This window comes from Neomonachus schauinslandi, chromosome 5, assembly GCF_002201575.2.
Source record: "Neomonachus schauinslandi chromosome 5, ASM220157v2, whole genome shotgun sequence".
Taxonomy (NCBI): domain Eukaryota; kingdom Metazoa; phylum Chordata; class Mammalia; order Carnivora; family Phocidae; genus Neomonachus; species Neomonachus schauinslandi.
Window position 1 is genome coordinate 142,553,497 of NC_058407.1, and position 144,179 is coordinate 142,697,675.

A 144,179-nucleotide genomic window follows, 5' to 3' on the forward strand; every position below is an offset into this window, starting at 1 on the left:
AATAAATAAATAAATAAATAAATAAAATCTTTAAAAAAAAAAAGATTTATGGATCTAAGTATTAGCCCTGGTAAGAATACTCTCCTGTTTATTTGTTTGTTTGTTTAATATATATTTTGGGATAATTCTAAACTTATAATAAGTTTAGACTTACAGAGAATTCTTCTATGTCCCTCAACAATTTCCCCCTAATATTGATATTTTGCATCACCACAGTGTATTTATCAAAACTAAGAAACCAGCTTTGGTATGGTACTATTAACTAAGCACCAGACTTTATTCAGTTTCACCAGTTTTCCCATAGACATCTTTTTTTTTCTGTTCTGGGATCCAGTCTAGGTACCACATTACATGTAGTCACCAAGTCTCCTGAGTTTACTTTTGGCTGTGACAATTTCTCAGTCTTTCCTAGTCTATCATGACTCTGACAGTTTTCAGAAGTAATGGTCAGGTGTTTAATAGAATGCCCTTGAATGTAGGTTTGTCTGATGTTTCCTTCATAATTAGACTTGCTTTAGAGTTTTGGGGGCAGAATACCAGAGGTGAGGTGCTCAGTACATCATGTTAGAAAGTATGTGATACACACACTTGTTAAGTTGGTATCCGGCAGGTTTTTCCATTGTTTGGCTATTATTTCTCTCCTTTTCCACACTTGATTTTTGAATGTGGGTAACTAAGTCTAGCATACACTCAAGGTGAGAATAATTCAGTTCCACTCAATGAAGGAAAGTTATCTAGGTATCTGTATTATTTGGAAATGTTGGTAAGGGATATCTGTTGGTTCTCTCCCAATTTTTTAATTCAGTTATTTATTTCTGTCAGTGTAGACTCATGCCTAGTTATTTTATGCTCTGGTTGTAATCTTAAAGTATTTGTTCCAATGGTTCTAGCTTTAGCCACTGTGAGCCCTTTCACATTGGCTCCTGTGTCTTTTTGATCTGCCCCCATTCCTTTGTTTTGAAAGTTTCCTTACTTTCTGCACTAAAATAGTGTTCATGTTCATTATATTTCTCCTGCGCCCATCCTAGAATCAAACATTTCTCTTAGGATAGCTCCAGATTTTCAACTTTTTCCTTGCTTTTTGTGTCTTTCTTTATTACTTTAGTCAAAGGGTGAAATGATGCATTTGCTCACTCAACAAGTATTTATTGAGTGACGGTTGTAAAACCAGACAATGGATTACTCTCTGGGTACCTGTTTTTGAATAGAACAAAATACAGCCTTGGCTTTAAAAGATGCAAGATAAATACACGTGCTTTATAGGTGTGTGCATGCAAATCTCTAATTAAATATCTTGGCTTCAGTTGTACATTATTGTACAGCAAAAACTACTTTTACAAGGCAGTAGAAATTAGATGACAAGCTTTCCATGGGAGTAGGGCAATTAATTTCCTCTACATTTAAAAAATATTTGTTTGTTCCAGAGGAGCGTATCCTTAAAACTAAAGATCCAGATTACCAAATTCAATTTGACAAACCAAGCCCCATGCAGTTCATGAGCAAAGAGAGAGGAGGCAGGTGCTTTTCTCAGCATCTGTGTGTGTTTTGGAATTCACATGATAAATACTGTGGTACAGGAACTGTCAGGCCTGATTAATACCTTACACTCACGGTGCATGTGCCTTGATCTATAGGCTTTATGCTTGCTGCGTGGGTTCCCCACAAGGCAGCAGTGAGCATCAGCTTCCCAGCAGCTCCCCCACTGAGTGCTTCTCCTCTGTGTCATATGCTCAGTTGTCATCTTTGCTAAAGGATTTTCAGCTTGGAAAATAGGATCAACTTGGGAAAGATGGGGAACAATTTACTTTGAATGCCTATGGTGGGGGCCAGTTCATAACACACAAAAAGTCCATATAATAATGCATGGAACAAAAGAGCTAAGTAGCTTCTTTAGGTAGTGGAGTCATTAGTAGATTAAACCATAGGGTCTCACAATGTCTTCCACCCCAAAAACTTACAGGTAAAGTCAACAATAATGTAATTTCCACATAAGGACAACTAATTTTATGCAGTGCCAACCATGTAACACAATCCTAGTGGTTGCTAGATAAAATATGACATGTTGATCCAATACAATGGAATTCTAGAGGACTACTAACCATAAAGAGGTAGAAATCTAATTCTACCATGTGAAGATAAGTAGATGCAGATATTCCAAAAATATGGAAGAATGTACCTCAGTTACTAAGCGGAGTTTTTTTTTTTTTTTAAGATTTTATTTATTTATTTGAGAGAGAGAGAGCAGAGACAGAGAACCAGCACACGAGGGGGGGGGAGGGGCAGAGAGAGAGGGAGAAGCAGGCTCCGCACTTGAACAGGGAGCCAGATGCGGGACTGGATCCCAGGACCTGGGATCATGACCTGAGCTGAAGGCAGACACTTGACTAAGCCACCCAGGCATCCCCTATCCAGAGTTTTTCTTTGAGAAGTGGGTTTAAGAGTGACTTTCCCTTTCTACACTATAAATGTCTTTATTGTTTGAGGATTTTTAATGAACATGTAATATTTGGGGGATTCACCAAAAATCTTGAGTGCCCCGTGTAACACAATATATTCTATATTGTATCATTCAGAAACTTTTCCTTGTAAATAATGAAATAATTATCATGTCTGATGCATTTCAAATCACCTGCTATAGGAAAGAATGTTTTACCAAAGATTTGAAGAATTCTAAGTATTGTGTTGGATGAACTTCCTGCCTTCCAGCCATCTTTATATATCATGCTGAGTGTCAAGAATTAACATCACTGGGAATTTTTTGTGAAGCATGTGTGCATCTACCCAAGATATAGATGGTTATGATAAAGAACAAAAGCAGAACTGACTTTTTGGATATGGTTGATTTTAACCAGGGCTGGATAAACCAGTTACTTATGGACCACTATATTTTTGTCCTAGGGCTGCTGAAATAAAATATTGCAAGAGTAAAGAATCTTGTTCCCTCAGTTCTGGAGGCCAGAAGTCTGAAATCAAGTGTTGGCAGAGTTGGTTCCTTTTGGAGACTCTGAAGGAGAATCTGTCCTCTCCTAGCTTCTGGTGTCTTCCCACAATTCTTGATGTTCCTTAGCTTAGAGATGTGTCACTCCAATCTCTGCCTCCATCTTCCTGTGGTGGTCTTTATGTGCTCCTGTCTTCACATGGTCATTTTCTTGTAAGGACACCAGTCATATTGGATTAGGGACCCACCCTACTCTGGTATGACCTCATCTTAACTAATAACACCTGCAATGACCCTATTTTGACTAAGTTCACATTCTGAGGTACTAGAGATTAGGACTTCAACATATCTTTTTGCTGTTAAAAGATATAGATACCTTGGGCGCCTGGGTGGCTCAGTTGGTTAAGCGACTGCCTTTGGCTCAGGTCATGATCCTGGAGTCCCTGGATCGAGTCCCGCATCGGGCTCCCTGCTCGGCGGGGAGCCTGCTTCTCCCTCTGACCCTCCCCCCTCTCATGTGCTCTCTCTCTCTCATTCTCTCTGTCTCAAATAAATAAATAAAATCTTAAAAAAAAAAAAAGATATAGATACCTGGATCCCATCTGCTCAGTCCAATTATTTTGAGATGGAACCTAGGCATGAATATTAAAAGAAATAAGGATTGTGATGTACAACAAGATCTACAAAGCCCTCTGCTGCAGACTAAGGGCCATTTGGATGGCATCCTGAAAACAGTTATATCTTTGCTTAATGTTAAATGAAATGTGGTTTAAATTTACAAAACATATTTTGTTAGAGGCCATTTTTCCCTCTACAAATGGCATTTTCTACCCTGTTAAAGATTAACTACTTTTTTATTCAGAGAGTTCCTCAGTGGATAGAAACTAAAATTTCATTCACCAATGCTAATAATTCATAAAAATTCACATTTGAGTATGGCCATGGGGACAGTTACCGTTACCTCAAAATAAAGAACTTCTTTTACATGAAATGACCATATGCTTTCCGTCACCCTTTCCTGATTCAGGAGCGTATCAATGCAAATGCTTATATTTTCCCTCCTTTGAAAGCCTCTATTTATAGCTTTCGTCTGTTGGCATGCATGTGAGAAATCGGCACTGGCATTAACAGATGGGTTAGGCTCAGCCACATTTCCCTTCTCACAGGCACTGCCTGCTCGGCATGTGGAATTACATTCCCTTGCTTGCTAATCTTCATGTGATGCAAGACATCCCCCACCCCCACTTAATTTCCTTTAGTTCCAGGAACTATTTGTGAGCTAGGTATACCAATTCCTGGACATTATAGCTTGACTTGCTGAGTTCTGATTTTAAATCCACATGTAAAGACAAGAACACTGCCCAGCTTCACTGTTAGGAAAGGTGGTCTGCTGTTGATATGGAAGACTGCCCAGCAGATCAGGATAGAACCTCATTTTCAAAGTAGAAAGTCTTTTATGGGAATTGTCAGGCTTTTTTGCAGAAGCAAATGTTGCATCATTTTATATGCACTTAACTTTTTCTGCTCTTTGGGCACTTGGTTTGTTAACAGTAAAAAGCTTATCTATGCCCATTTTTCCTTTCTTTTATAAAAAGTTTACTAGTTCATTATTAACTAGTTCATTAGTTAACTATATGCTATAATCTGTAGATCTTCCTTGCCTCAAATAATAAGGATTCAGATGCAATAGAAGTGTTTTTTTCCAGTCATCTCATAGTCCAAGTTGGGCATGCTTGATCAGGGAGTGGCTTCCTTCCCTCCAGTGATTCAGGGATCCAGTGATTCTATCCATTTCATGGCTCAGCCTTCTCCTGCATCCTTCTGTGCAACTCTCCAGAACTCCTATTGTACTGTTGAGAACCAGTTACATGGAAAACCTCTTTGCAAGAGATGTAGGAAAAAGATGGAGATGGGAAGTTTGGGGGAGAGTAAAGATAATTTACTACAACTGGGCTTTTAAAAATCTTCTGCATGACCTACCATTTGATTTTTTTTTTCTCTCTCTCCAACATTTGATTCAAAGTAAGGCATATCAAATTACTTTTTATTTAATAACCAAGCTATTAGCCACAACTAAAAGACTATTTATTGGAACTTTCTGTTACTCCAGAACAATTGATTCTAAGCATTACTTCAATAAGTTTTCTTAGTTCATTGCAAAAGGCAGGACTTTTTCAAGAAGAGTAGCCACTGTAAAGAAGGATATTATAGCTAGGGGCATTATTCTGATTAATTCTGGGATGATCTAACACCAGGTGATGGCAAACTACTACCCATAGGCCACACCTGGCCTGTGTTTGTTTATGTAAGTAAAGTTTTATTGGAACACATGCATGCTCACTCATTTATATATTGTCTGTGGCTGTTTTCATTCTTCAACAGCAGAGTTGGATTTTTTCCAGCAGAGACCATATGGCCTGATTTTGGTGATATTTACATCTCTTTGACAGTAAAAGTTTGTTGATTTCTAATCTACACTGCTGATCTTCAAATAGCATTCTTAAGAGCCCAGAGGGCTTTGCGGCACCTGGTTGGTTAGTGTCCAATTCTTGGTTTCAGCTCAGGTCATGATTTCAGTGTCCTGACATGGAGCCCCACACTGGGCTCTGTGCTCAGCTTGGAGTCTGCTTGAGATTCTTTCCCTCTCCCTCTGCCCCTCTCCCCCAGTCCTAAATAAATAAATAAATAAATAAATAAATAAATAAATAAATAAATAAAATCTTTAAAAAAAGGCGGGGGGGAACCTAGAGAGCTTTGGGTCCACTATGGAGGATTTGGGAGATGTAACTGGTGGATGGTGAGTCCTCAGAGCTCTTCTAAAAGGGCAGCTCCAGCTTTACCTCATTTCTCTGTAGGGTTCTATGTAAACTTCCATTAGGGAAATTTAAGTTTGAATTGATTGGACAAAACCATTGGTGTCCATAATGGAAAGGAAGTGGATCCTGATCTTCCTCCCTCGAGGAAGCCTCAAAAAGTCGCCTTTATCTAGATGTCATAGGCCTATTGAAGGCATGAACCTCCAGCTAGGAGTCACAACATTCTTAAACTCATTCATTCAAAAACATTTGTTGAATGCTTTGCATGTGTTTCAGGTGCAGAGGATAAGACAGTGCACATCACAAGCAAGGTTTAGACTCTCAGGGAGTCTACAGTCTAATGGAGAGGGGACAGACAATAGACATAGCATGGATATTTTATATAATCTCAGCTGGAAGAAATAAGGCAAGTCAGGGTATATAGTGAGTGATAGAGTCCTCTGTTATTTAGGAAGATCAGGGAATGTCTCCCTGAGGAGGTGACCTGAATTTGGATAAAGATAGAAAGTAACATGGTTATCTGGAGAGTGTCAAGGCAGCTATAACAGCAAAAATGAAGCTTTTCAGATATTAAGATGGCTCTCCAAGCATCCTTCTATGCAACTCTCCAGAACTGTTCACTCTTTGCATCCTATTCTGTACTTTGGTGCATGTCTGTGTCTTGCATGTGCATCAGGAAGGCTCACCTTGCTTTTCCTATCCAGGGGGCAAATACTTCCTCGTTGTCATGCAAGACTCAGCTCAAATGCAGCAACCTTTGTGATGTTTTCCATTGCCCTGGGTAGGATTTCCATTCCCACCTTTTCTTCCTCTGTATCTTGGAATGTCTTATTCCCAGTGTTATATTTGTGTTTCTGTGGATAGTTTGAGTCTGGCTTTCCATCTTACCTCTAGGCATCCTGCATAGTGACCTTTTCGTCATGATACTTAATGATTACTGAATGTGATTATGTGTATCCCTTAGAAAGATAAAATGATAGCAACAAAACCATTGATTATAATTGATACTATTTCCTGAACATTTACTTCGAACACTGTTCCAAATACTTAATATGTGTAAACCCATTCAATATGCACAGTAACCATACAAATTAAAGACTATTATTTTTGGAAGAAGACACTGAAACACAGGAATTTTAGAGTAACGTGTCTGGAGTCTCATATTCATAAAGTTAAAAAACGAAATTCAACTGACTAAATATAAAGATCTAATTTCATTCAACAATTCATGAATCAGGCAGCATCCCATCTACCAGATAGAATGGAGCTCTGAAGGGCTGTGCAAAATGGAAGACTTTCATAGGCAGAAGGAGGCAAGGAAGTTATTGTGGCAAAGAGTGGACTGTTTCAGGCAAGGTTCCCTTCCTTTAGGGGATGGAAGGGGCCTACAGGCAGATGACCTCACTGTGCTGACCAGGTTAACTCCAGACTGGTTAAAGGCCACATCCCTGGGAAAGGCTGAAACTGCAGTTAGGTTAGGTATGAAGTCCTGGTTTGTTGGTGTGGGCTTAGCATAAGTGACTCCATTTTGGGCCTCGTGTTTTGTTTTGTTTTTTTAAATAATAATTGCAATCCACAAGCATAATAACTGGTGTCTTTTTGTTACCACTAAGCACTTAATGTGGGTTGTTTTATTTAACCCTCACACAGCTGTCTGAAGCAAGTACTGTTAGGATGCTCATTTCATAGAGGAGGGAATCAGGATGCAGAAAGGTTAAATAACTTGCCCAAGAACTTATGGCTAGGACACGGCGGACTTGGGTTTCAAATCCATGTGCACTTGGTTCTAGAATCCTTGTCTTCACCCTCAAACTTGAATGTGGGGTGTTGGCACCAGAAAAGGAAAAGACAGCCTGCACTAATGTATTCTAAAGCTGACCACTCAAGGTAAACGTTTAGGAGAATCCACCAACGCAGTGTCCTTGGAGCCGTTTTGTGTGCCAGGTGCGGCTGCATCGTATTTTTCTTGATGAAGAATTCACTGCCTGGAACACTATGTTTACTCCTGCTGTTGTCCTCCCATTAGATGAGGAATGAGCACAGCCATCCACAACAGCAGAGTTATAGGGTGAGAACACAACACAGAGAATGCAGGAGGGTTATTTATAGTCCTGAGTCCCAGGCTGCAAAGACAGTATGTGAAGAGCTTCATCATTTCCCAGGGAATCGAGGAGTACAGTGGACAGGGCAGTAAAGAGCTTCCCAAGGGTCAGGGTTGCATTCCAATTAAAATGACGTCCAGGCACTTAACACGCATGGCACTTAGCTAGAGACTGATAGCATGTTCTAGTAGGGAAGGAAAAACAATGCCTGATGTCTCGCGCCTCTGTTGCCTTAAGCAGAGAGGCAGCCTGTCTAACACTGTTGCTACAACAGAACTCTAATAATTTCAGGTGCCGTGATGATGAGTTGGTGGCCTCAGCACTCTGGCTGGCGTATCTCGATACAAGGGAATATATTCAGTCCAGTCTCACTCCTTAAATAGCTCTCCATGCCAAGCCTCCCATGAAAGGTGGGGAGGGCTTGGCAATGTACCCACTTTCTACAGACCAGTTTGTGAAACTACATCAATTACAATTCAACCCATTCTACAATTATCTCTTTTCTCATTCAATTTATGGCTTTCTGCTTAGTTAAGACTCTTTAGGTTGCAGTAGATAGAAGTCTTAACTAAGCTTGGCTCAAACAAAAACAAGGAAAATACAGAGGGTTTCTTAATGCTTATGATACTAGTGTTTAAGGGTAGGACTGGCTTTTTGGCAAGCCTGGACATTGGGCACCATTGCCAAGCTCTGTTTTTCCACTTCTCCCAACTGCTTTCAGCTTTGTTGGTTTTATTCTTGAGGTTATCCATATATGGTCACCGAAAAGTCTACATGGACCCTCAGTGTATTGGTTTCCTGGGGCTGCTGTAACAAGTTACCACAAACTGGAGGCTTGCAAGACAAATTTATTCTCTCACAATTTGAGAAGCCAGAAGTCTGAAATCAAGGTGTTTGTGGGGTTCTTTCTGAAAAAGAATCCCTGCTATCCATCTCTCCTACCTTTTGGTGGCACCCTGGGCTTTCCTTGGGTTGTAGCCACATCACCCCAATCTCTGCCCCTGTTGTCACATGACCTTCTTCTCTGTGTGTCCCTGTGCCTCAAATCTTGCTCTCCTTTCTCTTATCAGGACACTAGTCTTTGGATTTAGGGTCTACTCTCAATCCAGGTACAAGTACCAAGGGTTAGGACTTGGATATATCTTTTGGGGGGGACAGTTCAATCCACTACACATAACTATATATCAACCTCAGTGCAAACCGAGCAAACCTCAGAAGACCTGGGCTACTAATGCTTATTAGCTCTGATTACCTGGCTTAAGGAATAAATCCACTTCTGTGCTAATCACTGAAGCTAGACGGACTCCGTGCTCTTGTTGGCCAGTCCGAGGACATGTGCTGACCTCTGGGAAAGCTCATACCAGTTGGAAGAACATACAGATCAGATAAAACATCTTCAGGGATACTTAACAAAGAAGATGGGCACTCATTTAATGTGAATGTATTGATTAAAAAAAAAATAACTGAAGGGCTGAGCGAAAATGAACTTAGAAAAAGTTGTCACACGGAGGAGCTACGTAGTGTTGCAAAGTTCACGTCAGCCACAGGTGCTTGCCTCATTTTCAGACCATTAAAAGATCTGAGACTGGTAAACTGGTTTGAGCGGGTGTCTGGGTAGAAAGGGAATAGTTGTGGAACATTTTAATCTTTTATTGAGTCATTGGCGTATTCTAGGCATCCCTTAAGGGATTTTTTTTTTTTTTAAGACAGAGGAGGAGAGAGAGGATGAGAGGGGAGGTAGTGGCAGAGGGAGAGAGGGAATCTCAAGCAGGCTCCATGCCTAGTGCTGAGCCTGATGTGGGGCTCGATCTCACAACCCTGAGATCGTGACCTGGGCCAAAATCAAGAGTCAGATGCTTAACTGACTTAGCCATCCAGGTGCCCCCTTTAAGGAATTTTTTGAATGAAGGGGTGAAAAAGTAAATGAACATATAAACATATGTTTATATATAAACATACATAAACATTTGCAAACAAAAATTTGCAAGACAAATTTATTCTCTCACAATTTGAGAAGCCAGAAGTCTGAAATCAAGGTGTTTATGTACATAAATGCACATAAAACATGTATAACATATATAAACACACATACATAACATACATAAGCATACATAAAAAGTAAAGGAACATATAAAATAACAAAAAAGGATGAATGAATGACTAAGTGAATGAGCCCCTGTCTCTCCTTCTGAGTTTTCCTCTTTGAAAGATCATGCTTGGATTTTTGCCTTTTTTTAAATGAAAATCATGATATGCAATGCCACTGATGTACTTGAAGCCTGCAGCACAGTTCTGGGCAAGAGCAAACATGGAATTCAGTTTTTGTTGTTTTTGTCCATGCTGTTATTCTGTCAAGTTGGGCAACACAGTGGACTCTCAGAAGATGCTAGTTAATAAATTTAATTCTCTTATAGGCCTCTTTCTTTAGACTCTGAAAAGAACTGGAAACATTTTTAAACAAATAAAAGGGACAACTATTTAAATGGCAATAGCTATTTCACTGCCACATCTTCAGCAAAGCTCCTTTTTTTTTTTTTTAGTTTTTTATTTATTCATCTGACAGAGAGACAGTGAGAGAGGAAACACAAGCAGGAGGAGTGGGAGAGGGAGAAGCAGGCTTCCCGCCGAGCAGGGAGCCCGATGCGGGGCTCGATCCCAGGACCCTGGGATCATGACCTGAGCCGAAGGCAGACGCTTAACGACTGAGCCACCCAGGCGCCCCAAAGCTCCTTTAACCAAATGTATTTTTTGATGACTTTTGTCAGTCTGCTACTTACATGTATTTATTAAGCACCTACTGTGTCCCAGGCAGTATTATGAGAACTGAGCGTGTTGAAGAACTAGCAAAGGCTTCCCCACATCCCTACCTCCACCCAGCAGCTTACATTCTAGTACAAAGAGATCAAAAGATGCATGCAAACAAATTAAGCTAATAAATATGAAATCTTGGGGCAGAAGAGGGAGGGGATCCTTTGTAAGGGAAGCAGAGCTGACCTGAATTTTGAAAGCTGGTGTTTGCTCGGCTGCTACGCTGAAGGTGGGGAGCAGAGACCACAGCACGAGGGACAATGAATCCTAAATTACAAGGAATGTGTCTGGTTGTTAGTTTCATGTGGTGACTGATAATGATTCCATGCTGCATAGTGCTATGTGGAAATTCTTTTCTGTGATCCATCTCACAATTATATACCACGGAAAATATATGGGGGGAAATGGCAAAAAAAAAAAAAAAATAGAAGTATGCAAAGGAATGCAACTTGCATGTGATGTAGGAGATAAGTAGTGCATATGGCTGATATGATTACTCCCTTTCCTCCAAAGCAAGCCAGGGAAAGACACTTTGGGTCAGTGAAATGTCTCATTCCTTCCTTTACAAAGCTACTTTTGTAGTCTGTCTTCTGAATTCTTAAAGGAAAGAAAAAAGCCTGTCCCTTGCCTACTTGAAATTCTTGGCTATTTTTCTGGTTTTGGTGAGATCAGGATTTTTGCAGGGCTGTTTCCTTTATTAGATCTGTCAGGAGGCTCAGAAATGAGTGATGATGGTGAATAAACCATGGACCTTCTGGAGCTCTTACAATGCATTCTACAGACCTGAACACCTTACCTTCCACCCACTTGTGTTCTGGTCACAGTGATGTTCTGTGCCTTAGGAGTTAGGACAGTTTTACTTTGAATGATTTTTGCAAGACCATCTTTTATTTCAAAAGTTGCCACGTGGTAACTGTGTTTTATTTTATTTATTTATTTATTTATTTTAAAGATTTTATTTATTTATTTGAGAGAGAAAGAATGAGAGATAAAGAGCACGAGAGAGAGGAGGATGAGAGGGAGAAGCAGACTCCCTGCTGAGCAAGGAGCCCGATGCGGGACTCGATCCTGGAACTCCAGGATCATGACCTGAGCTGAAGGCAGTCGCTTAACCAACTGAGCCACCCAGGCGCCCGGTAACTGTGTTTTAAATGAAAGTGAACAGAAATGTGTTTTATGGGTTTTTTTTTGTTGTTGTTGTTTGGTAAGTTTTGTGGCATGTTCCTGAGGTCACTGAAAATTTCCTAGAGGTGATTGTAAAACCGTGACAGGGGAAGAGAAGGAGATTCCCTCCCACTATTCAAATGTCAAGCCCATGAAGGTAATTTTTAAATAAATTCTTTTATCTTACTCAGCACCTGATGAGCATGTACCACGTCGGCCATCATGAAAGACCCTAAGGACCAGCCCTGGTCTTTGAAGAAGCTACCTCCTGTGGGTACTGGGGCAGGGGAACATTCCAGAACAGCCTCACATTCAATTACTTCACTGCAGTTGGGTTAAGTACTAACGTGAGAAGTACAGGTAGCCAAGTCAGTTTAAATTAGGAAGGGGGCGCTGGGTGGCTCAGATGGTTAAGTGTCTGCCTTTGGCCCACGTCATGATCTCCAGGTCCTGGGATTGAGCCCCATGTCAGGCTCCCAGCTCGGCGGGGAGTCTGCTTCTCCCTCTCCCTCTGCCTCTCCCCCTGCTTGTGCTCTCTCTATCTCTCTCTCAAATGAATGAATAAAGTCTTTCAAAATAAAAAATAAAAAAAATAAAAATAAATTAAGGCACCTGGGTGGCTCAGTCGTTAAGCGTCTGCCTTCGGCTCAGGTCATGATCCCAGGGTCCTGGGATGGAGCCCCGCATCGTGCTCCCTGCTCAGCGGGAAGCCTGCTTCTCCCTCTCCCACTCCCCCTGCTTGTGTTCCCTCTCTCACTGTGTCTCTCTCTGTCAAATAAATAAATAAAATCTTAAAAAAATAAAATAAAATAAATAAAATAAATTAGGAAGACTCCAGAACACCAGTTTGAGTAATAGTGGATGCTTGCCAACAAAAATAACAATTTGAATGAATGAATGAATGAATACATGGGTGGTATGTAGACATGCCCAGTAAGAATCTTCCTGTAGCCAAGTTACCAGTTATAAAATGAGATATGAAATTATGGCTCCTTTCCTTTCTAAGGTATTTCTGCTGCAACCACAGTAATCCCCCCTTATCTGTGGTTTCAGTTACCCACAGTCCAGTGGGATCAAGAAGTAATCGATCCTCCTTCTGAGGTCTTATCAGAGGGTTATCAGTGGCCTAACGCTAGGTCACAATACCTTCATCGTCCCCCTTGCTTCATCTCATCATGTAGACATTTTATCTCACATCATCACAAGAAGAGTGAATCCCATATATTAGAGATTTGGAGAGAAACACTATCCATATAACTTTTGTTACGTTATATTGTTACAATTTTTCTATTTTATAATTAGGTATTTTTGCTAATCTCTGTGCCTAATTTAGAAATTAAACTCTATCATAGGTATGTGTGTACAGGAAAAGAAGTGTATGTAGGGCTGAGTACTATACATCGTTTCAGGCATCCAGTGGGAGTCTTAGAATGGATCCCCCCATGGAAAAGGGGAAACTACTATAAATTGCTTTGTTAGAACTTTAAGACCGTGTTCTCTCATTCTATGTTATATTTTTCCCACTTATTCTCATGCTCCCTAATTTCTCTCCAACTATGGTGGAAGCCAGTCTCGTCACAGTTTTCAGAACCGTGTGGTTTTCAAAAAAAAAAAAAAATGCAGAGCAATCTGCCTTATCAGTATCTCTTCCAATTAATGTAATCTTGTTTCTGTTATTTCCACCATATTTTTCAACCCGGTGAGCCTCATTACATTTGCAAGTGCATTAAATTAGAGCCTCTATAGAAGGAGAATGATGATTATCAGCTAATGTAATTATGTTTCTACATTTGCAGCATTTAATGATGTCTGCCATTGTTGTTGGGGATTCTTACATTGGCTCTAGGTAGAAATTAGCACTGATCCCATGTAAAGTTTACGTTATCAGATAAAACTTGACAGCTCATTGAGGTGCATGTTCAGTAATTTTTGAATCTAATCAAAATTGATTTATGTGCAATCAAATTACAGAAATAAAGAAACAGCTTCATATAATTTAGTTGCTGATTATAGTGTTGCCTGCCTCTGAAGTCACACCGATGTGTGTCTTGTAGTTCTGTACCAACATTTCATCAAGGTTTAAAACTCTGTTTTTTTTTTTTTCTTCCTTCTTTTTTTAGTTTTTAAATTGCATAGTGTTTCAATACTCCTGATCTTCTGATATAGATCAGATGGAACATTTATGCCCCGTGAGTTTTGTGTCCTGTTCAGCAAATGTTGTCTGGGTGTCCTTTAGCGTTGAGCACTGAAGGACTAGGCTTGCTACACTAGAAGTCTGGCCCACTCCTCGGAATAGGAGGGAAGATCCATGAGAACAGAGAAGTGCTTGTCTAGGAGCTGGTTACTGAGGATGGAGGGAGCTGATTCATCATTTTCCTCCTTCTTTACAGACTCTCAACCTAGGGAAAAATAAGTACATAATCCCAGTGGCAATTAAAGTATAGAATTTGGTTTATTTACTCATGAAGCTTCATTGGAAAATGGCTCTTTTTATATTTGTTTGGCAGACAGTTATTTAACAGTTATTGTGTGTCAGGTGTAATTTGAAGGACTCTATACTAAAAAAGGACCCATTTAATCATCCTAATAACCCTGAAAACAAACTATTATTATCACCCCTAGTCCCCAAATTAAAGCTGAAGAAATTGAGGCACAGAGGCACAAATTGAGGCCACCAATCTGGAATGTGAAAGAACCAGGAATATAATCTACATGGTCTGGCTCCAGAATTTGTGCTTCTATCCTGTTGCTTTTCCCCAAGATGAAATTGGCTCTCACCCAACTCCCTTTATCTCTATAGCCACATCTAGACTGTGGAACTAGTTGAGCGGTATAGAGGACATTGCTATACCTCTTACCACAGAGGAATGAGATTCAGAAAGATGGAGCATAAAGCTGGCCTCTAGAAGGTGGGACTCTGGACACTGCCCTAGGTGTGCTTACCTGTCCTAGGTGAGTTTAGGAGACAGAGGTGAAAAGAAAAACGTGTTGTTTGGAGGTATCAGGCAGAGAAAGAGAGGAGAGGGAGATAGAGGAGCGCACCTATCAGAAAAGTCCTTCTACCCCCAGTGAGGTAGATTGGGTGAGGGAGAAGACTGGACACTTGCTTCCCAAAACACTCCTAACATAGTAGAGGGTTGGAGTAAGTCCCTAGTCCATGGGTCATGGGTGCATTCATGGAGGAATGGGAAGGAATGAAAATTGTTAACCCCTGTATGGAATCTTAAGAATCCATGGCATGTGGTGAATGAATAAACTTTTATACAAATAAGCAGCACCTTATAAAGCAAAGGCATGGTAGTGGGAAGGGTCAACCATTCCATGAAGCTGGAGGGAGGATGGGAATTTGGTGGAAGATGAAGCTGCAGCTAAACTATGAACAGACAGGCCTGTCCCACAGGGCAGGGGTAATGTTTGAATAAAGTTGAATGTGTCTCACTGTAAAAGGAGAATATTCACAGGAAACATTTAGACATTCTGTAATACTGAGTAGCTTAAAACAATTACTCCCTAAAGTAGTGATTATCTTCAACCTTTTTCTCTTTAAGGCCCACACTAAACATCAGTAAACTTGACAACAGCGATAAAAATATAATTGTTGCTGTGATGTGCCCTGTCTCCAGGTGTTCATAAAGGCATCTGTGGGTCACACTGTTTAAACATAAATATATAGGAGCCTGATCAGACTCCCTTCTTTGTTCATGAGGCAAAGTTCCCCCATCTTCTGGTTCTGATTGTAGTAGACCAGATGTCGTTCTGGGATATCAGTTGAATGTCAACAGTTGGCCTCTTACAGCTTTGATATCTTGCTCAGCTCCCTGTTCTCTCTGGAGAACACTTTTAAGAATGTATACTCAGTAGTAATGGAAGTATATTTTGTATCTTGTTCAAAATTTGACAACCTCCCCATGAAGTGTTCATTGATTGTAGACCGCTGTAGACCACCAGGGTGCTGCTAAGACTGGAGTATGTTCCAATAGGTGTAATTTTATTTTTTGTGGTGTATGGATAAGCATTTGGTTGTAATTTCAGGTATGTATTTTTTTTCAACATCTTACGTTATTTTTCAAATATAGAAAAGATGAAAGAGTCATGAACACTGATATACCAACCAGCAAGATACTAGAATTAACATTTTAACATATTTGTTTTATCACAGTCTATCCATCTATCCATCACCAGTCCATCTTATTTTGGTTTTTATGCATTTCAAAGTGAGTTGTTGGGTTCCTGGGTGGCTCAGATGGTTAAGCGTCTGCCTTCAGCTCAGGTCATGATCCCAGGGTCCTGGGATCGAGCCCCGCATCAGGCTCCCTGCTCAGTGGGAAGCCTGCCTCTCTCTCTCTCTCTCTCTCTGTCTCTTATGAATAAATAAATAAAATCTTTTTTTTTGAAAGATTTTATTTATTTATTTGACAGAGCGAGAGACAGCGAGAGAGGGAATGCAAGCAGGAGGAGAGGAAGAGGCAGGCTTCCCGCTGAGCAGGGAGCCTGATGCGGGGCTCGATTCCAGAATCCTGGGATCATGACCTGAGCCGAAGGCAGACGCTTAATGACTGAGCCACCCAGGTGCCCCAAATAAATAAAATCTTCAAAAAAAAAAAAGTGAGTTGTTGACATTAATACCCTCCAACCTTGAACACTTTAGGAAGCAGATCTTTAACAAGAGCTCACTATGTCCTTTTTTTTTTTTTTTGAGGTAAAATTGATTTCTATTGAAATACGCACATCTTGGGGCGCCTGGGTGGCTCAGTCATTGAGCGTCTGCCTTCGGCTCGGGTCATGATCCTGGGGTCCTGGGTGCAGGACCTGGCCTGCTTCTCCCTCTCCCACTGCCCCTGCTCGTGTTCCCTCTCTCGCTGTCTCTCTCTGTCAAATAAATAAAATCTTAAAAAAAAAAAAAAGAAAGAAATACACACATCTTAAGTGCACCATTTGATGAGAGCTGACAGCTGGGTGCACTTGTGTGACATGAATTTCTCTGAAGATACAGAACCATCATTTCCAAGAAGTTTAGATATGTGTGCGTATTAAACAATTTGCATACTAAACCTGTGATTACATGGATAGGTTAAATTAAAAAGTGAATGTGTATATGTATGCATGCATAGATATGCGTGTCTGTGTGTAATTTGTAGTGGATAAATAATACAGGTGGCATGCAGAAGTGGCAAAAATCGTTAAGTGTGTGATCGTGTGCCTGTATTCGGCAGTTACAGACCTAGGGAACCGGTAAGCTGGTCCTATTAGCAATGTCTTCAGAAAGAACATGAGCGTATAAAACGTGCAAGGCTACACTGATGTAATGTCCAAGATGAATGGGAAGAAACACAGTGTTACTTGTCTAATTGAGGATGTTTAACGACTTTTTGCTCTGAGAGTACCAACGGTTACAATTTTTCAGAGTCAGCCTTGATTTACATTTTATTTTTTAAGTGCTCATACTGTCACAAATACTTACGTTGGGATCAGCTGTCTTGGTTTCAAAAAGTAGGTTATGCTTTCGTCTTTTGACCCCGAAACATGTGGATGAAGATCAGCATTAATTGGCAGGATGAATGAGGGTGGGGGAGGTGGGTGTCTGGCTACAATCTTCTCAGAGCATTGAGAGAGATGCTCACAGCCCCTTAACTGGGGGTGACAACTCGATTTTAATTAACAGCAGGTGAGTCTTGTGGTCAGCCATTTGACATTTAGGTGGATCGCACAATAGCCTTTCCCTTTGAACCACATTTATTTCCAGCTTAATTAGTCCTTCTGAGATAGCCTTGCTATTAGCAACAGCCTCTCCATTTAAGATCCTTTTAACCAGACCTTTTATTTTTTTTTTATTTTTTATTCTTCTCATTTTAGTACTGGCTTAATGTTATAAAGGGCCTGGGCTAACTCATTTTAATGACCTCTGCTACATAAATGCTAATTTTACATTTGGCCTTATTTCAGAAGATTTTTTTTTTAAGACCATTGCTTTCAGAAGGACAAAAATGGAAAGATTAAACCCCTTAGTGTCATCTGCCTGAAAAAATCCTGTGGTTTCTTCTGACAGGAAGAGTGTTTTCAAATCCCTCCTTGGTCTAAGCTTCTGTGCCTGACATCTCATTATTTAACTCAGCTGTTTCAGCTTCACCTTCACCCAGTTAATTAAGTAACTCATTGAATGTATTATTCAGTTTGGATTCCCTGTCCCTGACAGAGATGGGGGATGCTTCTTCATCCTTGCCCTCCTGCTACTTTCTCTTGCCTCTTCTTTCTCTTCTACACACACCCAAAAGAAGGAAAAGAGAGGTGAGCAGAGAGAAAATATGTTGGGGGAAGAAGAGAGAGGATGTTATTTGCTTGGTCAATCCATCAGTTCCTGGAGGGAATTTTTTTTTCTCTTAATGGGCCTGTACTCAAAAGAAGATGAGGTTGATGATGGTGATGATCTGATAATCTGGCTTGATGATAATCATAACATCCCTCTATGCAAGGTCCTGCTTGAGGTGTCTTTCTTACATGATCTTTTTTAATACTCAGAACAGCCCTATGAGGGAAACACTTGTAATATATGCACTTCACAGACCGGAAAGCTAAAATTCTATTGAGTTAACTCATTTGTTCAAATATCACAGCTAGTAGGCATCAAAAATTTAACATGAAGCCAGAACTAGCTGATTCTTTTTTTTTTTTAAGATTTTATTTATTTATTTGACAGAGAGAGAGACAGCTAGAGAGGGAACACAAGCGGGGGAGTGGGAGAGGGAGACACAGGCTTCCCGCCGAGCAGGGGCTCGATCCCAGGACCCTGGGATCATGACCTGAGCCAAAGGCAGACGCTTAACGACTGAGCCACCCAGGCGCCCTGAACTAGCTGATTCTTAACACTCATGATAGCAAGAGCATCTCTGGTAGGTACCTGTGTATTTGTAGTCAAGTTTATATTCCTGACATTGGTGGGTGGGGGTTTATTACAACATGTCATGGAAAGGATGTCCTAATGGCAGATTACCTATATCTCTTGACCTGTTAATGATCAAGGTGACTTTCCTGCAGAGCAATGGTCCTCAACCAGGGGCAGTTCTATCCCCCAGGGACTTCTGGCCCAACAGCTATGATATATGATCCTCTATGTGTGTACATTAACTTCAATAAAAACATCTAAATGTACCCTATAGAATATATGCGGATTTGGTTGGGAGAGGAGGGCTGCACTTGGATTTAGCTGGTTGATTGCCAACCTGGCTGGAAATAAATCAGGAAAGACATTTAATATGGACAAAATTAGAAGGGGGGCAGGGAATACTGGGAGGGGGTACATGCACAAGGAAAGAGAAAGAAACCCTAACATGCAAAGGCAGATAGAAATTTAGAAGGTCAAGCCAGAGTAATTGAAGTAGACTTTGGAAATTGTGGATCTGAGAAAGAATTAGAGGTTAAGGGGTAGGTAAACAGAAAGATAAGGAAAAGTAAAGAGACAAATAGAATAAAACCAAAAAAGGTATGTGCATTGAATAGGAGGAGGGAGAGAAAGGCAGGGGAGGAGAGGGGGAGAGTTGGGAGGTAGTAAGAGAAGAAAATGCATCTTTAATGCATATTTAAGAAATAGGAAGGCAGAACCTTGTAAGAAGGTAAAGTAGATATGTTTTTTAAAGACCCTCATTATTATGAAACATTTTTTTTGGGGGGGAATAACCCCAAAGAAAGGGCAAGTGCTGTAGGGTGGTGGGTAAAAGCAGACTCATACATCACATTCTTTAAGTTACTCCATTTGTCACTGAACAGATACTATCTGCCAGGTACTGATCTAGGTGAGGATCCAGCACAGAAAAAAAGCAAGTGAAAGGCCTTGCTTTCATGGAGCTGAGTCTAGTAGATGTAGAGAGAAAAATAAACAAGATCAGTGCTGTAAGTGAAAAAAATAGTACAATAAAGAAAAGAGAGAGAGATGGTAGAGCATTACCACATGTCAGGGGCACAGCCCAGTGATGAGCTGGGGTTGGAACCCACACCAGAATGAGGGGGGAGCTTTGCAGGGGGGAAGCAAGCAAACACCCAAAGGTGGGCATAGCCACTGCATCTGAGACGCTGTAAGAAGGTCAGTGTGGCTAATGTGGAGTGAGTAATGGTAGATAGGGATAGTCACTAGGGAATGGGTCAAACAGGGCTATGTGGGGAGTTGGATTTCATCTTCGGTGGTCTGGGAAGCCATTAGGGTTTCAAAGAGAGAAATTTCATAGTTTGATGAATATTTCATTAGGATATACCTGGATTTGATAACTGTATCTACCACTTATTAATTATATGTCCTGAACAAAAATTACTTTGTTTTTCTGAACCTTACCTTCTTCCTCCCTGAAGTACAGATAATAGTAAAACTTACTGCATAGGATTGTTGTAGAAGCGATGCATGTAACCCATTTCACGATGTGCTTGCCACAGGTCAGTACTCATTACATGCTAGCTAAAAATCCAAACAGCAATAACAACCACAGATTTGGGAAACCTTGGACCAGCTATTATAAAGATATCCAGAAAAAAAATATCTGCCCTTATACACTGTTGGTGGGAATATAAACTGGTACAGCCTCTGGAAAACAGTATGGTGGTTCCTCAAAAAAATTAAAAGTAGAACACTTCTGAGTATGTATCTGAAGGAAAAATCATCATCTTGAGATACCTGAGCCTCCATATTCATTGCAGCATTATTCACAATAGCCAGGATGTGGAAACAACCCAAGTGTCCATCAATGGATGAATGGATAAAGAAGCTATGGTATATACAGAGAGTGACATTCAGCAACTAGAAAGATGGAAATCTTGCCATTTAGGACAACATGTATAGACCTTGAGGGCACTATGCTAAGTGAAATAAGACAGATCCTGGGCACCTGGGTGGCTCAGTTGGTTAAGCAACTGCCTTCGGCTCAGGTCATGGTCCCGGAGTCCTGGGATCGAGTCCCACATCGGGCTCCCAGCACAGCAGGGAGCCTGCTTCTCCCTCTGACCCTCTCCCGTCTCATGCTGTTTCTCTCTCTCTCTCTCAAATAAATAAATAAATAAAATCTTTAAAAAAAAAAAGAAATAAGACAGATCCTACTTATATGTGGATCTGAAAAAAACCCCAAACTCATGGGAACAGAGAATAGATTCGTGGTTGCCAGAGGCAAGGAGTAAAGGTAAGGGAATTGGGTGAAGGTGGTCAAATGGTATACACTTCAGTTATAAGGTGAATAAGCTCTGGAACCTCATGGACAACACGCCAGGCCTACCCAACCTGCAGTCTCCAGTATTGTATTGTATACTTGAAATTTGTGAAGAGAGTAGATCTTAAAAATTCTCATCATGGGGGAAAAATTTGTCACTGTGTGAGGTGATGGATATTTACTAAACTTATTGTGGTCTTTATTTCACAACATATACATATATCAAATCATTATGTTGTACACCTCAAACTTATACAATGTGGTGTGTCTATTATATCTCCATAAAACTGGAATAAAAGATCTAAACTCTGTAGAGAAATAGGATTTTATAAGCAGCATGGAGTTTACCCGCCTGTGTTCATCCGTCCACTCGCGGGGGTGGGAGGGAGACAGAGACACAGTGTCTCTTGCCACTATTGATGGATTTCAGTGGGACAAAAAAGAACCTTCCAAGGTAAGAAGGTAGGCTGGCATGGGTGTTTTGCTTGAGGTATTCCTTTGATGCTGCTGTGCCCATGTGATACCCAGCAAAGCTCCTTTTTAGCTGAGGTGTCTGCCAGGCCTACCCAACCTGGAACTCATTGATAAAGCTTTAAGCATCCTCGAGGCCTGTGACCTCAGAGAGTGACTTAGGCTGACTTTATCGGCAGTGGCTCTTCTTTTTCATTATATTTGCTATTACCAGAGCTGATCTTTTTTCTTAAAACCTGTTAACCTTATATAAGGGGATGGGACCATTTGAGCTCTCCGACAGGAAGCTGATGGGAAATTGTAAGCCTCCAAAATAGGTTGAGAGCTTCCCGTTGTCTGGGGTTCTGGCAGAGGTTACTTAAAAAAAAAAAAAAAAAAAAAAAAAAGGCGGGGGAAAGATTGGAATATAAATTCTTGGTGTGTTTTTCTGGGGTTGGCCGGTTTCTTCCCCATGGCGTGCCTTTTTGCAAGCCCTTGGGGGAAGGCTGTATCCATCTTACAGACAAAGCTTGATGAGTACCCCAGTGTCAATGTGGGGGTGTTAGGACAGGTCATATGCTCAGAATTGCTGTTTGTGGCTATAGACCAAGAAATACTCTTCTTCCACAGGTAGGCAGAAAGTCTTCTGCAGTATTTAAGTCTGTAGACTCTTGAGCCTGCCTATAGGAGGCCACACTGTTGCTTGCTTAGAAGCCAGTTAGTGAAGATTGTAATTGGGCATATGTATTAGTGACTTATAAATCCAGGCTCTGTGTTAAACCCTTTATATGCATTTTTCTTAAACACAAAAATACACACACATTCGTATATTCTGTTACACCAGTCATACTGAGTAATTGATGGAAGCTCAAAATGGTTAGAAAAGCGAATAAATAGCAAGACTGCCTTCTGTTGTGTGTTCATGAACTTCTCCATTAAAAACAAATTTTTCCTGTGGGCTGGGTTACTGTTTTAAGAAAATGATGATGAGTTCAACAGGAAGACCAGTTGGCTAAGTAGTTAAGATCACCAGCTTTTGGGTAAAATAAACCAGGTTTAATTCGTAGAACCAACATTTGTCAGCTCTGTGACCTTGGGCAAGAAACCTAACCTCTCTTGAGTTTGTTTTCTCTAAAATGGGGATAATCATTGTGTCTGCCTCATGGGATTCAGTGAAGTTTTATACCAATATATCTCTCTCTCTATTTTATATATACTATATATCATATATATGATACAAATATAGAGTTATTTATCATATATATTATATATTTATTTTATACTATATAAATATAAAATGTATTTATATTTTCTTTATTTTATATTTTCTTTATATATATTATATACATCTCATATATATGTGTGTATATATATACATATATATACACACACACACATACATACATACACACACATTTTATCACTAAGGATGGCTTTTTAAAAGAAGCCTAGTTGGTTTTGCTACCCTTGCCTTTGAGGAGCTGATAATATCATGGAAGAGATAGGCACAGATACAGTGCACTGGAAATACATATCCAGATGAGCTCAACCCTGCAGCAGAGGTGCAAGTAGAGGGTGGTGCCAGAGAGCAGTCTGTTCTGGGTGGACAGAGCAGAGCGAGAGGTGAAATTAGCTTTGGTAAGCAGGTAGTTGGGTAAGCAGAGGGAGAGTGATTCAGGTTAAGGGGCCACAGTGAGCCAACTTTCTGGAACATAAAAATGTTTAAGAACAGATAGATTCATACAGAATGCAGTATCTGGGGAGGAACATCATAGAATATGAATCTAGGAAAGGAGGTGGGATTGGTCAGGGCATGGCTCACTCCCCTGTAATTTAAATAAATCCAGGTAGTTCCATGCTTTCACCAATTCAGAATTGCTCTGGGGTGATTATGGTACCAAAAGGAAACTTATTTTTCTTTTTATGTATTTATATATTTTACCCAACATAAACTATTTAAACACACTTGAAAAATCAAGCTCATACGTTCAGGTCAATATCAAATGCATCTGAACAAAAAGCAACCAAATATTAAAAAGGTATTAATCCTCTAATTAATATATCAGAAACCAGACAGATTTCTGTTATGGTTGATCATCTGAAACTCACAAATGTAGAAGTTAGTAAACAAACAAGCAGCAGACAAAACACCAGAACATATATTTAATTTTAAATATTTAAAAAGAATGAAACTCTGGGGCGCCTGGGTGGCGCAGTCGGTTGAGCGTCCGACTCTTGGTTTCCACTCAGATCTTGATCTCAGGGTTGTGGGATTGAGCCCCAGGTTGGGCTCTGTGCTAAGCGCTGAGTCTGCTTGGGACTCTCTCTCCCTCTGCCTCCCCTCCTCCCGCATGCTCTCTCTCTCTCTCTCTCTCAAATAAATAAATTTAAAAAAAAAAAAGATTGAAACTCTATCCAGACGACTGGTTGTGAATCTAGAACCAAATTAAAAGAAATGACAGCAGGAAGCACAGCTAGGCATGAAAGCAGACATTAGAAGAACATTGACATACGTCTACATATTGTTCAAGAACACAACAATCTGGGACTATTTAGCAGGAAGGCAAAACTTGCTAAGGTTAGCATCTTGGAGGTGGCATTGTACTGAGTCAGAACCAACTATCCATGTTTTAGAAAGTGGAGACAATGAAACATTTCATAGGGATTTCACCCCAAAGGGTTAAAGTGACAAAATTTCTGTTTTTAAAGAGATCAGCCTTCCTAATTGGGATTAGTCAGTATTTGTTTCTTTCCTTGTTCCCAGGACAGTATGGATAATTGAGGTATTTAAGACATCCTGAGGGATAAGCTTAGATTTCTTCTACTCTTTCCCAACATAATGTCTATGTCCTATAAATTGTATAGGCCTGCCAACGCAAAAGAAAAAGTAATCAGAACTTTAAAGGAATATTCTTAATTCTCTTTTTGTGAATAAAAACCAAATGACAGTTTCTGCAAGTAAACATGGCATTTGGGAAAGAGGGTGAACAAGCAGCGAAATGTAATTATCCTAAACTGTCTCTTTTAAGGTATATTTTTTCCTGTGCTCATGTAAGAATTGATATGAGTGTTTTGCGGAGTGGATTACTAATAAATCACATGGCTTGGAAAAGAACATTTACATCCATATTTCTATTTCATTTTTCTGAAAAAGCTTAAGTGGTTATAACTCTGGTGATTTTTAGATTTACTCTTGGGGATCCGAAGTTCAGGGTCTGCGTATTTAGATTTATAAATTTATTATTATAAAAAAATAAACTTTTGGGGCACCTGGGTAGCTCATTCAGTTGAGCATCTGACTGTTAGTTTCAGCTCAGGTCATGATCTCAGGGTCTTGGGATGGAGCCCCACCTCTGGCTCCCTCCCTGCTCAGCAGGGGAGTGTGCTGGAGATTCTCATTCTTCCTCTGTCCCTCCCCCAGCTTGTGCGCTCTATCTCTCAAAATAAATAAATAAATCTTTAAAAAAAACCAAAAACCAAAAAAAACTTTTTTTTTTTTTTGTATGTTAACTTTTAGATCCATGTTGTCAAACTTAGGAATTTTCCATTGGAAGCTAAACCAAGATAAAATGTTCTCTGATGAGTGAAGATATATACACGCAGATTGAATATCTTGTGTTACACGTTTATATAATGTTTGGCCCTCCAAAAGCAAATTTCTACACTTAGTGTTGTCTCATTCATAACACCCACAGAGCAGAGCCACTTCTTGGAAACTGGTAACTCATCTCTGTATACTCAAGAGGTAATACAAGAATGCTATTTTTTTTTTTTAAAGATTTTATTTGTTTATTTGACAGAGAGAGACACAGCGAGAGAGGGAACACAAGCAGGGGGAGTGGGAGAGGGAGAAGCAGGCTTCCCACAGAGCAGGGAGCCCGATGCGGGGCTCAATCCCAGGACCCTGGGATCATGACCTGAGCCAAAGGCAGATGCTTAACAACTGAGCCACCCAGGCACCCCAAGAATGCTATTTTTTTTTTCCAGATAGTTTGCACTAGCTCTGTTGAACTTCAGTTGTGCTGTACCTTCTCTTATTGGCATAATCCTTGCTTTGACCATTAGATGTGTTTTTGGGATATCTGATTCCTAGAAGGAGATTAAATATTAATTAAGTGGTTTTGTTTAGTCCTTGTAGTGTGAAGATCCTTATAAGAGTGGTTTAGTGTTGAGGCAGACTATCAGCATCAATTCCCAGGGGACTTGTGCTCTTTGAAATTCCCATCTTTTGTTTCCCTAGGGATCCATTTAATGGACAGAGACAGCAGTGACACAGAATTCAGGCAGTGTTTAGAACCGTCTCATATAGAGAAGAAAGAATAATAATGATAATAAATTCATCTAATATACAGAATAATATCTAATGAATATGGATAAATATAATAATGTTTAAAAATTGCAACTATAAAAACAAACACTGACTACATGACAGTGCTTTATGTGCTTTATCTCAGCTTAATACTAACACCGGCCTGATGGTATCCGAACTGATACTAATCCTATTTTCTGAAAAACTGAGGGCACAGATAAGTTGCTCATAAAGTCACACAGCTATTAAGTGGCAGAGGCAGGATTTGAAGCAAGGTAGACTCATTCCTGAGTCTTCTGTCTTATGTATTTTGATCCATACATGGAGGTGAAATTAAAATACAAGTTCTCATTGCTTTTGCCCTCATATATCATTATGAATTATTTCATTATCTTAGTATTGCTGAATGTTCATTGTGTCACATTTCCTCAAGAGGTTGGTATATTAATTAAGAACCAGGCTATATTCTTTATTTTTTTTTCTTAATTTGAATCCTTTATGTAGTCAATGTGGGAAATAGCTACATTGTGTCAGATGTAGGGGACGCTGGGAAAACACATGTGGCCCTATAGTAAGGAGTAAAAAGCTCCTTGTGAGAGACACAAGTTCCAGGTCTGGCTCCTCTTTCAGTTGACCTTGAACCAGATTAAGTTTTCAGGGCATCGTATTAAACCAGTACATTTCCTGCTCTAGCCCCCTCTTGGGGTTGTTATAAGGCAAAGATCAACCACAAGCATTAATAAGAACACAACAGCAACCAAAACCCAAAGGAGACTATATACAGGAAAACAATCACAGTGGTAGCCGGCTCTTCAAATGGAAGGCCAGGCTTCTTTTTAAAAAGGACCTGATTGACAGCTAAGCTGCTGGCCCACTCAGTGGGCAGGGCTTAAACCCGCCTTTCTGCATCCCGCTTTCCTGATGTTCAGTTCCGTTGCTTAACTGGAGTGCACTAAACTTCAATTTGATAATTGCATCCTCAAATCCCTTAATGAAGGTGCCTATCAAAGTATAAATAATTACCCAGTAATTTTGTATTTGCAAACTCTATCCTGGCTGTTTATGCTTCTCTGTGGTTCAAATGGGAAGTTCAGGGGCCCACCTCACACTTTGCTAAGTCAGGGAAATTTCAAGAGCCCAGAGGATGGCATCTTAACACTGTTCCCCACCCAAGGATCACCCCCGCTCCCTCCCAACACTCACCTCCACTTTTTCTCCTACTATTTATAAATCCATTGGAGAGCTGCCTTTTTGTTTTGGTGCTGGTCATGCAGACATCTGTCTGCATCAGAGGTCCTGCCCTGAAGCTCCTGGGTGCAATCGCCTGGCTCCTTGAAGGTACCCAGGATCCCCGTGAGCTTGGGCTGCCTGTTCCTGCACTTGCTTCCTCGTCAGGAATCTGTTTTGTCCTTTGGACAATATCCACCTTAGTCATGGAAGGCACACACCAGTGGCCTGTTGGGCTTCTTCCTTCATCTTCCCTCCAGTTCCTATGTTTTGGGCTGAGTCTCTTAATTATTCACAAAAGCCCATCAATGGAAGTGCTGGGGATCATCCAGGGGGCTAAAAGCCAAGAAGACAACACAACAAAACAAAATGTAATAGGACAAAAACCTGACAGGGTTTGGGAGTTTTTGTGGGGGTGCTTCTCTGAGTATGCAGCTGTGGTGGGGGTGTACTCAGCTGCTGGGGCCTGCTATAAGTGAAGGGAAGCTGCATAGCGGGCAGAAGCCAGGTGACAAACCCAAGGCTTCCTGGGCTGGTGTTCTTCTCTTACATACTGTTTTTAAACACATGGATTTGTTAAGAGCCGGAGCCGCTGACAGCCCCTCTAGAAGTATTCTTCTTAAAAGCTGCACTGAAATTATTCACCTCATGTAAAAACAAGTGCGATTTACATCTAATATGGGTAATTACTTTTACAGTTAATTAAAAGCGCTCTCATTAAACCCTGCTGTGATGCCAATGCATAGCTCTTATTTGCAAACAGACCCTTGGTTTGAGCTTACCTTGGTGACATGCTGCTCCTACCTGAGAGGGGGCTGCCTTCCTCGGTAGCAAATTTAATTGTGCTGAGCCAGCAGCCCTGGGCTGCCAGGGTTCCTGCCAACTCTCTCTTGTCCCCTGATAACTAAGCTGCAAAAAACATAGGATGAAGAGAACAAAATAATTCATGGGGGGTGAGGGTGCAGTCTTCAAAGAAAGAAGTCACAATTCTAAGATGAAAGACCTGCTATCTTTATTTGCTAAAGATGGGGCTTGGGAATTGTTTTGTGGTCTTTCTGGCTTCTACAGCTCTTTCCTGATACCTCTCTCCCAAAGAAAATATCCCATAACCCATCCCCCACTTAAAATTCCTCTCAAACATTTATAAAGTCAGAAACATTGCATTCTGAGGTAGCCCACTAAAGTAGATTCTACTCTCTTGGTTGAATGGATTTATGTTGAGATCTTAGTTTACATACTTTTTTTTTTTCCATTTGTATGAATTCAGGCAAAACAGCTCTGAAGTAAATTCTCAGTCTTCACAATCAGATTTAAACTTCCTGTTTTGGGAGTATTCTGTGCCTTGAAACAGGGATCTTGGTCATACTGAACCTTCTTAAACACATACTAATAAAAATGCTTTCTCAAATTAACACATTCCTGGTAAGTAATTAAAGCTTATTAATTAAAGCATACAGTCATTTGAGACTTAAATTTTAAGGGAGCAGATAGATTATAAAATTTCAAGAAGTTTACAGACTCCGTGAATGGGATGCTCTGGTATAGTGCTTCGCGCTTTTTAGTATTTCACAAAGTTATTTGCTTCCATCTGCTGGCGCTCTGTGAGATTGCAGGGGCTGAGCAAATTTGTGAATGGAGACCTATGAAGTGGATAAAATATGTCAGTACAAACGTTTTCTTCTATTCTTTATGTATTCAAATGACCTTATTTGAATCTTGGTCTTTTGAGCTGAATGAACACACACTGAAGAATCCAGCAGGAAGGCATGCATGACTCCAAATTTGTACCAACTGTAGTTACGAAATAACAGTTACTCAGTTTTGTTTTGTTTTTTCAAAAAACGTTGCGGCGCAATCGTTATCCTTAAATAATGCAATTGAATTTAGAATATTCGTCTAAATATTCAGATCCAAAGACAAAATATGGTATAGAGGAAAGCATAAAATACAAAGCAGGTCAATTGGTTTCAATCCCTCTTACATCATTTGTTATCAAAGTCAGTGCCCTACACTCTTTGATCCTCAGTTTTCTCATCTGCAAAATGGAAGCCCTGGGCCGGTCCTACAACTTGTATTTATTTTCAAAGTTCGAATCTCTGTGAAAGTAGGAAAAAAAAAAAAACACATTAGAACCCAGGTTGTGGTAAATGTTCTAAGTCCTAGAATCTCAACTCATATTGGTTAGCTTCTTTTAAGTGATAAGTAATTGTTATTTGCAGAACAGAGGAAACTTAAGTGTCCAAACTCTAGAAAAATTGCTGTTGAAAAGGAAAATATCTATAAATGAAGGGGAACAGATGCCACCCCAAAATATGCCTTTTTAGCATAAGGGTATTTGGGGATGATTACTTCAGGGAGGCTGCAGAGTCAGTAGAAGTTGTCCTTTTGTGAGAAAAATATTTACATTTATAAGAGAAATCCCATTGGTAAGGGTGTCTCCCTTCCTGTAGCAGGAAGAGAAGGATGACTCTAACTCTCCAGAAACTCTCATCAGTGGAGGATACAGTGGCTTAAATCTGCATAATAACCTTACCTTTTTGTGTTTTGCCTGATAATCTACCATAATGGGCCAAACCCCCACCCCAGCTTCTTTCTTTGCCTTTAGCTAAAGATGGTATTTTTGATGGCCTGGGCCATTTTGGGAGTTACTCCTTTTTACTGGGTATGTCCCATGTATATAAGAGGTGTAAAAGTCATTAAATTTCTGTTTGTTTTTCTCTAGTTAATCTGTCTTTTATTTTGGGGGATATTAATGAAGAAACTAAAAGGGAAGAGGGAAACTTATTTTTTTCTCCCTGCATATTGTTGATTTAGAATTTAAAATGCACTTTTGAATTCTTTTTGCGTTGTGATATCGAAATGTACTTTTTCGGTAATGTTATAAACTTCCTTGTCATAGCATTTATTTTCTGTTTGAAAAGAAAGAGCAAAACACCTGGATTTCTCCCCTAGTAGAAGGGTAGTTGATCATAAACCCTATTTGGGTTTGTCATGAATCTTTGACTGTGTCTCCCCTGATACAGGAAAGATGTTAGGGCTTGGGGGCCGAGAAAGAATTTTTGAGACATGTTGGTACAAAAAGGGGACAGGATGTGTGGTCAGAAAGAGCTACCCTGGTGTCATGAGGGGTGCCCAATTATATACTTTCAAGATGGGACGGGATTAGGGATAGCATAAGTCTCTAAGGAATTTGGAAGCAAGGTTTCCAGGACCTTGAGGGGGCTAGCTATTGTTGGGAAAAGGTCATTTATTACTGTCTAATAAAACCTGAGTCATGAGACCCTTCAGACGTATATCGGTGGGTCATATACTTGGGGATGATTACTAACATGTATCTTGGGGGAGAGGAGATAAAAGAAGTTTCCAAAGGAATTTTTATATGTTAAAGTAGACTTACAGGATCCTGGGGGTCAGGCTAAGATTGCCTTTTGCCCTCAGCAAAGTATTAACATTGAGGCAGCTGAGTTCCTAGAGGAATGTCTTTCTGTCTGTTTCAAGGACTTGTCAGTGGGCTGTAAGTAGTAAGGAGATTTAAATTTTTTTTTTTTTTTTGCCTTTGTTTCCCACATCATCCATCAGCTCTCGAGAGATGTTTGAAACTGTAGGTGTTTCCTTTGAAATGCTCTCTGGGACTTGGTGAGTATCTGAGTCCAGGAGAACAATGCCATGTCAAAGATAAAATGACCTTACTTTATTCTCACGTCCAATATAAGCACCCTGGTCTTTTCTCTATATTGTCTTTCCAGGGTTGATACCTGAAGTCATTAACACAGATTCCAGGGACTGTCCTCTGAAAACACAAGGGTCCATGAATGTAACAGCATGCACCTGCCCTGGCATCTCTTGTATAAAGGGGTTTTTCTTCTCCCTAGGGCTCGGATTACATGGCGTGGTCTCTGGATCATGCCTTTCTTTTCTTCGTGATGAGTAGGGAAGTATCAAACACAGGAGAGTCACACTGGAAGCTCCTTGAGGCTCTTGATTAGTTTTCCTGTGGCTTCTATAAAAAATTGCCACATTTTGTGGCTTAATACAACAGAAATGTATTTTCTCACAGTTCTGGAGGGCACAAGTCTGAAATCAAGATGTCAGCAGGGCTACTCTCCTACCAGACTCTCTAGGAATGAATCCTCCCCTTGCCTCTTTCAGCTCCCGGTGGCTCTGGGCACTCTTTGGCTGGTGGCCATGTTGCCCCAGGCTCTGCCTCTGTCTTCACAGGGCCATCTCTTCTCTGTCTCTCTTTTTTTTTTTTTTTTTATTTGAGAGAGAGAGAATGAGAGACAGAGAGCACGAGAGGGAAGAGGGCAGAGGGAGAAGCAGACTCCCTGCCAAGCAGGGAGCCCGATGCGGGACTCGATCCCGGGACTCCAGGATCATGACCTGAGCCGAAGGCAGTCACTTAACCAACTGAGCCACCCAGGCGCCCTCTTCTCTGTCTCTTAAAAGGACACTTGTCATTGGATTTAGGGCCCATACAGATAATCCAAGATGATCTCACTTCAAGATCCTTAATTACATTTGCAAAGACCCTATTTCCAAATAAGGTTACATTCACAGATTCTAGGGTTTGGACATGGACATACTCTTTTGAGGGTTACTATTCCACCCACTATAGATTCCTAGCTTCTAAATCCTCTAAGGCCTCCAGAATCCCACCGGCAGACATTTGTCCCCACCTGTAGGCAGGGACCTTTAACTTCTGGGCACTTCAGAGCTGTGAATGATGCTGATACGTGATCCAGGATGATGGTTCTCTGCACTGTGGGCATAAATAACCCTGACCCACAAAAATCATCAGAAACAACTAACACACAAAATGCAGAAGAAAAGAAGTCTCTCTTGGGAGAGAGAACAGCTTCTGAAAAGAACAGACACACAAGTGCTTTGATGTCTAAAAGCCAGAAGAACTCAGTAGACTTGGAAGAGCAAACTTTAAAAATAGAACTCTCTTTAAGTTCTCAATACTCTACTCAGAACGAGGTCTCAACAGAGACATTTGGAGGATGCCGTCAATGACAGCTAACGTTTATCGATGACTTGCCATATGCAGACATTTACATGCATTAGATATGCCTGACAACAAATGAGGTGGCTCTCATTAATTTACAGACAGGGAAACTAAGGCACCAGCCCACAACTAGTGTGGTGCAAAGTCCAATTACGTGAAGCCAAGCAGTGTGACTCCATAGCGTGTGCAGAATCCCATCTGTTGCTAGCGATTGAGTCACTATTTGGAGTTTTCCAGCTACAGAAAGGAGAATGCCTGGCTTCTGTAGGGAAATTGATTGCTTGGTGATGAGTACATGGCTCCAGATTCAAACTTAACACTTAAGTAGTTGAGCTGTTTTCCAACGAAGTCATCAAGTGGGGCTGAAGTACTTACTTGACTATTCTGGTTCAGAAAAGGTCAGGTCGGAGCTCATCCAGAGACACCAGCTCTACGTGGAGCAATCCGAACAATAATTTGTTCCCGCCAAAGTGACATTTTTCCAATTTGAGTCCAGCATTGTTCAGAAGCAAGTGCAGTCCCCTGTGGTGCCTCCCGCGTAGATCTGCAGCGGATGACAAACCAACAATATCATCTAAATAAAAAATCCAGCATGGGTTTAGTAAATTAATCCTGACAAGAATAAATTGAATAATCTTAGGGAAATGGCAAGAGCTCTGATTCTGCTAGATGGCTTTTTTCTGTAGCTTGTGTGAGTCCTTGGTGGCAGATTAAAAACAAAAACCTGCCTTTGGCTTATTGATTTTGTTAGTTAGTTGATTAACACCTGCCACTTCTTTGTGGGTAAATCAAAATTGGATATGGACTCTTCCCTGCAAACTCAACATATTTTCACTGGAGGAAAGAAAAGAAATGCACACTTCCCCTGGTCAGAACAACCTAAAACAGACAAGGAACTGCTTTTTCTTGCCTTATTTCTAGATGGCAACTCCTGGGTTTAAAAATAATTCATGATTTTCATCATTCGCATACTGAGTTAACCTCTATGTGTCTTAGTGGATGAATTCAAAGAGAGTTCTCAGTAAGAGTAAGGGTTCAAGGTCAGCCAGGGACCTCAGCCATTAAATCGGGGGTGTGAGAAAACCATGACCCCAAGTCCTAAGAGTGAGCCTTGCAGATCATCTGGGAATCTTGTCTAGTCAGCTTGGGCTGCCGTAACAAAATACTACCAAGTTAGAGACTTAAAACAACAGAAATTTATTTTCTTACAGTTCTTGAAGCTGGAAGTCTGAGATCAGGGTGCCAGCATGGTCAGGTTCTGGGGAGTACTCTTCCTGGGTTGCAGACAGCACCTTCTCTCTATGTTCTCACATGGCCTTTCCTTTGTGTATGGATGCAGAGAGAGAGGGAGCAAGCTCTTTGGTGTCTCTTCTTATAAGGACATTAATCCCATCAGATCAAATTTCCCCCTTTTATGATCTCATTTAAACTTAATTACTTCCTTAGAGGCCCCATTTCCAAATACAGCCACACTGGGGGGTTAGGGCTTCAACCTCTGCATTTTTGGGCAACACAGTCATTGGTCTACATGCTTATTAAAATGCAGATTCTGATTCAGTACATGTGGGGTGAAGCCTGAGATGCTCCATTTGGGGCACAGACCCCCACTCTGAATAGCCAGTTCCTCATAGTACCCCTATGTCACAGATGAGGCAATCAAGACTTCGAAAGGCAAAGACATTTACCTCAGCTGCACAGCTGTCATGTGATGGCACCACACTTGGGATGCAGGTATCTGGCTGTGCACAGGAAGTGCTAACCATGACAGTGTCCTCCAGTGCTTCAGTCTTGAGCTCCCAGTGGAACCCCTGGAAGGCTTGCTAACACACAGATCTCGAGCATATCACCAGGTCCGGCCCCAGAAGATGCATTTTTGAATAGGTTCTCAGGTGATGCTGGTGCTGCTGATCTGGGGAATCACACTTGGAGAATCACAACTGAGCCTCTTCTCTAGATAATTTTGCTTTAGATGTCCCTCTTGCCCAGAGAAAGGAAAATGACGAGACATGTGACCTGAATTATCCAGACTGACCAACCACCTCGACTAAAATAAAATAAAAGCACCTGAAAGGAATGCAGAATACCTGGTGTTAGGAGCCACTTCCAGGTGTAGACTTAAGCTCCATCGTTGTGTGACCCAGGATGGGTTACCTAATCATTCACCTCAATTTTCATATGGTAAAAACTAAAAGCCAACCTTGTTTGGTTGGGGGGGAGCTCAGAGACAAGTCTGAAAAACACCTGCCATAGTTCCTGGAGCCAAGGAGGTGTTCAGTCATTGCTCATTGTTTCAGTCCCGTTTCACTGATATTAAAACCGTCTGTTATGTAAAAAACAGAATCTTCACCTTATGGTGTTGTCTTCTTTTGTTCCACTCTTGATTCACACAGACCTAGAATTTGTTGTGCTTAATAAATCACCGTGGTGATAGCCTTCCACTTAATCCACCCTCTCCTAATGACACATCAGCAGGGTAAACCCAACTACTTCTTGGTGAGAGAATAAATATTTCTATAGACTTAACTTACCCCAAACTGAGCCACTGTTGTTTGCAGACCCCTACATCATCCTGCCTCACCCATAGTACCCCCCATCTCCATTGCTAGAATGTTCAGACCAAAAACCTTGGCATGGTCCTTGGCCTCCATCTTTCCCTCATATTTCACACCCAATCCTTTAAGACATCTGTTCACCCCCATCCAGATTTTTTTTTTAATTTTTAATTTTATTTGAGAGAGAGCGAGACCAGTGGGAGGGAGAGAAGCAGGCTCCCCACTGAGCGTGGATCCCACAACCCTGAGATCATGACCTGAGCTGAAATCAAGAGTCAGACACTCAACCGACTGATCCACCCAGGTGCCCCACTCCATCCAGATTCTGACCACTTCTTGCCGCCTCCCTAACATCACCCTTCCCAGCCACCATCATCTTATATCTGACCTCCTGTAGCTACCCGCAAAGTGGTCTCTCCTTGTGCCCTTGGCTCTCAGTTGTCTATCCTGTTAAAACAGAAGTCAGATCATGTCTCTTCTCTCTTCAAAACCTCTGAGTGAAGCCAAGTGCTGGCCAGGACATGGAGAAATTGGAACTGTCATGCACTGCTGGTGGGAATGTAAAATGGCGTAGCTGGTATGAAAAACAGACGGTTCCTAAAAAAATTAAACATAGAATTAACTTGTGATCCAGCAATTCCTCCTCTGGGCATATATGCAAAAGACTTGAAAGCAAGGACTTGAACAGATACGTGTACACCCATGTTCATTATTCACAGTAGCCAAAAGGTGGAAACAACCTAATGGCTATCCATGGATGAGTGGATCAACACAGGGTCATATGTACATACAATGGAATATTCTTCATCCTTAAAAAGTAATGAAATCTGACACATACTACTACATGGCTGAGCCTTGGATAAAGACATGCTAAATAAAATAACCCAGAAAAAAAAATAAAATAAAAAAATAAAATAAAATAACCCAGACACAAAAGAGCAGATACTTATGAGCCCTCTTCTATGAGTGTTATACACTGAAGTGTACCCTACCCTCAAATTCGTATATTGAGGCTCCAACCCCCAATCACTGTTTTCAGATATAGGGCCCTTAGGGAGGTAATGGAGATTTAAAAGGTCATAAGGGCCCTAGTTTGACAGTATTGGTGTCCTTCTAACAAGAGGAAGGGACACCAGAGACCTTTCTCCATGCACACAGAGAAGAGGCCACAGGAGGGCACAGAGAGAAGGTGGCCATCTACAAGCCTGGAAGACAGGTCTCCGACCAGAAACCCACCTTGACAGCACCTTGATTTTGGACTTCTGGCCTCTGGAATTGTGAAAAAAATAGATTTCTTTTATTTAAGCCACCCAGTCTGTGTTATTTGTATTGGCAGCCCTAAGAGACCGGCACAATGAGGTCCCTAAAGTTGTCAAACTCACAGAGACAGGAAGTAGACTGGTGGCTGCCAGGGGCTGGGGAAGGGCGTTAGTGTTTATTGGGGGGCAGCATTTCAGTTTGGGAGGGTGAAAAGTTCTAGAGGTGGAGGGTGGGGATGGTTGCACAACAATGTGAATGTGCTTCGGACCACTAAACCATACACTTCAAAATGGTTAAATTAGTAAAAGCTGTGTGTATTTTGCCACAAGATCAGACAAACAAATAAACCTCAAAAACAAACAAACAAACAAACAAAAACAACCCTGGATAATTCCTCACTGCTCTCAGAATAAAAGCTAACATCCTCCTCTGATCTCATCTCCCAGTATTTTCCTAATTTACTTCCCTCCTGCCACCGAGTCTTCCCCCTTCCTTCATGCAGCTTAACCACGTCCTGATACTTTGCACTTGCTCTTCCCTTGCCTGAGAGGCTCTTCCCCCAGATGGCGACCTGGCTCATCCCCTAACTTCCTTCATGCCTTTGCTCAGTTGCCACTTCTCTTGAAATTTAAGGTTTTATTCCCCATGCTCACCATTTCCATTCCCTTCTCCCTGGTTTATCTGTCTTCATAGTACGAATCCTCTTATAAAATTAAAAAATACCGTTTATTGATGTTTCTTTTTTATTATCTGTCTCTTCTAGCAGAATGTAAGCCTCATCAGGGCAGGACTTTCCCTGTGTTTTGTATGTTACTGAGTCTTCCTCTCCGAGAACAAGGCCTGGCAAGCAATAAGTGCTGAATGCCTATCTTCTGAATGCATAAGTAAATGAGTATTTCAGGAGCTTGTGTGTGTGTGTGTCAACCATGTGTCTAACTGGTGAATTCCTTGAGGGTAGAAACCACGTTTTTCTCACCTTTACATTCCAGAGCAACATGAAAAAATGCATAAGAAAGTTAATGTGCAATAAATATGGATGGATGGGTTAACCCAGGGATGAATGGTTGGACAGATGATGGATAAAAGGATGAGGGGTGGATGACAGATGGATGGATAAGTAGATGGACAGAAAGATTAAAAAAAAATAGATGGTGATAGTTTTGTGTATCAAAAGGTGGTAGATTTGACTCTCCTAAATCTGGAATGAGAGAGAGAAAGATACTAAGTCCAAGTGAGGGCAGTTTCTGCTGATGTGAATAAAGGTGTCGGGGGGGGGGGTGCATATTATTTTATGAGCCATCAGCTTCTCTTTCTTGTGGCCTCTGATCCATAGCTTTTGCCTTCACCCCACATCTGCATGTAATAAAGCTTAGTTATGACATCCATATGTCTCTAATGCAAACACCAGGGCATATATTTCTTAAAAAGGCTATAAAGAGCAATGGCTTGAGAAACAACCGTGAGGAGCGTGGGTTTTTTATTATTTTAAAGGGCATTTCAACGACACTCCTGAATGTTCCCTGACCATAAGTCTGACTCCTATTCTTTCTCTTTCTTTTCTCTTCCTCTCAGGATATCAAAGCAGACTGCAATACCTGTGTGGAAATAGAGGACAGAAAGGTGAGTCAGTAATTTTCATCTTTCTGGTTTCAAAAAAAACCCCAAGAACCCTATGATTTAAACCCAAGTGTTTAAGGCTGGACGATGGCTTGCAGCAGTGATTCGTGTACTGATGTTAGATGCTTAAAGACAGTCATACTTTTAAATGTTCGTCTGTGTTACCTCTGATGGCTTCAGTGAAGAGTGCATAACATAATTAAGTATTAAATATATTGGTGCCGATTTTTATTTTAGTCATATGCTTGTCTTCAGGAAAATAGCTCATTTATCCTTAACTCATTTCACCTTGTTACTGAACATCATTAGTGATTATTCTGTAATATTACATATATGATAGCATATACAATATTGGGCTTTCCAAGGTGTGTCCCTATATTTGATCTACACACTTTGAGAGAGAGCCTGCCTCAGTTTCCCTCATGACACATTTATGTGAGCAGCGACTTTCTATGGCATAAATCTATTTATGTGAGATGTTTGGGGGGGTTGGGGAGGGGAGGTCCTTTCCTATATTTTCAGAGTCCCCCTGCCCTCCATTCATCTTCCTGTTACACTTGGTGTGGATCCCCTCAGGAAAAACAGCTGTTAGACAATTGTTCTCCATGGTCTGTGCTTATTCACAAGAGTTCACAGAAGTTTCCCTGGTAAAATGCATCCAAGCAGATCAAATTTTACCTTTAACGCCTTGGATCCAAAGAGGTCAAATAAGTGAATTAAGGGTACATATCTCCTGGCTACTTTTGACATCATTCCACAGTTTTGAAAGATGTTTCTCTCTGCAACCATACCATTGTCAAACGCAGTTGTTATTTCAAGCAGAGGTTTTCAGCCCTGATTTTGTGATAGCTCAGTCATCTGCTGATTAATAAGGTGGTTGAGGACTCCTCAAAACAAAATTTGCTTTTAAATAAAGGGCAATTGTCATGCATTATTTTAAGAAGTGTTAATCTCCTCGTGTAGAAAGGAATAAGGATATGGTAGCTGAGATTCAGTCCGCGTGATCCTCAGGTCGGTTCTGATTCTGGGTTGCTCTCTCATTTGCAGGCAAAGGCATTTCAATTCGTATTTGCGTCCACCATGTATTTGCATGTTGGCATACTTGCAGGTGTGTGTTTTGTGAGTTGGACAAATGGAATTTAGGCTGAACATATGTCTACAGTCTTTTTTCATCCGTTCCTACCAGTTGTGCCGTGGGTCATCTGCCCCAGCTGTTCTGCCCACATCAGAGTGAAAGCATGTCGCCTGCCCTGCTTCCTAAGTTTGGGATACCTCCACTTCCGTTGGACTTTTGTGAAATTCACAAACATGTTTCTGTCCAGTATTTTTTTTTTTTTTTTGGTACCTTCTTTGCCAGTAGTGTTTGAAAGACACCAGGAGACCTGATACTGTTAAAATAATATCAGTTCCATCACCCGCAAGATAAATGAACAGCCAGGATAATCTCTGGGCAGTGAAAGCTGGCCACATGGCTCCATTCTGTTGACCCAAACTGCCGCTGGTTCAGACATCATGGTGATAAGGATCCCCCAAGTCTGTGGATGCCTCGTGATGCTTACTGGTAGGAAAAGTCATATCCGTACACGGTTTCAACTCTTTTCAAAAAAAAGAGTAACACACATGCGTGTGCACACATATGCACACACGCATATGCATTTCTGGGCTTTGTCATAGCCTGTGGGGTTGAGTCAGGTCAGGCACTTCAAAAAAAGTCTCATCTCTAAACAGGTTCACCTGGTGTTTCCTAAACACAAGTGCTCCTGCCTGAGGACACGTGAATTAACCAAACTCCTTTGCATGCAGTTCATTGGTGGTGACTCGTAGCAGTGCCATAACTCTAATGCCCCCCTCCGTTTTGACGGCCTTCTTCTCTAAGGACTTGTTACTCCTTCTGTCCAACCAGAGAACTTTTCTTCCTCTTGGAATTCTTTCCGCGTTTTTTTTGTGTGTGTGATTCTTCATTTGGGCGGTAGCTTCTCTGGGTCCCCTAATGGGGCTGGGGTGGGGGTGAGGTGTGGAGGGTAGCTCTGTCCATCGGGGTCTTGTCTCCTAGTGGAAAAGTCCGCCCCAGGCATCCCAGAGGGGCGGTGGCCCCACCCTCCACAGAAGAGTGCCGGCCCCGCCCCTGCATGCAGAGGTGTGGCGGGAGGGCACGCGGGGACATGGCAGCCATGGCATCTGGAGTGATCTTCATCCAGGCTCTTGAATGCACTCTGGGACTTCTGTCACCCTGACGTATAATTATGAAATTTCACCATTGGAGTAATGACACTTGCTCTTGCATGTGTGTGCCCCTCTCCACTTAATCCGAAGGCTTCTGGCAAAATCAGTAATTTGATAAAGTAGAACTGAAGTGACGAGAGATGACAGAGGTGCTGAAATGATAAGTCAGCCTGCCTCTGAAGACGCAGCCCTCGGCCCGCGTGCATGTTGACGAAATGCTGAGTGCTCTGACGGCAAACCCGCAGTGGGTTCTTTCAAGCTCAGTTTCCTTTAGTTAGGAGAGCTTCACATGGTGTCTGTGGGACTAGGTGGATCCCTGTGAAACCTGTTTATGATTTCCTTTTTCATTTCCCTTTCGCTTTTCCTTCCTTCCTCTCTGCCTCTCTTCAGTGTATTCTCTACGTATGGATATTTTTGTGCGCTCACACCTGTGCCTCTGTATGTAGTTGAGTACCTTCTGGAGAGAAGGATTTTAGAAAACAAGCTCTCAAGTTTGCTATAGAGTCTAATAGGGTCTCGCCCTGCTGCCCCCTCCAATTTCATGCCTCATCCCACTCGGTAGGGGCGTTTACCTTGAGATGAATCATTTTTTGCATTAACTGAATCTCAGACCAGATATAATGATGGAAGATAAGCAGTGAATTGCAAGAGATGGAGAGAGCCCTCACCCTAAGAAGAGCAATAACATCACTCTTCTGGTCTGCGCACTGTCTGGTTCCATCTGAGACTGCTGACCGAATGAGAGAATCATTCTCCCCTACATCTCTATATTTCTTTATTCTAAGTGCCTGTTTTCCACCGGCAGACATCGGCAAGGAGCTCCTTGCCCGGTCGTGTATGGACAAATGCGTGGCTTATATTGGGGTGTGCTTCTGTTTCACGTTTCCCTTTTGCTTCCAAGCCCACCAAATCACAGAGCCCCCTTTCTGGCCATTTCTTAGAGTCATCCAGAGGCTGTCACTGGGAGATCTTAAGGGCTGGAGGCACTTTTCACCCTTAAGTGGGAAGCAGAGCTCAGATTGTTTCCTCCTAAAGGTGAGTGCCATGGAGCTAATGCAGATTTAGCAAAGGTGATGCGAGGTAGCCCATCACTCGGAGTGGCCGTATGGCCTTGCAAAACTGCATGCATTTGACATTTACAGTACCCATGTTGCTAGTGGGGAGCTAAGGCATTTAAATTCATTTTTATTTGTGGTATAAAATCCATCTGAATTCCAGTACTATTATGAAGACTGCAATTCAGGTGATGGCAGAAGAGGCGGATGGATCAGCCAGGGGGAGAATCTGTCAGGAGGAGATGAGAGCCCATTTGTCAAAGGCTATAAACACAGACAGCCCTTCCTCTTCTCACTTATCGCCTGGCCTGGTGCAGCTAAACAGTTTCAGATCTGCTATGAAATTGCATGGAAGGAGTTTGAGCTGTTTTCAAAGTTAGGGTGACTTTCAGATTGGATCCGGTTGGAGCTGCAATTGGGGTCCGGAGTAGATGCTGTCTGCCTCGGTTAACACTTAGCGTTCTGACTTTTCCCTTTTATGAGACTTGCTCTGGATCAGGACTCTTAAGTGCCTTCTATATTTTCAGCACTTACCTTGTATCAGTCTCCATCTGCCTGTGTGTGAATTGGAGATAATACAATTCACTTGAAAAGTTGATTTGAGGAGTTGATAATACCATAATACATATATATGTGTATATATATCTGTATACATATAGATATATACACAGACACACCATATATATATATATGTATATGTATATATATGTATATGTACACACACACATACATATATATAATGCCTGGCACAAAATAAGAACACAGTCAACTGCATCTACTTTTATTTTTGGTTTTGCTAATGTCCACACCTACAGGCATCACATGTCATTTATAATTAAATTAAAAAAAACAACAACATGAGTCCCCCAGAAAGTGTTATGGAGGCTCACAGAAAGAGACCACCAGGGGACCTAGAAGGCTTGGGGTATATTTTACAGAAGAAGAGATGCTTGGCCTAAGTCAAGAAATAAACCCACCCGTATGCTGGGTCCAGGCAGGAATCCTATGTTAGTGAAGGGAGACTGTGGGCCAACATGAAGCCATGGGAACAGCAGTGAACTCAAGAGGAGTGGCCCTATATGCAGGAGCTCTGATATAGCTACCTTTTGCCAGGGGAAATAATATGTTCAGTGTTGCCAATTTCTTTTTTAAAGATTTTATTTATTTATTTGACAGAGAGAGACACAGCGAGAGAGGGAACACAAGCAGGGGGAGTGGGAGAGGGAGAAGCAGGCTTCCCGCAGAGCAGGGAGCCCGATGCGGGGCTCGATCCCAGGACCCTGGGATCATGACCTGAGCTGAAGGCAGACGCTTAATGACTGAGCCACCCAGGCACCCCAGTGTTGCCAATTTCTAAGCCAATCTGGAAATACAGATTTTAATGGAAAACTACTGATCTTTAAAACACTGTGCAAGTCAAGAAAACACATATGCAGAAAAGATTCAAGAGACTTGAAGGCTTGAGACATGAAAGCTAAATCTCAGTGGATTAGGAAGATGTGAGTATTTTCAGTGTCTGTTGAAGGCCCACCTGGCAGAGGGAACAGTGAGGGCAAAGACAGAGGTGTGAAAGCATGTGGCTTCGGGTAGGTCCGGACCCAGTGTGCAAGTCTGAGAGTGGCCAGAGGGGAGACTGGAGCAGTGAGTGGGTAGAAGTTTATGGAGGGTATTGTTTGCCTTGCTGATGGATCAGGGTGTTGTATAAATCTCTCCTCCCAGTGGAAGGAGAGAGTAAGGGAGGGCAGGTCCTTGCCAGAGGAGGCCAGAGGTGTATGGAACCAAATAGGTACTAATGCACCAAAAAAGAAGTCCCGAGGAAAGAGGGAGAGGGGACAGAGCCCAGAAATGGAGCCAGAGGCTGGGCCTTGGTTGAGTGCAGGGATGAGTGAAGGGGAAGGCTTTGCCGAGAACAAGGTGAGGTCAGCCAGGACTCAGAAATAATGGTGCTGGGTTCCCAGCCAGATGTCCTCTTTTTAAAGATGTGTGGTGGAGGAGGACCAGGTTTTCCTGTGGGCCAGTATTGCCAAGTGTGCGGCTCAGATTTCATATGATAAATGAGGTACCTTCAGGTGGCTCGTGGACATGGCATCACATCACTTAGTGAAGAAGTGTTGAAGTTATTGTCTTGTCAGTTATTTTTCAGACCTGGGGATTGCATCAAGGAGACTCAATTTGGTTGGTGTTTTGTTTTGTTTTTAATAAGCCCCAAGGTCTCGAACATTTGCTAATCTACCTTTCTAACCAAGAGACCCAGAACACTTGACAGGCAATTCTTAACATGTAGCTATAATTCAGTAACATTGTTTTACTTTTGAATTAGGCTCACATTCTGTATCTGACAAAGGATACTGCCCTTTCCATTTACTTCGGTATACAATTTTCTCTTACAAAATTCTACTTAGGATCATCTTTTATAATTTTAACATATTCATTTAGAACAAAAGTGAGTTGATTTATTGAAAATAAGATGGATGTCAAGAAAGTGTATATATGGATTGCAAATAACTGGAGTTTAAGAATCTGTTTTCAGATGGTGGGTTTGCAGTCAGGGGAGAGATTTGGGTTTGCATTTGGGGAATTTCAAACTCCGCTTGTCTGCAAGGGGGACTAGTTGGGGGCAAGGATGCAATCAAGAGTCAAGACTGGAATACAGACAAGAGACCAGGAGTCTGAGCTAGAGCCACACAGGGGACAAAGAGGAAGGTCTGAATTTGGAGAGAGTTCATCAGACCTATCCACGTGGTTTGGTGACCCTGACCCTGGGTCATGGACAGCTCCATCCAGGGACATGTCAGAGGCTGCTCAGCTTAAGTATCTGCGTACAGCTGGCTGCCATGAGGAGTGAAGTTGATCAACATGGACAATAAATTAATCTGGATTTCAGAGGCTTAGATGCCATTGAGGTTGAAAATGAGCATAAAGCAGTCACCAGGGTTGGTTTTCTATTAGTACTGCTCTCTTGCTGTGGGGATGGGAGTGGATTAGTCCTCTGGGCTCTGACAGGCAGAACAAAGACAGAGGGGAAGGCATGCTCCTTACTCGGGAGGGCCTCTCCCTGCAATGGGAAGCATTCATGGACGAGTTTCTCATTAAAGACTGAAATGAGATACTCAGGGCGGACAAGGGCAGAGACTGCAGTGAGCACCATTTGGTGAGACTCAGGATTTGTCTGGAGACTGGATTTCTTTTCTGCTCCAAATGTCCTTTGTTTAAGGCTGATTATGTTTATGCATTAAATGGGTAGATGCTCCAAGATTCCCCAAAGCTGTGGAAATGAAAATTAAAGCATCCCCGAGAAATGATACTTGAGTCACAGTTGAAGGCAGGGAGAGGAGTAGAGACTCCTGGGTGGCGTACAGAGATGGAAGTGTGGAGGAAGAAGCGTGGCATAACTCAGGAACTGAACAGAGTTATGTGGCTTGAGATGAGGCTGGGAAGCAGGCAAGAGCCATCTAAAGCCTTGCAAGCGCGGGAGTACTTCGTCCAGTGTCATAGAATGCAATCGACTTAACATGGAATCTGATCTGATGGTGTGGAAATAATCAGATGCATAAAAACAGTTCCATTGCCTATGGTGTCCACTTGCTCACAGCTTATACTTGACTCCTAAGACCTCTAGCAGGTCACCTCTGGTCCCACTATCTCTGGCCCAAGAATGGGGCGGGGTCATGTAACACCACCAAAGCTTTTGTGTGTTGCTTACCTTTTCTATGGGTGTTGCCTTCTTCATCTCATGCAAATTCCTCAAGACCATGAATCTTCAGATTATTAACCATCATTCCTATCAGACAAGGCTGTCATTCCACATAAGTTCATAGCCACTACCTGGCCTGTGCTTTGGATGTGTTTGGGGCAGCAGGTTATTCTTGCTGGCACCATATCTGGCCATCTAGCATTGCATCGGCAAAGCGACCCACATTTATAGATTTGCCTCTGTTCTTTGAGATATTCATGAGACTTGGTGTGTATACCACAATAGACCCCATCTTATCCTTCTCTCTGCTGGGAAACCAGGCACGCTGACAGAGAGCTACACATGGAGCACACCGACAGCCAGACTCAACATCATTTCTACTTGGACTTGGTGTCTAGCCAAGAGTAGAGATGATAAATCCCAGGGTCTGGAATTATGTGTGCAGAACCTCAGATAGGGGATGGAAGTCAACTCTGGAGAGGACTCCCCTTCCCCCCAAAATTGGTTGCTGCCAAGAAATCTTTGGCATCTTTGTTCACTTCTACATAATTTATTTCAAAAGACAATGTAATATGGTAGAAAAGAGTTTGGGAATCAGATCTGGGTTTGAATCCTGGTTCTGGCCTTAGTTACTAGTTGCAAGATCTTGGGAAAGCCACATTAGCTTCCTGATCCACAGTCATACATCTGTAAAATGGGGATAGATAATGCATGCCATGGATTGTTCTTGTGGGCTGTATTAGGACATCTTCAACAGCACAATAGAAAAGCAATCTGGGTCAGCTTAAATATTAAAAAAAAAAAGACAGCTGTTGGGTCAAATAACAGCAAAATTGGGCTGTCTTCTGGTATAGCTGGATCCTGGTGTTTAAGCTCAAATGAGATGGTGAAAATGGGGACCACTAGCTACAGGCTTAAATTCTACCTGCCAAAAGAGAGAGCCTCTTTTCCAATGGTTTCAGTACAAATGTTGGGGGTGATGTTTATTGGCTTAATCCGAGTCAGTTATGGAAAGCAGTACTCAGCTTGTCTGTCTGCCTTCATCCACAACCAGAAGTCGGTTGGGCCCCAACTGAACAAATTAAATGGAGTACAGTAGAGTCTCTAAAGGAAACCTTGACTGAATGTTTTTCCAGAAGAGAAATAGCAATTGACCTAGCTTGCCTTGAGCACTTACTATATACTAGACACTGTTTTTAGCACTTTATGTACATCCTATTATTATTTTTATTTTTTTTTTAAGTAGACTCCATACCAAGTGTGGAGCCCAGTGCAGGGCTTGAACTCATGACCCTGAGATCAAGACCTGATGAGCTGAGATCAAGAGTCGGACGCTTAACCAGCTGAGCCACCCAGGCGCCCTTATGTGCATTCTATTATTGAATCTTTATAAAGATCCTTTAAGATATGTACAATATTTATCTCCATTTTGCAGATGAGAAAACTGAGGGAAGGGGGACTTAACTAACATGCCTGAGATCACCCAGGTAGTAAGTGTAGGACGGATTTCCGACCTAGGTGGTCTGCCTTTGATTCTTAACCACTGACAATGCTACTTCTGCTAAGGATGCCTCACAGGAGAAAACAATAAATGGTCTTTGCTCAACATGCTCAGTGCCTGGCACACAAGTAAATGGTCACTCTGTTTTTGAGAATTACTGTAACAAAGCCCTCAAAGGAATAGAAATAACTTGGGCCATTGCTAAATGACATTCTGCAATGCATCTCTGCATTTAATTTCCTTTTAATCACTCCTCCATAGGTATTATCTTGAGGTCCTCAATGGCTCTGCTTTTTGGAATGATCAAAATGTTCGTGGTTCCAGTTAGTGCTTCACTTCTCTGCATGACTGAGAGTTAGTTTTGTAGACAAGAGCTTCTTACTTCAGGATGGGTCTCTGCACCTGCCTTTTATATTTTATCTGCAGGTTAGCTGATGCTTTCTCTTTTACTGAACTTTGAAAATGAGATGTTAGTCATACTTTCCTCTCTCATTGATTTTAGGGAAATTTGAAGGTGGTGGTGGGCTGGGGGTTGAGAGGAGGCGCATAAAAACTGGAAGAGCTTCTAAAATGGATGTGGAGTGGGGTTAAATTAGCCTCTGATGGGCCAGAAACTCAAATGACAGATGAAGAGGGGTGCTGGGCACACTCAGCAGTAGGATGGGCGAAGATGTAACACATAGAGTGCGGTGAAAAAGCTACTGAGATAGATCAGGCCATTTGTCTGATACACCCTCCCGTCAGCCTTGAAGTTGGCTTTGGGAAGCTAGTCTAAAGAATCACGGGTATGAACAGACTGGTTAAGAGCTTTAGCTCAGGATTCTCAAAAGGCCTGGGTTTGCACCCCAGCTTGGCAACTTAACCTCTCAGATGCTCATGTTCTCATGTAAAATGGACAGAATAAGAGTAGAGACTTTCTGGGGTTACTGTGGGACTCATTGAGCTAATTTACTTAGGGTACTTAGCATCCTGGCTAGGCAGAGGATATGCCTCCAGTAAATGCAGGCTGCTTTATTATATTCTTATATTTGCTTTTCTCCTCTTCTTCTTTCACTCTGGAGTCAGTTTCTTAGATCTCTGGTGGGATCAGAGAAGTTAAGTAAAACTGGCCTAGGACCAGTTAAGTACATAGCAACACAAATAACAAAACTGAAACTAGATACCCGGTCCCCAGTTATAAGTCTAGAGTTTTGTATATCCTGCAGGTACTTACCAGTCTGGTTGAAGGTGCATGGAGAGGGTTGGAAAACATGCCTAAAAGTGTAGGCCAGTGATTGGAAACCAGATTTAATCTCTGGTGTCAACTCTGATTGATAGTGTCTGCACGGAATGCTGTGTTGATGAGGAGTCTGAGCCCTGGGTTCTACAGGAGTGCATGATTGATTAGTGATGTCTGACAAGGGTGAAGGAGTGGGAATTACAGTATGTGTGCCAGAAATAGGTGGTTCCTGGCCTCGAATCTGACAACAAACCCCCAAATGCTTTGTATTTAAGCCTAAAGATGAAGAGAAGACAGACACTTCATGCCTCTGTTGCATTCTCTGTTTGGTCTTTACTTTTAAGCACTCCTGTTTCTCTTGTTACAGATTTGCAATCCATCAAGGCACTGGTATTTTAAGAGATGGTGCATGGCTTAAACACAATTTAACACATAAAAGCCTTATACCAGACACCTATAGCCTCACTTTCCTAGGCCCTTGGGAAACCTACTCTATTTGATTACTTCTGGAGATAACTTACCTGACTTCAGCCTCAGATAGGGTTTTTAAAAGTGTGATGTATCTATAAGATATTTGTCATCTCTTTAAAAAAAAAGGTTATCTGTCATCTCTTCGCATTATGTATTAATTGGGTCTGAATTGCTTACATTTTAATACCATTAATTATAGCTGTTACTTTCATTTGTCATTTATTTTACTTAAAAGAAGCAAGTCTATTTTTGTATAATTTTTAGTGATACTTCTTTAAACTCTGAATTAAAATGCATTTAGGAAACACCTAATTAAGTGCAGAGCTAGTTCTCTAGAGCAGTTCTGTCATCTTCTCCTCAAAAAAAAAAAAAAAAAAAAGCCATAGGCTTCTTTTGTGATGAGTGGAGTGTTAATTAATTTTTTTTCCTCTTCATTGGTATGTTTTATTATCTCACTTCTTGATATGTGATTGGTGACTTTACGATGCTTTAGATAGAAAGCATGTCCTGTCCAAATGTGATTTATGTTGTCCCAGAACTTTTGCACAGTTCAGCTGAAATTTTCTTCATGTTGATCAAGGTCAGAAAACCCAGGGATTATACCATCCATCTTAGCAGCTGGAGTGCTGAAATAATTTTTGATGGAACTTAATGCAATAGCAACAAAATCCAAAGATGGGTTGGGGAAGACATGCACACATGTATAAATTCACATATGCACATGCATATACAAGCACAAGCCCATGCATGTGTTATATTGAGTTTTTGTCATTTTAATTGGGCTTTTTTTTTTTTGGCCTATTATAAATTAGAATTTATTTTTGAATAAAGTCATCAAAAATGCAGTATCTTTTATGTGCCATTGTAGACTAAAAACTATCAGAATCTACAGGTCAACCAGAGGTTTTTAATATTTTCTTTTTAACCTGAAGATTTTCAGGGCACCTGGCTGGCTCAGTTGGTTAAGCATCTGCCTTCAGCTCAGGTCATGATCTCAGGGTCCTGGGATCGAGCCCCGCGTCGGGCTCCTTGCTCAGCGGAGAGCCTTCTTCTCCCTCTCCCTCTGCCTGCCGTTCTGCCTACTTGTGCTCTCTCTCTATCTCTCTGTCAAATAAATAAAAACCTTAAAAAAAAATTTAACCTGATGATTTTCTGGGTGGATTGGAGGACACATTCTTTAGAACAGAAAATATTTCAAGCTTAAGACATTCCAGCTTTTGGTTAAGGGAGCATATGTAGGGAAGCAAATCCTGGTCATGAGGCATGCTAGCAAGATGACTCAGCCAGGGAGGCTGATAGCTTTTCCCAGGCACCTGATTTGGTTGATTCACTGGTTCCCAAGGTATACAGAGAATCAAGTCAAGGGAGTAATAGAATTTTAAGTGTATCTCTTGCATCCCCTCAAAATAGTACCCCACCCTGCAATAAGGAAAAAAACATACAGTTTCTAATTTGATCTATTCTGATTGAGTTTTTCTGTTGATCCAATACATTAACATGTAGGTGGACAAATATTAATTTTACCCTAATGATAGGAGTGTCTTCATGGGGAAATCATAAAAGCTTGAGAGTGATCACAGAGGAGCTAACAGAAAATTCACACAAAGGAAATCATAAATAGGCTCAAATTCATGGTGAACACCTGTCGTTGATAGCTGTATGAAAATGCAAATTAAAGCCAGTGTGAGATACTAATTTCTGCCTACTAAATAATGCCGTTTTGATATGAAATTAGGAATATTACCTTTTCCCGTACTAGCAAAATTGCCATGAAACTGGCTCCTGCATTCTTTACTGGTTATACTGCAATTTGGTGGAACTCATTTAAAAACCAGAGCACCCATACCTATGATCAACCATGCAGATAATTACTCCTTTGACTCAGTCTTATTCCTATGAATTATTACAATTGCCCAATCTTAAGGGAGTGGCTTATTATGTTGAGTATAGAACATGATGGAGTATAATGCAGCTGTTAAAAGTGATTAATAGGCTTGTGTCAGAGGTCCATGGAATAATAACTGATGTGATGTTGAACAAAAACACAACCCATAAGATAGCATGGGCTTCTGCTATGGTCACGTATAAAATTCACATGGAGAAGGAGAAATATTTATGTTTTTCAATGTTCAAACACAGTTTCATTAATTTATGATTTGAGAATTAGAAAATAAGTCATTGTGTTGGTTAATTTTATGTGTCAACTTGATTGGCCATGGAATGCCCAGATGAACTATGGTTTCTGGGTGTGTCTGTGAGGTTGTTTCCAGGTTAATATTAGAATCAGTGGATTTAGTAAATTAGATAAGTCTCCTGAAGCTGGGTGGGCCTCATCCTCCATCCAGGGTCTGAATAAGAGAAAAGGCAGAGAAAGGAAGAATTTGGTGTCTGTGCCCAGCCTCCTCCCCTCACTGATTGAGCTGGGAAGCTTCGTCTTATCTCTTTGGCCCTCAGGCTGGGATTTATACCATTGGCTCCTCTGGTTCTCAGAACTTCAGACTGAATTAGCCACCAGCTTCCCGGGATCTCCAGCTTGCAGATGGCAGATCATAGGATTTTTCAGCCTCCATAATCACATGAGCCAATTCTTCATATTAAATCAATGAATTTCTCTCTCTCTCTCTTTTTTTTAAAAGATTTTATTTATTTATTTGAGAGAGAGAATGAGAGACAGAGAGCACGAGAGGGAGGAGGGTCGGAGGGAGAAGCAGACCCCCAGCTGAGCAGGGAGCCCGATGTGGGACTCGATCCCGGGACTCCAGGATCATGACCTGAGCCGAAGGCAGTTGCTTAACCAACTGAGCCACCCAGGCGCCTTCTCTCTCTCTTTCTTTTCCTCTCCTCCCCCATAGCTATATCTACATCTCTATCTCTCTATCTCTATCTCTATCTCTACCTCTATCTCTATCTCTATCTATCTGTCTATATCTTTATATCTTCTATTGGTTCTGTTTATCTGGAGAACCCTGGCTACAGTCATAATGGAAGGAATGGAGTTCCTCCAATAGAAGATGTGCAGGATTAAGTTTAGGGCTGAGTTTGGGCATGTTACTTAACCTTTCTGCACCTCAGATTCCTCTTCTGCGAAGAGATGACAATGATACCACCTACCTCTTAAGGTTATTGTGAACTTTATCCATAATGTACCCCAATTGCCAGTCCAGTTCTTGGCACATAGTAATTATCAAATGCATGGTTGTTAATAGTAGTAACATCACTGGGGTGCCTGGGTGGCTCAGTCGTTAAGCATCTGCCTTCGGCTCAAGTCATGATCCCAGGGTCCTGGGATCAAGCCCTACATCGGGCTCCCTGCTCCGCGGTAAGCCTGCTTCTCCCTCTCCCGCTCCCCCTGCTTGTGTTCTCTCTCTGGCTGTCTCTCTCTCTGTCAAATAAATAAAATCTTGAAAAAAAAAGTAACATCACTAAAAGCCATAACAACAGAAATCATGATAAACAATTTATATTCCTGTTGAGAATTAGAATGAGGTAAAAAGAATCTCTAAACAAGACACCATAGTCTATAAGAAGTGTCTCAAGTGAAATGTTACCAAGGGGCCAAACATATGAAATCAACAACTGTCCCATTGCTGAGTGGTCCTTGAAAGAATATTTTATTTTATTTTATTTCATTTCGTTTCATTTTTGAAAAGGATGAGTAGAGTTCACAGGATTCTTATCCAATACCTGGCTAAATCTACTGGTCAAACATGACTAATTCAAGCAGGTAAAATTTTCCGGATGAATATGCTTCATGATTTCTGAAATGGGACCGTCCGGGATTTGTAGCAACTTGGAAAATGATGGATGGGACAATCACAAAGAGAGAAGCCTGCCACATCCTGAGACCAAGCATCCTTAGCTGTTGCCTCCAACCCATTGGGTGGAAGTTTCCAAGTAAGGGTCTCTAGGCCCTTTGTTAGTCATGAAGCTAAAGCAATTACTGATACTCTTGAAACATAACTGTCTATTTAAGTCAGATCTATTTCAGCCCTTAATTTGGAGGTGTGCCTATGTATTTTACTAGAAGTCCGTTTTGGCAGAATTATCAAGGAAATGACTTCAATTTCCTGTTTCACCTTGCTCATATAAGTCATTCAAAGACCACTCTTCCAAATAAGTTGGAGCCTTTTGTTTATCAGCCTATCCCAATAATTTTAAGATTCCATAAAACCACTTTAAAGCTGCTGAGATGACTAAGAAAAGATGATGGTAACTCTCAAGTATCCATATCAAACAGGTGATTTTTAATGCCTTGGTCATTTGTTTCCTTATACTATGCGGTCTATTAGAGGTGTGACATTATTTGGAATCAGTGAAGTTATCTAACCGTTATTAATCACATTCGAGGTTGAGGAGTGTAGGTCTGACTCATCTGGTTATATCAGGATTGGAGGCTAAGTTAGCATTAGATAAGAGGTTGACAGTCATTTTTCATTTAGTTTCTATACATGAATCACTGAAAATACTAGGGAACACAGGTTCTCAGAAACTCAAAATTAATTTATTGATTCCAGGTACACCTGGATCCAGGTCCTCAAATGATTCCTTAGGGAGCCTTCTCCATCTCTTAACTCTCTGCTTTACTACTTTCCTTGGGTTTGGCTTATGCCATGAAGTGGTGGGGGCACTGGTGGCTCTAGAATTACGTCCTGAGTACTTACCTCCTCACTGAGATGAAGCCAGTCCAACACCAACAATATGGGATCATAATGGGGGAAGGATAATCTCCCCCCACCCCAAAGAAAAACTGCAGTGTTTCTTATAGAGTAGAATGGGTATTGGTTAGGTAAAAGCAGCAATTGCCTTCACAGAGCACAATTCCCAGATGATCACCAGTCTCTAAAATTCCCTGGTTGATTGCTTTCTGGTCTCTATCTTACCTAATCTCCCCACCTTGCTCCACCTCTTTTCCACCCACTCATTGACCCTCAAAGGTCATCCACATCCCTGCACAAAGCACAAGGTATTCATCAATCAGAAATGTATTCAACACAAAGAAGTGTGAAATGCAGGGCTGACCTGCTGGACTGGACTCTAAGCTTTAGGACAGACAGGGGTACTATGTGTTGCTCACTCAGCAGAGTGCCTACAGTAGAGAAGAAGTTTTGAATGAACACAAGGACAGAACTTTATGGTCAGTTGAGATGAGGTATCTTTATTCACATGAAAAGCCAACATCCAAGTCTGAACAGAGAATGATAATAGTCAAGTCAGTGATGGAGGGGCAATTAGTTTTAGACATTTGTGGGAGAAAATAAACCCTTGCTGGAGGAAGTGCCATATCAGGTGGACCCTGCAATCCTAGCCAAGCTTCGAAAGCATCTGCATAAATAGAGAACAAAGGAAAGGGGATCTAGAAAAGAAGACAGTATAAGCAGAATTCCTTCCTTTAGAGACATATTAAAGAAATAGCACTTTGGGATTATTATAGGAAAGGTGTCAGAAATTCAACTGTCTCTTGGCTGTAATAGAAATACAGTTCAGATTGGCGTCAGCTAAAAATGTAATTGATTAACTCCCTCTACTGGGTTGAATAATGACCTCCAAAAAGATATGTTAGAAGTTCCAACCCCCCTGCACCTGTAAATGTTGACCTTATTTGGAAATACATCTTTGGAGATGTAATCAAGTTAAAATAAGGTCATATTGGATTGCAGATAAAGGTCCTAATCCAATGGCTGGTGTTTTTATAAGAGAAAGGAGAGGGAGATTTGGATATAGAGACACACACTGAGGTTAGAGGCGGTATGATGATGGAGGCAGAGATGGAGAGATGCAGCTACAAGCCAAGAATGACAAGGATTGCTGGTAACCACCAGAAGCAAGAAGGATTCTTCCCTAGAGCCTTCAAACGAAACATGGGTCTGTGGACACCTTATTTCAGACTTCTAGTCTCCATAACTAAGAGATAATATATTTCTGTTTTTTAAGCCACCCGGGATGTGGTGATTTGTTATAGCAGCCTTGGAAAACTAATACACTTCCACATCTGCAAATCTAGGAGTATCTAGCTTCAGGGATGGCTAGACCCAGGTGCTCCTAACATGTCATCAGGAATATACCTGTCTCTATATCTGAGCTCTGTTTATCTTGGATTTGACTTAATTTTAGGCAGGCTGTTACCAAGTGGAGCAAAATGGCTCCAGAAGATTAATTCCAGATTTACCTTTGACCAATTTCATGAAAAAGTCCTAGGCTTGGTCAGGGTTGGGTCCTGTGTCTATTGCTGAACCAGTTCTTGCTGACATAGGCATGGGATGCTGTCTTTGGCTAGGTCTGGGTCCCAAGTGCATTGTGAAACTTGGGGCAAGTGTCAGCTCCACATGGACTCCAAAGGAAATGGGAGAGAGGAGAGATCTCCAAAAGGAAAGAAGGCCCCAAAATATTTCTCAAAAGGAAAACTGGAGAGATGAGGAGGAGCAGGGACAGTTGTTACCGGAAGTAGATGAAAGGACACTGCGCAGGGGGGAACACACACACACACACACCTTCCCTAGGTCAACTGGGATCACATTATGGAGAGCCATGAGTGCAGGCAGGAAGGTTTTTAACACTGGTTACATAGGTAAACTTGAGAACAGTGGACCAAGAGGTGAGAATTACAGTTCTGAGGAAGGCCCACATGATCAGGAAAGTTTGGCAAAAGGTGGACTGAGGATACAACACCATCCCACCCTCCTATAAATTCTGAAAAGTCCTGAGCCCTTCCTGTTTTGTAACTGTAGCCCCTAACCCCAGGTGGGCCCTAGCCTGGAGTAAACTCCTGATAGTAAATAAAAGTGTCTTAGTAGCCCCAAGAGGAGGTGGAAGAGGCCTGACCTGGACCAGTGCCTTTGGGGACAGAAAGGCCTGGATGGTTTCCTGATATGAACTCATTGTCCTGCATGGGACCAGAAGAGGATCAGGCTTCCAAAGGAGTAACAACTACTCTCAAGTACTAAATATTTTCTACCTACAAGAGCATTTGCTAACTGCTTTGTAAGCATGATTCAGTTAATCTGCATGCCCAACTAAAAATTTAGACACTCTTTTTTTTTCCAGATGATGAAAGGGAATTCCAGAAATATGAAATGAATATCCCAAGCTCACACAGTGAGTTGGGTGGCAGGGCTACAATTAGAACCGAGGTTCACCTAAGCCCAAAGACCAGTCATTTTTCATCTGTTCCCAGCTGCTGCAAAATTAAGGGTTGCCAACACACTTGACAGTACTTCAGGCCCTGTTGTAACATTTGACTCGTTACCTGTATAAATACAAATACATATCAAGACATAGAGTGTATGACCTGTTTCTGTGGAGACTAGATGTCTTTGTTACTTTAAGTTCAAAAAGGACTTTTTGCCCCAAAAGGCTACCTACATCAAAAGATCCAAAAAAGAAAGTTTTAAACATCCTGCATAAATTAAGAGCCCCATCTGAAAAACACCAGGGAGCTAGAATTAAATAAAAATTAAGCCTGGAAGCGGAGTAATGACCCAGTGGTTCATTACAGCCTTACATTTTCAAAGATAAAATCTCATTAAAAGTATATCTTTGATTAGGGAACAAGTTTGGACTGTTCCAGAGTTGGATCACTTTATCCACAGACATATGAGCCATGAAATCTTTTTTCCTTCTTTTCTAACTTTAAAGACAGCGAGTTATTTATCTTCTGACATCATTATAAAGGTTATTAATATAGAGGAAGAGTGAACAGAGATGGTAAAGCTTTTTAAATATCTACCAGCGACTTTTACGTCATAAAATTAAAGGGCCTATTTTTATAGTCTGTTGTGATTTTAGGGAATAATTTCTATATGTGTCTAGACTGATTCATCAGTAAGGCACCATGGTGAGCATCTAATCCTGCACTAACCCAGTAGAAAGAGAATGCAAACCACTTATGTCATGCTAACATTTTTCTAGTAGCCACAATAAAAAGGTAAAAAAGAAGAGATGAAATTAATTTTAATAATGTAGTTTATTTAACATATATGCCATATTATCATTTCAACATGTAGTCAATATAAAATTATTTATGAGCTATTTTATATCTTTTTTTTTATGTCTTCAATATCTAGTGTGCATTTCACATCTCAATTCGGACTGGTCTCATCTCAGGTGCTCAGTGTGACTTTTATATTGGGCAGCAATCCAATCTTGTCCTTTGAAAGAGAAACCAAGGATCTAAGAGATCTCTTTAGAGATTTTCCAATAACTAAAGAATTTTCTTTTGAGAACTGGTTGTGTACTTGATTTCCCCTCAATAATGTGCTTTGGGGAAACACTTCTAAGACAAAAAGTAAGCTGAACTGATGTAGGGATTCCTTTAGTCCCCACGGATCTCTTAATAGAGGCTCTAGCGAATTGATTTCAAGGAAGTGCCAACATCTCCCCCACTGTAAGCTTGCAAACTTAATCTCTGACTATGAATATTTGATAAGGCTTGTTATGTAGCTTATTAAGGAAGCTTGATGGATCAGTGGTTTATACAGTGTTTCCAAGTGTCCCATGCATCCCGCATTCCCAGATGAAGTCATTCTGGGTGGTGTATGGATTTGTCATGTAATATACAGATCTTCCTTGACTTATAGTGGGGTTACATCCCAAGAAACCCATCATATGTTGAAAATATTCTAAGTCAAAAAGGCATTGAATACACCTAACTTACCAAACATCATAGATTAGCTAGGCTACCTTAAACATACTCTGAACACTGACATTAGTTTACCGTTGGGAAAAATCTTGTAAGACAAAGTGTATTTTATAATAAAATGTTGAATAGTTCATATAGTTTATTGAATACTGTACTGAAAGTGAAAAATGGTTGTCGGCGTCCTGGTTGTTTACCTTCATGCCCGCAGGGCTGACTGGGAACCAGGGCTCCTGCTACTGCCCAGCTTCCTGAGAGAAGATCGAATCACACATCGCTAGTCTAGAAAAAAAATCCAAATTCAGAATTTGAAGTAGTTTCTACTGAATGCATATTGTTTTCACACCCTCATAAAGTTGAAAAATTGTTAAGTCAAACCATTGTAAGTTGGAAACTGTCTGTAATTGAATCATAGAGTAAGAACATAATTTCCCTTTCAAACTCATTTCAGTCTTTCAAATGTCAGGAGAACATCTCTCTGTGTTTCTATTATGTTTCTAACACCTCTTTCCTAACCCTTGCTAATTTTTTTTTGAATGGAGTGAGAACTTTTGGCAGACAAATATCCAGCTGGAATTCAACAATTGAGGAGCATTGCTGTGTTTTCAACCCATTTAGTCTGGTAGTTTCCATCTATTTATGGCAAAGTACACTGGTTTTCAGTTTTGGTGGTGACATAAAGCAGTGTTTTAAATTTTATTGAAGCATAAGAGCCAATTTAAAGAAAAAATAATAACCTAATAACTGTAAAGGTGACCCATGGGTGAGGAAAAAATAGTGAAGTAGTTATGTGAATGAACTGACATTTGGGAAATACTCGTCTTGTCTTGGTGATACATTAGGGAGGTTTGTCTCTGCTTGTTTCAAACATCATTGCATTGCATCATTTCTTGCTCTCAGTTTACCTTCCTATCTCTGGCCAATTTCTACAAATGGTGTTTCCTATTCACAGAGAGACATGTGGATATAGCACTTGAAATCCTTTGCTACCACTGGGGAGCAAGAATAGCCTGTCCCCTCAAGGGTCCTTCTGGTTGGACTAAGAATCATATTGACATGAGACAGATTAAATTTATTACATATGTACAGGGAAGCCACACAGACATGGAAATTCCAAAGTCAGGCAAAATGAGGGATATATGTCATTCTGAACTAAGGAGGAGGGGTAGGAGTCTGGTTCTTCAAAGGGATGGAAAGCAATCCTCAGGAATCATGAAAAAGAGTAAATGTTCGGAAAACAATTATATCCTGGGCCACTCAGAAAAAACGGGACAAAGAGAAGACTGTGATCAAACAGGCCTTGCTAGGTTCTTTCCTGTCTACCATACCTAGTTCTTATCATAATGTAGTTACCTGTGGTGATAGCTCTCTTCCTGGAGCAGGCTCTCTATCTAAATTCCTTTTAGGCAGTTGTAGAGGGAGGTAAAGAGCTATTCCTGAATCTGCTGGGTCTTGATTGCTTTTAACTCAAAATAATCATTATGCCACAGTGGCCTGTCTTGGGTGGCTGCCCTTGGCCCCCAACTACCAATGGAGAAAATTTTACAGTGCTATACCCATACCTTCCAGGAGGTGCCCTAATTATCTTTTTATGCCAAGTATAAATGGATTGGAAAGGGACTAGCATATTTTAAGTATCTCTTTTGCTCAAAAACTTAAAATGCTTACACAAAGTGTGGGCTCATCCAAGTTCAAAGTAACCACCCACACCATCCAAAAGGACCCCAATGTGTTCTTTGAGGAAGGAAAGGATGAAATCTTTTTATATGCAACTTCTTCCTCTCCTTTCTGCTTTCAAGTTCTGTTTGTTAATGGTTAACTCATCAGGGAGACGTTAAACAAATACTAGAACTTTCTTCATAAAACCATCCTTTCTGGCTATTTATTTTCTTTCATGTCATCTTTCAACTCTAAGAGTTTCTCAGAGCTCTTTCATTTTTCTGAGATTTACTTCATGTTCCTCTAGGGTTTATTAGAGCAGTATTTATTTTTTATATGCCTGAGAGACAAGACAGGGTGATTAAAAGTCTAGATTCCTGACTATAATGGAATTCAGCCCAGTTTTGCTACTTCCTACCACTGTGGTTCTGAGGAGGTGAAACCACATCTGTGAACTTCAATTTCCTCATCTGTACAATGGAGTCACAGGAGAACCATCATGTAGGTTGATAATTAAAAGAGATAGGATAGTGATTGGTATGGATATACTCACTAAGTGGTAGAATCATTATTACTAGTATCCTTCACCTCTTTGCTTCTTCTTTTCTGACCACCTAGGGGCTAGGGTGACTTGGGTTGTATTCTAGAACAACAGTGTTTTGACTTGACCGTCTTATTCTGCATTTCCAGTGTCAGAGATAAGCTGGCACTTAATGGGTGGTAGAGATGGTAGAGGTCATGTTTGGTGAGAGTGAGTACTGTGGTTATGGTTTAAATCTTTGTTTCATTTTCCTGAGGCAGAAAGGATGGGTAGGTGGCCATCTAACTCAGCAAACTATTCATTCCACAAATGTTGCAATGTTCCAAACTTCCTGGTCAAAACATTAATGGAGTGCTTCCTACTGTTTCAGCTACCATCATGAGCATAGTATTGAATCAGTAGTTATAGAAAGATCACAGTATAAATGCACATAGAGCCACACGATAATTGGGATGGAGTAACTTTTAACATAGTGTATAGAAATTTCAGGTTTTGATCCTGGTCTCAGAGGAAGTAGAAGTGTGTGTGTATGTGTGTGTTTGTGTATGTGTGTGTTTATCCTATCTTGGTTTAAAAAAAATCTTGGGGCTCCTGGATGGCTCAGTCATTTAGGTAGCTGACTCTTGATTTAGGCTCAGGTCATGATCTCAGGGTCCTGGGATCAAGTCCAGAGCTGGCCTCCCTGCTCGGTGGGGAGTCTGCTTGAGGATTCTCTCTGTCCTTCTCCCTCTGACCCTCCCCATGCTCTCTCTCTTTTGAAAATAAATAAACTTAAAAAAAAAATCTTTGCTATCTCTCTTGGTAGCAAAACTTTATCAGCAAGTAATATTTGCCTGGCAAACTGTTGAGAAGGGTTTGGAGGTATAACCAGAATTAGCAGAGTAGTTCTGTGATCAATTTGTAACGTTTTGTCTGCAAAGGTGGGGGGGGGGCATATGCAAGTATTTTTTATCTCTCTATAATATAGTCAGTTGAGAAAAGAATTAAAATAACTTATTGTTAATTTAGCCTACTAGTTCAAAGCAAAAACAAAGGAATGAACAGCACACACATAATCATAATACCACCCCCCCCACACACAATCAAGTTGTTTTACCAACAGATAGAATCTTGGCTCAATGGATTATATGTTCAATTTTCAACTGATAATATAGGTGTCATAAACATAACCTCTGCCTTTATACCTCAGTTCTCACATATGTAAGGTGGAGATAGCTGCTCTTTCTACTCAACCAGGTTGTTCTAAAGATAAAGTGAGTTATTTAGAAGATCAATCCAGTAAACATTTACTGAGTCCATTGTGGCATTCACTGTGATGATGCTTGGAAAAAGTAAAGCCAGCTCCTTAAAGCGAATTTTGATATCAGTATCTTTTAATTTTTTTTACCTTATTTATTTATTTAATTTATTTTACTTGTATTTCTCCTAAATTTGGAGCTTGTGTCAAAAAGATAGAGTTCCTGTGACTCAGAACTCTTTGCTATTACCTGTTTTCCAGACCCAGTTTTTTTACCCGAAAGAGTGAATGTTTGGATCCTTTTAAAGTTCTTCATGGGAAATAGTGAAATTCCTGGGCCTTGAGTGTGCGTTTTTTTGTTTCGTTTTTGTTTTTGTTTTTGCATGTAAATTGTATCACTTGTGCACAGGGACTTGGTCATTCAAACAATAAAAACAGCGAACAACAGCAAGGCAGAATTCTTGCTTTCCTCCTGTGTTCTCAGATACTGAAGCATGGCGCGGGAAGAATTCAGCCGCCAGGTGCAGGTCCCTCCGCTGGCCACTAGAGGCACCCTTCTGTTTCTATCCAGGTTGCTCCCTCAGGTTTTACAGCTGATTGCCCCCTTTTGTGGAGCTATGAAGACCAGAAAAATGTGTTTCATAGAAAAGGAAAGTTAGAAGTGTACTTAATAATAATGATATTTTAATGTATTTATCATTCATGTATTTAATAATGATTTTGTGTTTTTTTGAAATAGGGTTTTTCAATCTTGGCATTGCTTACATTTGAACCAGATAATTCTCTGTGTGGGGGCCATCCTGTGCACTGTAGGATGCTTAACCACATCCTGGGCCTCCACCCACTGGATGCCAGTAGCATCCCCTCCTTTCCTACCCCCTCCAGTCATGACAGATGAAAATGTCACCAGAAGCTGCCAGGTGTCTCCTGGGGGACAAAGTTGTCCCTGGTTGAGAATCACTGATATGGGAGAATGTTTCCATTAGCAGTAGATTCATGGTAAAGTATTTCAGGGGTGAAATTTCTACAACTTTCAAATGGTTTAACAAACAGGTAAAATAAAGGCAAAAAGAGAAAAGAAAAGAAAGGGGGATGTACTACAATTTAGAAAAAGAAAAAAAATAAAGAAGGAAAATGGGCGCCTGGGTGGCTCATTTTGTTAAGCATCTGCCTTCGGCTCAGGTTGTGATCTCAGGGTCTTGGGATGGATTCCCACGTCGGCTCCCCACTCAGTGGGAAGTCTGCTTGTCCCTCTGCCTCTGCCCTTACTCCTGCTCGTTTTCGCTCTCTCTCTCAAATAAATAAATAAAATCTTAAAAAAAAAAAGAAAGAAGGGAAAGAAAAGAACAAAGAGGAAAACAACTATGAGAGCCAAGAGTCCCAGGCCAGCAAGCCCCATCAGGCTCCCGGTGTCTGACAAGCCCCATCTCTGAATCTCTGCTCCAAACAGTGAGAGTGAGGGCTTGTGGCAGCTTTCGGTCAGTGGGGAGCTGTCTTTAGGAATGGGACTAAGTGATTCTGAAGACCCTAGCCTGATATTTATTTAATGACACAAGAGTTTATTGTTTTTCATTGGACTTTATTCAGAGGACTTACTTTAAAATGTTAATGAACAAACAAACAAAAGGGGGGGGGTCCTTTCTCAATTAAAAGAAACAAAAAAAGCATACTAACTGAATGCAGTGCAGTGAGGTTATTTTTTGGAAAGGCTCTAAATGAGCATTGAGGTATTTAAATATGACAGTAGATATTAATAGTAGATGCCAGTTTTGAATTAAAGTGTATTTCTATAGTGTGCTAATAAAATTGAGGTTATATAGGAGGCTATCAGGACATGCATGCTGAGGTATTTGGGGGTAAAATACTTTCAAATGGTTTAGTAAAATCAGAGATAAATATAGGTATATACATACACATACATATACATATGATACACCCACACATATAATACATACACATACATATACACACATATATGTATGTGTGTATACTGTGTGTGTGTAAGGAGGCAAACTGCACAGGCCACGTGGATCACATCAGGTCTAAGGTGACCGCAAGCCCCAAGGTCTGCATGCTGTGGTCTAGGCACAGACAGGTGTGTGGGGTGGCGAGGTGCAGGCTGGACACTGTCCAGCACAATTTGGGCTTCACAGTCAGACACGCTGGGTTGCAAGTCCTCTTTCCTCCAGCTAACAGCAAGTTGCCTCTTAATGGGTTTTGTAACTTTGAAGCCTGAGGAAAATGGGAGTCACACTTTCCTTACAAGAAATGGTTGTGGGGCGCCTGGGTGGCTCAGTTATTAAGCGTCTGCCTTCGGCTCAGGTCATGATCCCAGGGTCCTGGGATCGAGCCCCACATCAGGCTACTGGCTCAGCGAGGAGCCTGCTTCTCCCTCTCCCTCTGCCTCTCTCCCTGCTCCTGCTTTCTCTCTCTCTCTCTATCTCTCTGTATCTCTGTGTCTCAAATGAATAAATAAAATCTTTAAAAAAAAATGGTCGTAAGCATGAAACGAGGTAACATGTGAAAGCTTCTGTCATGTAGTAGGTGCCTGCTCATAGGTGTCCCCGTCTTTTCTCCAGGGTGTGTAGTCTTGTCACAATGGTGGGGGAGATCATGAATGGCCCCCAGTTATGACTAGCTCATGGTGGGCTCTTTAAAGTTTTGTTGGCATTTCACTCGTATGTTTAAGCATAGAAAAATGGTTGAGTTTCATTATGGTTTGCGGGGGCTATTAGTATTTTTTATGAGTCAACTTTAAGACCTGATTTTAAACACACCTGCATGTGGGTATGTTCATTAGTAGTCCAATCATATAACCTGTGGGTCCTTGGTGCAGAGCCTGATGTGACCAGTAGATGGCAGTGCACGATAAAGAAAAAGCTCCCAGCTGCTGGCCTCCGTTTTAATTAGCTAAAAGCCAAGACAGGTACGCTTTTACACAGTTTTGATTTTGTAATTTTCATGAGCAGCCATTGAGGGCAGATGTTTTCATCCTTTCCCCCAGTTTAAGTATCAGAAGAGAGGGAATATCAAGATGCAATCAATTGCTGGCCACAGCAAACCCCCTGAACTTAAGTCTTGCAAACATCATCAGCTTGTGCCATCTTAGAAATTGCTGCAGTGGAAGGAGGCATGGAGCTATCAATTACTTCTAGGGCTGCAATCCCCTCTGTCCTTGAAAAGCAAGCCAGCTGACTCTGTGGGTAAGATTAGGGGACAGCGTCGTGATGAGAAGCGGGCTGCTTTATCAATGTCCTAGAAGTTGATCTGGAGCCCTGGAGAAAGAAATTAAAGATCAGCTTAAATTTGTACATGATGGCTAAGCCCCCTGTAATGAATTACCGTTAACTGGTCAGCAAAGTAATTGAAACATGGAAGGCTGGAGGAAAATAAAAATTCCTTAAAGCATGATTTTTCCTCTAGTTGCTTCCTGTCCTTTGAGTGAGAAAAGCTTAATGTGAAAGGGACTGCTATGTTTTCAGTATGTAGTATAAATACCAGACCCGTCGTATACATTTTATGTTTTTACTTAAAGTAATCTTCAAGGGAACCTAGGTGTCAGGTGGTATTAGAGCCATTTTACAGATGAGGACAACTGAGCCCCAGAAACACTGGGTAACTTGCCTGCAGTTACATGATGACTAAAAGCTTTCAGGTGAGATTTGAGCCTCCGTTCCCTGTCACATCCTTTTTCCCAGCTGGCCTCCATATACAGAAAGGGATGCTAAATAAATATGCGCTGTCTTCTCTTGTATTCTGTGCAATTCCTTTATTCCTACCCTTCTTATTAGCCATCAGAAAATAAAGACAGGAGATCATTACATCAGCAGTAAATTATCTTAATTAGATACTGAAAGAGGAAGAGATTCAGGTTTTTAAAATAACACTTTAAAAATAAACCAAGCCCAGACATCATTTGTTAATTATGCAAAAGTAGCATATGCCCATTGCAGAACATTTTAAAAAATAGAGAAACGTGTAAGAGAGTACCTTACCACTCAGGAATAACAATTTTCACAGTTTGGTGCTTTCTTTTATCTTGTTTTCCCCTAACTACCTATAATTTTAACAAACACTGTTCATGCACTGTTGTGTTTACATTATATCACAAATGCATCTTCTGCCTCAATAAATACTATTTTCTTACAAATACCATGTTTAATGGCTTTATGACCTCTTTCTATGACATGGATATTTCCTGGTTGTTTCTTTTTCTTTTTCTTTTTCTTCTTTTTTAACAATTTCTCTGTTTTTTTTTTTTTTTTTGTACAGTTAGGTGGATTCCAACTTGGGAAAAAAAATAGATTCTCTCTGGCTTTTGAAAAATAGAAGATGCTACATCTTAATGAAAATATTCTTAGAAAATGTATGATGTGCCGATCACTGGGCAGTGCACTTTATCTGCATAGTTTCATTTAAACCTCGAGGCAACCCCACAGTAGTGGGGCCTATCACTTCCTCCATGTAAGAAAGGGAGAGAATATTGAAAGAACCAACTCTTCCAATGTAATCAGGCCGCTTTCCACCCACCCCACACCTGCCTCTTGAGTAGCCAGGTTCTTGTCGCTCAGGTAGGACTCAAACCAGGCTAGGCAGTGGCCTGGGGCCTTTCATTGCAATCTGAAGACTTCTTTCCAAATGGGAACTTTGCAGAATCTCATCGGCTTCTCCTGAACCTTTGTCCCTTCCCTTTCACTATGTTGATGCTTTGGGAGGCCCTGTGTGCCGTCCGGTTGTACATAAATGAGAGCACACCCAAGGACCGCTATGCCCAGGCCCCCCTGTACCTGGGACGCAGCTTGTTTTTGCATAATTTTAAGCACTACATGGTTTTGCCGTTTAAGTTCTGTGAAATTGGTGTTCTCCCATCCATGAAATTATATACATCTTGGGAATATTTCCAGTTGCTAAAGGACTGAATGCATTCTTCAAAAGGGGTGAGCCAGCACGAGCTGATAGAGCTTACCCCAAAGAGCGCGGCTATCTCTTCTTGCCACTTTGAGACACAAAGCCAGGCACATTCTTTTTAAATTCTAAGGCAATTAAACTGTAAATATAAGCTTCCCGTTATGTATCCAGCTGCAACTCATTCCTTTTCCCAGTTTCCCCCATCACACCCTCTCCCCGCTCCCCTTCGCGTTCACATCCAGAGACCCATGGAAATTGTTGGTAATGCAGATTTCGTGTTCTTTCTAAACATTCTCCAGACTGTTGCTGCTACTGTCTTGTGTTTTTGGTGCCTATGACGATGGTAAACCATCTTCCGAGCAATGCTTTTTTTTTTTTTTTTTTTTTTTTAAAGATTTTATTTATTTATTTGAGAGAGAGAATGAGATAGAGCATGAGAGCGGGGAGGGTCAGGGGGAGAAGCAGACTCCCTGCTGAGCAGGGAGCCCGATGTGGGACTCGATCCCAGGACTCCAGGATCATGACCTGAGCAGAAGGCAGTCGCTTAACCAACTGAGCCACCCAGGCGCCCCCGAGCAATGCTTTTGATTGAATCATTTCATGTATCTGATTTACATTACAGTGTGTGTGTTTGTGTGTGTGTGTGTGTGTGTGTGTGCAGATTCGGCTCATGATGGTATTATTTCAAACTATTCGTTATGTAAACACAAACAAATATTATGTGACTTCATGGAAAAACACTGCTAAACTCGCTTCACAAATCGCTGCAATATTAGCACATCGGAAGGGAGAGTATGCAGTTCCAGGAGAAATCAGACTTATGGAAGAAAGACATTTCTGTGACTTGGGCCATCTGTGGAAACTCAAATTAGAATTGACCCTTCTGAATTCTTGGTTTTAAAGTGAGGGGGTTAATCTATATTAGTCAGGATAGGCTAGTCTGTGCTACAGTAACAAGCATTCCCTGGACCCTCAGTGGCTTATTACTTGCAAGTTTCATTCTTGCCACACTGAGCCCTCTGCAGATACTGTAGATCCTGAAGGCTGTGAACTTCCAAGGGATGATGCCAGGATGCAGGGTGCTTCCATTTGACTAGCTATACTTGTGTCCTATATGGCTTTCCGGGATTGTGGTAGCAGGGAGGAGAGGGCATATAGAGCTGACACCTACTCTTCAGTGTGTCAGTCCAGAGTTGTCACGTGATACTCCCACTTACTACAGATCATCCAGAACAAATCACATGGGCCCAGCCTAGCTGCAAGGGAGTCTGGGAAATGTGTGCTCAGGAAGTGTGGAATGAACCAGGACTTAGTAAATACCTCTCATTTATCTCTGCCAGCAAAGTGGGCCTTCTGGATGTAAGCTTTAGAAATAGAAGATGCTGCATGTTAGCAGAAATATTCTTTGCATTCAGTGCATGCAATGCACTGACTTCTGTGCTTTACCTGTATTATTTCCCTTAAGCCCCACAGCAGTAGCTGAGGGGGCAAGCATTTTATCCAGGTAATTTCTGAAGCACTAGTGGAGGGGATGCTGGGATTCTAACCTAGGTCTACCAGAGGCCACGCCTGCATCATCATGCTTCATGCACTCAGCCATTCTGCCCACAGACCCTTGTTAGGAAGCTAAAAGACCCCACAGTCATCCTCTCAGGCTGATTGTGGCTGGAGCTTTTATACAAACTGCTTGTAGGATCTCTGACTTGAATTGTTTGTTTGTTTGCTTTTTAATACATGTTTATGACTCAAGTGAGGTGATAAAATAGACTTTGTAATAAGGAAGACATTTATCTTAAGTCTTATCCTCCACATTTATTTTATATGAAAATCTAGATTTATTGGATGTGACCGATGGATAAGTCTTTCTTTTACAAAAAGGAAAAAAAAAACAAACTTTTGAAATGGTAACTTCCTCTCATGCATTTAAACACATTTTATTTCTTGTACAAAATAATTTTTACTATTATGTAAGAGATGCTTATCAGGGACCTATCTTTCATATAAAGTGCCTCTGATGTTCACGGCAATGTCCATTGTAAATGATATCTAAGGGTTTCTGTAGTTGCTGTCTTCCTGAAGTAGACAGATTCGCTGGGGACGGATGTCATGAAAACTCTCAGGAAGTACTTCTGTGACATGTCTATCATTCATGTTCTGTTTGGTTCCTCGCTGCAGCTCCCACAACATGGAAATAAACAGAGAGCCCAGCTGTTTTATTTCTCTGTCTTCCTAGAGGGAGAGACTCATTGCACAGGCCTCCTGAGCGAGGGCAATAAGCTTCATCTTGTGCAAAGCGATTAGTCTCTGAATGCGGTTTCCTTTTGTGTTGTGCTTTGAGTGTGTGCATGTGTGTGTCAGTCGAGAATCCGCAGCTATGAGGTGTGAGAGTTGACTACTCCCCAGAGCATAGGGGCAAGCTGATAGAAAATTAGTTTTGGGTATTGATGATAAACACGCTAATCTTCTTTGGGTAATCTTTTGAAAACAAAGCTTGCCTTATTTATTTATTAATATGATTTTTTTTCCTGTAGGGAATTATCCATGACTGAAATAAAAAAGGCTTAAAAGGTGTTCTTAAATTTGAGCCTCTAGCTTATAAGAATTTCAATAAATGTTATATTACCCATGGCTTAAAACATGGGCTAATTCATCAGCAGTTTATTTTAAATAACATTACTCTCTAAGAAGATATTTCATTTTGTTTTATTGGAATTCTATGATGTGGAGAAATAATGGTATTATGCATGCTTTTAAGTGTACATAGAGTGATAATATCACCCATTCAATATATCTTTCTGTAGAAGATAATTCACAGATCTGTTCATTGACATAAGTTGACGTGAAAAATTATTTTTTTTGAACAAAAAAGCAAGAAACTAGAGGATTTAAAATACAGAATGGAATTGCCTGGTAAGACAGTTTAACATGAAAAACAAGAAAATTGACCTATTTGTTTTAAAAATGGTATATAAGTGAAAGGCAGATAAAACCTCAAAAATCATCATTCCAAAACTATAATCATACCAAGATGATGATAAAATGATTTTATGCCTCATTGTTAAGCAAGACCAGGAAGAGATTCATTGATTGATTGGTTGGGAATCATAAACCTCTGTTTTTAGTCAATTATAGTCAAGTAAGAAATGGGTTGAACCCAGAAAAGGTATTTCTAACACCAAGATATTTCAAGTTTGTTTTTCTTGACTTTAGAAGTACCGTGAGCCAAGAAACATAGTGTCTTGAGGACATCCTTTTTCTTCCTTATAAATTCACGTTACTGAATTCCTCCCCCTTTGGCCTCTGAAACATAATCAGTGGAATTGGCAGAGCTGGATTTTCATTTTCACCTCCGGCTAAATCTGTCAACCTGTGATGAGGTTGGTTGAAGATCATCATGAAGCAAATGTTTTCATATTTGTAGGGTGGAAACAAGTACCAGCTCATGCAGCACCCATTCATTTTGTTATTCATGTTACATCATGTTCGTTCTGACTGTTAACATGAAGATGTCACTTTGCCTTGATGTATGTTGGGAAAAGTAAAAGGGAATTACAGAGTTCTGGAAAGAAATCTCCCAATTACGTCTTTTGTATCAAAAAGAGTCTGCTATTAGCTGTGTGGGAGCTAGATGTCACTCACATCAGGAGATGATTTCCTGTCCCTATAAAATTATTCCTGTGGTTTTCAGAACAACTGTACGTGTGCTGGGGGTGGCGGGGAGGGATATGGGGGAACTTTAAGCCATAATAAATGTGGCTCATTTCTTAATTTCTAAATTGCTTATTCTGCTGTCGCTCTGCATTCTTCTCTCTCCCTTTCTATCTTCCCTTGTCCTCAAATCCAAACCTGTCACTTTCAAGACCTATTAATTCTACTTCCTTGGTCCCTGTGGCATCCATACCCATGCTGTGTGTGTATGTGTGTGGGGGGGGCTGCCACCCTAGTTTCTAAGCAATTGCTATGTAGCAGGTATCACAATATGTACATTAGACATAACATTTCACATCATCTTTATATCACCCCTAGGAAGTAAGGACATGTGTCTCCGCAATCCAAGATGACATAAGTGCACAAATGTGAAAAGACAGTGGCAGGCAGAATAATGCTGTCACTCCCCTGCAAAGTCCATATCCTTATCCCTGGAACTTGTGAATATTTCGCCTTAAGTGGCAAAGGGACTTTGCAGATATGGTTAAATTAAGGACCTTGGACTGGGGACATTATCCTGGATTTTCTGGGTGGACCCCATGTGATCACAAGGGTCCTTAAAGGCTGAGAATCTTCCCCTGCTGTGCTCAGAGTGGAGGTGTGACAAGGGAAAAATTGTCACAGAGGGCTGCAACTTTTCTGGCTTTGACGATGGAGGAAGCAATCATGGGCCAAGGAATATTGGAAGCATCTCAATGTTGGAAAAGGCAAGGAAATGATTATCCCTAAGAACCTCCAAGAAAGAATGCAGCCCTGTCTGCAGACACTGGGATTTTAGTCTAGTGAGATAAATGCCAGGTTTGTAATATGCAGAACTATAAGATAATAAATCTGTAAGTATTTTGAGCTACTGTGTTGGTGGTGACATGTTATAGCAACAACAGGAAACTGTTACAGTGACCAGTGACCTACCTTTGGCTCAGTAGATATCTGAGCTCTGTGGTTGAACATTACAGAACCGATGTGGTTTCCCATAACTTCACTAATGTTTTAGCCCTCCTTCTTTCTAACCTACATTCTTGAAATCGTTTGCTAACTGATACCTCTACCTAGAGTTCCTTCCATTTCAATCCATCCTACTCATCACTGGTAGATTATTCTGCCTAACACATTGGAATACTTAACTACTTTCAGTGACTCCATGGCTAAATAAAGGAAAGAAACAGCATGGTTTGACCTCCTGTGTTCCTCTCCCAAATTATGTTCCACCTAAGTCATTTATTCACCTACACTCTAGCAAAACTGGAAAATTGTCCTGTCCATGCCCCACCATGTGCTTCACCCCTGAGCACCTTTTCTCCTACCCCTTCTTCTATTTGGAATGCATTTCTCCTGACACCTGATCGAAATGCCACCTGTCTTCCAAGTCAGAGTAATGTCTCTCTCTTCTGATCCATTCAGAATCACCTCCAACACCAACATTGTCAGCGTCATCATGCAGTCCACATTGTCGTCAGCATCATCCCAATAATCACCCCCACCATCATCATCAAACAATTATGTAGTGTAGACAATGTGCCCGACACTATGCTAGATCCTTTGTGTGAATTATCTCATTTACAGTTCACCCATATGAAGAGGTCATGGTTATTTCCCCCACTTTACAGATGAGAAAATTGAGTCAATCTCCAAGATTACTTTATGCCAAGTTTAACTTTCTGCTGTAATATAAACATGTTTGTGTTACTACTAAGATGCTGAAATATTTTAAACAAACTACCATAATTTGATTTCCAGACTCAGAGAAGAATTTCATCTCTTATGGAGGATCACAGTACATCTACCATCTGTTGAGTTTTTTGCCCCTATTAAATAATCCCTTTTTGGCTGCTATTATATCATATTGTCAATATTCTTTCCATTGTACAAGTCTCCAATGTCTATTAAATTAGAGCAGAGGCTGGGATGTGAATCAATTTTCTATCCTATTTATCTTGACAAAAAATTTAAGAGATTATCCACCATTTGGAGTTGGCACAGATTAATTATGTAGATTATATCCCCAGTTCTCATCCAAATTCCATTATAGAGAGAAAAAGAGGGAACTGGCCTCTCTCATCACATGAAAAATTTAGTTTGGATATGAATGGGAAATGTTATCAAAGAATACCTGGCCCAGGGAAATTCCAAAATATTTTAGTTACATCCCCTTAAAATTATTTCTAGATATTTTGTTCATCAAGGTCCACTTTATTAACCAAGATGCAGTAACGCAGACTCTCAGGCCATTCTTTGCCTCTGTTTTCTGTGTGTTAGCTTTAGAATGGCTGTACTGTCCCACGTAGTAGCATGATGGCCACCAGGAGCCATAGGGTCCATCATATCCTCCCAGCAACTACATGGGTAACAGTTATAAAAATGGAGTTCTAGAATTGCCTCTCCTTTGACCAGTTAGGGCATGGACTTTCCCCCAGTATCAATCACTGTAATTGAAGACAGTGATTGGACAGACCTGGTTTATATTCCCACCCCTGGAACACTGGGTACCATAAGGCAGGATGAGAAAGAAGGCACACCTTGAGAGCAAGATTGAAGAGTTGGAACCAGAAGTTTCAGGGTTTGGGGGGATGCTTGACAGATCAAAGCACAGATGTCGCTACAAGTGGAAGTATTTGGTGGAAGGAACAAAAAGCAGTATCAAGGCATTCCAAAAGCTGTATGGAAAGATTTGATATTAAATTAGGCAGGCTTTTGATGAGTATACAGAGAATAATATAATTTTTAGATGACCAATATCTCAGAAAACCCTTGTCCCAGTGGATATTGAGTATTTTAAAAAAAAGTAAAGCGGCATAATTAAATGTATTTGGAAACAGTTGGATTAATAAGTTTCTTTACTGCAAGATTTCTCAGAGCCCTTAAAGAGAGCAATGCACCTGTTATGAATCTCCAAGAATGGGATATGGAATGATGTGCACTCTAAAAGTATTGTTCCTTAAAATCTGCCCCCCCCGCCCCGCCCTTCAAGGAGAATATCATGGTAAAAGACTCTTACAGTGTCCAGTTTATAGTTGGCACTCAGCAAATATTTGTTAAATAAATTAATGACTGTGGATTACATTGGGAAATGCAGTTCAATAATCATGAATCTTCTCTCTACATCCTGTAGCAAAGATAAATAACATGCCTTTGATGTTTTTGTTGTAGTGTCCTATTTTGTTTGTTTCTTTACTTGTTTTCCCTGCTTGAAATCTAAGGGGGCTTCTGGGTCAGCATCTCCATACAACCATGAAACTATGGAGGAGTTAGGATATGGTGAAAATGGTGACCAACTGGGGATTCTTTTGAGAATCACATTGCATAAGTTTTTCAAGAGATGTCCAGACTTACACATACGCATCTGATTTTTGATTGTATGTGCACATAAACTGACAAAGAAGTTTACCTTGCTTGAGGCAATTGTTGTATCTAGAAAACTGTGAAAATTGAATTAAGTTACAGGTAGAATGCACTAGGGAACTCATTATTAAATGAAATCTTATTCTGAGTATTTTTGTAGAGTGGGGAATTATTTTGTAAAGTGAATAACATTCTCTAGTTTATATAATAGATCAGCTAGAAGTGAGGTATACAATATCACTATGTACTGCTCTTATAGACATGTAATGATAACTTAATGGAACAACTGATATTTACATTATAATTTTTTTTTTTTATCTCTGAGCTAAGTGAAATAGCCAGAACTTATTTTTAGAGATTTTTCTTTGGAAAAAAGTTCAAGAATGTCACGTTGTTTTTATAATATGCAATGGGTGTTGTTTTATATTGAAACTTCAACCCATTTTCCTCCTAATGAAAAATGCTTTTTAGTTCTTCCTGAAATAAATATAATCTTTGAAATTAGAGTCAGTGTAAATCCAAAGGTAATGAGATTCAGTGTTTCATTGTAGCTGAATTAGATGGAGAATTTCAAATATTTATTTGAGGTTTAATTTGAGTGATTTAGGAAAACACTGAGCTTCCTCATTCATAAATGATAATTACTTCTCTTCATCAAATATTGCAGTATATTCCCTTTTGCTATCAGTACAGTCTTGTTCAGATATGAACACTTTCATATCTCAAAGGGGACTTTTTTCATGTAACTTCCTTGGATTGCTTAACTTACAAAACCTTTAGAAATAGAGTTCGCGGTGCCCGTGTTTTGGAGTGTTTAGTTTTATATGGAAAAGGAGGTGAGAAGTAGAATAACATTTACATTGATTTTCTTTAAGGGTGTGCTCTACTGAGAAATAGTATTTTGTCTTACTAAAGCACATGTTTAAGAAATGGAGATTGCTGTCTTGCAAAACTCCCAAAATAAACTCCAGCAGCTTAAAATGCCTGTAGCCGCTAGTTGATTATAATTCTGTACTAAATCAAAAGTGACTGCATTTAAAAACTTCCATAAAGAAAAGCTTAGGCATTTCAAACAATTGCTTGGCCAATGCAAGATTCTTCATTTCTCTCCTTTCAGAATTTCCTTGAGGTAATGAAAAAAATATATAGATATATATGTACATATAAATGAATTCTGTGAAGATATTTAGGAGTTGCCTAGAGGAGTCAGGGTACTACTTTGATAGTGATTAACAGTGTGGTCACTGTAGCAGTAGTTCTAAAAGTATACCAGGTTTGTTATTTTGCCAGAATTTATTTATTTATTTATTTTTAGGATTTTATTTACTTATTTGACAGAGAGACATAGCGAGAGAGGGAACACAGCAGGGGGAGTGGGAGAGAAAGAAGCAGACTCCCCACTGAGCAGGGAGCCCGACGCGGGGCTGGATCCCAGGACCCTGGGATCACGACCTGAGCCGAAGGCAGACGCTTAATGACTGAGCCACCCAGGCGCCCCTATTTTGCCAGAATTTAAATCCTTTTCCACCCACTTTATTCGTGACTCTTGACTTTGCTCATTGCACTTTCTAAAGAAACTTATATTAAGCATTCTACTAATCAGGAATCCTTTGGGTGCAAATGACAGAAACTCAACTCAAACTAGCTTATGCATGAAAGGGAATATATTGGTTCATATGGAAAGTCCAGGGGTCGTATTGACTTTAGGACTAGAAGAATCCAAAAACTCAAGTTGTCCAGAATCTAATAATTTGTTGTAAATCCATTTTACCACTTGAATCATTCACTCGGAACCAACTTGGTTCAAATGATTATTGCTGAATAAGTCTCTATGATGGATGGATGGAATATGCTGAAGTACCAAGCCAAGGGCATGTGCTCACCTCTGGAGCTAAAGAAATCGAGGCAACTCCATCTAAAAAAAAATGGAGTGTGGGATGATCCTTCCCCAAACAATGTTGTCAACAGCAGAAAGGGAAATTGTTACTGGGTAAACTGAAATAACAAATGTCTAATGGAAGACCCAACCTTAAAATTGGAAGATGTCCCTACATACTCACCTTCAGCTATCACTAGGGCTTCTAGACCTACCCCAGATACTAGAAGAGAAATTCTAATCAAGTGTGGTATGTATCCCAAAGACCAATATTCTATTATTTATATCTATCTGTTCCATTTCTATTAAGGAGCCAATCAAAGAGTCAGTTGGCCCTTGGTAGGTACTCAATAACTATGTCCTAATTGATCACCTTCCTCAGTAATTGAACTAACTCGAATTGTCTCTTGTCCCACAGCATACAATCTGTGAATATGGTGTTGTATCAGCTCTTTGGAGATCATAAAATATGCATTTTGTTACTCATGAATTAGGAGTTGGAAGCCAGAAATCTACTTACGTTTCTTCCAACTCCCTTAAAATTTTATTTTCCCTCATGCTCCAGTTTGACAATTGGCTCACGTGAATATCATTAGGTAAATGAACAGAGCATTAGGACCTAAACAAAGGGTGTGTGGGTAATCTATTTCTGCATCTTAGCCAGTTCATTTTACTAAGATTTAGGAGAATGTGGGAAAACCTGCATTCATTCTCAAGTGCAACTTTTTTAGAGAACAGAATGGATGCTTCAGCTACAGAAACTTGAGATGCTTAAGCAAGAATATTTCTCTGAAGTCCTTTTGTGGCAGCCATAACCCAAATCAATTCCGTCAGTATCTCTCCCCTGGCTGACCCCTGTCTTTCCCCATGTGCACTTGACTCTTTCTTTTGTCTCTTCAAATTTTTGTTTGCTTTTCTGAAGTCATCATCATCAATTAATATTTGCCAAGGGCCCGTAGGGTCTAGCATGCCACTTCTCCATCTGTTATTCAGCAATGCAGACGTGGTGGTCCCACCCCTTTTTGGTTTGAATCCCATTATTATGTGCTATTTTCAGCATCTTCCACCTGCTGTCCTCCAAGCATTCTCAAATCCCATGTGTTTGTTCTGCGCCATTGTCCTCCCCAGTGGTTTGGCTTTCTCAGCATTGCTCAATGGTGAAAAAGTTAGGTCCCATCCCTGATATTAAATTCCAGCTCTGCCACTTTCTAATTTATATGACCTTAGGGGGCTTTTGGATTCTTTCTGACATTTTTTTCCCCTTTCCCATAAATGAGGCATAATACATTTGTCTGTACTATATGTAGATTCTAGAGTATGGGATTTTGTTGTTAAATTTAAATGTTAATTTCATTTAGGTAGCGAGTGTGTCGTGTTTCTTGGCACATGTTAGGTTCACAAAACTGGACACTTCCCTTGTTATCTATGGATTAGAATGGGTGGGTGAGTGACACAAATCATAATCAGCAGGCAGCCGTCAACACCATTAGTAAGCAGCATCTCCAGCCCATTTCAAAAGCACATTCAGGTACTCCTGTCATGTCACTTTTTAAAACGTTTTATCAGCATGCTAGACAGAATATGGACTACTATTCTGGTGGACTCTGGCCTTGCAGTCTTTCCAAGTTCATTCTATTCAGGTTTCCCTCCAGAGCTCTACCCTCTCTATTCTTCCAAAGTTGCTGTAAGGACTAGCAACTAAAATAAGATTCTCAGTAGTGGCCATGACGTAGAAGTATTTTTCTAGGCAAAAGCAAAGACTTTTCAGTCAAGATTCTGCTGCTTTTCTTTGTGGGAGAAGCCTGGCTTTAAAATCCAAGCCATTTGGCAGTATTAACTGGGTTGATTTCAGCACATTACATAATGTGTTAGGGGCCTGTACACACTGACTAGTCAGGCACTTGGGGAACAAACACCAAGTGAATGATATGCCATAACAGACAAATGGACCCTTTAAACTAGACAACAGGAAGAGTGTTTTCGTTGGCATAGATAGTTTTCTGTCAATCAGCCCGTGCCCCACTCTAATTATGGCCGTGGCATTGGGTTTGATGCTCTGGGATCAAAAATGAACCATCGGACATGGCTCTTGTTTTGAAGGGGTTTATGATCAAGTTGGGAAAAGGAGCATAACGATATGAACACTTAAGGCACAGTAAAGGAAAACTCATGATAGTTAGTTGTATGTAAGTGCCAAATGAGTGGTCTGGGCACTAAGTATAGCTATTCTGCTACAAGTCCTTCAATTCGGGCTCAAAGGCAATGTTAAATTGGTGGACAGGTATAAATTGTTCTGCGTTATTGAGTCAAAACATGATTTGCCTGGGTACGTGGGGTGAGCCAGCTGTCACAAATGTTTGCTGGGTAGCCTTTCCTTCTCTTATGATTGGCAAGAAAAGCTTGAAACCTCTCTCTTATCAGATAACTGTTCCCTCCCCCAACACCAGAAGGCCTGCACAAATCAGGCAGGCATCTGCAAACTATGGAGCAGTTGGCCCAAGGTGATTTGTTTGGTAGTCAGAGACAGAGGTGGGGCATACTCAAGTGTTTCTGTTTGGTCCGGGAATGTTGGAAGAGCCCATATCTCACATCTCCCTGTCCTGGATGTCCCTCTTAGTAGATGGACTCAAGGCTCATTGAAATGAGAAACGAGTATAGCCTTCAAGGATTTAAAAAAAAAAAAAAGCGTAGGTAGTTTTGAAGCTAATCACCTGGTAAGATGAGATCATCACCTGGTAAGACAAGATCTTGAAACTCACATTGTCATTATTACTACATTTACCATATTTTCTATAGAGTGTCTTAATAGGTGGTGAAAAGTAATAGTTGACGACGCTGAGAATTTATGATCACCTATCCCTGTAGTGAGGACTGTACCAAGGTATATTTGTTAATGCTCCAAATATCCTCTTTCCTCCCTTTACTAGCCATACCCTTGAACTACGTAACCCTTGTCAGGGTCTTCACAAGCAGATGCTCGCAAGACGCTTGGGGTGCAAGATGCTTATTGGGGATCCACATCTGTGAAAGAAAGGAGTAGGGAACAGGTTTGGGCAGAGGGAGAAGTAAGACAGTGGTGTGAACCTGGCAAAGCCAGTGGGGCGCGTCAGAGTGAATATCCCATCAGAGTTTCCCTGCAGTGGGCTGGAATGTCTGGGTCTTTATACCCTACCTCTCTCAGGCTTTGGATGCAGGCTGCCCCAGGAATGGTGTGACCTTTACCAAAGAGGCTCTCTGCAGCTGAGGCAGACTCTGTAGGACTGGCAGCTGTGGTTGCCTGCTGACCTCGCCTTCCACAGCTGGGCAGCTGGTCCTGCGGTGAAGAGGTCCCTGAGTGGTGCGTTTCTGTATCTACCATCATCTTACTAACTCCCTAAAGTGGGAAGATCACCATCCCTATCTCCGAGGAGTTCTTGTGGGGATTCAGTGAGATTTTACATTTAAAGTACTCAGCCAGTGGTTGGAGAAAATAATTGCTCAATAATCCTTTTATTTAAGCCTATACAGCAGACAGTATTTTTTTCCCAAGCCTTTTATTTATTTTTTTTCTACAAATATTATTTGTTGTGGTAAAATATACATAACATAAAATTTACCATTTTAACCATTTTAAATGTACAGTTCAGTGACATTAAATACATTCACATTGTTGTGCGGCCCTCACCACATCTGTCCCAGAACTTTTTCTTCTCCCCAAAGGAAAACTCCATAGATTAAGAATTAACTACCCTTTCTCTTTTCTCCCCCAGCCCCTGGCAACCACCATTCTACTTCCTGTCTCTATGAATTTGACTACTCATATAATGAGTATACTCATAATATATGGTACCTCATATCAGTGGAATCATGCAATATCTGTTTTATTGTGCCTGGCTTATTGCGCTTAGCCTAGTGTCTTCAAGGTTCATCCATGTGGTAACATGTGTCAGAATTTCCTTCTGTTTTAAAGCTCAGTGACACTCCATTGTTCATATAGACCACATTGTGTTTATCCATTTATCTGTTGGTGGACACTTGAGTTGCTTCTACCTTTTGGCTACTGTGAATCATGCTGCTATGAGCATTGCTGTACAAGCAGGGACTATCATTTAAAAAAAAATCCCAGCTTTATTGAGATAAAATTGACATATAACATTGTATAAGTTTAAGGTGTACAACTTGTTGTTTTCGTGCATTCATATATTGTAACATGATTACCACCACAGCCTTAGCTAAGACCTCCATCCAGCCGCAAAACTACCATTTCCTTTGTGTGGTGAGAACACTTAGGGTTTACTCTCTTAGCATCTCTCAAGTGAATAACACAGTGAGTACATAGCTGTAATCACCATACTTTATGTTAGATCCCCACAGTTGCTAAATTTGTAACTGGAAGTTTGTCCCCTTTGACCGGTATCTCTCTATTTTCCCTTTCCACTAGCCTCTGGTAACCACCACTCTACCTTGTTTCTCTGAGTTCAGCTTTTTTAGGTTCCACATGTAAGTGATGTCCTACAGTACTTGTCTTTCTCTTATTTCACTTAGCCTAATGCCCTCAAGGTTCATCTAAGTTGTTGCACATGGCAGAATTTCCCTCTTTCTCATGGCTGAAAAATACTCCATTATATTCCATATATAGCTCCAATATACAATTTTATGTAGTATGTATAGATATATGTATGCATCCTGATTTCTATCCATTCATCCATCCTGTTGGTGGACACTTAGGCTGTTTCCGTATCTTGGCTGTTGTGACTAATGCTGCCATGAAGGTGGAGGTGCAGATACCTCTTTGAGATCAAAGCAGGTACTATTCTTAATCCCATTTTCTAGATAAGAAAATGCAGCTCAAACAGATCAGAGGGGTAGGGTCAGCAACCAAATCTGCATCTGTCCAATTCTGAGTCCAAGCTCTCCACGGCTGTCTCTGTCACCTCGCTCCTTTGACAAGTATGACCGATACCCTAATTAATGCTCTGTCATGCTTGAGGCCGTAGCAGGCTACAGCTCTTGCCTGTGAAAGATGTTTTGGCTAGCGGGCTAGCAGGGGCAACTTTTCAAAGCACTGTGGCCCACTTTCAGCTTGAGCCCTCTCTATTTGTTCATCTCACTGCCCCACACCTACTTCTTCCTTCTTGTTGAGCTCCTTCAAGGTGAAGGAATCCATAATGTCAGGAACTACACCTACTCTTCTAACTTCTTAATTCTTTTAACCTTTCTACTAACCTGATGGGGCAGGTATTGTTATTATTATCCTCCTGTGTTATGTATGAGGCAGTGGGGTCCCAGAGAAGTTAAACCTCCCCACCCCCCACCCAAGGTTCATACAGCTAGTAAGCAGCAGAATTGACACAGGCAGCTCACTCTCCACACAAAACAATGCCGCATCTTGGACCGGAGAGAAATTCAGACCCACTTGTAGACGCAGCATCTCAGAGTTAGAAGACGACCCTCCAGCCAAGCCTAGACAAACATAGCTCAGGCAGTTCTATCATTCAGAGCCTGCTGCTCACCATCTCTGCCCACACACTCTAGCTGGGCTCAGGTCTTCCCTATTCACAGCAGGCTGAGCAGCAAACCCGGAGGCCATTGCAGCTGCCTCGCTATTCTACAGCCCTCTTGGGTGCGGAAGCTGTTGGAGGCAGGCACGGCAGATCATTTGTAATAAGGCTGCTTTCTCCTCCACCTAGCTGGAGCCAAGATCTGGGGGGGGGGGGGGGGAGAGAGAGACAGAGAGACTCAGAGACAGAGACACAGAGAGATGCTGCCTACTGCCTCTGTATTTATCCCAAATCCATATATTATTTTGGAACATTCAGTATTGCAGAAATATGTGGAGGGATACATCACTCCTTTTGCCATCTGGTCTCTGAGAACCTTCCCAAGAACTGTAGCTTCATTTAATTCTGTTGTATTCCTTTCTCAACCTTTTTGTGCTTTCCATCATCTTTTCTTGGCTGCGTTTTTGGGTTTGTTTTGCCCTCAGTTTTTTGCTCCTTTAGCTGCTTCTGGGTTTTAGTTTTTAAAAAGAAATACCAGCTCTCACTAATTAGAGTTGTGCCAGATTCTTTATTTGGCATGGCACTACCTCATGGCTATTTTTTTAACTTTCATCTGGAGCCTTGGAGTGATGTGTGGATTTTTTTTTTTTTTTTTTTTTTTTTTAGTGCCCCAACCAGATGCACCAACCAGCTTGAAGGTTGGTATTGAGGAAGCGGTAGGACTCTGTGGTCTTAGAGTTTCTTGACAGTGCCTTCATGTTCCCATGAGATGAGCATAGTGGACCAGGCCCAGTCATTGCTACATGGTTCCAAAGTCTTTTTAAATGAACAGAAGGGTTGGCACTAATCTAATGGGAATGCAACTCCAGCAAGGTTACTCAGAACATACTGGGCAAAGGGTTCTCAGCATTTAAGTGGGAGATAACAGATAAGCCAAGGAAGAAGGCTAGAATGATCCATGTTGTCATGGATGAGAGTTGGACATCATTATGAGCACATGTTTGGCTTCATATAGATGCAGATGGTTAAATATAGAAATATTTATATATATGGATTAGTATGCACCTATATCTTCTTGATCTGTCAGCTAAGAGGAACTAGAAGCAGTAATACCCCAGCATCAGTGAGCACATCTACACCCACATCTTGGTTTCTAATACCATTCTCCAAAAAAAGGGAATGAGGGCTCCTTGGAAAAATGGCTGCTTGTAGGACTGGGCATAAAATCTATGAGATGAGCCTGATACTGAACTTCTTACAGTATAAGAAGGCAAGGAAGTGCTCAGAACAACAGCAAAAAAGGCACTATGGTGAAGTATGTCTCCTGAATGAGAAATAAAGAGGGTTATCATGAGTTACATGGACAGTTTCTGACCACATTTCACTCTTACTAAAAACCAGGTGCTTGGCGGTAACGGCTGACTTTATACAGTCTCTGTTGTGATGAGGTTTATGCTGGCTCTCTCTGCTCTTCCTGTGAGTAGGTGACCTAGACCTGAATTCTTCTCCTTAGGTTCATAACCACAGAGCTGCCCTAGGCTAGTTTTGAAGACAGGGGCAACCTGCAATGAGCAGAGTGAAAAATAAATCACATTTCTGAGGAGAAAATCAAGTCATTGCAACTCAATTATTAATGCACAGAACTGTTATGTAATGTAGCAGCCCAATTAACAGGTGTCTCCTGAGGAATAATCAAGGCTTAATTTGGCACGATAATTAGTAACCTCCCCTCCCAGCTTTGGATGGAGGCCCCTGCAGGACAGCCTGATGGCTGGTAATGAGGCAGTGTCACTGACTTTGCAGCCATGTTAATTGTATCTTTCTGTGCATGGGGACAAAACAGATTTACTTGTTTCTAGATGCTGGGATGTGCCACTGGTCTAATAGAGTTGTACTCATTTTCTGGTCTTGCCAACCCTGGCTGTTCTGAAGGGCAGCGCTGTTATACTTTTGAGATTTCTTTAATTGGCTGAATGTAATGGCTACTCTGCAGATTTTTTTTTTTTTTTTTTGGATAGACTTGGTGGCAGAGTTCCAGTCTTACAAGACATATGGCCAGAGTTGACATGTTCTTAGGATAACATGAAATCGTCCCGTTTTGTGTATCTGCATAGGTATCTATCTCCTGCATGTGTCCCAGGGCACCCTTGTTTGTTACAATTAAATGCTAGACCTGTATAGTGGCAGAAAACAGAAATATGAACTGTTACAAAAGTGTGTTATTTTTACCAAAAAATAGAGAAAGGCACAGAGAACAAAGAGAAAACAATCACCTCTAAGCATCCTTCAACTGAGATATAACCACTATTAACATTCGGCATGCTGTCTTTCCAGTTACACACACACACACACACACACACACTCCTCCCCACATATACCTGTTTATTTAGATGTGATTTCTGTTTGCAAAATTGGGATTGGGTATGCATGCTATTTTGTTAATATGTCGTTTGATCTTAGCAACTGTTTTTGAATTAGTTCTACCCCGGGTTTTCCTAAACTGTCCTCCTCTGAAGTTTGGGATCTGCTAATCTGAGAATTAAGCTGAGACAATATGCATTTTCTTTTTCCCTCTTGGTACCATGCAATGAACATTCCTGTATGAAAGTTTTTGTTTAGATGTTAAAAAACATTATTTAGGAGAAAAGCAATTTTTTCCTTAAACACAAGAAAAGAGCCCTTGCCATGGCTTTCCTTAAACTACACTTATTAAAATGCTATTGCGCATTTAGATAACTTTTCATCTTGAAAAAATTTTGTTTTGTTATTGTGAACATCACTGCAGTGAACATCCTTAAAATATACATCTTTGAGTGTATCCAGTATTTGCCTAAATTAATCCATACATGAGTCAGATGTCAAAAGGCATATATATTTTAAGGTTTTGGACTTACTTTTGGTGAATTTCTGTCTCCAGACGGTCATGTGCATTTACAAACCCACCCACAAGGCACATGAAACTTCCTGCTCTTGGTTTCTGCTCTGAAGTACATTTTTAATTCTGGATTCTGCAACTTTAGTGGTGATGCAGGAGATCAGAAGAGAAAGTTTATTAAATTCTTATTTATGTATTCAATTTGCATCAGCCTTTTCCTTCCCTAAGCTCAAGGCACCACATGGAAAACATTAAACTTGTAACTCTTAGCTTGTTACTCTGAGAGAGAGGGGCCAAGGAGAAGATGGAGGGAATGGGTAGACAGTGTAGCTGGAAGGAGCGTGCTGTTCTGCAAAGTAAAATCTGGTACTAACAATTAGCTCAAGCTATGGAGGATCATCTGAGGTTCTACCTCAAAACCCTTGCTCCAGAATGAAGCCCTTTTCCCTCCCTCCTCTTGGTTTCCTCTTATGTGGGCAGTAGGAAAGGCCACAGTGAATTTCTGCATTTGGTCGCTCCCACAGACACCTGGCTGAATGGGCTAGTGGGGCAGAAGACCAGCTCCATCTTCTCTCACCAAGCCCTGCTCTCTCCGGGATGAGTCCCTGCTGAAGGGTCACACTTTTTTATCTTGCACAAAGTCATTGTATGAGCTAGCAGAGATCCTGCAAGCCAAACCATTGTCTTCCCAGCTACCCTGAGGCTATAATCTATTTTCTTTTCTGTCTCTTTTCTTAAATAAGTGAGGATTAACTTCTGAGATGATACGGTTTTGCAGCTAACATTCTGGTGAAAAATGTCCCTTTCTCCAACACCACCCAGTGAGGGTCTGTTAGGATCTTTTTTGCCATGTTCCTCTCCCCGCCCCCAACTCTGTTAGACAATCCCATACCAATATTTTTTCACCCAGTGATTTAAGATTCTCTTAATTGCTTTACTGGAGGAAAATAGAACACATTTTAAGCCAACAGCTGAGCGATTTGCTATGACAATTCTGCCACTATGCATTCACTTAATTTCCAATTAATCAAACATTCAATAAATCATTAGTATAATTATACCTGCCCTCATCCTCTTGCCCCAGCGCATTAGCTCAAAGCAGGCAGCCCCCTTTCCCAGCTCTGGGGAAAGTGTTCATTCATCTGCCCTGGCTGGGTGTGCATCCTTGCTCCCCGTGAGCCTTGAGAAATGACAGGTAAGAAATTGTAATTATTTCAGGCACCACAAGTTTGCTTGGTTTCCCTCTTCTCTGCTTCTCACTCCAATGCTTTCCCAACAACTTAAGCCAACATCATAGCATCCCACTAGCAGTGGCTGGTTAATTTCAGCAAGTTTTTTTTTTTAATCATTTTTATTTCCCGACTGTGCCTCTTTTCTAATTACACCATCTCCCCAGGTGAGCGATAATTCCCTCATCACCATATATCTCAAGCACAGATTATTAAAATAATATAGTTTATGTCATATAAATGTAACAGAAAGTATCTTAAAGATACTTTATTGAAAGCTGGTAAATTGGTTCAACAGATGAATGTTTTAAGGCCTGTTTTTAAAAGGTTGCACAAGTATAAACGCACTGAATTACTGCTGCAGTTTCACGCGAGCAGATGCAATTATTTTAAGCATCTAACTGTGCAAAAGACAGATCTGAAAGGGAAAGAGCTAAATTCTCTGAGATTAATTAAAGGGTTTCATTTTGCTCTTGATTTAAAAATAAATTTCAAGCATGCATCACTTGTTATTCTCTTGAAGAATTTGCATTACAGGGTTTTAAAAAATATATACCGAGAACATTAAGCTTCATGAGTTCTTCATACAATATAACTGGCAGCTCGTAAAAAGAAGGGTTGACCTATTGTTGCAACAGCATATTCTCCTACATACTTCTTTATACTTTTCCATTTGTGAAGGGTATTAATCTTAAAACTCATTTCCAATGTAAGATTGTGCATTTACATGAATTTCCCATAAGATTGCTCTTGATTCGATCTATGCCCATTGATTTAATTTCTTTTACCTCTCAGAGCTGGTGGTGCTGAAGGGTTTATGGTAATTATAGTGTTGTGGGTTTCAGTGGAACTGTTCCCTGGTACCTTAAGTGTGGGTTTGATTCTCTCTAAGTTCGCTCAGCCCTGGAGATAGTGCGGCAAAGATCTCTGAGGCAGCGAGCTCACAGGCCAGATCAGAATCCTGGCTGGTGCACAGGCTGAAGGCAATGGGAAACTGGAGAGGGAATGGCCCGGGGCTACTGGCCAGATGGATTGCTGTTCTAAGGGGGCCCTTTAAGGTGAATCACTTGGCAATTTTGTGAGTTGGCAGACGGTACAGCCACCTGTGCTCAACGTGAAATGAGATACAGGCAACCTACTGGTCTGAAATATGCTGCTCACCCTTTGAGAGATGGCATGGTGTAGCAAGAGGTGATTTTCCTAATAGAAAGGTGTGGTGGAAGACAACCACAGCAAAAATACAATGGGTTTTGAGTTGGACTGACTAGGGTTCAAAAATCTCACTACCCAATTTTCATCTATAATAGCACTGCCCAATGAAACATGATGCAAGCTGCATATGTCGTCTTGGTTTTTCTAACAGCCACATTAAAAAAAGAAAATAGAAAGAAACAGGTGAAATTAATTAAATACATTTCATTTAATTCATTATATCTAAAGTATTATCCATTCAGCCTGTTGTCAATATAAAAAGATATAGTCCCTTTTTCACACGAATTATTTAAAACCCACTGGGTATTTTACGTGGACTTGACATGTTACAGGTGCTCAGTAGTCACCTCATGTGGTGACCACTACCATATTGAATAGTGCAAATCTAGCTCATACGTTATCAGGATATTCCCAGTTGCAAGAGAGGAAAACTAGATTCAGATTAACTTCAGCAAGAAAAGACCTTTTGTTTCAAATATGACTAGATCTAGAAACCCAGATGTTGCTTTCAAGAGAATTTCCATGTTTAGGCTCCAGTTGCTCTTATCTGGTCACTTAGACGGTAGGAAAATGGCCTGTGGCTACCCCAAACCTATGTGGCTCTTAAGTTTGTGACTTCAGAGGATGAGAGACCATCTTCTCCCACAGGTTTAGCAAAAACAAACTAGGAAGTACCCTTTCCAGAAGAAAGGAAAGGTGATGATGGCCAGATCCATCCAGGCGGCGTATACTGCACACGGGCATTCCCCAAAAGGACCATGAGGGGGCAAAAACAACACGTACCCACTGCAAATGAAATGATACAACCTACTTTAAAGGTTATCATAAAGACTGCTCAGGCCAGAACTTTGTGGAGTCATTCTTGATTCCTCTTTTTCTTAACTATGGTGTTCTTAATCCCTCCCTCAGGAAAGCTAGTTGACATCCTAACATATCCATGAATGTGCTGCTTCCCATTGCTGTGACCATTACCCTGTCTCAGGTCCCATCATCCCTCACCTGGATCACTGATGCACCTTCCTACCTCTGCTTCCACTGTGGTACCCCTCTCCCCCTATGACTTCCATCTCCCTGAGAATAGAAGCCAATGTCTTTGTCATTTCCCACAAGCCCCCCACACTCCAGTCCCTACCAGCGTTCTCACCTTGTCTCTTGTTCCTTCTCTCCTCACTGACCCCAGGCCTGCCACCCTGGCCTCCTTGCTCCAGACTTGGTTCTCCTTTGAGATCTTTGCATTGTGTGTGTTTCCTCTGCCAGGAGTAACCTCTTTCAGTGACTTCTAGGTCTTGTACCTCCCAACTTTAGGTCTTAACTCAAATACTACTTTTCCAGTGAAACTTGTCGTATTGAAAATTTTACCTCCCTACATTTCTCATCCCCATCCTTGCCTCTTAGCTATAGCATTTAGCATTACATAACATATTTTAGTGATTTTGTTCTCTCTCTCTGTCTCTCTCTGCCTCTCTCTCTGTCTCTCTCTCTCACACACACACACTAGATTGTAAGCTCCACAAAGGCAGGTAGATCTTAGGCTCAAATGAATTAATCATGTGCTTGAGATATGGACATACTCAATGAAGAGTAGCCATCACCATTATTTGACACCAGAGGCTGTTTCCACATACAATGAGTATAAGAAACAAAATGGAACCCTGCTATGAACAATTATGTGCCAACACCCACAGTCTATAGGGTAATTGTAACTGTCTGGATCTGCCAAATATACATATGCCCATATGTGCCTGATACCACATTTTCGAAATGGTACGTCTGTTCTAGACATGAACTACCTAATTGGCCTCATGACCAGGCCACAGTGATAGCATTTGGAAAGTTTTACTGTGCACCATCTTGACCTTTTCTCTCATCCTTCTAGAATTGTTCTTCCCCAGTCTTCTCCATCTCAGTGGGTGGCGTCTACCAATTGCCCAGGGCATCATCCTAAAAAATTCAACCTAGCTCAACATCCAAGCCTCAGTCCCAATTCCTTCCATGGCAGGATATTATAATTTAATCATTCATTATTGCATTCATTTATCCAGAAATGTTTAATTGAAAACCCATCATGGGGTAGGTAGTTTGATAGGCGTAGCAGCCAAAATACTTCCCAAGGATCTCCAAAAATGTGCCCACTTCCCTCCAACTCCTCCTTCCACTTCCTTAGTCCCGGACACCATTTTGTAGCTGGACTGTACAATCTCTGCCTCACCATTCTCATGCTGTCTCTCAATCTTGCCTTTCTCCAACCCCTATTCTCCTCAGAGCCAGGATAATCTTTTCTTCTTCACATACAACTCTGATTATATCACTTCCCTGTTTTTCAATAATAACTGTCCCTCATGCTCATGGGGTAAAGTCCCAGAGTCCCACGAGAGTCTTCATGATCTGGCCCCTGCTAATCTCCTTACTCCTGTCTGTTATCAAACTCTTTTAAACTCTAAGCTCCAGACCAGGATCTCTCACAATCAGCACTGTTGACATTTTGTGTTGGGCCATTTTTTGTTGTGAGGCCATCCTGTGTACTGTAGGGTGTTTAGCAACATCCCTGGCCATTAGCACCCTTTCCCAGTTGTGTCAATCAAAACCCTTCCCAAATATTGTCAAATGTGCCTTATGTCCAGGTCTTGGACATTCACATATTAAAAGTCAGGCCAGCATGCTTGGACATTGTAAAGGTGAGGGATATACTCGGGCATATCCCCCATGTCTGCTACATGAGGTAATTCCAAGATTTTGAGTCTACAAAACTCTGAGATGGGCAGTGCCATGTTCAAAACAGTGGAACTTATTAGGAGGGCTGTTTTGTTTCTTAGAATAGCAAGCGCTACATCCTCAATAAGTTGCATTTGAGATTCTGGTGGCTATCAGAATAAGGTCCCTAGAAAGTAACTGGAAATAGGGAAGGTAAGAGAGGAAATAGATTGGAACTGAAGAATCTAGGTGTGGAGGCATGTTTGTGGAGATGGTAGTTAAGTCTCAAAGAGAAAGGTAGGAGGTGTGGGGAGGAGGGATAAGTGGAGAAGACTGTATTTGGGATTAGCTTTGCTACTTCTAACGTCTGTGTGCAGCAGTGGAACTGGTGAATGCAGTGATGACTGCCACTTGGGACTAAGCCACAGCATTTCCAAATAAAGACTTTAACAAACACTCCTCAGAATGAATTTAAGGGGCTAAACCTTATCACTCACACACACATAACAGGGAACCTTCCCCTGAGGCAACACAAGAGAAAGTTTTAAACTTTTTAAAAACCTGTTCTATTGAATTATCTTCAAAAGTGCTTTAGAGTGTGGGACCACAGTGAGGAGGGACAGATGGGGTTAGTGATTTTGAATGCTACAGCTTTATCTTAGTACATTATAAATATGTGATGCTATTTAATGCAGCAAGCCATCAGGTTAATAAACAAATGATTGCCAAGTTTGTAATTGGCAAGGAAGGAGGTTATAATCTATAAGGAGCTTTGTGTCCCAACCAATTTATTCTCTAACAGAACTTCATTGCCTCAGTTGCCGGAAGCTCCTGAGGAGCCTTAAGAACTAAAAACCCAGATTGGCTAAGCTTGGTTTCTCTAGCGACTTTTCCTTTTTGGCTCCATCTCCCACCCAGATAAGACACTTGGAAAACCCATTTCTTTACAGTGCAGCTGCTCACCTGGCCCAGTAATGCCTGCTTTGTTGTTTGTGGGTGACTTTATCTTGAGAATTGGAAAGAAGTGAGTGGCATGGTAGAATCCATTTTAAATCCTTGTAGGCTACACAAAATCAGGAAATAAAATGGTGTGTTTCATGAGAACATTAACTAATACTGTCCAGATTTCTTAGCAGAGTATGAAGGCCCTTTGGGATCAAGTTTCTGCTAATGACTGCAATAATATGCTGCTCCTTTCTCCTTGGTTCGTTGGTTCATGCAGAACCACCAGGCACAATTGACCAGATTTGTGGTGCCCACTCCAGGGGATATCATGAACCTCACAACCTATATGAATGGAGCTACTACCTTTGCATGAGCTCACCTTGCATGATTATGCACAGTGGGCCTGGTGCAGAGATGAGTTTTTGGAGTTACATTGGTGTGAGGTAAATCCCACAGAAAAAAGAAGGACCTTGGACAGATTTCTTCATTTTTATAAAATCAAGGATTATAATAATACCTTTCTCATACCATTGTTGTTAAAACTGATACAAGAGTAGATTTTTTTTTCATTTTGTTTTGCTTTATTTTGTTTTACTGCAGTTCTCATAGTATGTGGCCAACTCTATTTTCACATGTCCATTGCTGCAGCAAAAATCTGTATGCTTGTTACCTGTCTGGCCAGCATTTACTCTCCCATCTTCTAGGAATGGAGCCCATCTTGGAATTGTTTGAGCAGCTGCAACATACAGTTCCTATTATTCAGACAGGACTGACACCTCCCTCTAACTCTGGAAATCTGCCCATGACTCAGGCTTGTCCATTCAGCCTTTCTCATTCTTCTGGACATGGTGATTGGCTTACCAATTGACATGTAACCAGGAAAGAGCCTCTTTTTCCTAATATCCTATTTTTCCTTATATCCTAAATGAATAGGATATAAGCTTGGGATATCTGATGGTCATGTTGTAGTACATGGCTGTTGTAGACTGAATATTTATACCCTCCCCAAAATTCATATGTTGAAATCCTAACCCCGAATGTGATCATGGGGCTATTGGGAGATGATTCGGTCATGAGGGTGGAGTCCTCACAAATGGGATTTGGTGCCTTTATAAGAAGAAACAGGAGAGTTTGCACATATGTGTGTGCTCTCTCTCTCCTTTCTATCATGTAAGGATACAACAAGAAGATGGCCGTATGCGAACCAGGAGGTGGGCTCCTGCCTGACATCAGTTTTGTTGGTGCCCTGGTCTTGAACTTCCTAGCCTTCAGAACTGCTAGAAATAAATGTTTATTCTTTAAGCCACCCATTCTTCAGTATTCTGTTATAGCAACCTGAACGGACAATGAATGGGAAAATCCGGTCTGAACACAAAACAAAATGTTAAAAATATTTTTTTTTCTGAAATAATTTGAATGTCAGCACTTGTATCTAATGGACCCTGAAGCCCTGAAGTTTTCATTTTTGTGAAAAATCACCCCCAACCCAGCTTTTGTATATAAGGTAGTTCAAAATATGGTACTCAGTTGTGCACCGTCTAATAGAGTCTACTCTACTAGAGCATGAGAAATTTGAGAGCAGGGTGGTGTATCTGCATGACACATTTTGGCATTCATTATGTCAAGTTCAAAAATGCCAAACTTAGATGTTCAGAGGCAGAGACTTAACAACAGAAAATATTGCATAGTCAACCAGATGAATTAAGATAGCCTGTGAGCCTGAGACACCTAAGTCATTTTTTACCTAGAAATATAGCAATTTTTATATGTCACATCCTGGATCGACTCTCTCTGTCAGCTCAGCAAGTGTCTTTGGAACTGACAAGTGATAAACCAGTTGAGAGCCCCGGTCATGTGGTTTGGTTATTGATGGTGCTGCTTGTCCAGGGATGTGTCATTAGCATGTGCTTTGGAGGCTGTGAGTCTGTACATGTACTCAAAGGAAAGAGGAGTTCTTCACATAGTCCTTTGATTTATCCAGAGAGGGAATGGCTTCTGCCCAGAGGGGTCCTAGAGTTGAAGGCATGAGGTCTTTGTCTTCTTTGAAAGCCAGTGACTAGTTCTCACCCAGCCGGTGGGGATATTTCTGCAGAGAACCTGAATACTGAGTTTCTTGCCAAGAGGCCTTGGTCCTTTATTTCCACTGTCTTATTAGTACAAAGTCACCATACAAAATTTAACAGTAGCTAATATTTATTTATTGGTCCTTTCCATGTGTCAGGTACCCCAGCCCTATTCCAAGCCCAGGAGATAGAGTGCTGAATGGTATTGGCCTATCCTTGTTCTTATAAAGTGTATATTTTAGTGGGAGAGATAGATGATGAAGAAGCTGATACATGAACAAGATAATTACAGGTTTTGATAAGTGATATAAAGGAATCTGTAGGGTGATGTGATAAGCAGTAATTGGTGGCAGTGATAGGTGGTGGTGGTAGGAGAAGCTTGTCTTTAGAATGGATGGTTTCAAGGTAAAGCCCTCTCTGAGGAGGTCAACATTTGAATGGAGACCTACAGGTAGAGAAGGAGCCAGCCAAAGATAATTCAAGAAAGGGTGTTGTTCCAGACTGGGAGAACAGCAAAGGCAAAGTCCCTGAGGCTGGAAAGAGCTTGGCATGGAGAAGAACCAGAGGTGAAATCAATCCTGCTGGTATATAGTGAGTGAGAAGGAGAGATATGTGGGACGGAGTTAGGAACAGGCAGTATTCAAGACATGCTGGGACCCATACAAATGTTAGGAGGCTTGGATTTCACTCATGAGTGTGCTACCATATTTGCTCTTCATATAGGCTGATGACGTAGGCACTCCTGAAACGATGAAGGATGTTTTTGAAGTCCACACCACTCATGGGTAGCAAAACCATGGTTCACTAGTTCTCTTTCCAGGGTCTGTCCACTTCACCCTGACAGGATGCCACCATGACATTAGCTGGTTTCTATACCACAGATGGATCCAATAAATGGTGGGGCAATGCCTATTAATGCCTATTTAGCATAAGTATCACGGGGGTTAAATGAGGTCATGAATGTAGATGTCTTAGCTCAGTGTCAGGCAGAGTTAGTGCCTGATAGATAACGTGATGCTTCCTCTGCTGGCTGCCCAGTCTCCCTATCATGTTAGATATTGATACAGATAAACTGAGGTAAAACAGACAAAGTTTACCATTTTATCCATTTTAGAGCATAAAGTTCAATAGTGCTAAATACATTCACATTGTTGTATAACCAATCTCCAGAACTTTTTCATTTTGCAAAATTGAAAATTTGTACTCATTAAAAACTAACTCCCAATTCCCTGGCAGCCACCATTCCACCTTTTGTCTCCATGAGTGTGACTACTCTAGCTAACCTTATGTAAATGGAATCATATAGTTTTTGTGTCTTTGCAACTGGCTTATTTCACTTAGCATAATATCCTCAGTTCATTCATGATGTAACATGTGTCATGTTTTCCTTTCTTTTTTTTTTTTTTTAAAGATTTTATTTATTTATTTGAGACAGAGAGAATGAGACACAGAGAGCATGAGAGGGAGGAGGGTCAGAGGGGAAGCAGACTCCCCGCCGAGCAGGGAGCCCGATGCGGGACTCGATCCAGGGACTCCAGGATCATGACCTGAGCCGAAGGCAGTCTCTTAACCAACTGAGCCACCCAGGTGCCCTTCCTTTCTTTTTAAGACTGAATAATATTCCATTGTATGTACATACCACATTTTACTAATTCTTCCATCTGTTGGTGGATATCCAGATAGCCTCCACTTTTTATCATTTGTGAATAATGCTACTCTGAGCATGGGTGTACAAATATCTTTTCAAGACCTTACTTTCAGTTTTTGTGGGTATATAACCCAAAACTGGAGATGCTGGATCATATGCTAATTCTATTTTTATTTTTTTAGGGAACTGCCACAATGTTCTCCACAGGAGCTGCACCCTTTAACATCCCCACTGATAGCACACACAGTTTCTAATTTCTCCACATCCTTGTCCATACTTGTTGTTTTCTGGGGCTGTTTCTGTTTGTCTCTTTGTTTTTATTTTTATTTTTATAATAGCTCTGCTAGTGAGTGTGAGGTGCTCAGTTTCATGTCATCTGGGCTGTCTCCTCAGGAAGTATGTCATTTGTACAATAGTTGGTAACACCGTTCCCTTCCATCTACAGCTTCCCAATGAAAGGGACTTAGAGGCCATTGACAGAATCTTTACCATACAGATGAACAAACGGCATTTTGCTCAGGAAAATAGTCCCGTGTATTCAGTATAATGTTTGTCTGATGTTTATGAGGATCCACAGATTTCTTTAGAATAATTGAGAGGGCCCTGAGCTGCTTCTGTCTTGTGCACTTGGAAGTATCCAAACCAAACCCCTTCAAACATGGCGAAAATGCGGTTTCTCTCTTGGTTGTGTGGCCCATAATTAAATGATTTGTAGGAGCAATCTAAATGAAGCACCCCGTTCATCAACAGCACATGAATTATGTAGGCATATCTTCATTCTTACATTATTTATCTCAGCGGCCAGATGGGTATGTTGGCTGTAATATTCATCAGTAAAAAGTCCAAATGGCACACTGACATCTGTGTGTGGTCTGACCACCCGTGGGCTATGGTGCATACTTGTGGTTGGGGACTAGGGGACCTCATGCTTCTAGAAAACTCAGGAGTGCTGCAAGTTCTGGTGCTTGACACTTGATTAGTCACCCCTAAGTAGGTCCCATCAGAGTGAAGTAGAAAGGATCTGAGAGATGCCAAAGCTTTGGGGAAGGAAAGGCAATATCCTCTGAGTGGTGATGTCGACACCAATATTTTCACAACCCATCTGTCTTGGTTTTTAATGCTAATGTAAAACTTATAATAATAGCAGTAGCTAATGTTTAAGAAGGGCAGTATCATACAGTGGATGCTGTGGTACAAATGTTTGTGTCCCCCCAAAATTCATGTATTGAAACCCAGCCCTCAGTGTGCCAGTATTAGGAGATGGGGCCTCTAGGAGCTGATTAGGTCATGAAGGTGGAAGCCTCATGAATTAGATGAACGCCCTTTTTAGAAAGACCCCTGAGCCATGTGAGGTACAAAGACACTGGATCTGCTGGTGCCTCGATCTTGGACTTCCCAGTCCTCAGAACTATGATGAATAAATGTTTGTTGTTTGTAAACTACTCAACTTACAGCTTTTTTTTGGTACTTTTTTTTTTATAGCAGCCCAAACAGACTAAGGCAGTAGATGGATAAAAATGGGGGCATAGGGGCTTAAATCCCAGCTCCCCCACTAAGTACTGTGTGACTTTGGGCAAGCAGTTTCCTCATATTCTGAACCTGGACAGTGATGTAACAGGGGCCTACCATACAAAGTGGTTGTGAGGATTACTTGAAAATATATGGTCATAAAATGGAGTACCATGCAACTGTGGACAAAAAAGATAAAGATTTAGAGGTACTACCGTGGAGTGATTTCAAAGATTTATTATGGATGAAAATACAAAGGTGAAAATGTTATATACAGCAGGCTCTATTTGAGTAGGAAAATACAATTACAGATTGTTATTTGCATGTACATAGCATTTCTGGAAAGGTTCTAAACACAAAACTAATTGGATTCCTCTGGGGAAGTGGATGTTCAGTGGGGGAATGTCTTGATTATTATTTTGTATTGTGGTCTTTATTTTTATTTCATTATGTGATACATTAATATTTTAAGGAAAAGTTTTCATTTTCAAAACAAAGAATGAAATATAGAAATATGCTTCTGTCCCAAATGAAGCTATTCTTTTGCAATTGAGGAGACATCCTTTTAGTACCTGGTGAGGAGTCTCGCCTTGACCCTGATCTTTCTGACCATATCCTTAAGGTCTTAGCTTTATGGACCTGAGTGTCCTGCACTAGGTTCTCACCCTTGTTTCCAAGCCTCACTCCCTGGCCAAGCAGAGAGCACTCACCCAGTTATAACCGAAAGAGAAAATGCGGAGCCAGAAAGATTCCTCACTGGCCCTTGGCTGAAGGCATGCAGGATGTCCACTTAATAGTCTGGGAGAAGTAGTATTTATTTCAAACTCAACATGTAAGAGTTTAGGTTAGTCATCAGTTCTGAAACTCCACATCCGGTGTATATTTCTCTCCCTTTCTTATGTAATCGAACCAAAAATGTTGAAAATTCTCTCATTTTAAGCTATTTTATGGGGCTGTGTATTCTCTTCAAGCATTGGGTTGTACACACAGTTTGTCATTTTCCAGTGTTGTTCATTTGATTTATCAGAGATGATGCTTGGTAATTCAGTTTGATATCGTTCCCTGTATCCAATGATAAACACTTGAGAGAAACCAGGAAATCTATTTTTTATATTAAATAATAACACTGGCCCTTTCATTATCCTTGCAGAATTGCAAATCAACCTTGCTCTCTCAGCTAAGAGAGAGGAACTAAGATTTGTTCAGTGTTGACTCCTACATAATTATGTTATTCAGTGTTAAATATAATAGAACTTTGTTTTACAGAACCAGGAGGGGGCAGTAAATTTCCTTTTTTACTGTTATTAAAAATGAATCCCATGTTTTATGCATAGCAAGATCTCACCGGGAACAGTTCTCCCAGAGTTTGACCACATTTTCCCCCACCAGGAGGGAAATTTTGAGGGCTTCACTATAGTTCTGGTTTCTGTAGTTTCTGTTTTCTTCCATTAGTGTCCTTTCCAATTACTTCCCATAAATGGACAAAAACAAATTTTGCACTTGCAAAAAATATCTTTTTTTTTTTCCCACTTTGTAAATGTGATGAAATCATGACTTGTCTTAGGTCCTGTCTTGCTCTTCCCACTCATAAGTAGGTGAAGGTAGAATGGCAGCAGATAAAGTGAAATCAAAGTATAATGCTTTGGTGTGTTCAGGTCCTTGTGAAAATGAGAGGAGAGTATGATGCCTTTAAAATAAACAGCGACTTTCCTTGTAATATTCCACTGCTTCAGCAAATGCTGTGATTTCAAACACGCGTGTGTGCCCAGAGACCAAGGTTAACGATGCATCTGTGGATTGGAACCTTCAGCATGTGGACGCACATTCCTTTTCTTTTTCTGTGGTTGCTTCTTCCTTCAACTTACACATTTGAATACCATTAACTTATGTAATTGCTATGTTCCCTACCCGGGTACCTAATATATCTGGCTAGTTTTAAGGAACACCAAGTTTTCTCTGTGGGATGATTTGGGGGTGGTTTGGGAATTATTATTGGCTGTGCTATAAATGTCTAGGAAGAGAAATAGAGGACACTCCCAGGACATACCTAACACCTCCTAATGGCACAGCCTATGTGCCACCCAGAGAAATAACTGCACACAGTGAAAATTCATCATTACTTTAAAGTATTTGGATATATGGATATATATTTTTTATTTTTAAAAAATTTTATTATTCATTATAAAAACATACATATATATACACACACATATATATTAGGGCACACACACACATACATACTTGTGAAGGCACATCACAAGTCACAATTCCACAGAAGGAAGAGGTCAGACTCATTTTTTCCTGCAGTTCCGACAACTCCAAAGTGCAGATTGGACATTTCTGGGCATTTCTAAAGGATATTTTCTTAAAGATCCAAGTTCTCATTAGTCTTCATTTTACAGTTGTTGCCTTTTTTCATTTTTCCCCTGCTTCCACCTACACCAGATGAAGCACAAGGCAAAAATTAGTTTATACACAAATTGTACACTGATTTATTAGCCTGAGCCAGGACTTTAATGAGGGGAAAGGAAACAGTATAAATAGCTCTTGGGGGATCTGTTTGAGTAGAATTCCGCAGCAATGCCGAGTTTCAGTATGAATTCGGGTTGGGATGTTCTATCTGCTCGGGGGAGGAATGAGGAGTGTGTCCAGGTAGACATGCCCCAGGCACACTTATCAAATAGGCTGACATGTGGGAGCACCTGCATGAAGTACCTTGTTGATTTCAGTAGCATCTGTCCCATTTTTGCGCTGACAGGCATTCGGTCGACAATGTTCCATTGTATTTTACTTTGTTTCACTGTTCTTCCTCCTAGGGCCATGTTAGAGGCCATTCTTGTAGTGTAGTATTTACCTGATTCCACTCTGGAATCCTACAGTCTATTTTGGAATCTCAGCTGCACTACTCAGGCACTTAGAGATGGGGGAAAGGAAATTCTTTTAGATCCCTTTAGCTTCCTTATCTTTAAAATGGGGGGATTACAATACATCTGCCTTCATCAGTTTCTTTTGAGACTTATATGAGGTAAAGCAGCCAGGTTCTTAGCACAGGACCAGCCGTGTAGTAAACACAAAACAAATGTCTAACATCCTGTTGTTTATTATTATTATTCTTATTTTTTTTACTATTGTTCTCATTCCCTTTCATTATGTGTTTGGCAAATTCCTTCAGGCAGTACCAATTCCTACAGTTACTGTATCATCTAAAGTGAAGCTCCTGCAGGACGGCTGTGGCGTGGTGTATATGCCTCTAAGCAATATTCAGCTTGGGGAAATACAAGGACTGCAGTTTACTCATCAAATAACTAAAAACATAACTTGAGCAAATTTCTCTCTTGTGTAAACAGTTAAAATCCAGTGTCTTGTTTTTTCTCACTCCTTACAGAGGAGGCAAGATTCCTTGAGCTCAACTGTATTTTGAATGTTTCATAACCTTGAGAATTGTTCATTTCTATGAAGTAATCCCTTTTATTACATAATATAAAGGGAAGATAAAGTTGTTAATTCTCGATGTATCTGAAGTGGTGACATGCAGCAAACAGCTCATTATCCCCCACACAAAGCACAATTACTCAATATAGGGAAATGCTGCTCTCAGACACTGCCTTATATTTGAGCTTCCCCGTGCTGGCTAATGTCGGATATTGATTCTGAATAATTCAAATAGCAATAAAATTGGGTTTTCATGACAGTCAATCAGAGGCATTTTATATTTAGTGCTCAATGGAAGAAACACAGTGTCTCCTTACCTTCTGAATTTCAAAGCCATTAAAGTAATTGTAGGTCATTAAGCTAAATTTCTCTGCATAATCGGTATAGTTAATCTAATTCATGTACCATTCAAAATAGAGGAGAAGGACTGACAAATTTTTAGTTAATGTGATATATGTATGTATATATGTTTGTGTGTATATATCTATGTACATGTGTATGTGTGTAAGTACATACACACACAAATACTCTTAGTCAAAGGAGGGACACTTAACATTCATTGCATTTAACACAATCAACAAATCATATGGGGGTAAGCTTAAATAATTTATTTGATCCTGTTTTTCAGATATCCCCAATGCCCTCATATATGAGTAGCCTCTGTTAAAATGGAAATACTACGCTAAGGAGCTTAGTTTATATGATTATTCTGATCTCTTTTTTCTTAGCAATCATTACACAATAGAATTGCCTAAAATATTTAACCAATATATCATATATATATATATATAATATAATAAAATGTGTAACTCTTTGCCTAATATATATATTAGGGGTCACCAAGCCCCAGAGATTCTGATTTAATTAGCCAAGGATTCAGGTCTTAGCATCAGAGTTTTTAAAAATTCCCCAATTGATTTTATTGTACGGTGTGGTGTGACACCCATGGTGAATCTAATTCACTCACTCATTTCTTTAAAAGTTGTTTATCAAGCACCTGCCATGTTCTAGAGTTCTACAGGCATTCTGATGGCTAACAAGATGAGCAAGGTAGTCTCCAGGAGCCTTCAAATGAATCCAACAGAAAATTTTATTTATTTATTTATTTTAATTTTTTGTTTTTAGATTTTATTTATTTGAGAGAGAGAGAATGAGAGACAGAGAGCATGAGAAAGAGGAGGGTCAGAGGGAGAAGCGGACTCCCCACTGAGCAGGGAGCCTGATGTGGGACTCAATTCCAGGACTCCAGGATCATGACCTGAGCCGAAGGCAGTCACCCAACCAACTGAGCCACCTAGGGGCCCCCCAACAGAATATTTTAAAATGCAAATTTAGACCCACAGAACCCAAGACAGTGTCTATATATAGCTGCCTGGACAAGCTAATACTTCTGCCTCTAGAAATATGAGCAAAACCTAGAGAAAATGTTTCTGGAGAATTCCTGGCTGTCTGTAGAGCTTGCTTCCCTCTGCTCTAGTTAAGACCTGTAGAACTTAGTATATGTTTGTTGGAAGGTAATTTTGATGTGAAAACACAATTCTATCTACTTGCAAGTTAGATTATAAAGTCATCTTCTGTGTTAACTTAATGTCAAATCAGGTTTGTTTCTTGTTCTGTGAAGGAGTTAATACTTCAATGGTAGTTGCTGAAGTACTCATAAGACAAATGAGGTTTGGGAGAAACCTGTTTAGAACAGAAAATGGCTCCTGATGGGGTCTTCCTAAAACTTTCACAGAGTGCCTCACTTTAAGAAGAGAGAATGGCTTATCAAAACTTGAGGTCTTAATGTGTTGACAGGTGCTTTGACTTCTTGAGCATTTTCCTCCAGGAAATAATTTGGAGGGTTTGGAAACAACCATGGGGATAATCTTGATGCTCTTTAAAAATGCCCGGGCTGTATGTTGAAAACACATTTCTCCACCTCTGCAATCCCTGCTTGCTTTGATTTAAGTATTTGCTTCCCTGAAAGAAGCCCAAAATAATTTTAACTCTTCTCCTCTTTTCAGGCATGGGAACAAAGCCTGAAAAAACATAAAGGGTTTATATGGGGAGATGGTAGAATTGTTCGCCATTGCACACAACTCTAAGGATAGGGGGATTCATCTCATCATATGGATGATGAGAATCCATTTGATTTCATTTGTGTTAATTTTAGAACATGAAACATATATAGTAAGCAGTAAATATGTGGGATCCATGTATATATAGCTCTGAAAAGGGGGTTAGATTTGAGGATGATAGTGATGTCATTGGTTAATAAGGAGACGGGTCATTTTGTGGCAAATCTTCACTAATCATTCAGTGAGGATGTTTACATGAAATGCCACTCTCCTGTAGCCCCAAACCATTTTCAGAGTCATCATTAGAGACAATAAGACCAAACTGACTTTTAAGTGGACTGCAGAGTCATAGAGATGAAAGATACCTTAGATGCCATTTATTAGGAGTTTCTTGTGCCTGGCTGAGGAGCAGAACCACAAGTAGACTACTCAAGATGCCCAGACCCCAGCCTGTTTTCCTGAATCAGAATTCCCAGGAATGGGGTCTGGGTATTTCTGTCATTATAGGCTCCCCATGAACCCCATTATGATCCATGAGCCAGTATTTAAGAACCATGAGCCTTAGTTGGAATCTTTTATTTTATAGATCAGGAGAGTTTATATCTTGCAACACAGATCAGAAACCAGATTCTGAATTCCTATTACAGGAATACCCTTTGTCTTTAAAAAACTGATTATATCCTTCCCTTGGGAAGCCTGAATTAGAGAATGATACGGTGAGGCTGCTGAGAATGTTAGAGTTGCTAAAGGAGGCAAGTTTGCAGGGAAGAAACAAATACCAGATCCTAGAGGAAATGCCTGACTCTAATGTGAAATGATGGGATAGATCAGCAAGTAGAGTCCAGTGTAATTAAGAAGATCTGGAAATAGTGCCACAAGTGTGGACAGATACTGATCAGCCATCATTATGGACTGTTGATGTCCAATGCATGGCTACACTTTAGGAACAGAGGATCAGTGACCCAAAATCCCATTGTTGTAGAATGCTGCCCCCCCTACCTACTCATCCTCTGGGTTTGTCATTTCTCTGAGTTTCTGCAGACCTCGAGCTGCCAGTATGAGTGTCTCTCTGACTGAGGGCATTTACCAGGATTATGGGAAGTTGCTTGGCTTGTGACCATAGGAGACCAGAACTGTGGGGGATTTAGTACCCCAGGGAGCAGCCCTCAGCCAATGACTCTTGTGAATTGGTATATAAATACCCCCGCTCCCTTGCCTCCTGTGTGGGATGATGTTGAGCCTTGTGTTTTACTGGTTTCCCCACAGTGTTGTTGCTGGCATCCTTGTGGGGCCTTTATTAAAGGACACCTTTTCTTTTCTGTACACCTTCTTTCTTCCCTTACTGGGTTCCTTGTGTTCCCACATAAACAACTTGTTCTCAAATCCTTGGCTTATTGTTTTTGGGGGAATCCAAATGAATCAAGTATCTTGTATGTCCCTGTGTTTTCTTTCACAACCAGTAAAAACCCAACATAAAGGAGTAATGTATGAGATTAGCCCAGCCTACTAACACTGAATCAAAAGGGACATTTTTAAAGGATCCAAGAAAATTTCAGAGAACCCAGTTGTGAGCAGTCAAGCTAGGAAACTAGAAGTCTACCCCTTTGTTCTCCTTTTCTCCCTTTCTCTTTCATCTTCCCTTTGCTTCTAGTTCTTCCGCATGGCCTCTGCTCTCTTCCCTGTGCACATCTGATCCTTTCTTCTCTCTGATGACTCACTTCCCCTGCTTCTTCCTAGTTTCTGCTTCTCTACAACCCCAGCTAGTGCATATCTGGGTAAGAGTGGTACCAAATTGGTCAAGAATCCACAATGAAATGCCACCTGCAGCATTCACTGTCTCTGAGCCCTGGGCCCCAGTTCAAATTCTCAGGGGAGAGAGAGCCTCTGATGGAGTCAACATGCCTGCCTAAGAATGTGCTGCCCCGAGGCTACTGACCTCCTTAGGCCAGTCACCTGCGTTGCACCTGCACTGGTGTCCACCATCAGGCAGAGTGGGGTAGCTCTTCCAGGGAAATAGCATCGGATGTTAAGCTAGATGAGATGTGGTGTGACAGGCAGTTGCTCTTCATCCTGAAGAGGCAAATTTCCACCATCATCTGGGAAGTTATCTGCATTGACTAGTGTGGTGTGCAATGCAGCAACTCTCTGTTAATAGAAGGGCTCCAGCATTGTAGGGAAGAACAAGGTGAATGCTTAGCATTTTTTTTAAATGTTTTATTTATTCATGAGAGTCAGAGAGAGAGAGAGAGAGGCAGAGGCAGAGAGAGAAGCAGGCTCCCCGCCTAGCAGGGAGCCCGATGCGGAACTCGATCCCAGGACCCGGGGATCATGACCTGAGCCGAAGGCAGACGCTTAACCATCTGAGCCACCCAGGCGCCCGAATGCTTAGCATTTATGTGGAATGTTGACATCCTCCGTTGCCTAAAGCACATAAGCCTGGTTTATGCCATGGGAGAACAAGTACATTTTATCATTGCAGCCATACATGCTATATGCCTACATTTTTAAAGAGTAAATAATATGTGATTTCTCTCTCTCTCTCTTTTTTTTACCTTGGGCAGCCATTATTTAAACTTTCCAAAACAAGTTCATATCTTAAGGTCTGTTGATTTTTGTGATGTTATATTTTATGACCAATGATGATGAAAATACCAATTTATGTATAAAGTCAAGGCTAATTTTACACGTTTTAAAAGGGATCACAAATTATTGGCATTTTTAAAATTTAAAAAGTGGTTAATCTTTTTTTAAAAAAGTTAACTTATTAAGAGATGTCAACATTTAGGTCTCCCTTTGACATACAAGATGCCAAAAAAAGAAATTCTTAAGTATCAGCAATACTGAAATACATGCAAATATAAAAATGTGAATAATGAACAAAACCAACACCTTACCTCTTATATGTTATTAGAAAGTGGTCTTTGTGTGCTCATTAGCAGGTGGCAGAACCCAGGCAAACTTTGTTTTTGAAATTTGGCATTCAATGTAATGGGAAAAGACCTATGCTTCAAGCATGTGTATAGTCCTCCCATGTGAGGGATGTGCTTACCTGATTCATAGAGCCCATGCATCAGAGCAGAGAGCATGTCTGTCAGTGGCAACCACTGAGTGTTAATGGCCTTCTGAAAATTAAATAAAGAAGGTTTCATTGTGGGCTTTCTTAGGGCAACAGAAGAATTTGCTAAGTCAAGCTAGTCAAATATTTTTGTAATGAACCATTTCATAATTAATATTTAGCGCATATAAATGATGGTTATAGCCTGCAGCAGTTAAAATCCTGAGTTCTTTTAGGAAGTGAAAATACTCTATATGATACTGTACTGATGGACATGTGTCCTTATACATTTGTCCAAACCCATAGGATATGTAACCCTAAGATTAAACCCTAATGAAAGCTGTGGACTTCGGGTGATGATGTGTCAGTGTAGGTTTATCAGTTGTAACAAATGTACCAGTTTAGTGTGGGATGTCCATGGTGGGGGAGGCTGTGCATGTGTGGGAGCAGAGGATAAATGGGAAATCTCTGTACATTCTTCTCAATTTTGATGTGACCTAAAACTACTCCAAAAAATTAAGTCTTAAAAAAACCCAACCCCCCAATAAACAATCAATCAAACGACAAAACAAACCCAAGTTCTGGAATCTGACAGAGCTGGGTTCTAATCCCATCTCTGAGACTTGCTGGTAGATAAAAGGGTAGGGCCTCACTCCAGAGCTGGTGTTTGGCCAGGATGCATGACTAGTGTCTGTTCTGATTGGTGTGGTACCATGCTGTATGGGGGACTGGTTGTTAAATAGTCTAAATAGCATTTTTGCCCAAAGACTTGCTATAAAGCTAAAGTCTGTCTGAGAGTTTGTTGGGTCCAAGGCTCAGTCCTGGGCATCATTGAACTGTAGTACATGCTTACATTTCTTCTTTCCAAAGTTATTTTAGAGAACTTCCACACAGTCTGCCTGAATGTGAGGTCCCAGTCTTATTATCAGATTGCATGGACTTCTACCAGAATTATGCAGAGTTCAACAGCTTTATTTCAACTCTTTCTGTACTTTGGATCCTGGCCCACATCCATGCAGGGTGACATTTGTGTGAAGTCTGATCCCTCTGTTCAACTCTCATTGAATGTCTATAAATGCCCTTTGTTGAGCACTGAGCATGGAAGGGTTTGTATAGATGTATTTGCTTTGCTCAAGAGGATGAAAAGAATACCCTCTGGGCTGAGTTTTGAATTCATAAGATTGCTAATCATTGATTATAACAGCTTGAATTTACTGAACATTTGGATTATGTAGCCATTTCCATTATGTGGATGATCTCATTTAATTCTCATAGTAAACCTGGATGTGAAGGTATTAATATCCAAACATTACAGATGAGGACCTGGGTGTGGGAAGTTAAGTAATTTATTCAAATTGCCCCCAAAGAGTAAATGGACTACCTGGGAGTTTAATCCAAGTCCATCAGGAGATTGTGTCCTTATCTGCTCTCCTAACCTGCCTGGGATGATGTCTCTATTACTCAGATGTTTTTTTTCTGCAACGGCTCCTCTTCTCTCTCTTACAGATACCTTCCTTGCAAGGAAGGGTCTACTTGTGGCACTAGACCTCAATCCTCTTTTTCCTCTTTTTCTTCCTTTTCTTCCTCCCACTGTCTTCCTTTGCTCCTATCTAACAGGGACAACCTAAGTTCCACTTAAAAACATGGAAAACATTTCTTACAAAATCTAGACACATAAAACAGAAGAAAAGAAGAGTAATTTTTCAGTAGTTTTGATGGCTTGTGAGTTATTAGGAAGTGTTTTAAGAATAAAATTGGTGATTTATTGCTAGATGCAGTTAATGAACATGGTCTCTAATGGGGCAGGAGGCATATGGTTCATAGTGAAAAGAATATGGGTTTGGGAGTTAAATAAACCTGAGCTCTACAATGAACTCAGCCATTCACTAACTGGGTAGACTCAGGGAGTTGCTTAAACTCTTGGACCTACTGTTCAAGGTTTTTTTTAGTATTAGAAAGTTATAGATAGAGGGACACCTGGGTGGCTCAGTCGGTTAAGCGTCTGCCTTCGGCTCAGGTTATGATCCCAGGGTCCTGGGATCGAGCCCCGCATCGGGCTTCCTGCTCAGCAAGGAGCCTGCTTCTCCCTCTTCCTCTGCTTGTGCTCTCTCTCTCTCAAATATATACATAAATAAAATCTTAAAAAAAAGAAAGTTATAGATAGATAATCCTTAATGCAGTACATGTCAGAAAGTAAGTCTTCAGAAATCATCATTATTCAACAGCCATTTATTCAGAGCCCTCTGTGTGGCAGCTGCTGTTCACTGTTTAACTATTTCTTACCCCCCTGAGGTTGCATTTGCCCCAGAAGCTCAAGACTGGGTATGAGAAGGCCAATAAAGGAGTCCACTGTAATAGGCCCTGAGTGGGATGAGAGGGTGGGGAATGAGCCAGGGGTGGTAGTCCTCTCCTACTGTGGAGAACAGAAATATGAGGAAGTGAATTCTGGAACTGGACCATTAGTTACACAATTCAGAGGCCCTCCTCCCATGACCACTTGGAATAAGCAGATGGTTGAAGAATAAGGGGGTGGGGGATTTGGCTTCAGTTGTTGGAATAATTACGTTTTATTTCCCTGGTTGGGCTGTTCAGGTGGATTAACTTGTTCATTGAAAGGGATTGGGGGAAGCATCAGCATGGTTATCTAAATATTTTCCAACCGATATAAAGTTTCTTATTGCTGCTTCAAATTATTTTAGCCATGAAATGGGGGCATAAGCAAATACAACTCACTCCCATTTGTCAACATAGGAAATCAGTGTAGAAGGAGAAGTTGTTATTTATATCATGTCTTTGTTGTACTCTGCCCTCCTCAGACCATGTATGAAATCATTTAATCATATGCTATGAATTCCAGGTGTGGATACATCAGAAAGAGGAAAAGGGTTGGACTAGTGGCCTACTTGGAGTCTGAAGTAATGGATTCTAAGCCTGGGTATAGATTTAGCAGGGAGCGCCATGATCAGTTAGTGATCTTTGCCATGGGTGAGGCATTGAGGATTAATTGCCCGCATACCCTGTATCTGCCACGTATCCCTGACCTGGAGATTATCTGAAAAAGGAGAATCTCATTTAGCAGTATTCAGTGAGTGTCTACATGTGTCAGACACTATGGTAGGCACCGAAGGACCAGTAGTATATAAAACATACATGATCTTCCCTTCATGGGGCTTACAATAGAGGAAACGAGAGTCAAAGCTATATACAATAACGGCAAGAATTTGGGATATCTGGCTAGGACAAACAAAGAATAAGGTGATATCATTTGAATAGACAAGGAATTATAATATTTTTGCATCTCCCCGCATTTTTCCTACCAAAGTCTAATTACTATTTCCCCTGCCCTTATTCATTATTATTATTTTGTAGAAGTCTAAAAGTTAACAAAGGTTAACTGTTGTTTTAAGCTACCAGGCAAAGACTAGAAGAAATCTTGGGTATTCAGTTAAGCATTCATCACTATTGAAATAGAAAGCAAATACTGAAAGTTGGAAGAACTGTGATGTTGTTTCTTGTCCTGCCCAGCTGACTAGAAAAACTCCTGCCTGGTGCCCGTCAGCTTTCTTGTATTCATTCCCCTCGAACGTCTGTGTCAGAAGTGTGGGATTTAAACAACAATCAATTTATTAATAAGAGGGAAATGTTTTATATCAGGACTGTTTATATTTTAGTTAGTAACCCCTTCTATTTAGGATACCGTAGACTTTTCTTAAACAAAATGCACTATATTTCCTAGAGATGAGAGAAGCTATGAGGACTTGTAATTAAAAGTACTTAATAGGGGCGCCTGGGTGGCTCAGTTGGTTAAGCGACTGCCTTCGGCTCAGGTCATGATCCTGGAGTCCCGGGATCGAGTCCCACATTGGGCTCCCTGCTCGGCAGGGAGTCTGCTTCTCCCTCTGACCCTCCCCCCTCTCATGCTCTCTCTATCTCATTCTCTCTCTCAAATAAATAAATAAAATCTTTAAAAAAAAAAAGTACTTAATAGATGAGCTAGTGAGTGAACATCCCTTAGCAGAGTGCTTGGTCTAGAGCATAGTGTTAAATAAATGCTAATTATTGCCTGTATGTATAGTAATGTGTCTCCACAATGGAAAACAAACGGCATTAGATTTTCTTTCCTTCAGTAATTCTGGAGAGATTGGACTTGTAGTTCTGGCTAAGATGGAATTACAGGGACCAGATTTAATATCTCAATTTAAATGACTATATAATGCGCAAAATGCATGCAGCAGTAGTTTGCATAACATTGTATGTCTTAGTCTATTTGGGCTGCACATAAATAAATAAATAAATAAATAAATATATATATACATATATATATATATATAAATGTCTAATATCTCTCATAGGCTGGGTAGCTTACAGACAAAATGATATTGATTTCTCACAGTTCTGGAGCCTGGGAAGTCAAAGATCAAAGTGCCAGCAGATTCAGTGTCTGGTGACAGTCCGCTTCCTTGTTCTTTGTTGGCCATCTTTTCACATGGCAGAGGGGCAAAGGATCTCTGTGGGGTCTCTTTTATAAGGGCACTAATCCCATTCACGAGGGATCCACCTTCATGACCTAATGATCCCCCTAAGAGCCCCACCTCCTAATACCTTTACATTGGAAGTTAGATTTTAACATATGAAATTTGGGGGGGGGCACAAAAATTTAATCTATGGCTGTACCTTAGCCATTGACAGACAGTGACCCTTGAGAGAGATGGAAAAAAAATGAGGTGAGCCCCATAATTGCCCTAGCTTATTGTTTTAAGAAAGTTTCCATGCAGAGGTGGCTGGGTGGCCCAGTCAGTTAAGCGTCCAACTCTTGATTTCAGTTCAGATCTTGATCTCAAGGTCACAAGTTCAAGCCCCACATGGGCTCCATGCTGAGTGTGGAGCCTACTTTAAAAAAAAAAAAATTCCATGCAGAGAGAAGGGTTGCCCACGTGAAACTCGGTGGTCTCCCTGCCCTGAGAGATCAGAACAGATTGTCCACCACAGCATCTATTGTACTTAGGACAGAGTACTAGAGAGGAGAGTCAAAACTCAGGAGATAATTATAGGACTTCTAAATATGTATCACCAAATAGAAGAGCTATAAAATATGAAGTAAAAACTGATAGAATTAAAATAAATACAATTGCATAATTTTAAAAAAGATTTTATTTATTTATTTGACAGAGAGAGAGACAGCGAGAGCAGGAACACAAGCAGGGGAAGTGGGAGAGGGAGAAGCAGGCTTCCCGCCGAGCAGGGAGCCCGATGCAGGGCTTGATCCCAGGACCTGGGATCATGACCTGAGCCTAAGGCAGACGCTTAATGACTGAGCCACCCAGGCACCCCACAATTGCATAATTTTAATCAGAAACTTAAACATCCCTTTCTCAACAAATGATAGAACTAGATAGGATATCAGCAAGGATAGAGAAGAACTCAACACCAACTAACCAACAGGAAGTAGCCAACCTTTATAGAAAACACTCCAAAACAACACAATACACATTATTTTCAGGAGCCCATGGACCATATACTGAGATAGACCATGTCCTGAACATAAGATCACAAGAAAATCTTCCTAAACACTTAGAAACTAAATAACAAATTAGGTAATCCATGTGTCAAAGAAGAAATCTCAAGATAAACTTAAAAAATACATTAGGGGCGCCTGGGTGGCTCAGTCGTTAAGCATCTGCCTTCGGCTCAGGTCATGATTCCAGGGTCCTGGGATCGAGCCCCGCATCGGGCTCCCTGCTCGGCCGGGAGCCTGCTTCTCCCTCTCCCACTCCCCCTGCTTGTGTTCCCCTCTCTTGCTGTGTCTCTCTCTGTCAAATAAATAAAATCTTAAAAAAAAATAATAATAAAAATAAAAAATACATTAACTTATTGAAAATAAACATACAAACCTATCAAAACTTGTGAGACACAACTAAAGCAGTGCCAAGGGGGAAATGTAGAGCATTAATTGCTTTCAGTAAAAAAGGGAGAAGTCTAAAATTAGTAATATACATTTCCACCTCAAGAAAACAGAGAAAGGGCAACTAAATAAGTCCAAAGCAAGCAGAAGGCAGGAAATAATCAAGCTTGGAGCAAAAGCAAACCTCTAGCAACAGTGACAGAAAAAAAAAAAAGGCAATAATGACCAATATCAGAAATGAAAGAAAGGGGCGCCTGGGTGGCTCAGTCGGTTAAGCGACTGCCTTCGGCTCAGGTCATGATCCTGGAGTCCCGGGATCGAGTCCCATATCGGGCTCCTTGCTCAGCAGGGAGTCTGCTTCTCCCTCTGACCCTCCCCCCTCTCATGTGCTCTCTCTCTCTCATTCTCTCTCTCAAATAAATAAATAAAATCTTTAAAAAAAAAAAAGAAATGAAAGAAAGTATCACTATAGACACTGCAAATGTTAAAAAGGATAATAAAGGAATATTATGAATAGCTCCGCACACATAAATTTGACAGCTTAGATGAAATAGATCAATTCCTTGAAAAATGCAAACTACCACAATTCACCCCATATAAAAGAGATGTAACTCTTAAGGAAATTTAATTCATAATTTTAAAACTCTCCCAGAAGGAAACTACAGGTCCAGATGGCTCCACTAGAGAATTCTACCAGTGTTTAAAGAACAATTAATACCAATTCTACACAGCATCTTCCAGAAAATAGGAAAGGATGGAACATAACCCAATTTATTTTATTGAAGCCATTATACCCTGACCTCAAAACCAGACAAAGACAGTACAAAAAGAAAAAAAACCCACAACTACAGACTAAAATCCCTCATGAATATAGATGTAACATACTTAACAAAATATTTGCAAATAGAATTCAGCAATATATAAGACAATTATAAACCATGACCTAGTGGGGAATATTCCATGGATGTAACTGTGTTTCAGTATTCAAAAATTAATCAGTTTAATCTACCATATTCATAGGCTAAAGAAAAAAAATGTGTGATCATATTAGTACAGAAAAACCATTTGACAAAATTGAATTCCCACCCAGGACTTCAGAAAACTAAGAATAGAGGGCATTTCCTTACATTGATAACATGTGCAAAAAACCTTCAACTAATATCATGCTTAAGGGTAAAAGAATAATTTCCCCCCTGAGATCAAGAAAAAAAACAACTTTGTTATTCAACATATTATGGAAGTTCTAGCTAGCCCCAAAGGACAAGAAATGGAAATAAAAGACGTAAATATTATGAGTGAAGAAATAAGACTTTCCCTATTTGTGAATGACATGATTGTTTATGTAGAAAATCCCAAGGAATCTACCAAGAAAAAATATTTTGTGGACTGTAAGTTCAGCAAAATCATAGGATACAAGATCATACACAAAAATCTGTATTTCTATATTCTAGCAATAAGCACATTGAAACCAAACTTTAAAATGCAATACCACTTATAATCAGAATAGTAAAATACTTACACCTAACAAAACACATGCAAAACTTGCATGCTGAAAATGTCCAAATACTGATGAAAGAAAGAAAAGATTTAAATAAATGGAGAAACATACTGTGTTCATGGATTGAAAGACTCAACATAGTAAAGATGCAAATTTTCCCCAAATTGATATACAGATTTAATGCAATTCCTATCAAAATCCCAGCAAGACTTTTTTTTATAGATATAGATAAGATTATTCTAAAATTTATATGAAAAGGCAAAGAGACTAGAATAGCTAAAACAATTTTAAAAAAGAAGAAGCTGGGAGAAATCAGTTCACCCAGTCAAGACTTGTTGTGTAGCTCCAGTAATCATTACTGTGTGGTATTTACTGGGGGATAGACACTCAGATCAATGAAATAGAATAGAGAGCACAGAAATAGTTCCACGCCAGTGTGGCCAACTGATTTTTGGCAACGGTGCAAAAGCAAGTCAGTGGAGGAAAGATAGGTTTTTCTTCCAAAAAATGGTACTGGAACAATTCGATATCCAAATATCCATAAGCAGAAACCAAACCACAAACAAAAAAACAAAACAAAAAAGAACCGCTACCTAAATTTCACATTTCTTAAAAAAAATTCATTCAAAATGGATCATATATTAAGTGTAAAATATAAACCAGAAACCTTATAGGCAATACCAGAGGAGAAAAATTTGAGGACCTAAGGCTTGGTGACATGACAGCAAAAAGGAGTATCCATAAAAGAAAAGAAAAGGATAAATTGGAACTCATCAAAATTAAAAATCTTTACTCTATGAACAGCCTGTTAAGATACCAGAAGGATATGCAACCAACTGGGAGGAAATATTTGCAAATTTGATATCTGATAAAGAACTAATGTCTAAAATATATTTTTTAAAAGTCTCAAAAGTCAACAATTGAAATAAAACCAATTAGAAAATGGACAAAAGACTTGAAGAGATATTTTACCAAAGAGGGTTATATGGATGCAAACAAGTATGTGAAAAGATGTTCAACATCATTAGCCATTAGAAAATGCAAATTAAGAATTTGCAAATTAAGAATGTAATGAGGTATCATACACACATTAGAACATATAAAATAAAAAATAGGGACAATACCAAATGCTGACAAGGATACAGAAAAACTGCCATATATTGCTGGTGGGAATATAAAATGTGACAACTCTTCTACAGTTTGGTAGTTTCCAAAAAAATAATGTTCATATGCCATATGACCCAACAATCACACTTTTGGGTATTTATCCCAGAGAAATGAAAACTTATGCCCCCCCACCCCCGGCCAAAAAAATTGCACACAGTTGTTTGTTGCAATTTTATAGAGGAAGAACAAATTAATGGTTGTCAGGAGTTAAGGATGGTGAGAGGAAAAGAGGTGGGTGTGACTATAAAGGAGTAACATGAGGGAGATCCATGTGGTGATGAATTAGTTCTGATCTTGACTGTGGTAGTGGTTACACAAATCTACACATGTGATAAAATGGCATAAAACTATACAGACACATTATATTGATATTAGTACCTGGTAATGATACTATGCTACAGTATACTAAAAGATATAACCAGTGAATTATCAATATCACTAGCTGGGTAAAGGGGGTATAGGACCTCTCTGTAATATCTTTGCAAGTTTCTGAATCTCTAATTATTTTGAAATAAAAAAGTTATAAAGATAATTTTTTAATTTAAAAAGTGTGTATTATAAATCCTAAATCATCCACTAAAATGGCAAAATACAGTAATTGCTATTAAGCCAACAGGGGATAAAATGGAATCACACAAATATTCAATTAATCCAAAAGTAGATGGAAAAAGAAGAAAAGGGGAACAAGGAACAGATAGAACTAATGAAAAGATTATAGATTTAAACCTAATCGTATCAGTAATCACATTAAATGTGAATGATCCAAATATGCTCAGTTAAAAGACAGAGATTGTTAGAATGAGTAAAACACAAGACTCAGGTATAGGCTGTCTACAAGAAACACACTTTAAATATAAACACACAAATAAGTTAGCAATAAAAAATGAAAATAATGATATTCCATGTCAACACTAAAGAACACTGGAGTAGCTATATTAATCTCAAATAGATGCTAGGAAAAAAAAATACTGCCAGGGATAAAGAAAGTTGTTTCATGATGTAAAAGGGCCAATTAACCAGGTGGACAAGACAATCTTAAATGTTTATGCACCTCATGATACAACTTTGAAATAAATGGTACTGGAACAGATTGCAAGGAGAAGTAACCAGGGATTTCAGTTCTATATTCTTTTTTTTTTTTAAGATTTTATTTATTTATTTGAGAGAGAGAGCGAGAGCATGGGGGGGGAGGGTCAGAGGGAGAAGCAGACTCCCCGCCGAGCAGGGAGCCCGATGCGGGACTCGATCCCGGGACTCCGGGATCATGACCTGAGCCGAAGGCAGTCGCTTAACTGACTGAGCCACCCAGGCGCCCTCAGTTCTATATTCTTAATAACTGATAGAATAAATAGCCAAAAAAAATCATTAAGTATATAGAAAATTTGAACAACACTATTAATCAACTTGTCCTAATTAGCAATTATAAAACTCTTTACCTATAAATAGCAGAATGCACATTATTTTGAAGTGTGTAAGGAAAAATTACCAAGAGGCCCTTTTCTAAACTGGACTGTTAAGAAAACAAACAAACAAACAAAAACTGAAAAACAACAAAAAATTCAACAAATTTAGAAGAATTAAAGTCATAGAGGATATTTTTGACCAGAGTGGAATTGAATTAGAAATAAATGACAGGGGCGCCTGGGTGGCTCAGTCGGTTAAGCGTCTGCCTTCGGCTCAGGTCATGATCCCAGGGTCCTGGGATCGAGTCCCGCATCGGGCTCCCTGCTCTGTGGGGAGCCTGCTTCTCCCTCTCCTCCCCACTTGTGCTCTCTATCTCACTATCTCTGTCTCTCTCAAATAAATAAAATCTAAAAAAAAAAAAAAAAAAAAAAAGAAATAAATGACAGAAAGATAACAGGGAAATCTCTAAACAATTGGAAACTAAGCAACACACTTATAAGTAACCTAAGAGTCAAAGAGGAAATCTAAAGAGAAATCAAAATAGACATTGACCTGAATGAAAAGGCACATACTGTGCATCAGATTTTGTATGGCATTACTAAAAGTACTTGGGAGAAATTTATAGCATTAAACTTTTTAAAATAAAATAATAATAATAGTCTCAAATCAGTTACTTCATTTTCCACCTTAAGAGAGTAGAAAAAGAGGAAATTAAACACAGGGTAAGTGGAAGAAAGGAAATAAGATATATCAGAATGTAAATCAACAAAAGAGAAAACACGCCAAAAATAGAGAAAATCAATAAAACCGAAAGCTGGTTCTTTGAGAAGATCAATAAAATCAATAACTTTTGGCCAGGTTTAGGAAGTAAAGAGAGAAGATGAAAATTAGAATATCAGGAATGAAAGATCTCTCCTTACTACAGATATTAAAAGGATGATAAGGGACTATTTTGAACAACTTTATGCCATGCAATTCAAACTTTTGGATGAAATGGACAATTTCCTGGAAAGGCACAGAGAGAGTTCACTCAAGAAGAATGAGATAATCTGAATTACCTGATACCTATTAAATCAATTGGATTTGTAGTTTGAAATCTTCCTCAAAGAAAAATCTAGGCCCTGATGACTTCCCTGATAAATTTTACAAAAACACTTCAATAGAAAATAGAGAAACTCATTCTAAGAGGCTAGTATTACTCTGATACCAAAACCAAAAACAACAATAAAAAAACTTTACACAAAAAAACCACTACAGACTAGTATCCCTCGTGGACATCCATATGAAAATTCCAACCAACATGTAGCAAATCTAATTTTCATTATATATATATATCACGAAAAGTAGATTTTATTCCAGGATTGTAAACATGCTTTAGTATTTGGAAATCAAATTATATGATTCATCATATTAACAAATTAAACAATGTGAAACCATGTGATTATCTTATGATCTTAATATATGCAGAAAAGACATTTGACAAAATCCAATATTCATTCCTGATAAATATTCTCAGCAAAGTAAGAATAGAGGAGAAATTCCTCAATCTCTTAAAGAGCATCTTATGAAAAATGTAAAACAATATGCTTAATGGGGAAATACTGAATGTTGTACCCCTAAGATCAGGATTGAAGCAAGGGTGTCAGCTATTAACATTTTCTTCCACATTGTACTAGAGGTTCTAGACAGTGCAGTAAAGCAAGGAAGAGAAACAAAAATACATCTAGTTGAGAAAGGAAGAAGTAATCTTCATTCATGCATAGTGTAAAAAACTATGTAGAAAATTTGATGGCATCTACAAAAAAAGCTTCTGGAACTATTATATGAGATTATCAGGCTTCAGGATATAATATGAATATACAGAAGTCAATTGTAGCTGTATATATTAGTTTAAAAATAGGAAATTGAAATTTTAAAATGACATTTGTGTAGCATTTAAAAGGTGAACTACTTAGAGGGACAGATCTGATAAAAATGTGCAAGTTCTAGAATTGTAAATTGTAAAATAGCTGAAATAAAGAAGAAAATAAGGGGACACTTACATTATGTGCATAGTTTGAAAGACTCAATATTTTTAAGTTGCTTGTTCTCTAATTGATCTATAGATTCAACACAATACCAATCAAATCTCAGCAGGCTTTTTTGGAGAAGTTGCCTAACTGATTCTAAAATTCATATTGAAATGCATGTGACCTAGATAACCCAAAATAACTTTGAAAATGTATACCAATTTTCTTTCTTTTTTTAAAGTTTATTGATTTAAGTGATCTCTATACCCAATGTGGGGCTCAAACTCACGACCCTAAGATCAAGAGTCATATGTTCTACTGAGTGAGCCAGCCAGGCACCCCTATACTAATTTTTAAATAGTGTATGATTGAACTATGTACTGATACTAATGCTCTGTGATTTCCAGGCTTAATATCAAGCCCCAGTAATCATACAATGTGCTATTGTTGTCTTACGAAACTTGAGTCATTATCAAGTTAATTGAGCTCCTTTTTGGGGGGCTAATCATTGTACAAAGCGTACATAGTGTAGAAAATAGAAATATTGGTAAATATATTTCAAATGTCATGAGTGCTCAGTAGTCTGTAAGTGCAGGTGAGGTTTTAGTAAGCATGGTAATTCAAATGTTGATGTCTAGCTTATGGGAACTGCATCTCCCAGATACCATCTCCAAGTATTTGGGAGACTCTGGCAGGTGTCTCACTTGTGTGCAAACTCAAATCTGATCTCTTCATGGGGAGTTCTACTACTTTGCAGGCATTCCCTCTGCATGAGGTCTCTGAGACATTAGTCAGTTTACCTGTGTTCTGTTGGACCTCCTCTGTATGCTTCATGTTATCAGAAAAAGCCTATGTAATGTGCCAAGAGGGGAGACTATTAAATGACCTCACTAGGCTGTCCTGTGTCACCCTGAAATGGAAGTAGCACAGCTGATAGAGTGTTCACAGAATCCATCCTAAAAGTGGTACTTCCAGCATCTTTTTGTGGGTACTCCTCTTAAAATCTCAGACATTGTCTGTTGTATATGTAAAAAAAAATAAACTTGTTTTGCCATGCCACCCTCAGTTCTCTCCCTCTGATCACTACCTCTTTTGCACAAGCAAAAACACATCTTCTAGGCACTCTCCACCTCATGGATATCAACTTCTGCAAATAGATTCCTGGGTCTTGTCAACCAACATGCCCAGATTTGTCTGAATCACAATTTATTCTCAGCCATGACCCACCATCCAAAGTCATTTTCTTCACATAAAACTTTCATAGGCAATCCATACCTTATAGCTTCACAATTGTAAAACCGGTAGAAAACATAACACTCTGTCAATCTCAGTATCATGAGTATTAGACTCTGTTTGCTAACTCTCTCCCCTTTTAAAAGACATACTGTGTAAGACTTATGAAGTGTGACGTAATGGATCTTCACCGTTTTTTATTGTGTTATTTTACTGATAAATTTCATATTAACTGAACTTGTTTATCTGGTGAAGTATTTTTTTAATGTTATTTATGGTGTTATTTACTAGTATATCAATTAAGCAATAAATGGGCATATTTAGTTAAATACCATTATGGGTTCAGTACCATGCTGTGTGAAAATATCAGAGATATATAGACCCAGCCTTCCTCCCTCCTCTCCCTTCCCCCCTCCTCCTCTTTCTCTTCTGTCTCTTTCTCTTTAACTGTCTCTCTCTCTCTATATATGTATATTTACATACTCATATATATAAGTCATATATACATGTATATGATTATATACATATATACATATATATCATATATATACATATATGTGTATATTTATACACATATACACATACATACATACATTATTTCAAATATATGTAGTTTGAACTTTTTTTAGTAAGCTCTACACCCAACATAGGGCTTGAACTCATGACCCCAAGATCAAGAGTCACATGCTCTACTGACTGAGCCAGTCAGGCGCCCCATGAAATTAGTTTTGAATGTATTAAGAATTCTCAGAGATTATAATCATTTATCTTAGTTTTTATCCTTCATTGAGTAAGATTTTGTTGGGTACCTAAAAATGCTAGGGATTTAGCATTAAGCAAGTAAGGCAAGGTCCTTGACTGTTAAAGGAAGAATCTAGACCTCAGAAAATAGTTGAGTAAGATAAGTGGTTTTAAAAGGGAAGAATAGGGGTGCCTGGGTGGCTCAGTCGTTAAGCGTCTGCCTTCGGCTCAGGTCATGATCCCAGGGTCCTGGGATCAAGCCCCACATTGGGCTCCTGCTCCGCAGGAGGCCTGCTTCTCCCTCTCCCACTCCCCCTGCTTGTGTTCCTTCTCTTGCTGTGTCTCTCCCTGTCAAATAAATAAATAAAAAATCTTTAAAAAAATTAAAGAGAAGAATAAGGGATCATGGGAGCATAGGGCAGGAGGAGCTAATCTGGGTATTTCTGGAAAGTCTGACAAATCTGTCTTCAGTTGGTATGGGAAGCCAACATTCACTGAGCAACTACTAGGGAGGCCATATGGTGTTCCCGAAAACAGGCTGTAGCCTCAAACATACCTGGATTTGAGTCTAGGGTCAGCTATGCATTAGATGTGAGATCTTGTTTGGGCAAATTGCCCATCTCCTCTTAGTCTGAGTTCCTCATTAATATGGCAACCTGATTAGATGAGAGAATGGAGGCACGTATAAAGCTTGTACAGTGCCTGGTTCAAAGTGAGCTCTTAATACATGAGCGTTATCATTTCCCCCAAGAAGCCTCAGTGGATGTAGACTCTTGCTGCTGTTCTTATTACTCAGGTGTCTTATACTCATAACCGTGAAGTAGGGCTTATATTTCCCCCAGTTTATAGATGAGAACCCTGAAGTTCTAGAGAGTTTAAATAACCTGACCAATGAGCACATACCTAGGAGGCAGCCAAGTTGATTTCAAAGCTTCTTCTCTCTCCCTTCATTGCATAGTTTATTGACTTCCTATTTGTTCATCTTCTGCGGGTGTCCTAATCAGTATATTGGGGGTAACAAATCTAAGTGACCTCATTGAATAATGAGCCCACAGTACTGCACAAACTCTTGCTTAAGAATAAGTGACTTGGAAAGTTTTTCAGTGTCAACAGAACAACAGCCTTATGATTAAAATCACTGAAGAATGCAATGTAAGATGTTTTCATTTCCTCTTGCTTTCTGTCTCTCTTGGAATAATAGTCAGCAGGAAACACATTTCTAAAAGACTTATTTTTCTCTACATCTTCAGAATATAATAAGGACCAAGCTAACTGTCTCTGGCTGTTGGGAGTTAGTAGACACAGAAATGAAAAGAAGGTGCTCTCAGAGTTTTATGAATTTTTCTCTCTTAACAGTCTTGGGTTGGAAGGACATCTTTGAAATTGATGTAGCTATCACCCAGGGGCTAACATTAAGATTTCAGTAGAGGTGTGTAGGGTTATGATCTTTCTGTTACTGTCAGAACTGCAGCTGTTGTATTTGCAGTGAGTGGTGTACTGGATAAAGCCAAATGGGATTCAGGAGAAGGAAAAAAATAACAAAACCTATTGAATCATGGGCTCTACCGGAGGGCATTTGTTAAAGGTAAATTTATCAATAGCTGTTAAGCCATTTGTATTGAATAATTCTCATAGCCTCACAGCACTTCTTGGTTTTAATAATGGGTCAGAGAGAGGAGCTGGTGATGGATGTGATATTATGGCATTTTGGCACTTAATTGCAACTGAGCTTAAAATAGCAGCAGGAGCTAAAATTGGGCTGGCTCAAGCATAATTTATGTTTGCAGACTACTGTTTTTTAAATCAAATTTAGTATTTCTTGACATATGTGTCTTGCTATGGTGTTACCAGCAGTTTGTCAGAGATGGGAGAACGTTAAAATTATCTGGTCACTGGAGTCTGATCTAAAGGTATACCTTGTCCATCACTGTAATCGAGATAAATATAATAATAGATTTAAAAATGACGCTGGGATATAAACATTCATTCATTCAGACTTCATTTATTTATGCCTTGGGTCTGGGGTGGTGTGTGAGAGATAGACCTTTGCCTTCATGGACTAATTATTACAGAGGCATCATTTCTAAGTGAAATGGTTTTGGAGTCACTAGCTGGATAAAGTACTACAAAGGTAGGACACATAATGCTTCCTCTGTCACCCGAATTGGGAATTTATTTGTGTTGGACTGCAGAAAATGTTGAAGAAAGCCAATAATAGTGCTTTATTTCTTTAGTCCATTGGTTATCACTGGCTTGCTACTTAAAATGTATGAGCAGATAAAGCCAGGAGCAGCAATCCTGGGTGTTGAAACTGCACCCTTTACTACTCCACGATCTTATGAAGAAGAGGTGATTATCATAACCCACTTGTTATTATTTTCATAACAAAGCTGTCTCCGACCAGGTATAATCTTAGACTTACATAATTGAATTTTAGATGCTGCTGGTTTATATGAAATTTCCACAGGTGCCAGCATGAGTCCAGGATTTAGCAAACAATATTTTTAATTGAGATTTTATGTCCTTGCCCTCAATTCAAGCACTTTAATAGGATCCCAGTTGGAATAGGTGACTCAGTAACAAGTTACCACTGCTTTCAACATCAGAAAGGTGTTAATTTCTCTAGCTCCTGCAGAGCGTCCATCTACTCCAGTGACCCACTGCTTGCATGTACCATAAAACTAGTGTTTTGCATTCCGAGATGTTCAAAGTATAGCCTTAGTAATCTGCATATTTCTTGCAGGATGTGCTGGCTCCATTCTTTCAGAAAACATTAAGATGGAAAAGTATTAAAAATATTGATTTGTCATCTATAACACTGAAGTGATAGATTGAAATGAAATTTGGATGCACTCCAAACCTCCAATAACTTTGACATTATTGGATGAAATGGGATGATCTCAGTCTAATTAATACGCTGCATCCACATGAGAGAAGTCGGGAGAATGAAACAAGAATTGGCCACAGTTTTTCACAGAGTTTTACACTTTTCAAAAAATGTGTAGGATTTTGAGATCCAAGATGACACTCTCCATAGCTGAGCCTTGCTGTTAGCTGGAAGCTGTGTTCTTTTCCACGTTGGCTCATCTTTGAAAATGAGTTAGTACATTCTTAAAGACGAGGGCGGTGCACTCAGTTGAACTGTGTAAACTTCTTTAGACTTTTCAGGTCATGTTGCCATAATATTCTCCATTCCCCTGCCCTGGAGGATAAGTAATGATTATAACACACACACACACACACACACACACACACACACCCTCTACGTGAATAAGTAATGATTATAACACACACACACACGCACACACACACACACACACACACACACACCCTCTACGTGAATCTGTTTCATCCAAGGCAAGCATCTGTCTGGATTTGGTACCTTTCTCCCCCTCCTCACTGTATTGCTTCCTGACTTCTGCTCTTTCATGTTGTTAATAAAATCATTATACTTTATTTCTACTCTAATTCTTTCCCTCATTTTTGGAGTAGGGTTCTACCTTTTCTTCCAGCCACTATGCTCACTATTTTATTGAATCAGATATTTCAGTTTTTTTGTTCTCCCAAAGAATCTTTATCTGCCTGTTGGCAATGTGTTCATAAGCAGTGGGTTCATAACAATTTAATTTGGTTGCTTTAGAGAAGGAAAAATGCACACTCTATTTAAGCGTATTTGGGGGGGGAAGTTGTGCAAATCTCAAAACTTACTAGCTTTTTCACAGTTACTATCAGGAAAGTAGTACCACAAAAATACAAATATTAAACTTAGGTTAATGTCATGTAGGCTAAAGTATGTACAGGGATGGTGATGACATCTGAAATTTACTTGGAAATGCAGCAAACACAAGAATTGTTGGATGGATAGAGTGACGGGCAGATGGTCAGATCTGGGATAAAGCAAGCATAGTAAAATACTAATAGTAGAATACAGGGAGCGGGCGAATGGGTGTTTGCTATAAAATGATTTCAACTTTGCTGTAGGTTTGAAAATTCTCATAGTAGAATATTGGGAAAATATCGTACGAAAGTTAACAACCACATTGATAGCTCACAGACTGAGTTAAAAAATGTGTGCTTGCTTTTAGCATCCCTTCTTCCACCCCATAGGTGAGGTGTCAGGAACCCTATACGTAGCAGGATCATCTTGCTTGCACGCCGTATCTCCCCTTCTGTCTCTTGCCCCACATCTCCTTGGCTGTTTGCTTCTGCTCTTTGGATTTTTGTTGTATCTACCTTGATAGACACAGTGCAGTCTGGTCCTCTTCATGGACTCCTGTAAGTAGAAGCATGGCACACCCAAAGGGAGAAAGAGCAATGCATTTCTTATCTTCCTTTTATTCCCTTCGTCCCATCCTGAGCCTGCCCTCCTCCTCCTCCTCCTCCTCACTCTTTTCTGGTGTCAGAGTTAGTGGAGTGATTCTGGCCTGGTTGGATTTATGCAGCTCGGAGTGAGAGAATGCTGCCACCACGGAGGCTGCCGTCTGCCCTACATTGATTGAGCTTCCTGGGCTTGAGGGATTTTTGCCGAGCTGAGTTTTACGGTTGATATGCTCTCGGTCATTTGTCATAAAATCATTCCAACCAAGCTGTGTACTGGTTTGAATGCTTAATTACTGAAGGAGAAGAGAATAGCTTCTTTTGGAGCTGGGTGCTCATTTGGTGCCTTCTACGAGCTCACTTATCATCTGGTGCCCAACGATCGCTGGGTAGTTTATACAATATACATACCACCCTTCAGAATAAAATATAAAGACACCCACGATTTTACCTAAGTATTCTGAGATGTGTGTACACAGATCATTTCACCTCTTACCATGATAGTATTTTCTTCTGAATATAAATTGATCGCAAAACTCAGCACTCAGGCGGCTACAGCGATGCACGGCCTCTGCTCTGGGTTTCAGATCAGATGTTCACCTGGGTTATTTAGATTAATTTCCAGAAATGCTTTGCTGACTCCCCTCAACTTAATATACTCAATCTGAATTGCATACAAGGTGTTGGATATAATTATCTCCCTGAAAAAAAAGTTCATCTAAATTGGAGTCAAATTTATTTGTGAATGCAAAGCCGTCTTGGGAATAACATTGCAAAACCTATAGTCAAGGATTTAGTATATGAAGTCCTTTCCCTGTGGTGTATTTATAATTTCAGCTCTTCTTCTCCATGAGGAAAATCAAAACGCTCTTTGTGCCCCACCCCTGCTGAGAAGCATTAATCCCACATACAATTTCCCTCCACACATTGGCCTCAATTAGCTTTTGTCGTTGGTTGCATTGCCACTGAATATTTAGGGAACATGTTTTTATATATGAGATGCTTTTGGAGAGATGAGAGAAAGAGGGAGGGATGGAGAGAGGTGAGACAGAGAGAGAGGGCGAGTGAGAGAGAGAGAAAGAGAAGAAGTGAGAGAGAGAGAGAGAGGAGAGGCAAGGTGGGAGAGGGAGGGAGAGAGAGGGAGAGAGAGAGAAGGAGAGGGAGGGAGGAAGAGGGAGAGAGAGAGAGAGAAAGAGAGGGAGAGCAAGAGGAGGGGAATCAGAAAATGGAATGTTTTTTTTTTAAAAAAAAAAAAGGAAATGGAATGTTTTAATGCCAAAATAACCTGTCAGAACACCTTAAATATTTACCACAGTTTTGATGTTTCATTTATCTCTGTCAGCAAGGCATTGTGTTGTTTCAATTTTGTATTGTGGAGCACTGTGGCTCTTTTTACTGGAAGGAATTAGAACTTTAACAAAAAAAAAAAACCCAAACTTTTAATCACTTTGCTATAAATATAATACGGGAGAATTTTTCTCTTGTAGTGTTACTTTCCTGTTATTAAAAACAACTGCTTGTCACTCCTTCTCCGAGAGCTTCTTCCCCTCCCTTCTTTTAACTATTGCCCTTATTCACAGCTATTATACTTAAAGTAATCTGGATTCTTTCAGAGCTGCCAAAAGGTGAAATTGACTTTTTGAGAATGTATTGCTGAAAACTGCAGCCGATGCACTTTCCCCAAGTAGAAACATCCTGTGTGTTAAGACCAAGAGGGACAATTTACAGCCAGTTTCAGATTGGTGGCTGAGGTCAGTAAGTGCCCACTCGCACAACAGCATCAGCCTTGTTTGGATGACAGTAGATAGGTAATATGGAATTACCTATCCAGCACAAGGGGGCTGCTGCCTCCTGGGAGCTGCCACTGGGGACCTGGCTACCTCCACTGGCAGCAAACTCCCTCTGCAAATTTTATTTATTTTGGCATTTACAGTAGAAATCTTCCAAAAATCTGAACTTTTTCAATGATTATAAAAAATGTATTAACATTTGCATATCACAAGTTTTATGTAATAATTACAACATCCTGCTTCTCCCTCTCCCTCTGCCTCCTTCCCCCTGCTCATGCTCTCTCTCTCAAATAAATAAATAAAATCTTTTTTTAAAAAAAAGAAAGAAAATATAGTTCAAACTGTTCTTCATTTTACCAGTGAGAAAAACCAGGGCTTAGAAAATTTGGTAAAGAACCCAAGTAAGTAAACCTGCATCTATGACTTGAAACTATGTGGTTTAACTTCAGAGACCGCGCTCCTCACCACATCTTGTGAGTTTTGAGAACGGAGAGAACTTGGCATGATTGAGGTATTGGAAAGCTACCCTCAGCATCAGCCCTCCACTTGCTTTGTTGGTGTAGACTAGAGAAAATTTAGTGTAAAATGTCCCAATAAAAGTTTTCCCCAAAGCATATGTAAACCACAACATAATAGATTTATCAAAGTAGCAGAATGCTATTATGTTCAAAAGATTAACCAGACCGAAGCTATTTGTCATAGCAACGGGTGCTATAGTTGACAAATTACAATTGAACCCAGTTTGTAGCAAAATGTTAGGCAGAACCTTGGCATTGATGAATTGACACAAGAGTCCAGACTGGAATATATCAGAGCAATTTAAATATCATTCAGAACAGAGTGGAACCATGTTCCCCAAACACCCCAAACCATACCGACAACCACAACACATCTTTGGTTCTAAAGTGTATCAGTAGTAAGATACACCATCAATCTGATAATTTTTAATGGAAAAGAAATACCACATGAAATGCTCACACTGATTGGCAGGGAGTGGGATTACAGACACTTTCAAACCCGTGGTAGGGGGTCTGAGGTGGCATTATCTTAGCAAGAAGGAAAAAATATATATCTTTAATTCCGGATAATGTGTTTTACCCTAATGAGATAAGAAACCTTTTCCTAATAAAATATATGGACTGATAGGTAATGGATGCCAAGGGAGGGAAGGGAAAGAGTTCAGGTAGAGGAAGGACCTGTGCTTATTTGACTAGAGAATGGGTCTTTAACTTGTATCTCTCCAGACAATGAGTTGATCACATTGTCACAAGAATAGATCTTCTCTTTGCTCCTGGTTAAGGCTTGTGTTAGGGAACAGGGAGCGTGGTTAGATTCTACTGGAAGGAAAGCTGAAACGGAGTAGCATCAGTGGAATTCCATATTACCTATCTCTGTCTTGCCGATTGATTCTCGCCACCGCTGACTTCATTTCAAGATACGTCAGCCTTGTGTGTGCGTCTCTGTAGTTTCTCTCCACCTGACGGTTGCTGTCATTCCCACCGTGGGGGTGTGCGTATTTCTGTGGCACGGCTTCTTTTTTCACATGCAGGGTTTTATTTAGATCCACCACCTATTTTCACTTTGTATTTTTACCTTTTTGTAAATTTAAACTTTGACAATAGCCTTTAATAGACCTAACATGCACATTCCCTTTCCTTGACTGAATTTATGTTGAAGAAATAATCACAAATGTGTGCAAAGGTCTGAGTATGAGGATGTTCATTACTGAGTGTTCGTAATAGCAACAAACTGAAAATTACCCAAATGGCCTACAACAGGGCATTGATTAAATCAAGTAGGGAATACCCCTACACTAGAGTCCCATTCATTTATTTATTCATCATCTAACAAATAGGAGTTGAGAAGGTACTTTGTATCAGGCCTTGTGGAGTTTTTTGAATGTATAGCCTTCAAGTTCATTAAAAGTGATACAGTAGAAGAATCATCGGTGGCACAGAAAAGTCTCGCAGGATATTGTTAAGGCGAAGTCTGAACTCAGTGTGATCTTATTTTCACTAAAACAGAAAAGCATAGTAGGAATCTGTTAAGAAAAATAAAATATACACACACACGAAAATGGTAAGTGTTGTTTCCTTTGACTTGTTGGGTCTTTTTTCTCTAAATGACCCATGATGAACAATTCATGTCTTTAAGCAGAAAACAAATTGCAAACATTTTTAAAAGGCAGTTGTTCTCGGAGGCTAGAGGAGAGCATTAGCACCCTGCTAAAATATTTGTTTCTACTTTTCTGTCACATATAAAGGTGAAGGGAAAGTCAGTATTTTTTTAAAGACTTTATTTTTTTTAGGTTTAAGTTTTGCAGTTTAAAACTGCATATTCAGTTTTAGATAAACAGTACATTTAAGATTTCCCATATATCCCTTACCCACACAGCATAGCTCCCCCCCCATTATGAAAATCCCTTCCAGAGTGGGACATTGGTTGCATTTGAAGAAACTGCGCTGACATCATTATCACCCACAGTCCATAGTTTGCATCAGTGATCATTTTTGGTTTTGTACATTCTGTGGGTTAGCACAACCATGTAATGATATGTGTCCATCATTACAGTATCATAGAAAGTATTTTTACTGTCCTAAAAATCCTGTGTTCTGCCTATTCACCTCCCCCACCCCCAGCCCCATTTCCCCCACATCCACTGATCTTTTGACTGTCTCCATACTTTTGCCCTCAAGATGGTTCTAATCTTTTTCCTTTTCTTAAGGCAAATAGAAGATTTTGACAAATAACTTGTCTTTTGACTCTTGCTATTATAACCAGTGATACTTTGAAACCAATGAAATGCATGCATTTGGGGAAAAAAATACTTAAAAAAAAAAACAATGGTAACAATGGTCATCCTGGACTGGGTGGTATGTGAAAAGGCAGGTGGTAAATGGTTTTAGAAGGAATTACTAGTTTCCTTGACGATTTAGCATTCAATACAGTTCTACGTTGGCTTACTACAACCATGACCTTATTGACTGGCTTGGGTAAAATTAAATAAGATGATGCACTGGAATAGAGAGATTAAAACCTCCTATTTTCTGCAAGGTTTGGGTTTAGGGTCTAAAAATAATTGGAGGGGAGGTGTTTAGGTCAAGTCCCAGCCTTGGTGCAAGGTGCAGAGATGACTGTAGTAACTTCATTGCATAGAGGAGGGTCAGAGATTCCCACTGGAGATAATGTCAGCAGGGTGTGTCCCCTGGGAGCAGAGCTGCCTTAAGCCACACTACTCTGCAAGATTTGATTTTAATGGATATGTCTTCCTAGCTCTCTCTCTGCCCAAAAGTTGACTTGCCACCTTTCCAATTAATAAGAAAATACCAAACAGAGCATTAAAGTTTATGGCTTCACATTTTTGAATTAAATTATCTATTGATTAGTTCGGGGCTATTATTAAAAATCAGCACAACCACGTCTGACAGTGTCTTAAAAATATTCGTCATGATGACTTTGATCAAATCGTAAATGGTGGATCTGCACTTTATTTTAGAGGTAAAGGAGGCAAATGAGCAATAAATTTGCAGCCTAGGTAATTGGGGGAAAAAGTAATCTATTTAATCAGTCCCAAGAGCTGGACGATTCAGAGAACTGACATTGGAATAATTGGTTAAAATATTTTTGTCTGAAAAGATCATTTATGTATGTTCAAGAAAATATTCTATAGCAGGCTCAGATTTAGCATTTGCGTGTCTTACGCTAAATTGGGTTTAGTTTTCAAGTATATACATAAGGTGATGGTTTTCTTCTGTCTTCTTTTCCCTACTATTATACTATTTATATGCTAATCACTCAGAGAGCTGACATCTTTCCTTATAAGCAGATACCTCCTTTCCCACTCGAGTCCCACCTCACTCCCACCTCTACAATGATGCTCATTTGTCTCTGACTTTTATTTTCGACCACAGACCACTTATTCCACCCATCAAATCTTTCCCTCAAGCTTCACAATTCTTACAGCCGCCAAGATGCAGTGTTGTGTAGAAGTTAAAAGGAGAGCTTTAGAGCCTGAAGTCCAAATCCGGTTCTATCACCCCCTAGCCAAGTAACCTTGGAAAAGTGACTTAGCTTTCTGGACATCTTTTTTCTCCTCTGTAAAATGTGGGTCAACAATAAATAAAAATTGCATAGGGTTGTAGTGAGAATTAGATAAAGTAGCACTAAAAGAACAATTTACAAAGAACCTACTACACAGGTGGAATCCTGATTTCTAATAGAAATACTGACTTTTATCGGTAAACTGGTAATAGGTTAATGTTGCGTTTTGTATCATAAATGTTTAGCAAGCCTTACTAATGCACAAGAAGCTAAATATTAGTAAATAGCATTTAAGTGAACGTAACGACACAGACGTTTCACTTCCTGAAATGCTTCCAGTTCTGTCTTGTGTAGGCTCTGTCGTTAAAAATTAGCTGTAAGTGGAACTGTTAACACATTTCCCATCACTTATCTGTGCCTGAAACATACCCTAACCTGGCCAGCCATAATTCAATGCTTGGAGCATGAGAGATTACTGGAGTGTGTGTTCCACAGTGGTGCATAATAGCCTTTTCCCTATTAGCGGCACTTAGTGACATAGTCCACTCAAGTTCTCAGAAGCTGTCAGTCTCATGTTCCACTGTCTTCAGTGGTAACTAAAGATACACCGTCCTCCTGAGCAGGTGTGCGGGCATGCAGAACCCAGGGTTGCTACACTCCTTCCCCTCTGCACTGGGGCAAGACATCTGAGGACTGAGTCTATTTGTAACTTCAAGAAGTTGGTCTTTCCCAAGGAACGTCTTTCCTAACTTAATTAAAAATGGTCCTTCAGGATACATACTGAACTGTTAGCAGTGGATGTCCCTGGAGTCCTGAATGGGATTGCAGAAAGAGAGAAAATGAGGAGTTCATCTTTACTCATTTTTTTAAGACAATAAGACTTTGTATTTTTAACATAATGAAGAATGTCATTTAAAAGCATTTTCAAAGTTTTTTTTTTTTCCTCCCAGCCTGGATGCTTTAATATTTTTCCTCTAAAAATACAAATGTCATTGTTGCAAAAAAAATCAAATGTAGAAAAATATGTAGGAAGATAAAACTATCCTTCCATCCCACACAAGCCTTTAAAATGTACTTCCCCCTTCTGGAGCAAACTTCTATAAATAATATTCATTTTCTATATATTGACAAAAATATTTAGAGATAGTGGGTATATCTGAAAGAAAAAGAGATGAGTAACTGTATTCATACATATTTATTAAGTGAATATATGCGAACACAAAATTTTGTTTAAATATGACCTCTCTCTGTAGTACATGTAGAGATAGATATATCTACATACTATATGTCTGCACATACATACATATGTGTATGATGTCTTACTTGCTTTTTCCATTTAACAGTATATCATGACTATTTTCCATGTTGTACAGTTTCCCCTACAGCATTCTTTCTAGCAACAGCTCAGCATTCCATAAGATGCATGGTTGTGTCTAAACAGTTTACTCAATCCCCTACTAATGAACACTGGACTTTTCCCCACTTTTGCCTGTTGCTAAAGCAGCATCCTGGTGCCTCCACAAGAGTTCTTTATGGCATCCCCGATTTATGACCATTGCTCCTGACTTGCAGTTATCAGTGGATATTCCAGAGTGCTCTCTGCTAACCAACGTTCCCTGCCGAAATCAGACAAGTTCATGTGGCCTGGTCTCTGCTGGCGATTTGTGTGCTAACATAACCAAAGGATGAGATGTGGTTTTTTAAATGCACCTACAGATACGTGGAGTGTCTGGCCAGGGATGATGCTGCAAAACACATTCTGAGGATGCTCACCTCAAGTTTGAAGATGATTTCTTTGGAGTGACTTGAAATCAAAGTTCAAGTTTCTTTCTCATAAGTCTGTTATTTGGAGGGAGATTTCATGAACCATTCTTACTTATCTTCTGCCTTCTGGGCATAGGCCTTTTATGAGATGGGTATTTTTAAAGGAACAACTTTATTCTTGGGAAAGTTGACAGGATTTTTAATAAGGAAAGAAATTAGAAACCAGAGCTGGAGGCAATATGGTTAGTAAAAAAAAAAGGGGGGGGGGACAAGGAACAGAAATCCAGTTTAAATGCTCCTTAAAATGGTTGTCACTGTAAATATTCTTGTATATATCCATTTGTAGTTCTAGGTGAGAAAAACAGGGCAGCTCTTGGCTTTTCTTGTCAGGCAAATGATTGTCACTTATTTTACTTAAACTTGAACAAATCCTGTGTCAATTGGACTTGTACAAATAAAATAATGTATTTACTGTTCTAGAACAGGGGTTGTCAAACTGTGGCCCGTGGGCTAAATCCAGCCCACCTTCCCATTTTTGTAATCTAGTATTATTGGAATGCAGCTATACCCATTCAGGTATGGATTGCTCGTGGCTGACTCTGTACCACAATGGTAGAAATAAGTAATAATAAGCCCCTCCAAACCTAAATCTTTACATCTGGCCCTTTACAGAAAAAGTTTGTCCATCTAGGCAACCTCACATGTGGGGAGAAAAAAAATCAATCCTTAATCGGAGGCCCCAGAACATCCAGGAAGTTCTTTCCCTGCCTGACAGCAAGATGTAAATTAAAGTGTCAGACTAAACTATGTAGGCCCAATTCTTTCTCCTGTCTTCCTGGACAAGGAAGTTACTCCTCCTTTAACATGAAGGGAGTGAGCACAGGAGAGAGCCCGATTCTCAATAATAGGGCTGGATCTACAACAGATAATGCAACAAAGTTATTAGTGATACAGAAGAATCAGATAGTTGGGTCTGGGAATTACCTCCTGTTATGGGCTGAGTTGTGTCCCCCCAGAATTCATATGTTGATGTCCTAACCCCCAGGACCTCAGAATGTGACTGTATTTGGAGATGGGGTCTTTAAAAAGTAGCTAAGTTAAAATGAAGTCACTAGGGTGGGCCCTAATCCAATACGACTGGTTGTCCAGGGCACAGACATACACAGAAGGAAAACCCTGACAAGTCCTGGGGAGAAGATGGACGTCTATAAGCCAGAGAGAGAGGCTCAGGACAGACTAACCCTGCCCAGGGTTGATCTTAGACTCTTGGCCTCCAAAACTGTGAGAAAATACATGCCCGTTGTTTAAGTCACCCAGTCTGTGGTACTTTGTTATGGCAGCCCTCTGCTTAAGTCTACCATGCTACCTTCTTAGGTGGAATATAACTCTTGCCATAATGTGCCGGTTTTTCTGTGTGTAAGTCAACACTTCTCAACTGGGAACAGTTTTGCCCCTCGGGGGACATGTGGTAATGTCTGGAGATGTTTTTTGATTGCCACAATTGGGGGAGGGGCATGCTACTCATATCTGATGGGTAAAGGCCAGGGACACTGCTAAGCATCCTATAATGCACAGGACAGTCCCCAGTAATCACGAATTACCTGGCCTCACTTGGCCATTGTGCCAACGTTGAAAAATCCTCATGTAGCAGAAGACACATCTCTTTCACTCCTCTCCCCTGCTTCCCTCTTAGACCTTTGGTGTTCTTTGAAAATGCTGGAAGAGGTTAACCCCACGCTGAACAATGTGTATGGTGTCCATATAGGATCATCAAAATAATTTAAACTAAAAGAGTTCCTTCGGCCGTTAGATCTGGTCAGTAAATTTCTGCCAAGTACACTCTAGAAAAATTGTTAGGTGCTGTGTGGTTTCTGGGACATGGACGTTGGATTTCCTGGGGGCCAGTCTTCCTTTCAATGCTGTTAACTTCCCCAAGTTTGCAGCCTATGGGTGGTGCTGGTGTAGGGCAAAGAGGAATGAGTGATGGATGGATGGTGAGCCTCCTAGGATCCGAAGTGGGCTGGTGGGAAGCTTTCTTTAATATCATATTTTATATACAACTCTGGGTCAGGGCAGGCTGTGGGTATGCGTGCCTGACCCTAGTACGAGGGAGAAGATCGATCGTGCTGAACAGTGAGCCGTCCAAATGATTTATTTATGCAGCAGTTCCTCTCTCAGCTTCTTTGGAGGTGGGCACAGACAGGTTTGTCCATGTGAGAGAGTGTGTGTGTGTGTGTGTGTGTGTCCGTGAGTGTGTGCATGTGTGCGCGCACGCGTGTCCTCCCATGATCCTCCCAGTTTTAACTGAGCTTATAATTAGCTCCTCAGAGACCAGATAATTACACTTTGCTTTTTCTACCTGTAAATGCTCATTTGGCTTTCTGATTTCTTGTTAATTTCTTAGCTTTAAACCACCCAATATTGGGCTTTTGGCAAAATATCAAGTTATCAGAACAAAGAATGGTACTCTGGGAAGATAGTTGAAAGATTCCAGAGTCTCTGTGGCTGAGACTGGCCATTGTTTTCTGCCTAAATATGAGAAGAAGGTTTTGAGGGATTATTTTTGAACATATCTGATGTATTCTTTCCCAATTAAAATGATGTCCTTCCAGGAATATCAGAATGTAGTAATTAGGTCTGGACATTTCAAATCTGGTAGAAAATATAGCATAACAAATCGAACCATTGCATTCTGTGGTAGAGATCATGATCCATACAACTAGGGCCTTAAAAAAATTGGTTCCCACACCAAATTATACATAGCCCAATTTTGTCTCTATCACTGAATGTGAATTCTGATAGTCTTACTTCTTGATGTCAGTCTAGGATTGTTCAAAGAATTGTTTTTAAAGGAGAACAGAATTCCAATTTATTAATAATTAGGAATACTCTAAATCAGCTACTGTCCAATAGAACTTTCTGCAATGATGGAAACATTTTATATCCATGCTCCCCAGTATAATAACCATGAGCCTCCCCTGGCTATTGGGCATTTGAAATGTGATTAGTGAAACCGAGGAACCACATTTTATATTTTATTTCATTTTAATTAATAGAAACTTAAACAGCACCATTGAGTAGTGACTACTGTACTGGAAAGCATAGCTCTATATGGCCTGATCTCATCTCAAAAAAAAAAAAAAAGAAGTGTGGATATGCATCTTTATTATTCATGTTTATACCCATATGTTGTACTTGAAAGTATAGACAAAAAGCCTCTAAAGATACATATCAAACTGTTAATACCTTTCAGGTTGAGATTGGAAAGGTATAAAGAAAGGATTTTAACTTTTTTATTTTGCCAAAAAGAGAAAGAGAAGATTAATGGGATTAAAAACCAGTCAGATAAATAAAATGAGACTAATTATATCATAGAGCCAATTGGGTCGAGCCCCCTCCTTGCGTTAACCTGGAAAGGGAGGGCTGGAGGAGGGCTGTGACAGTTAGTTATCTGTGACCCAGGCAGCCCCTCCTTTTCTCCCCAGTCATTTCAGAAGACATGAATCTGGGACCTGATCATACAGTCCTGGTGTTTTGTGCAGTCAGCACCTAAATAATCATTTCAGAGGCTTTCAAGGCTGTGAACCTGAAAGCAGAGCACAGTGAGAAAGGAGGAAGGCACATAAACAAATGCATGAACCAGAGTCAGTCTCCGAAACAAAATCCATGTGTTTTATGAAAATCCCTGATTGTGGAAAGCCATTTGCAAAGCCCCCCGTCTTCGCTTGGCTGAGTGAACGCCTCCTTCTAAGTCTCCTGTGAATGACAGAGAAATTTCTAACCAGGGATTGTGTTTACAGGTTTATGGATTCCTAGTTTGAACACAGCCACACATTTTTTTTCCCATAGGTTATGGAAAAGAAATCAACACTTTACTTTCCTGGAGTGTGGGTTTTTAAACGTTAAGGTGGAAGGAAATAAAATGAGAGAGAGAAAAGGAGTATAGAAAAGAATACACTAAAGAGAAGCAACAGAATGAAATTTTAAAATGCATAGAATTAGGGCGCCTGGGTGGCTCAGTCGTTAAGCGTCTGCCTTCGGCTCGGGTCATGATCCCAGGGTCCTGGGATCGAGCCCCACATCGGGCTCCCTGCTCCGCGGGAAGCCTGCTTCTCCCTCTCCCACTTCCCCTGCTTGTGTTCCTGCTCTCGCTATCTCTCTCTCTGTCAAATAAATAAATAAAATCTTTAAAAAATAAAAAAATAAAAATAAAATGCATAGAATTTACACATATAAAGGATCCACTAGAATTACAGAGCTTGACCAAATCCCATCCAGGGTTTACACAGGTCCTGGGTGACTTGGAGATTTGGAAACCCCTCTGGGTGGGCAGAATTTTCTTTACCCATGTCAAATCAGTATGCCTCTTCGACACTCCTGAAATTATTACAGTGGCAACAACACTATAAAGCTCTGCATATCTTTTGAGACTTAGTGCCTTCCTGCGACTAAGCCACACTAGGGTGCTAAACCTTTCTGCATAGACACAATCAAATTAGAAACTAAATTTGATACTGCAACAGGTTACCACCTGGGATCAGAAGTGTCTTGCATTATATATATATATATTTTTTCTAGCATTATGAAATGAACAAGGCATATTAATCTTTAAGTGGAAATTTACAACTATCTTTGCCTAGTTCCTGAATTCTCTCCAAGATTAAAACTCATTTATGTGATTTTTGGTGCAATTGTAATAAAAGTGAAGAAACGGATATTCTCCTCAAATGGATGGCACATTGATCTGAAAGCTGCCTGAGGGCAGGGGATTCTGCATTAACCATGCTATCTCCTCAATTTAGTAAAATGCTAGACTGATAGTAAGCAGTCTTCTATACTATATGCCAGATATTTATTTCCCTATATTCTGATCCTCAGAAAAACTGTATGATCTAGGACCGAAGGTGCATATGTGCCAAGAAAAGAGGAAATTCTAATGCATATTCTAACATTGCTTTTAAAAAAAAGTAGTAATTGATTAGTTTGTGAGCACATGGACAAGTTATTTTCCTTCTATATCTAGTGGATAGTATTTATTCATAGTATTTAGGTGTCCCTGAGAAGAACTGGGGATGGGGAGAGGCCAGAGGATAAACAAAGAAACAAAAACCCTCAGTATCAGTTTTCAGCTACATGTAAACTCAACTTATTTTTTAATGACTTTATTAGGAAGGCTTCTATACTCTATTTTGTAATTCATTTCCCTGAGGCAACTTTAGACCTTGTGGGTCTGTTTGCAATTCCTATCAGATTAGAAAAAAAGAAAGGATAGAATAATGGAAATTTTAGAAGTTACTCAGTTCTTTTTAAAAAAATCCAGTTTCTTGCTCTGACAGTTTCTTCAATCTGTAGACCTTGATGTTTTAATCTCATGCATTCTGATAGAGCTTGATATTCATAACTGGTGGATTGGATAAATTTTTAACCAGAAAGTTGGAAATGATGAGAAAACACAAGGGGAGGTTTGTATTTTGCGCCGTGTAGTAGAGCCCGCCTCATTTCCACTTTTTGCACGGAAAGCATTGCTGGGAGGTGTCAAAGCGGCCCAAAGCCGACTTGCATCCATATTGAAATGGCTTTGTCTGAGCTTTCCAAAATTCCAATTTCAGTGCTGGTGGTAATATCTATGCGTGAACAGCAGAATAAATATCAGTTTAAAACTCATATAAATAAACATTTATGCTCCATGTGTGAACTCATAACGTGTGGGATAAATCTTGTCATTTCAACATAAGTGGAATAAAACACGGATTGAAAGCAGGACACACTGTTGAGAAAGCATGTTATGGATTCACAGTGCAAAGTTATACACTGATGGTTTCATCAGAATTGAATTCTGAAGATGAAACAATCGATAACAATTCAGTCTCTCTAATCATTTCTGTAAGTAAAGTAAAATATTAATTGTATCTCAGGATTGTCTTTCAGTGTCTTATGAAGGAAAATAACAAACAGGTATCAAAGTAGAGAATAGTAAAGTGAATTCTCATGTACTTCAGCAATTGTTAATTCATGACCAATTGTGTTTCATCTCTTACCCCTCCTCATTTCTTCCACGTTCCTGGATTGTTTTGAAGTCAAGGCCAGACACCATACATTTCACCCATGAATGTTTCAGTATGTACCTCTAAAAGAGTAGGTCCATTTTCTAAAGGTGCATACACCTCGCCCTACCACAGTGATACTGATTTCCCAAGACAATCAAATATCTGGTCAGTGTTCACCTTTTGTCAGTCATCTTACATATTTGCAAAGTTGGTTTACTTGAATTGAAACCCAAAGAATGTCTATAGATGCAATTAGTTGAGATGCCTAAATTTCTTTAATTTATATTCTCCCCATTCATACTTTTCTCTATTTTTTTTTCTTGGAATTTGTTTCATTGGAATAAACTGTCGCCCAGAGACATTTTCAAAAACAGTATTATTAGTGTGCATTCTTTTATCTTTTTTACAAGAGACAAGAAATTAGCATGATAAATCATTGATTGAACCAATGACACCCATCATTCTATTTCATGGGTGAATATCGGCAACAATTTGATATCGTGTGTGTGTGTGTGTGTGTGTATTCCACTTTTTAAGGAAAATAACTAGAAGTTGAGAGAATTGTCCAAGAGCTAAGTTAAGGTGGGCCAGAGTTACTGTCACCTAGGGCTCTCCTGCAGTTGCTTGGAAAATAACACCAGCAATATTTCTTAACTGCTTGGATGGGGATTTTTCTTTCATGGATAAACTATGGCTGCCATTGACATCAATTTTTTTGCACTTCTGAGTGAAGTAAATATGGGCATTTCACATAAAATATATTACTCTTATGAAATACAGGATGTGACTTTAGAAAGTGGTCATGGTTCCCCCCTCCAAAGTATTCATTATTAAGTATGGTATTATATTTCATTCCTGAGCTAAGGGCTTTACCAGGTCTGGTTTGTTCTTGAGGATGATGACAAAAGTGAAAATCTGGAGAAGTCCCTCAACTCCCTTCCTAACTCATATTAAGAGTTGATGCAAAACAAAACAGTGGGTGGTGGGCCATAAGCCACTTCATTTCTCAAACCATCTCTGTGGTCTGGCAAATTGCCCCAGTGTCTTGGGTACAGACCTTTGAGCGAATGGGGTTGATGGACAGGGAGGGGGTCAGTGCTTCCAGGCTATGCAAAAGTGCACTGACCCTTAGCAAGAATCTAGGCCAGACATTTGGCACGAAGAGCCACTTGGGTCTGTGCAACACCTTCCCTTCCTATCATCACCCAAGCACACTCTGTAGTATTTCCTCCCACCACTTAAGGAACCACCTTTAAAATGTAGGGACACATTTTCCACTAAATGTGCTGGTTTTTACTTGTTTCCAATTTAAAAATAACAATCAAAAGCACTAATCACATGCCCATTATGTTCCATGCTCCATGTGAGCACTTTTTAGAAGCTGTCTGGTTTAATATAATATGAATCCAAAGTGCCATTCCTATAGCTATTATCACCATTTTCCAGATATAAATCCAGGATATAAATCTTATGCAGGAAACAACAATAGTACAATTACAGCTTGTTTTACAGAGTTAGTAAGATGCAGACTTGGAATTTGACCCAGAGTCTGTTAGACTCTAAAACTGGTACTATGGCCAGGTTCCCCTTAGCAAAAGGCACTATGAGTGAGGGACCTCACTAGTGTGTGTAGGACCTCCCAGACAGTGCTCAGAAGCTTTGTCCACCCTCTACAGTAGCTGCTCTTTGACCCAGGCTCTTGGACCTGGGGATACACACATGAGTAGTGTAGTTAGCCCTGGGGAGGACAAACCTGGAAAAGAAGTCTACATGCAGGGCCTGGAGTGGGCCGGTCCACTTTCGTCAAAATTTTTGTGATCCAAGGCACCTCCAAATGAGTGGGGTTCAAAGTCCACATGCATATACTCCTGACCCTGTGGGCCACTTATGGGGAGGATTGTGTTAGAAGGGGATCCTCTCAAGTATGGGTCCGTAGAGGAGCTAGGGCTTCTTGGATCTCAGGTCTCTTAACCACTAACTGTAATTCCTTCTGTATCTCCAAGGTCCATACTATTTGCCCCAGGATGTTGAGATTTCCCATGGTTCCTGATGACATCATTCTCCTCCTAACTTTGGACTTACTCATTGCCAACATTTTCATATAATAGGGCAAGTGAAAGAAACATTTTTGCAAGTGCAATGCAAAGCAAAAATAATGTAGCCCCTTTATAGGTGGTAGCCATTAACATTTCAGACAGAACTCAGGGATCCTCAAAAGGAGCTCATCTGAGCCAGGAAACCTCTTTAAAACAATAAACAAGAGGTTTATTTCCCTGACCCATGTGGGGAAGGTGAGGAGAGTGGTGTTCTGTGCTTATTTAGAGCCAAAAAAAGCGAGGAAAGGGCTTTTTCCAGGAGTGGGGGGCCCTTGCATTGTGGTGCTCACAACTAGCTCTTTCCTTGAACTGTTGGAAGTAAGATACATAGAGAAAGCCCACCCAATTAAAGTGGACATAGAGGTCGCTGTGTGGGTCGTGGTCACTATTGACTCTGAGTGGGAAATTGATTTGAGGACAGTGCATTTCAGTCCAGAGGAAAGAGAATTGCTTAATCAGCAGCTTCCTTTCTAAAAAGGGCTTATTGACTCTTAAGGATCTTATCTGAAAGTCAGATGGCCATGCACTGCCCACCTCACAGGTCGCCCATCCAGCTGAAACTCCCTGCTTTGGGGACTTAGGTTGGAATGTCAGCAGTGAAGCAGTTGGTTTGAGTTTTGAATATGGGGGAAGCAAACATCCCTAGTAGATTGTACCTCTACTGGATGCAATGATTTCCTGCCCCAACTGAGTGCTCTCCAAGAAACATTGATGAAACATTTATTGGGTGTGTAGAGCTACGGTCAAGTGTAGCACATGCAGACTGAAATTAGCTAGATAGAGAAGATGCCATTCTCTGAGGCACTTGCCTACCTGATCTGCCCATTCTAGGCAGAAGAATCTTAAGAGCAAAAGCCATATTGGCCCCACCATATTCAAGAATTCATCAATAATAGTACATAAAGAAATTCTTTCAACTTGGAATTTTATGGGAAACAACAAAAAGATTGACACATCTGTAACAACAGCAATGCCTTATGTTTTCCAAATCCATTTTATTTTTCTTCTGGGCATGCATGCAGGTAGTCCATGCATGCAAGCCCCCTTTCCCCCATCTTGTTAAATTGAGGTCATGTGACAGTATTTCTGAACAATAGAAAGTGGATGTACACAATGTGTATGTACTTTCAGACCTATCCATAAACCTCCTCTATGACCCTCACAGCCTCTGTTCTCCATCCACAGTGACTCTGGAAACCAATTCTAATGATGCCAAATGGGTTTGTCTGTTCAGGCTGCTATGACGGAATACCATAGATCGAGTGGCTTCTAAACAACAGACATTTATTTCTCACACTTCTGGGGACTGGAAGTCCAAGATCAAGGCATCAATGGATTTGGTGTCTGGTGAGGACCTGCTTCCTGGCTCGTAGACTGCTGCCTTCTCACTGTGTCCTTAGATAGTAGAAGAGGAAAGGGAGCTCTCTGGGTCTTTTATAAAGGTGCTGATCCCATTCATGAGGGCTCCACCCTCCTGACCTAATTGCCTCCCAAGGGCTCCACCTCCAGACACCATCACTTTGGGGGTTAGGTTTTCTTTCAACATATGAATTTTGGAGGGACACAAACATTCAGTCTATAACACCACTTGCAAGATAAAAGAGATTGGCTCTTTGAGTGTTGTATGATCATAGCACCTCTCTAATTACCCTAGACAGAGTTGCAAATGAGCATGGAGCTTATATTAGGTTAGTCCTTGTGACCTGGAGTAGTGTGTTACAGAACTTAGTCTCCCCCAATAATACAACTTAACCCAAGGCTATTAAAATAGAATTACATTTCTATTTTTTTTTTAAAGATTTTGTTTATTTATTTATTTGAGAGAGAGAACACAAGCAGTGGGGAGAGGGAGAAGCAGGCTCACCACTGAGCAGGGAGCCTGACGTGGGGCTCAATCCCAGAACCCTGGGATCATGTACCTGAGCCGAAGGCAGAGACACTTAACTGACTGAGCCACCCAGGCACCCTGAAGTACATTTCTATTATACTGTAAAGTTAATACGAGCAAGTTCTGTACTACAGAAAGACATTCTAATATTAATATCCAGGCTACCTTTACTAAGTAACTGGTGAAAAACAAGTCAGTGTGGTCCAATGCATCATATCTCTTCTGATTTAAATAGAATTTCTCATTTCCGAAATTTGTCAACATCTGCCCAATATTTCCTTTGGATTCTACACTAGCCAATGAGGCATCTGATTCTTCCATGACTAATTTTATAACCATTGTTATTCCTTCTCTGGAATGTTCGGTCTACTTTAGATGCAGGGTGCTCAACTGATTTCTAAGGATACCTCCACAATGCCGTGGGGACATGGCCATCTTCCATCTTATGTCCTGAAATGGCACTGCTGTGTTTGGGAGAGGCTGGGACTCTGTAGCTGTCTTTATGCTCTAAGAACTCAAGAGTCCCTTTTCAAACTGCCCGAGCCCTGCTTTGTATTCTCTCTTCTTTCAGTTCCGTGATGGGGCAGCGTAGTTTTGTTCCCTGAAAAGTCACTACCCCCTAGATGTGCCCAGTCTGAAAATGATTCACCTGCTGTGTAAAAATATGGATGTCATGAAACTTCCTATGGGACACTATCAAACAACCTCCCTGAATGTGGTAGATCAGGATTTTAGTGATAAATCAGCTCATGACCCCTGTCTCCTAAGTAGAGTTTGTGTGTGTGTGTGTGTGAGTGTATGTATGTGTATGTGTATGTGGTGTTTTGAGAAGAACTTAAAATTTGAAGACTACAAACCAGAAAAAGGACATGAGAAGATGAATGTTACTGAATTATTTTCCAAGCTGTGATAATCATGCCATGGTTTACCAGGGCTTACACAGAGCAGATGGTCTTTATGGCCAGTGGCACCAAACACTGTGGTTGGAATAGTGAGGTTCAGTCTTTGAGATGCATTCCAGAATGTTACAGTGTTGAGAGGGTCTAGCTCTTGTGTAGTTCAAATCTGTAATTTTTCAGGCAATGAAACTGAAGCATGTTGAGGGTAAGTGAACACTGATGGAGTCAAGCTGGGATGCTTTAAAAAAAAAAGACATTTTGGAGCCAGACAATCACTACAATCTGTTGCTGGTTGTCCTGGTTGTATGAATTTAGCAGATTATTGCCCTCAGTGGGTTCCCTTTCCTCCCCCACAGAAAGTGAAGAATATTTGACTCAGTGTCATGCACATCTGTTCATATATTTAAGAGGCATTTTATATTGGTTCTTTTTATTTCTTTTGCCCATCTTTCTCTGGAATTTTCATGTTTTTCTTTCATTTTCTCTGTTTCATCAAGATGTTCACATTAATTTGCATAAAAGTCTGCAAAGTAGTCTCTTATGGTTTTTTAAAAAATACTTTGTTTAAACAGTTATTCCCTTGTAATTTCTTATTTTTATCGTCATGTTTTCTCCCCACTTTTTCCTTCATTAAGTGGTCATTAGTTTGTTTTCATTTTACAAAAAAGTGCGTTTTGATTCATTAATAATATCTATTGTTTTTTTCTTTCCTCATTTATTCTAGTTTTATCTTTATGAATCTTGCCCTTAAACCTTTTTGCTTGTTTTAATTCACTGGTATTTTTCTAACATTTTGAATTGGGAATTTAATGCATTTATTGAATCTTTCCATTTTTATCGAAAGTGATCATGCTATGGATTTTCTTGTCACTGCTTTAAATGTGACCGTTAGATTCTGGATTTTAATGCATAGTGTGTTTATTATTTTTTTTTTTATTTTGTATTTTATTTTTGTATTTTTCCTCTCTTACATAAGTATTGGTTTACTTATGTATTGCACTTTTTTTTAAGGTGGATCATAGTTTCAAATATTAGTTCCATCCTGCTATTGGGCTTTTCTTCCTCATGGACTTCAGTTTTACATAAGTTCAATATTCTTTGCCTGTCTCCTATTTCCACTGATTTTCCTTCTCTATCTCATTGCTATTTTCTTGGTTGTTTTATTGCTTTTCTTTAATGCCCATATTAAACTTCAAATCTATTTTTCCCCTTGGGCATTTAATAATTTTGACTTTATTTCTTATATGATTTTTTTGTCTTCTTTTTAATCCATTAATTCAGACAACTGTCATTTTGGTCCTTCCTGTTTCTTACCCATTTCCATTTTACGTTTCTGAATATGATTCAGTGTGTGTGTGTGTGTGTGTGATATTCCCAAATGCTTAGTTGAGGATATTTAATTTAGTTTGGACTGCTGTATTAGTTTCTTCTGTGGCTTGGTTAGAATTTGGGGGACACTTTTCATCAGTTCATAGGTTTGGATGATCACTTTTGGTTTTCAAAGTTGGCTGTGGCGCACAAGATGTCAAGGTGATGAGTTTTTTCTTCTGTCGATAGATCGAAGTGTATTTTCTTTAGTGGCTGGTTTTTATTGGGGGCAGAGAGTTTCCAGAGGAGTTGTGTTTGTTATTTTCTTTCGTATTTCTTTTATATTTACTGGATCCTTAATTCCTCCATCTTGCTTTTTGTTCCCTCACTTCACGGCTTCTGAAGGTTTGTTCTGCTTTCCCATTTGCTCTCCGTTCCTCAGAACCATCCTGAACACACTGGCAAGTCCCTATCCCTCAGCGAGTGCTTTCATCTCCCAACTCTATTTTTCACTATTTTCACATTTATGGCAGATGTTCTCTTTCTGAGACCAATTTTAGTTCAAGCTTACCCATATATTCCCCTTCGTTCTCTCCCCTACATTCATTCATTCATTCATTTTTTTTTCTCCCTCCATTTTTCTAGACCTTCCTTATTCTTTTCAAAAACTCAGGATGGGGGATAGAGAAGTAGTTCTGCAAAGAGGGGGGTGCTTATTTTCAAATCACAGGTTATTTAACATTATAATGTTGTCTTCAAATTATGCTAAAGGGATGGCATTCCTGTGGTTTATTCTTATTTATCTATGGAGTTTGGAGCCTGGGCTGGGAGATTCCAGTTTGGGCAGCAGTCATTGCCCCAACTACATAGAAATTGCTTTTCTTCTTTTAATACATCACTTACATATGGCTGGTTATGGATTATTCATTTTAGATTTTGTGTGTGTGTGTGTGCGTGCGTGTGTGTGTGTGTTTACCCCTTCTAGACAGGACAGGTTACATAATATGTGAAGCCTGCTGCACAAAGAAAATTCAGGGCCCCTTGCTAAAAAACTATTCAGAATTTTAAGATGGCAGAAGCATAACATTAGACTACGTGCAGGACCCTTTTGAGTGTGGGGCCCTATGTGGCTGCTTAGGTTGTACATCCGTGAAGTCAGCCTCAGGTTATTATTTTGTGTGTGTTAAGTAACTTTGCTTCAGGAACTCTGTAAGTGTTATATGTCACCTAGAGAGAGCCAGAAAGAGATAGATAGATAGATAGACAGATAGATAGATAGAGATTGAGACTAGGTCTGGGTTACGAGGCTTGAGTTCTGTTCTCAAATTTGTAACATTTACAGTGTGACTTTAAACAAATCACTTTATCTCTCTGGAGTTCTGTTTTCCTACTTGAAATATGAAAGATTTTGGGGCACCTGGGTGGCTCAGCTGGTTAAGTGTCCCACTCTTGATTTTGGCTCAGGGTCATGGGATTCTCACCCTCTTCCCACCACCCCCCCCAACCTGCATATACACATGCACGCACTCTCTCTCTCTCTCAAAATAAAAAAAAAAGAAAGAAAGAAAAGACAAAGAAATATGAAAGATTTTACCTTCAGTTGTGTTTCACAAACTATCACACATACTACTGGTAAATAAATATTAATAGTCATATTAATTCTATTGCACAATAGAGAAAATACGGAACATAGAAACTGTGTTTTTAGGTACATTATTTTTAATACATGATTAGAGTAATTCATAACAAAACAAGATAAATTTCAAGACACTATTAAAGAATATAAGTATAGGTGATATTGGATATGTTAGAATTCATGAATATAGTATAAAAGAGTCTAGGGTGCCTGGGTGGCTCATTCGCTAAGCGTCTGCCTTCGGCTCAGGTCATGATCCCAGGGTCCTGGGATCGAGTCCCGCATCGGGCTCCCTGCTCCGCGGGAAGCCTGCTTCTCCCTCTCCCACTCCCGCTGCTTGTGTTCCTGCTCTCGCTGTCTCTCTCTCGGTCAAAAAAATAAATAAAATCTTTAAAAAAAATAAAATAAAATAAAAGAGTCTAAAGATGAGGAAACCTTACTGAGTTTGATATCTGAGGACACTCGGTTCTTTTTAGCATGTTAGGATTCTATAATTGCATATATTTATACAAAATGGTGACTATATTTGTCTAATTTGGAAAAGAGGGAGAGTTTTAAATCTATAATTAAGGGTCACCCTGTTTACACTTTCCAGAGAGGCTGGTGGAGAGATGAGTTCCATATTCTTGGTTCCTGCTCAGCCCATCTCATTTAAATATTCAAAACTCTGCAGAGCCCCCACATACACTCATTGCCATTCAGTACTCAGTCACCTAGCCATACGAACGTCAGGGTTGGAAAAAGCCATCATGTAATGATGCTATCTATGGCAACTTGATGTCAAGCCTTTCTCACTGCAGGTTTTCATGTCTGCCATGTCTGACACTCTACAAAGTTCAAACTAGGCTGTTCTTGAAGGGGATAAAAATAGGAGCAATGATGCTGTGCATCTGTTAACCAGTCACTTGGATATTATCTGCCAGACCTCACAAAAAGTTCATGATAGAGTTGCACAATACAGCTGCCCTAGCCAGACACCTTTATTATTTTTTTAAGAACCCCAGAATTTAAAACGTATAACATGATCTCATTGGTCAAGTGGTATAATGTTTACCCAGATATTGTTTATAATTTTAAGGAAATCCTAATGGCTCCATGGGGATAGAAATTTAGTCCCCCTTTTAGGCACAGATTTTTATATATGATTGTTTAAAAGAAATTTGATGGCAGAGAAATAGACTTTTCCCCCCAAAATCTGATTTTCTTCCACTGAGATTGAACAGACTCTGTAAGCTCCCTATAGGATGCTAGCACTTCACCACCTGTTCTTAACCCAAGCTGCCCCAGGAGAAACAAATCACTCCTATACCTCAGTGTCTCAGTGGACGATGTTGCCATTCAAGGGTGTTTCAACATTTTAGAGATTTCTAAATATTTCTAGATCATCATTCCTGACTTGGTAACATATCAATTCTTGCTCCAGTGCAAAAGTATTTAGTCTTCCCAAGAACAAAATGGAAGTATTACTCAGGGCAGAAAGAAATATGGAATCAAAGTGACTTGCTCTGTAGGAAACAAAAGCAGTGACTCTTTTTTAGTTTTCACCCTGTTGTTAGACTATATTAAATTAAAATCACACAGACATCAGTTTCCCTGGATTATTTTGGATTGATGCTGATGTACAGTTTGGGGGTTTTGTTTGCTTTGTTTAGGAGGGGGCAGTGTATTAAAGCGTGGAGGTCTTGTGTAGCTGATTGGAATGATTTTTTTTTTAAAGGTTATGAAACACATCTCCCTTTGGAGCAATAGTCCAGGGGAGCAATCACATATCGGAATAAAAACAAGAGAGTGGTAATACAGCAAGCAGTGTATGATTCAATAACTCCACTAGATTGCTTTATTGGTTAGGTAATGAAGCATGCTAGGGAATTTCAACCAAACATGAGTCAACACACTGCCAACCAACATCTGAAATGACTGAACTACAAGTTTCGGAAGTATGGGGGGGAAGTGAAGCATTACATTACTCCTGGATTGGAAAATGCACCACAGGTTCTTTTCCTACCACTTCCTGGAGAAGTCGACCCAGGGTTGTTTGGAAAAGGCATGGGGTTTTCAGGCCTTCTCCAAGCACCTCATGTTGCCCTGCGGAGTGCTGGGTTTTTTTAATCTGACGACATTCAAACCAGGCTGATACATACATAAGGCATTCTCAAGTACAGGAGATTGCTTTTCTTAACTGTACGCTTTTAAAAAATTTGCTATTTAATTACCTGCTGCCTCTCTATCGCTTGAATTTCCTTCAGGATTCAAGGGGAGGGTTGGGAGGGAGATTTCCTTTGCGGTTTAATATAATTATTCATAATGACTACATATGGTCATTTTATAAGTTCCTAATTATTTTAAGTGATTGGTGCATGGTCATTTGCATAGCCTATTTAGCAGAATACTCATTTTGTTCATTGAATTACATATAAATCACGGAATATTCTGTAGGCAGGTGGGAGAACCACCCCCCACCCCACATCATTCATGGCTCCAGTGTATGCATTCCAGAATGTTTAATGTAAACCATAATAGCAGTTTGGATTCATTGCTCTTCAAATGGATATGTGGTTGATGTAGGGAAACATGTTTTAATTTTTTTCTTTCAGTAGCAGATGGTGCATGGATTATATTTGATTCAGGCACTGCTGTCCAAGGAAATTGTCAAGGATTCCCACCCCCCACCCCTATTATGAAAAAAGAGAGGGAAAAAAAGCTTTTTGTATGTATGATTCAATAACTCCACTAGATTGCTTTTT